Source organism: Apodemus sylvaticus, chromosome 16 (assembly GCF_947179515.1).
Source record: "Apodemus sylvaticus chromosome 16, mApoSyl1.1, whole genome shotgun sequence".
Taxonomy (NCBI): Eukaryota; Metazoa; Chordata; class Mammalia; order Rodentia; family Muridae; genus Apodemus; species Apodemus sylvaticus.
In genome coordinates this window covers 68,458,314-68,602,492 of record NC_067487.1, presented here as the reverse complement: position 1 = coordinate 68,602,492, position 144,179 = coordinate 68,458,314, and the positions used below count along the sequence as shown (strand labels likewise).

General features: G+C 45.6%; 1 protein-coding gene across 1 annotated transcript; it reads left to right on the top strand.

The window, feature by feature from the left end:
• Positions 1 to 29,672: 29,672 nt before the first annotated feature.
• Positions 29,673 to 131,417, top strand: Serinc5 (serine incorporator 5). The gene is made up of 12 exons (XM_052159353.1): positions 29,673 to 29,870; positions 81,478 to 81,645; positions 99,682 to 99,860; positions 100,254 to 100,336; positions 102,056 to 102,149; positions 107,703 to 107,914; positions 110,035 to 110,130; positions 112,490 to 112,616; positions 121,551 to 121,617; positions 125,127 to 125,166; positions 125,689 to 125,833; positions 127,494 to 131,417. The coding sequence occupies exons 1-12, from the start codon at positions 29,844 to 29,846 to the stop codon at positions 127,636 to 127,638; spliced, it is 1,383 nt and encodes a 460-aa protein (XP_052015313.1). The 5' UTR covers positions 29,673 to 29,843; the 3' UTR covers positions 127,639 to 131,417.
• The last annotated feature ends 12,762 nt before the right edge of the window (positions 131,418 to 144,179 follow it).

The window sequence follows — 144,179 nt, the reverse complement described above, 5'->3', positions numbered from 1 at the left end:
AATAATAAATAAATAAATCTTTTACAAAAAAAAAAATATGGGCATAGCTGTGCATGTCCTTGATCCCGACATTTAGGAGGCAGGAAGGTCTCTGTGAGTCTGAAGCCAGCCAGGGCTACACGGTGAGAGCCTATCTCAATGAATAAATAATAGATTCTGCACATATTTATACAAGGCATTTTCATCATGTCTGTCTTCTACTCCCTCCAGTTCCTTTAGTGCCCCCTACCCATCTGTCACACAACTTCATGTTGGAGTCTTTTTTAAAAAATTTCTTTTGAATTTCACACATATATACAATGCATCTTGGTCATTGGCTCCTGTTGCTGTGATAAAACACCATGACCAAGGTAACTTGGGGAGGAAAGGGTTTCTTTGGCTCACACTTCTTCATCAGTGTTCATCACTGAAGGAAGTCAGGGCAGGAACTCACACAGGGCAGGAACCTGGAGGCAGGAGCCGATGCAGAAGCCATGGAGGGTGCTGCTTACTGGCTTGCTCTTCACGGTTTGATCAGCCTGCTTTCTTATAGAACTTAGCAGCACCAACCCAGGGCTCCTCCCTCCTGAAATACCAATTAAGAAAATGCCCTACAGGCTTGCATACAGCCCAGTCTTTCTGAGGATTTTTTTTTTTTAATTGAGACTCCCTCGTCTCAGGAAACTCTAGCTTGTGTGAGGTTGACATAAAACTATCCAGCTCAATTGATCCCTGTATCTGCTTGTAGTCTAATGTTGATTTGGGTTCCCAAAAGCTGTTTGCCCGAGAGGGTCTGCACATAGCTTCTGGGAACCTGTCCCCCAATTGATTCTGGATCAGTAAATAAAGATGCCAACAGCCAAAGCAGGGGAGAAGAGGGGCAGGAGGGGTTTAGGCTTCCTGAGCTTGGGACCACGAGGAAGAGGAAGGAGAGAGACAGACGCCTCCATGGAAGGGTAAGAACACGCAGGGGTGAGGAGGCGAGCCACCGTGTAAAAGGCAGAAGGCTGCTCAGTTGGGCCAAGAACAGCCAAGATGGAACATAGAAATAGTAAGCAGTAACTCGGAGTCATGGGTGGGAAAGTGGATTCTAACAACATGGAGGCCAGGCAGCTGCCCAGCTAATGTGCAGCTAAAGGCATATTAAAATATAAGGACTGTGTGCGCCTTTCATTTGGGAACAGACCATTGAGGTGGGAAGGAACCCCGTGCCAGGATTTATTAAGATATTTCTACTACGGATCCCTTGTCAACTTTACACACAAACACATCCCTGTAAAGTTACAGTGTGATTCCCCAGGATCACACATTAATAGAGATACCACAATACAAAACATTCTTAAAAGTTGTCTCTTTAAAAATATACCATCCAGGCGGTGGTGGCACACGCCTGAAATCCCAGCACTCTGGGAGGCAGAGGCAGGTGGATTTCTTAGTTCGAGGCCAGCCTGGTCTACAGAGTGAGCTCCAGGAGAGCCAGGGCTACACAGAGAAACCCTGTCTCGAAAAATCAAATCAACCCCCCCCCCCAAAATCTAAAGTCTCTTTAAAACTCCAAAATCCTCTTCTTTTTTATTTAAATGTCCTCAGCCAGGCATGGTGGCTCACGCCTTTAGTCCTCACTAGCACTCAGAGAGGTAGAGGCAGGCCTGTGAGTTCAAGGGCAGCCAGAGCTACTTAGTGAGACCCGGTCTCAGAAAATAAAATAGTTTCTCAACTGTGGGTTCCTAAACAATTAAAAATAAATACTTTCTTCCTTCAAGAGGGAAGAACCAGGAAATAGTCACAATCTGAACACAGAAAAACCAAAATCAACAGAAGACATGAATCAATGACCAATATCTGTGATTCAGTGGTCATCTTCTGGGCTCCTCCAAGAGGCTTGGGAGCCAGTTCTGGTTCCGCCCTCTGCAGCGCACACAGCTTGTCTTCCAGGCCCCCTCTGGCTCCACTCTACTGCCGCTGCTGTTCTTGGTGGTCGTCCGTGGTATCTCCAAAATGCTGGGGTCTTCTGCAGCAGGGCCTTCTGTACTTTCTGTACCAGTAGCCTTTCTTGGGCTCTCTTCAAGGACGCAAGCCTCAGTTTCTCTGCATAACCCCTTCAATCCGGGCCTTCAGTCTCTACTGAGACTGCGCCTTCACCAGTGGTCTCTCCTGGCCTCTCACAGTGCCAAGCTTCAGTTGCTCTCCATGACCCCCTTATGCCTTCAAAACAATACCACCTGGGTGACGTATGCTACTTACCGAGTTCTGCTGCCAGCTCGAGGTCCAGTCTCCTCTGAAGCACAGCCGAGCTTAAGGAAACACTTCCCGGAACATTTCGCCTCAGTGATGCTGCTTGTCTGCTTAAGCTCAGCTGATGAGCATTCACTGTCCCAGCAAAGCAAAGGTTTCACTTTGGGGGCTTTGCTCTCTCCTTAATCACAGCCGACCCTTCAGCCCCAGCTGAGCAGAACCACACATCCTGAACTCAAAATATGCAATGGTCGTCAACCTTCCCGACGGAGCTTCTCACACCAGCCTCTGTCTTCTGCACCCTCAACACTCTCATCTTCTCTGTCCTCTCTCCTTAAATGTCCCTCTCCTCCATGGGTGTGTTTCCAGTTTCTAGGCTTCACACACACACACACACACACACACACATACACACACAACTTTGAAGCTAGCATCCACATATGAGAGAGCATGTGGTGCTTGTATTTTTGTGCCTGGGCAGCCTCACTTATGTCCAGTTGTTTGTTTGTTGTTGTTAAGACTTTCCCCACGCCCATTTTTAGTCCATTCTTGTGCCCTTATTAGTAGATCACAGGTATGAGGTTATTTCTGGGCTCCCTACTCTGTTCCATTGGTGTGTTTACACTATTACCATTCCTTTCTGACCATAATTTGTAATATTGTATAATAATTCCAACTTTGTTCTTTTTCTTTTTTTCTCTCCTCAAGATTGCTTTGGACATTTAGATTCTTTGGTAGTTCCACTTAAATTTTAGGTTTATTTTTCGATTTCTAAGAAAACTACTGTTGCAATTTAGTAGGGATTGCATTGAATCTACAGATAAACTGGGTAGCATATAAACAAGATTCTTCTACTCCATGTTTAAATTTCCATTGATTTGTATGTTCTTTAGTTTCCTCTTAAAATGTCTTAATTTTGTATCACACAGACCTTTTACCTATTTATTAAATATATTCCTGATTATTTTATTTTTAAAAGCATTTAAAGTGATATGATTTTCTTATTTTATTTTTTAGAGAGTTCATTGTGAATGTTAAAGTATGTTTATATGAAAAGTAAAATCACAGAATTTTTTTATATGCAAGTGAAGTTCTTATAAACCTAAATTAAAAATATTAGGTGTTTCATATAAGCCTCTTTGTAACCACAAAGAATCTATAATAGGCCCACAGAACGCAGAGCGCTAGAGTGAAAGCAGCCACCACAATAATTCAGTGAACCACAAAGGAAGATAGTAAGGTTGGAACAAGAGGCTATAAAATTGTTAAATAATTAACAAAATGACAACAGCAAGCCTTTATCAGATATTTACACCGAGTGACCGCTAACCCCACACAAAAAAAATGAGTAAATGGTATTACTAGTAAATAGTATTCCTTTAAGCATGAACAAGTTGAATTTCTAATCAGACACTCAGCACCTAAATATATGTTTTTTAAAAAGCAAATGCCAAGAGAATGTTGACTCTCATAGACACACATCTGCCTTCAGCACACACGTGAATTAAGGGAAGAACACCAAAGTTCTTGCAAATGGTACTTGAAAAAGAGCAGGAGTCGTTATACTTAGTCAAAATAGACTGCCTGGTGAGACAAAAGGGGTAGTGGTGCAAAATGATACACACAAGGGGCTGGAGAGACAGCTCAGTGGCTACGAGGCTGCTCTTCCAGAGGACCTGGGTTCCATCTCTGGACTCTGCTGACGACTCACAACTCTCTGTAACTCCAGCCTGAGGGGATCAGACAGCCACTTCTAGCCTCCAAGGGCACCAGGCATACAGATGGCCGCACAGCCATACTTTCAGCCAAAACACCCATATACATAAAATACTAATCAAATTTTTTATAAAATAGTAAAAGGATAAATACATTGAGAAGATATGACCACTGTAAATATGCATATGAGATTGGAATGTCTAATGATTTAAAACTGAGAATTATTAGAAAAACAAAGAAACAACAACCTTATCCATATTGATTTCATTAATGGATAGATCATAGACAGAGCACTATACAGAAACTGAAGACTTGACTACACTATAGAGTATAGATTATAGATTATACACATGTGTGAAACCCTATCCGAAAGAAAGCAAGTGCATGTTCTTCTTACATGTACATGCAGCATTCTCCAGGACAGCCTACACACTGAGTCAGGAAACACATCCCAACAAATGTAAGAAGAGTGAAACCTCGAGTTTCTTTTCTGACCACGTGAAACTAGACCTAAAAGAAGCAGAGCTGTCCGTCGTGCCATATGGCTACAACTCAGCATTTGGGATGCAGAGGCAGGAAGATTGCAAACACAAGACCAGTTTGAACTACACAGCAAAAACAGGAGCTAAAGAACTGACCATAGAATTTTAGGGCAGAGATCCTGAAAGCTAAACCCTTTCTCTGACCCTCCAACTCTTCCAGGCAGCTGTAGCTGGGTGGTAGCAAGCTCAGTTAGCAATCAGAAGGCCCTAGGTTGGATTCCTAACACTGAAAAACAACAACTAAAACAATAAAACAGAACAAACAAACAAAACAAAAACCAAGAGTAATCCTAAGACAAACAAAACCCCATACTACATCAAAGTCACATGCTGCCACCGAGGCACCAGAGACAGGAAGTTTACAGTGGTGTGTGTCCACATCATGAAAAAAATGAGACAAGTACCAGGAGCTAAGACAGAAGGACCATGTGCTCCAAAAAGAGTAGTTAGGAGGGCCAGCCCCGGCTACATAAAGGGTATCCAGGAGGTCAGCCTGTGCTATATCAAGAGACCCTGTTGTTTAAAAGGAGATAGAGAATCTCAAATAGCTTGGGCCAAGTGAGATTGAGACATCTCGGTGGGTACAGATACTGAGCCAGCTTGAAGACCCACCCAAGTTTGTGACCTGGAACTCACGAGAAGGTGGCAGACATGGCAGACACCGACTATCAGGTTAGCCTCTGACCTCCTGTGGTACACATATCACGTCAAACACAAACACATGCTAAAAATGAAGATGAGACTATTGTCAAACAATCTAACTTTGCATTCCATCCATTAAGAACCTAGACAAGTATGCCCACACTTAGCCCAGGGTTAGCAGAGGGAAGGAAATAAATAATGAAGGTTGAATCAAAAAATACTCAAGTAATCCTCTGGAATTGAGTATTTTGTCTCCTGGATTAACTCCACCAGGGGAGCTTTTCCTTCTGAGGTTTCTTTATAAAAAACCAGCAATGTCTCTACGAAGGTTTTAGCTATTTTTTCAAGACAAAGTCACACTAGCCCAAGCTTCCCTAAAGTTCAGATGTGACATATATCCACGTATGGCCCAGGATTTCTGATTTTCCTGCCTCCTCCTCGGACGTCCTGGAATTCTAGATGTGTATCTCCACGCCCAGTTTTATGAAATGCCAGGGCTCGAACCCAGGACTTCCTGCATACTAACCAAGCACTTCCCTAACTGAACTACATCCCCAGTCATACACTGTCTTTGCTTTCCAGTATTCTGATTTATCACTGATATTTGAGTTGTTTCTTCCAGCCCATTGATTATATCGTAAGTTCATTTCTTCAAAGGGTTTTACTCTTTCTAGAATATTTTGCTGTTTCCTTCCCTAAGCATAGAGTACAAATGCATTAATCAAAAGTTGTCACAGGGGACACGAAATGCATTAATCAGCAGTTGTCACAAAAGGATACAAAACGCAGTAATCAACAATTGTCAGAGGGGACACAATATCCTCTTGCAGATTATTAGTCTTACTGACAAAGTAACCTGAAAATGGATTAAGAAAGAGATTTAGGGACAATTTTGTTGATATTTGAGAGAAAGAAATCAGGGCAGCCATGATTTCTTTCTGTTGCGTGGGCCCTAAATCCCATTAGCTGGCTGTTGGCTACTGCAAACATATGAGCGTACCTTTAGGGATGTCTTGCCATGCTGCCTTTGTTTGATTCCTAGGTTTCAGGGCTGGGTAGAACTACTGAGGGCTTCTCCCTCCACAGCAACATAGCACATCACGGCACTCTGGAAGCCGAACTGCAGGAAGGAAGCCTTCCAGTTAGATATAGCACAAACATTCCAAGTTAGGTCCAAAGAGTATAGTGTCTTCAGCAACAGGGACATAACCTTCAGCCTCTGAGTGACAACCAAGGGCTATAACCTACTGTTTGGGGAGTTACTTGAACTACTCTGACCAACAACTCAAACAGAAGTTTCTCATGTGTGTGTGTGTCACGCGCACATCACACACACACACACACACACACACACACACAGTCCCTCATAATTTTAGATAAATAGAAAGTAGTATGATTTCTTATGTCTTTATCAAAGAGCCTTGGAGTTATTTGTCCCTCTTCTCTCCCAGTCCTTTCACTGTGTTTTTCCCATTCTTCCTTTCTGTCTGTCACCTGTACCCTGCTATCTCCCCTCAAGCCTCCCCAGCTCCCACGGTCCCTGCATACTTCCCTGGTTTCTGTGCTTACCCCATGTTGTACACTCTCATCTGAGGATCCGGAGCTGGGAACCGCAGGCGAGCGAGAACATGGGCTGTTCGGCCCAAGGGATGCAAGAACAGCTCCACTCCCGCACCTAGGTCCCAGGGAACATGGAAGAAGAAGCAATGGAAAGATCTTAAGAGCTAGAGGACCAGAAATCTCCTAGAAATGGCTGCTTAAAGAAGACCCAAACAAAGACAATAACATTAGACATGATGAGAGAGAAGGGAGAAACCTCAGGGGCTCCACCCATAGAAAGAAATTACAGGCAGCAAATGACGGCTGAGGGAGGGAGAATTAAGTATCTGTCAGGGATGAGTCTTGTAATTGATTATCCAATACAAAGTGCTCATCCCTAAAATCATTTACACACAAACAACAAAAATGGATTCATCAGGTCCTATTTATATATTTGTGTATATATTATGCACATATATACATACACATATATTTATACATTTATATATAATTCATATAATTTAAATACATTTAAGTATAATTTAAATAAATTTATCATTCATATGTGTGTGTACATATACATGCACACACATATAGAAAGTTAATAAAATCCAAAGGACAGCTCATCTTTGTCTTACAATAACTATTTCAGAGACTAGAAATGGGAGAAGCCACACAAATCACTGTACAAAACTTATTTGAGCCTCATGAAACACACACACACACACACACACACACATGAATGAGATGGCTCATTAGTTAGGAACACTGGCTAATCTTCCAGACAGCATGGGTTCAATTCTAGCATCCACCTGATAGCTGACAACCATAGTTAACTCTAGTCCTAGGAGAACCAACACTTACGGGACACAGGCTAACATGCAGGCAAAATATCCATACACATAAAATAAAAATACTTTAAACCTTCAAAACTTTTTAAAAATGAAGGCAAACAGCAGCCAGAGGAAACACCCATCAACAGCAGAACAGCTGTAGCACACGCTCAAAAGCTACGCATATCACTTCCAGAAGATCCTGCTATACCACTCCTGGGCATATACCCAGAAGACTCCCCACCATGTAATAAGGATACATGTTCTACTATGTTCATAGCAGCCCTATTTATAATTGCCAGATGCTGGAAAGAACCCAGGTATCCCTCAACAGAAGAGTGGATGCAAAAAATGTGGTATATCTACACAATGGAGTACTATTCAGCCATTAGAAACAACGAATTCATGAAATTCTTAGGCAAATGGATGGAGCTAGAGAATATCATACTCAGTGAGGTAACCCAGACTCAAAAGGTGAATCATGGTATGCACTCACTAATAAGTGGATATTAACCTAGAAAACTGGAATACCCAAAACATAATCCACACATCAAATGAGGTACAAGAAGAAAGGAGGAGTGGCCCCTGGTTCTGGAAAGACTCAGTGAAACAGTATTCAGCAAAACCAGAACGGGGAAGTGGGAAGGGGTGGGTGGGAGGACAGGGGAAGAGAAGGGGGCTTACGGGACTTTCGGGGAGTGGGGGGGCTAGAAAAGGGGAAATCATTTGAAATGTAAATAAATTATATCGAATAAAAAAAATTAAAAAAAAAAGCTACGCATAATAAGCTTGTGTTGTACTCAGAGTTTTATTAAACAAACAAGAACAAACTCCTTACCCCTCAAAATGAACAGAATAAGTTGATAGCTATATTCATTTGCTCCCTACAGAAACTACTTTACTCTCTATGTATCTAATAGCATAGATACATAGAGCCGTGCATTTAAATGTATACAGTGGGATTTATTAAAGATGGGCAGGGGATGTAGCTCAGTTGATGTAGTTTTCATGAATACCAGTGTTCAACTCCAGCACTGTATAATCCAGATATAGAGGTGCACACCTGTAATCCCAGTTGCTGGGAGGATCAGGAATTCAAGGTCATCCTCTGCTACATTTTGAGTCTGAGATCAACCTGGGATAAATGAGATTTTTGTCTTGTAAAAATGATTAAATAAGAATAAAAGAAATAAATAGAAAATAAACACAAACAAGTGTATGTGGGTGTCTGGGTGTGTTTGCCTGGGTGTGTGTGTCTATGTGTGCATGTATATGTGTGTCTGTATGTGTCTCTGTATGTGTATGTGCATTTGTGTGTGTGTCTCTGTCTCTCTGTGTGTCTCTCTGTGTTTGTATGTGTGTACGCGTGTGTGTGTGTGTGTGTGTGCCTGTGTATATGTGTGTATGCATGTGTGTATGTGTGTGTGTCTGTGTGTGCCTATGTATATGTGTGTATGCATGTGTGTATGCATGTGTGTGTGTGTGTGTGTGTGTGTGTGTGTGTGCTGACCTTGTCTGGATTTTTCATGAGGCCCAAATAAGTTTTGCACAGTGATTTGTGCTACTTCTCCCATTTCTAGTCTCTGAAATAGTTATTATAAGACAAAGATGAGTAGCTGCCCATCGAAGTTTATTAAACAATTTTCTAAAACTTACAATGTGAACCTCTGAATGGACCTGATGGTGTCTTGACACCCTGACAAATTTAGCAAAGCAACTATACATGCTCAAGTGATCTTTTTTTAAATTATGCAAATGTTTTGCTAAGCTGGCTAAATATAAATAAATAAAAAGGTAGGTGAAATCAGAAATGGTGAAGAAGCAAGAAACTAGATTCTTCTCTCTGGGCAACTCCAAATCCTAAGTCCTAAAGAACTGGGATCTTGCTTTTGCTGGCTGAGCCCATCACTAGGAAGGGGAGAAAGTCCATTACAGGGTCTGCTGGGGTCCCTGCAAAGATGGTCCGTGGGTGGACGACCCCAGTCTGTGGTGAGAACCAGAAATCAATGCAGAGCGGACTATAAGGACGCTGGCTCTGCTGACCTTCCTGCCGAGCACAAGCAGGGGCAGGCCTTTGGGAACAGTTCACAGCTAGTTTGTACTTGGGCACAAAGTGACCCAGAGCACATAGGTGGTCTCAGTGACTACGTGTTCCTGGCCAGCAGCACGTAAGTCATTGTACTGTTCCACAGCTCCTTCTGAACTTTTCCATGTGTGAACATAGATTCGCCTCTTCTTCCTCCTGAGACAAGGCTTCATGTAGCTCAAGCTGGCTTCAAACTCACTATCTAGTCGAGTGTGAAATCTGAGCCTTCTGTTTCTAGCTTATGGGTAACACTCTGTTAAAAAATAACAGTTGTTAGTGTTCTTTTCTGGCATGAGAGACCTGAGAGGGGAAGGTAGGAGCAGGTAGCCGCAGGCTCTACCCTGGTAGTGTGCACCGAGAATGAGACATCAAAAGGGCACAGCAGAAACTCCTTATCGCATGAAGGAGTCTTTAAGGAAGCTCCCAGCCCACCGCCATTACTGATGGAATGAAGAGGGCAAGTGTGAATTGTTTGTCTTCTCTCCAAAGGAATCTAAAGCATTCTGTGCATGTGGGGGAAGCTGAGCTGATTCCTCAGAAAGGAAGGTGTGAGAGTCTGTGTAAGAGAGATGTGTGTGTGTGTGTACATGAGTGTGTGTACATGTATGTATTAATATGTGTGAGTATATGGCTGTGTGACTTGTGCATATGTCTATATGTATGTGTATATGTAAGTGTATATGTGTGGGAGTGTATATGAATATATATGTATGAATGTGGGTATGTGTGTATAGATGTATAAGTTAGTGGTCTGAGTGTGTGTGTATTTTAGTGTGTATATATTTATGAACATGGGTGTGAGTGGATGAGAGTATATATGCATGTGTGTATGTATGTGAAGTATATGCATTGCTTAGATGTGTTTTGCTTATCATAATATAGTCAGTGGGAGTTGGGAATAAAATGAAAATACTCAACTGAACTTAAAAAGTGGAGTTTTGCCAACCATAGGAACAAAAGGTCCAAAATAGAAGGGCCAAGTGCTGTCCATGCCTGGAGCCCGATGCGTGCTGGCACGTGCTCAGAACCTCCATGGCTGCTGCTTTTCAGCCCAGATGGCCTGGCTCAGGAACACCGCTGACTGGCATCGTAGCATTTACTGCCTCAAGCTGTATTTGACCTCTATTTGAAAAAAACACTTACTAATGGTCCAGGGGATGAGGCTGGGATTACTCCTGGCTGTGTAAAGGGACCCACTTTCCTTGGGGCAGGAGAAGGGTTTGAGGCAGACAGGCAGACAACCTGAGAACTTTCCCACGGTGTTTCTGTTTATCGTGTCTATTCTTTACTAAAACTTTTATATCAGTTCTGGCAAGATAAGCAGATAAACACTTTTACCTTATACCTTGGTCTCATTGTTCTCAGAACAACAATAACATATTTTAGTAAAATACTCTTTTGTTAGGGAAGACATGAGGGGGAGAACTTAATCAAAGTATATTGTATACATGTATAAAATTCTCAAAGAATTAATAGGAATATTCCATTGAATACTCATTATTTCTTGCAAGGATGGAACTAGAGATTTTCTCATTCATGTATAATACCTACTATAGAATATAATTAAGAAAGCTGTCACCCAGGCATCACTTCTGCCAGAAAAAAGTGTTATGTGAATAATTGTGCTATATATTCCACAGAATACTGTAAAACTCAGAGAAATAAACTACAAAACTTATGTGAAAAAGCAGCATACTGGCCGGGCGGTGGTGGCGCACACCTTTAGTCCCAGCACTCGGGAGGCAGAGGCAGGTGGATTTCTGAGTTCGAGTCCAGCCTGGTCTACAGAGTGAGTTCCAGGACAGCCAGGGCTACACAGAGAAACCCTGTCTCCAAAAAAGGAAAAAAAAAAAAAAAGAAAAGAAAAGAAAAAGCAGCATACTAAATCTAGTCAGGTTAGCATCAAAATAAATATGCTAATACTGAATCTATTTTTATAGAAATCCTAAGAACCTGAATAAGTCTAGGAGCTTTTTTTCATTATTTAATTTATAATGTATTATTATAAGTAGAATTATTATTTATGAAAAATGGGGTGTTTAAAAAGGCCCAGTATTCAGTTATTATGAACGTAGGCATTAGATTGTTGTGCTAAGTTTTAGAAGTAATTAAGTTAAAATGTGAAATTTTCAGATACAACATCATTAATTACATTCATTGCACTGACTGCTAGCATCAAAATTGCTCTGTATATTTAAGGAAAAAGTGACAATGGTGAGTGTGTATGTGAGTGTGTGTGTAGTGTGTATATGTGAGTGTGTATGAGTGTGCATGTGTATGTGTGAATGGCTGTGTATGTGAGTGTGTGTGTGAGTGTGTGTATGAATGTATGTGTGTGAGAGAGTGTATGTGTGTTAAACAACCAATGAGTTTCCAGCTAGCATATGGTTTCAGCTTTTGTTAAGGATGAAAATATTAGACATTCTTATATGAAATGAGCATTGACCATAGCTGGAACAAATGTTTAAAGGTGAGGTTTGATGAACCTCACCTGTTTCATGCCTGCCTTCTTTCCCAAATAAAGTAATTTCTAAAAAATTCTAGGTGAAGCACTATCACATGCGTTAACTCTAGCATGAAAAACTTGGTTGTGCCATCTGCAGACACGGAGTCAAGGTCAAGGGGCTTCACCATGCCACCAAAGAACTTTTTATTTTTTAAATAAAAATAATCGCTGGGCAGTGGTGGCACACGCCTTTAATCCCAGCACTTGGGAGGCAGAGGCAGGTGGATTTCTGAGTTTCAGGACAGCCTGGTCTACAGAGTGAGTTCCAGGACAGCCAGGGCTACACAGAGAAACCCTGTCTTGAAAAAACAAAAACCAAACAAACAAAAAAGTTTGCAGGGGTAAAAATAAAGCACTCCATTACACCTTTCACTGTGAATACTTCTTACCAAGAGTCTTGCGCAGTCTTCTCTCTGCAGCAGTCTGTGTCTGTTAAGGTTCAGAGAAGTGAGGAGCTCTCCTCCCCTCAGAAATCTAAACCACGCCTATCTATCTACTACGCCTTCCTCTCAAAATTAGGTTCTGATTTTTTTTTTTTTTGAGTGTTTACCAGTTTGTGTAACCCGTCCAGCAGGTCCAGTTATTCCAGGGTCCCAAAGGGGTGCTATTCCAGGGTCCCAAAGGGGGGAGAGAGAGAAGGAGGCCAAGCACCCTAAGAAAGACAAGTCAGTCTGGGTTATGTCAAAGCCTCGTTTAATGTTCTGGGGTACACAGGTTTTAAGGCTTTCAGGAGGGACGTACCCCAAGTCAAGGACAAAGAGGGGCAGAGGTATTCCTGGCATTTACGGCAGGAGGTGAAGAGGTCATCTGATGAAGATACCCGGTGTCAGCGGTGTTGACACAGGCAGGACCTTTCTGCAGTTATCTCGAAACAATGGCTAAACCAATGCCCATGGGAGAGGCTCTTGTTTGCTAATCTCAGGACCTTTTCCCTGTCAGCCGAAGTGAGGGTCTCTAATGGCTTCCCACGAGTTTGTTTAGAAACAGGGCCTGGTATAGCCTAAGCTAGCCTTACACTTATGTAACAGGTGACCTTGATCTTCTGAATCTCTTGGCTCTGTCTAGAAAGTGCTAGAAGTTCAGATATGTACACTACTCCCCGTTGTGTGTTGTATTGAAAAAGTTCTTTCCCAATGAGCAACGCTTAAAAATTCCCAGTAAAGAAAAACCAACTTACATTTTATGCATGGTGTTGTAAAAGCTGCCTTGGCCCGTGTGGGGGTCAGAGGACAATATTCAGGGGTGGGCTTTCCTTCTGTCACGTGGGTTCTGGTGGGATCAAACTTGTGTGATCAGGCTGGGTGGCAGGCGCATTTACCTGCTGAGCCATCTCTCTGGCCTTAAAGTCTCCATTTTATTTTATTGTTACTTTTTATATTTTATATTTATATATTTTATATTTATATGTTTATATTTATATATTTTACTATCGTATAGTATAAATATATGGGTGTGCCCCCAGAGGCCTGAAGAGACTGATCCTTGCCACTAGAGTTACAGGAAGTTGTGGGACACAGGACATGGGTGCTAGGAACCAACCAGTGTCCTTGGAAAACACAGGCTGGGCTGTTAACCACTTAGGCATTTCTCTAGCCCCACTAAACTCCCAACTTTAATATGTCAGTGTGTGTGTGTGTGTGTGTGTGTGTTGTGTGTGTGCACACGCGCTCATGTTCACATGTGTGTCCATGCATATGTCTGTACCAGCACCCGTATGTACAAAGGACCAACGTTGACATCACGTGTCTTACTGAGTCAGGATCTCTCAATTGATCCCAGAGCTCACTTGTCACTTCTTCTGGCTTCCCATCTTGTCCTGGGAATCCCCTCTCTATCTCTGCCTATCACAGACTGGGATTGCATGTCCGTTCCCCCCACCCCCCACCCCCACCCCTGTGCCTCCCTCCCCCCACCCCCTGGCCTTGACTGGCTTTTATGTGAGTTCTGGGGATCCAACTCTAGTCCTCACTGTTTAACCACTGAGCCATTCCCTCCCCCTCCCCGACCCAGCCTTTCACTGGGAACAGGTTTGCAGCTAGAGAGGTTGCTCAGTGGTTAGAACACATCAGTCTTGCTTAGGACCTGGGTGTTAATTCCTACCGTTTATATGGTGGCTCACATAAGCCCAGTTCTCAGGGATCCAACAGGCATGCATGTGATGCACAAACACACATGCATGCAAATATTTCATACACGTCGTAAAGTAAAATAAATATTTCTTTAAACAAGAAATGCATGTATCTGGGGACACAGGGCGCCTTGGGCAGGTGTATATGTATGGATTAATTTTGAAGGGAGTTTGCTGGCATGTTTGAAAACTCAGCCTGGCACTGAATCATGAAGAACAGCGAATGACTGAGGTTCCGGACTGTCTTACCTAAGACCGGAGAGGCACTGCTGCAGACACTGACTCTAAAAGCCCCTAATTGGAGGGCTCGCTATTTCCTAGGCTCAGGAGGAAAAAACATTACCAATTAAGCTGCAACAATGTTTCTTAGCGCCCAGAAAAGTTACACCATTCAAAGAGCTTTTAAAGCTCAGAAAAGGAAACAGGACAAAATGTTTTACATTGTCTTCCTCCATTCCTGTGGCTCACACAGATGACAGCTCATTCAGTCGTTTCTCTCTGGGGTCGTACTCATGGTCTCCACTACCAGACTGAAGCTAAGCTGCTTGTCTGACCTGCCAGGACGCTCAAGAAGACAAAGAGAATCAATGATCTAAAGAAGACAAGGCTGGGGTGGGGGTGTTAGGGGTGTGTGGGGGGGAGGGTGTTAGGGGTGTGTGTGTGTGGGGGGGGGAGTATACGGACAACCAGGTTTTTGTTTTAACCATTTTCTCTCTCTTTTAGACAAGGTCTCTGGTATCCCCATTTTGACTCAATCTTTATTTGAATTTGCTAAGTAGCTGAAGATGACTTTGAACTCACTATCTTCCTGCCTCTACCTCTCTCCTGATGGGATTCTAAACACACGGACCACCACACCAGGTTTTACTCAGTGCTGGGAATTGAACCTAGGACTTCATGCATATAAGCAAGCACTTTTCGAAGTAAACCACACACACATACACACACACAGAGAGAGAGAGAGAGAGAGAGAGAGAGAGAGAGAGAGACGGAGGGAGGGAGAGGGAGAGAGAGAGAGAGAGAGAGAGAGAGAGAGTCACTCTGAACTAGGCGTGGTATTGGATGCATAAGCTTTGAGTCCAAAGTGGTCCTTTGCTACATAAACTCCAAGCTGCATGAGACCGTGTCTCTAAACAAACAAAATCTGCAGCTGAATCTATTGTAAAAGCATTTCTAAGAAATGGACCTGAGCCAGAGGTGGTGGCACATACCGTTAGTCCTCCCTCGCACTCAGGAGGCAGAGGCGGGAGGATCTTGAGTTTAAGGCCAGCCTGGTCTACAGGGTGACTTCCAGGACAGCCAGGACTACATGGAGAAACCTTATCTCAAAAAAAACCCCAAAATGATGATGGTGGTGGTGGTGGTGGTAGTGGTGATGCTGATGGTGATGGTGATGGTGCTGATGATGATATAAAGAAATGGACCTACACTGTTCTTATATAACTAAAACCTCACTATGAATAAGCAGACAGAATCCATGGAACTGCCTTCCTTCCAGGAAGGAAATTCTGCCTTTTGTTTCTCACAAAGACATCCTCAAAGAAAGCTTCTATTGATTTTATGAAGGCAGCTAACTGGCTGTGGTTCTGATCCAGCCAATCACTTCCAAAGGCTTCATACTTCAAAGATGCTGTGAATATAATAACTCAAAGAGACATTTTGGGCCTTTGTTGAAATACAAACTGAAAAGATAGGGCAAGGTAAAAAGAAGAAAAAAAAGGAGATCTATTATTAAAGAAATGGACTCAGACCTCTAGTACTTTTAGGGAATTAAAATACATTAAAGAGGAAAGTTGAGGTTGGGAGAGAGGGAGTATAAGGAACATAATTTAAAAACCATTTTGTATGACTCAAATGCCATTTTGTGTACTTGGAATAATGTAGTGCAATGCATATGAGATATAAGCTTGTCACTGGGCAGCTCTGATAAGAGTTAGGGCCCAGAAGCAGAGCCCCCAGCAGCTGCGACCTGAGCCTAGCCCAGGTCTGGCCCTGATAGGCTAATGAGATAACCTAACGTTCTGTTGATGAGCTAGTGAACCAGCTCAGCCAGCTGCGAGCCCCAAGAGAGGCAAAGCTACTTACTGTCTAAAGAAATGATACAAAAGATTTGGGAATACTCTCTAGGATCTCACTGACACGGTCCTTAGACAGCTTGTCTCTGGCTTGTGTTTGATATGCATCGCCAAGGGGACCAGAGTCTGGGCGTGGCCCTGGCTTCAGTGACCACTCTCGCTGAGCCCACACAGGCCTGCCTGTCAGGGCTAGTTACTGGCCTGCGCTCTTTAGGACCTCCCAGACCACCAACAGTGCCATCTTCCCTCCCGCCTGCCTGCCACAGCTGAAGAACCTCAGAGGGTGCGGGTTGAACCTGAAAGCTTCCCAGAGCATCCGCACGGGATTCCCCAGCAGAATCCTGCAGCAGCGGTTCCGCCCAAAGACCGCTCATCTCCTGCTTGGTTGCATGTCGGTTTAACTTTCATGTTAGCATGATACTATAAGGAATGCTGGTGTGAATAAAATGAGCATATTTGAAAGACAGATCTTGTGTGGACATCCTAATTGTGTCTTCCAGCCCACAGGCTGTGCTCTCTGCAGGAGGGAGGTATAAATCGCCTTTGTCTCTCTTATTCTGACAACCTCAAATGTAAGCTGTGTTTACTTGGAATCAGGAGAGTGAATATTTTGTGGATTGAATTTTAAAAGTCAAAGCAGAATAAATTTCCCTGGTATGCAGAAGAACAGAAATGAACCATCTTTTAGAAATGCTTTTTTAAGATTTCATAGTAAACGTGTATAGTAACTGCACTATTATTTCCCAAAGTCATACAAATATATCTCATGATAACCAGGCTGGGCATCAAACCCAGGGCTCCATGCATGCTAAATAAGCACTCTATCAATTGAACTACCTCCCCAGGCCCCACTATTTTTCTTAGTGAAGCTGAAACTTTAAAATCTACTCAGTGGTAAGTGGGTAGCATAAATGCTAGCGTGCTTAGCATCTGTAAGGCCGTGGATCTGAGGTCTGGCAACTCCCCAGTATATTACTTGAAGACTACTACATAATTTAAGATGCAAAGATGTTTTGAAAGTGTCACTGTATTCCAGGGTAGAAGTGTCACTCTGGGGATGCCAGGGGATCCTAGCAGATGCGATTCAGCCACTCATCCCCCGAAGGCTCACAGGAACCCCTTTACTCTCCTTGGGTGTCAATAGCAGCCTTAGATCACATAGACACACAACAAAGGCGTGGGGGTGGGACAGTAAAAGGTCGAGGTCAGGCCACACAGCCTGGCTGGCTGGTTATTAGCTGAAGACTTTTCTCACTGCCTTGTAAATGTCAAGGAAATTGCTGCTCAGGGGCAATCTGCCTTTGGCCCACAGGATCTCTGTGTGATTCTGGATTTTAAGATAAACTGAGGGTAAGAGCGACTCAGAAAAGGATAGAAGCAAAATGAGTCAGGCTAAGAAATGTATCCCCTTCTAAAGGATTTGTAAAAACCTGAGTATAGACAAACTAAAAACCAGAGTGCTTCTGGTACATCTTAGTGAGGGGGGACCTGAATCCTTACCACTGGCAGCAGGAATAGACCCAACTCTAACCTGAGCGGACTAAATAATTGACATTTATATGCTCCCAGGAGGCCGGAAGGGGCTGAAAAGCCTGCTGGGCAGCTCCCTCCCCTTTCATTAGTGTGGAATCTCAGTTCCCTGGAGTGTTGCCCGAGTCTTTCCCTTTGTACCGTCTACACTCCGGGGATTTGCCAAGCAAATTAATAATGTGATGTGATTAAAGGGGGAATCTCAACACCACGAAGGCAGAGTTTTAAAGCGCCATTTTAGGGCCTCAGCACCACCAGCGCTCTGAATGTACTGTTGCGAGTGCACAGGGAACCTCTCACCTCACCTTACATCTCCTCCATATCACCTGCTCTCTAAGTCCTAACCAGGGTCTTGTCATAATTCAACTATAACCTGGTTATAACATAACCATTTACATGTCGTAGTAACCTACTTGTGGTCATTATTTGAACTTGAAAATTTCAAGAGGAAAATGAAAATTTCTTGCCATAGGAACTAGTGGAGTTACATTTGATTTTTTTTTCTACCTTTGTATATAAAAAAGCAAACCACGCTAAGGGGAGGTTGATCTTCCCATCCAACCCAATCAGGAGGCTGCAGGGAGCATCTCTGGACTTGGAAGTAGCTCCTGTGACCCAGAGATGCAGAAGACAGGCCAAGACTCCACCCTTTGTTTTCTAGACATAAAACAAACAAAAAGCTTTATTGATTCTTTGCCAGTGTCATACCGTGCACCCCAGTCCCATTCATCCTATCTACCCTTTGCCCTTGCAACCCCCAAAATAAAAAACATACAAACAAACAAAATAAAGCATAGACAATGTTTCATTGTGGAAGCTGTAGTGTGTCAGTGTGTCCCACGGTATAACCCTCTGTCCACACAGCTTCATTTGCAAATATTTATTGCAACGAGTCATCGGTTGGGTTCAAGGTCTGTCTGGCTCCTGTGACACCATCCATATTGGATCCTCACCAGGTCTCCTCCCTGCTTCCTGTTGTCGCCCAGGGTCTTGGAGATCCCCCAGCTTTGGATCAGCAGGACTGGCTCCTTTAGGTGCTCCCACCGTTCACGGATGATGTAGATTTCAGAGTGGGCCAACTCAAAGCCTGACTCTGGGCGTGGGTGGCAGCTGGGCTGGACTTTCCCTTATCTGTACCTCGGGCGAGCTCTCCAGCACTGCTCTGACTAGGCCGCTCAGTGCCCTCAGCAGGAGGCCGGGTCAGCTCTCCGGGTCAGCTCTCCCACTCTTACAGGCCTCCAGAGCTGGCTCCCCTGTGCGTCCAGTCAAGGAGTGAGGCCTGCTCTCCCAAGTGCTACAGCTGGGACAGGTTCCCGCTCGCTCTTATACCCTCACACCTTTGTCCTCAGGGCCAGCCCTTTTGTGTTGCCCAGGCAAAGTGCAGGGCCTGTTCTCTGATGAGAGGCAGGGCTAGCGCTCTTGCTCTCCTGATGTTGGGGCCAGCTCTCCTGACTACCACAGTTGGCAAGGAGTGAGGAGGGGGTCGGGTTCTAGACATTTTAAGAGCAAAGACGCTGGGACCAAATAAGATTTGCAGCTATATTTTTTGTATAATTAATACAAAAAATTTGATCATGTTTATAACTTGAGAACATTGTTTTAAAAGATTTATATATTTTATTTGTATGAGTACACTGTAGTTGTCAGACATACCAGAAGAGGGCATCAGATCCCATTATAGATGGTTGTGAGCCACCATGTGGTTGCTTGGAATTGAACTCAGGACCTCTAGAAGAGTAGTCAGTGCTCTTAACCATGGAACTATCTCTCCAGCCCTGAGAACATCTTTTTAAAAGATTTTATTTTTTAAATATGTGGTTGTATGTTGAGTTGTAAATTTGAGGCAGAATATGGTGTGGGATCCTCTGAAGCTGGAGTTACAGGAGGCTGTGAGCTGCCCCCCCACCCCCCGGGGGGGGGGTGCTGGATCTGAACCCAAGTGCAGAATGGTCTCTTCAGCACTGAGCCAGCTCCATCCCTTGGAGAATTAAAAGGAAGACTTCAAAGTGTTTAAGAGAACTGAAGTGGTGACTCAGGCCTGCAATCTCAAGCTTTGGAGGCTCAGGTGGGAGGGTTATTATGGGTTTGAGGATAATCTGGGCTACACTGCAGGATGCTGCCTCAAAGAAAATGGAACTCCCAGAAGACAGAAACTGGAAATGAAAGGAGTTCTGGAAGAAGAGTCAGGGTAAGAAGATTTGGTTAAAGAAACATCCGGATACGTTTTCAACACCAGCTGCTCAAGGGAGGCCAGGGCTCAAGAGAAGGTGTTCGGGGTGGAGCTGATGATGTCTTTCACCAAAAAAGGCCAAAGAAAGGCAATATGCCCTCCAGAAAGCCAATGCACAACAAAAGGATAGAAACAGGTCCCTGTGACAGAGGATGCTGGCAAGGAAAGGAATGGGAGGGGGGATTGGTACCCAGCTTCTCTCCAGACACCATCTGGACCACGCTTATCTGTGTCATCTTTGCAGGATGTAAACAGCCTGGCCTGTGTCCAGATGATGTAATGTCTGATGTAGACAGCCTTCCACGTTGGAAACCTGTTTCTGACCCAGGAACAACATGCAGTGATGCCCTCTAACACAGATGGTGATGGCAGTATTATTAGTGGTAGATCATTCTTTTTTGATATGAACATCAGGGGCTTTCCTTGCCAGACAGGGAGGAGACCTTGGGTCGTAAGAAGACAGTTTTACTACTCGGCCTAAAAGAAACAAGCCTGAAGTGAGATAGTGGAAAGAAACAAAGTATGTTTGAAGACTTGATAAGAAGGTGGGAGGACAGCAGGATATGTAGCTCTGGGATAACCCACCTGCCATCCGCAGTTCCATTCTGAGCCCTCACCCCACACAGGAGGAGTAAGAACGCTTTTCATGAGGGACTTATTCAAACATCGCTCAAACCCCTCCCTTCAGGCAGCTGCTTGCCTGGCTCAGCTAAGCCTCACACACTGTCTGAGTGTTAAGTCAGAAGGCCTAGCGGTTCTCCTTTCTCTGTGTACTTCTTCCTTTTCTGCGTACCAGCTTGCCGGTACTTCTCAGCAGTTTACCTATCCTGTCTGTTTTTCTTTTCCTTTCAAATTCCAATTAAACTGTCCACATGTTCCCTTCGGAGTCTGTTTTTAGATTTGTTTATCAACCAGACCAAGAACCTACAAAAAGGACTGTGTCCCCGTGGTCAGCGTGGAGCTGTGCTACAGAGGCCGGAAGGGGCCACAGAAGAGGTGTGCAGGGCCCTGGGAGAAAGATAGTGCCACTGAGGACAATTGACTTGACATGGTTGATCACTTAGGATATAAGACAGGGGAACCAGGACCCAGAAGACGGTGTAGCGGTCTTCTGTCATCTCAGCATGCAGGGACACAGAAGGCAGAGGCAGAAATGCTGCAGGAGCTCACAGCCCAGGTAACCCGGAATAAGCAGTGCAGCAGTAGAAGCTATAAGAGAGGCTGTGCTTCAAAAAGGTGAGACCAGACTTCTCAAAGTTGTCCTCTGACCTCCACATGTGCACCAAGGCACATGCAAGCATGCACACATGCATGAGTATGAACACACACACACACTAAATAAAAATAAGATTTGAAAATAATAACAACATTAGATGTACAAATCAAGAAAGCTGAAGAGCTGGGGCAAGAAAAGCCATGCAACTAATTGCAATGTCAAACATTTATTATAGGATAGGTACCGCTGTAAGGATTTTATTGTCTGCGAATTTCCTAATCCCTCCAGTTTTAGATAGAAGATAATTGAGGTGCATAGAGACAAAATGACTAATACTAAAAGCCCAGCACTAACACAAGCCCCTGCCTACCAGAGGCCTGTCACTAGTCTCTTGTGATACCTGTTCAAACATTTAAAGCCTAATTCCTAAGGACCCATGGTGGCTGTTCTAGCTTCCTTTCCTGTTGCTGTGACAGGTCAGACATCATACAAGACAATCTCTTATAGATATGGTCATGGGCCACGGGTTAGTCAGATATGGGAGGTCCCTCAGGTGAGCTCTCCATAAGGCTCTATGCTGTCTCAGTTGATATCTGAGGATAATTAGGGCAGTGCCTTGCCTGAAGTGGACAACCTTTGAAGAGATAACTAATGTTGTAAAATTTACTACTCACCTGGATTGTGAGGTAACTGCTTATCTGTTCAAATCCCAAACAAAGGGTGCAAGAGATAAGACCAAATAACTTCCCTCACTGCTCTAAAACTCCTTAAGAATTTCTGTCTCTTCTTTGAAAGGTCTTTTCTATGTCTTGTCTGTCTAGCAAATGCTTATACTCTCACACCTACGGCTTGTCACTGTGGTCCTGGCATTACAACTTCCTCAAAACCAGATACCTAATGGGGTAAAGCCCACCCCTGGGTCTTGCTGTGGGGTCAGGATACACAGAAAGGAGAGACTGCAAGAAAGGCAGAAAGGGAGAGGATTGAAAAAGAAGCGTCTCAGAAAGCCAACAAGAAAGAAATGCATCTTTATGCACTATCTGGCTATATAGTGAGTACTTTTTACTAGCCAGGTGTTGGCCAATAGCCTGATGAAAACTACAATCTGCTTAGACAGGCAAGGAAGCAGGTAGGTTGGGGGGGGGCTCCCTGTATCGAGAGTTCTCATTCACCCCAACATGGAACATCAAGATACCATACAGTAAGTACAGCCTATGTAGACAGGTTGGGAAATGGCACACAGATATTATTTAAACATGTGGAGACAAATAGGAGAAGCGTTTCTGGGAAAGGAACTGGAAGGTTGGGTGTCAAGACATTTTTCTTTCTTTCTTTCTTTCTTTCTTTCTTTCTTTCTTTCTTTTTTTTTTTTTTGGATTTGGGTTTCCCAAGACAGGGTTTATCTGTATAGCCCTGGCTGTCCTGGAACTCACTCTGTAGACCAGGCTGGCCTTGAACTCAGAAATCTGCCTGCTTCTGCCTCCCAGAGTGCTGGGATTACAGGTGTGTGCCACCACCGCCCGGCTTCTTTTCTTTTTATTATTGATTATTTTATTTATTTAATTTAAAATGTTATTTTTTATTGGTTATTTTATTTATTTACATTTCAAGTGTTATCCTATTTTTCATTTTATTGTTCTATAACATTGAGTTTTAAAACTCGAGTATATTGATTTAATAGAAATAGTTATTAGAAGAAGTTGGGCAGGGATATCATGGCGCTCTATTTTTTCCTAAAACCCTCAAACTTACTATCTATCTATTCAGTTGGTTGTTAGAATTGTCAAATTAGTCAAAGAATCTTTGTAGGGTGGTCTGAAATTCACTGTGTAGTCCATTTAATCCCCAATTCATGATCTCCTGCCTCTACTTCTTAAATACTAAATACCAGAATCACAGGAATGAGTGTATTTCTAAAAGATTTGGGGTTTGTTTGCTTGTTTTCTTTCTTCCTCCTCTTCCTCTTCCTCTTCTCTCTCTCTCTTTCTCTCTCTTTCTCTCTCTCTCTCTCTCTCTCTCTCTTTCTCTCTCTCTCCACCTGCCTCTGATCCCTGAGTGCTAGGATTAAAGCTGTGTACCACCATACCTAGCTGTTGTTTGTTCTTAACCAATATTAATCTCTAACCACTATTTAAGCCCTTACCTAAGGTTTCTATTGCTGTGATAAAACAGCATGACCATGCAGGGAAGAGAGTTTATTTTATTTTGTAACTCTTAGGTCACACTCCATCAATGAGGAAAGTCAAGGCAGACACTCAAGGCAGGAACCTGGAGGCAGGAACTGAAGCAGAAGCCATGGGTATGTTATTTACTGGCTTGTTCCCGTGTCTTGCTCAGTCTGCTTTCTTTTTTATTTTATTTTATTTTTGTTTTTATTTTTGTTTTTGTTTTTTTTTTTTTTCCAAGGCAGGGTTTCTCTGTGTAGCCCTGGCTGTCCTGGAACTCACTCTGTAGACTAGATTGGCCTTGAACTCAGAAATCTGCCTGCCTCTGCCTCCCAAGTGCTGGGATTACAGGTGTGCGCCACCACCGTCCGGCTTCAGTCTGCTTTCTTATATAACTCAGGGCTACCTGCCCCGGGACAGCACTGTCCACAGTGATCTGGGCCCTCCCCCCTCAACCATCAATCAAGTGACTTTCTCACGAGTTTCTTACAGGCCACTCTGGGGAGAGTATTTTCTCAGGGGAGATCCTTTCTTCCTAAACGATTCTGGCTTGTATCAAGTTGACAAAACTAGCCAGTACCACAATGGCCTGTTGTCAACTTGACACACAAACATATCACTATGCAACTACAACTTTTCCTTTCCCATTTGTTCCCAAGATGTCATGTTAATAGCACAATACAAAACATTCCAACTTTTTAGAAGTCCCACAGTCTTTGAAAATTCTAACACTTTTCAGTCTCTTTAAAATATCCAGTCTCTCTGAAATATCTGAAGTCTCTCTAAAATTCCAGAGTTTCTCAGCTGTTGGCTCCTGTAAAATAAAAATTGCATATTTCTCATTTTAAAAAGGGAAAGCCAGGGCACTGTTGCAATCAGATCGAAGCAAAAATCAAAGTCCAACAGTGTAAAGCTCACTGTCAGATTTCTGGGACTGGTAATCTCCAAAAACTGGGGTCTCCAACCTAACTGGGCCGCATCCTATCAGCCGCTTCTCCTGGGCGCTCCTCGGGGACTCTGACCTTGTCACATGTTGCCACACCTCAGCTTCCCCTCGAGAAGCCCCTCAGTCCTAGGGCTCCTACTGTAGCTGAAGCTGCACCTTCACCCATGGTCTCTCCTGACCTCCCGCAGTACCAAGGCTCAGCTGCTCCTCAGGACTCTTGCATTTCTTCAAAACCAGCACCACCTGGGAGAAACTTACACATTACTAGGTTTATCTACCAGAACCAGGTACATACAGTCTTGCTCCCTTCTAGACCACAGCTTCTGGTGTTCACCCCAGATTCTGTCCGAATGATGCTGGCCTCTCCTTAATCCTTTGGCCCCAGCAGATAAGTTTCAATTATTCAAGTGACCCTGGACTCTTCTTAAGTACAGTCAATTCTTTGCCTATGTTGACCAAAACCAAAGAGAATTCAAAATACCCAATGTCCCTGATGCAGTTCTACAAGGACTCCTAATCTTTCCTCTGAAACTTCACCAGCCAGGCATAGATCGTCCGTACTGTTCTCAGCATTATCTTCTCTTCCAAACTCCCAACAGCGCATCAAGCTCTGACTATTCAATGGCTTTTCCAGCCCCAAGTTCTAAAGTTGTTATTAACTCTCCCAGACAATATGGTCAGGTCTGTCACTGTGACACCGTGCTCCATGGTAGCCATTTCAGCCTTTATTTTTGATTGCTGTGAGAAAACATCATAACCAAAAAGCATCTTGTGGAGAAAAGGATTTATTTCATCTTGCAACGCTCAGCTTACACTCCACCAACAAGGGAATGCCAGGAAGGAACCTGGCAGCAGGACCTAAAGCAGCAACCTCGGAGGAACACTGCACGCTGCTCGCTCTCTGAAGGGTGCGCAGCCTGCTCTGTCCAGAGGTAGCACTGTCCACAGTGAGCTGGGTCCTCCGGCAATCTCCCCACGGATTTGCCAACAGGCCAAGCGGATGAGACATTTTTCTCAATTAAGATTTCCTCATCCCAGGTATAGCAAGGTTTGTACCAACAAAAACAAAACAACAATAAAACAACACAGGAACTAAGAGATTTTATACAGGAATATCACAGAAAAAAATGTAATATTTAAATTTCAGCAGAAGGGATGGGGTGTGTAGCTCAGGGGTAGAGCCCTCACATAATGACAACCAAGCCCAGGGTTCAACCCCCGACATTGACAACAGCAAGACCCGACAGATTAGAATGTTTCATTGGCTTCCTTCCTGGAAGTTGTTAACATTTTAGTGGGCTGTGTTTTTATCAGCTTTTAATCTATTCTTGAACTAGAAACAAAATTTGTAATGAAAATTCCTAAATTTAAAAAGTTTCTAAAGAGGGTTGTTGCCTGGCATAGTGGCACACACCTTTAATCCTAGTACTGTGATCACTGTGGACTTCTGTGAGTTTGAGGCCAGCCTGTCTGCCTACTGAGGCCTTGTCTCCAAAAAAGAAATAAAAAGGAAAAAAAGTCTATATTTTGTTTTTAATAACACAACATACACACGCACAATCACTGCTTTCAGTATGTGGTATTTTTAAATATTTACCTCTATCAAAAAAAAAGAGCTTCAAGTTCAAGAGCGGAATAAAACAAATTGCAGGCTACTTATTTATAGTTTTATATGTACATTTATATATAATTATATTGTAGAAACTAAAACAAGTTGAGCTAATTTAAGAAAATTTTTGTGGGGGAGACTATTTTACCTGGTTTGCCAAGAACTACAATCTTACTAAAATAGATCTGTTATTGCTTGTTCCTGAAGGAGCCACATCAAAAGGGTCCTGACTGTACAACGACCTTCAAGTTAGGAACACCACGTCTCGATTCAAAAAGTATGCAGCCTAGTTAAAAAAAAAAGAAGAAGAAGGTGCCACTGTTTCTGTTGGTCTCCTAGCAGCACCTCTACATTAGTCAGTTAACATTAGTTAGTGAACCATAAATATAAAGGATGCTTTCAACAAGACAAGTCCTCAGAGTGGGCAGGAGAGAATACCTCTAGATTTGGCTACTGTTATAGCTATTTGAGATCTTTGACCAAAGATTAAGGAAGAATGCACAAAGATTTTCCTTTTTTTTTCCCCCTCGCTGACAATCCTGTCTAGAGTTTCTTCGTATAAGTAGCAAACAAAAGCCAGAGGCAGTCCACCGATCAGGACAGTTCTTCAGCATGGTGTTCTATGTTAAGGAGACTGTAGGAGCTGGGTAATGTGGCGAATTTGAGCTAAAGGCAGAATAAGGCTGGATGTGGAACCAAAACTGCTGCCCACCTTGGCTAGAGAACTGGCCTTTAGCTGTCTGAGCTAGTCCTGGCCATATAGCAGCATGCATCCTTCCTCGGCTTCGTATGGATGACAGAAGCAAGTCCCCTGAATATGCAGCAGAGGCTGGGGTTTGATCTCTTGAGCTTCATGAAGGCCTTAATAACTTCAGCAGCCACGAGGCTGGCTTTGGTATTGCTGGACCCATGGCTTCCTGCATGCTAGGCGAGTGCTGTGTCACCCTCAGATGCTATAGGTTCTTATGCTGTGTTAAACTTGCACTCCAAACCGTTACATAATCCTTCTCTATTGCTGGGGTTTCTTTTTATATTTCTGGGACTGGAACTTGGGACTTAGTGCCTGTTAATGCTGATGTGAAACGGCTCTTCCTCTCAAGGGAACAAGAGCTAGTTTATTTTGAGCCAAATATGAATAACCACAGGCTGGGAACATAGTTTCAGGTTGGCTTGGATGACATTCTACTGCAGATGAGGGTGCATGAACTTTTATAGTCTCAGAACAAAAGAAACTCGCAACAATGTATTTACCAACCACTTTGGTGAGGATATTATCTGAGAGGGATACAGTGATAATGGGGAAGCAGCTACAGGTTTCAGATGTGTTCATAACACTTACCCTTATGGTTAGAAGCCAGCGCTCTGACTAGCAGCACAGTCGGAAGGCTTTACCTAACAGTCCGATACTGGCAGAAAATGGTTAGTAAGAGGATGGAAGGCAGTGCAAGATAACTTTGATTTTTCGATCTACTACACTCCATCTTTCTAAAATCACGAAGGTCCAGCTAGTCTGCCAGACTTCAACACTAGTGTGCTAAGAAAGAGGCTTCTTCAGAAAGCTTCAGTTCACACCAGGCAAGCGTCCTACCTTGAACACAAACAGTAAAGCCAGGTGCATATGACATGGTGTTTGCACCACAGTCCACACAACTCTTGAAGGGGCTGAGGCCAGAAGACAAAAATCACAAATTACTTGTTTTCATTTCATTTGAACACACTCGCGAATACAAGTGATGGCTAAGTCAGAGCTTCAAAGAGACCATATTATCCAGCCTGTTCTTAGTGAAGTTAGAATTTGCAACTTTTTGACTCTGGAAGTTCAGGCTTTTGTTAACCTTTTTTTTTTTTTTTTTTTTTTTTTTTTTTTTTTTTTTGTACCTTAGTGTACATTTGACATGTCCACAGCTATTTATTATTTTTGGCATGTTGAGGAAGGAACTCCTGCATGCTGGGAAGTCCTGTACCCAGGAGTTCCAAGCCCTATCTCCAGCTCATTAAGAGGCATTCTCTCGGGCTGGAGAGATGGCTCAGAGGTTAAGAGCACTGACTGCTCTTCCAGAGGTCCTGAGTTCAATTCCCAGCAACCACCTGGTGGCTCACAACCATCTGTAATGGAGGAGTGTCTGAAGAGAGCGACAGTGTACATATATATATATATATATATATATATATATATATATATAATAAAATCTAAAAAAAAAAGAGTCATTCTCTCTCTCTCTCTCTCTCTCTCTCTCTCTCTGATACTGACATCCATACTTGACATCCATACTCAGAATCCTCAAGCACTAGCAAAGGCTCGCCAAACAAACAAAACCAAAACAGGGATCCACCAGGAGGTCTTTGATCCTAACCCGGTGACACTGGGTGACTAAAGAAAGGTAAATTCCAGCTCAAAGGTTTGTACAATTTGCACCCCTCCCCCACCTCTTGGGCGGTTTCCACAAGGACAGAAACTCCGGTGGTGTCAGACCGGTTTCCCCAGGGTCTGAAGTTCTAAGTCTAGTGACCGCCCTGCAGCAAACAATAAAGCTCACTGTGAAGTCTCACCGAGGTCCTGGCTCAGAGTTACAGGCTGCCACCCAGCAAGTTCCTCCTCCCACACCCTTTTATTTTTAGTTACAGCCACTGTCTTTACAACTTTCCTTAACCCCCAAGTAGGGGACTGCTCCATTTTGTGTGCTACTCCAAACTCCTGGATCGACGACGCTGACTCTGGAAGATTCAGCGCTGGGAATAACTAAAGCACGAATTATCAAAAGACATTATCCTTTGTTTTTACCTCCTAAAGTTCCCAAGACACTGTAGGCAAAGGCTCTGTCCAGGAAAGGTCAAGCCCTGGGTTGTGTGCCTGAGGATCAGACACTAGGATTGTCAGCTTGGCTTTTTCACTTCCTGAGGCTTTAGGGCAAACTATTTAAGCTGCTTAGACTTCCGCTGTCACTTTCCTCATTACATTACAGGGGTACAGTAATGCTTATCTGAAATACTCTTTCAGCAAAAAAGGGATTGGTGTAAAATTCATACTAACAAAATGGTTTTACTTTTGCAGTAAGCGTGAGAAGGGATCTTGAATAAAAGATCTAGACTAAATCTAGATCTAGAATAAAATTTGGCGCGCCCTTGGTATCCAACAAGCAACTGTTGGAATCCTCCTTTCAACGTGGGTCAGTTGAGAGGAAGCAAGGACCCCAACCTAGTCCCTGGTTCCGAGATCGACTCTCGGTCTCTGATTAGATCAGAGCCTCGAGAGCTCCGCGAGAACAGCAGGTGGAACAGCCAGGCGCCTGGGGAGACCTGGCATGTGAGGGCGTCGGAGGAAAGAGGGGTTTCCCGAACGCTGATCTGGTAGATGCTTCAGAGGTGCATAGGCGATCGCAGTTCGGTACCAGTGGTGCCCTCGTGGAGGGACCAGCGCAGGACAGTCGGCAGGGAGTTTTTCTCTAGGGCTCCAGTTTTTACTATCGAAGACAAATGGATCTAATTTACCGGAGCCGGGCGGAGGAGCGCTCGGGTCGGTAGAACCCGAGGACTTGTAAAAATGGAATTCCCTTGGTCTGGCGGAAGTGCCAGAGAGGAAGCAGCCCACAGCGCTGCCCGGAAAGGGGCGGGACTACAGACCGGGGCGGAGCCTAAGAGATGGGCGGACTCTATAGTCCGGGCGGTCTCGGGGAGGGGCCTGTGGTGTGGGGCGGGGCTTGGCGGCGGTTGTTTTCAAGCCACGGTACGCGGCTCTCAGCTGGGCTGCTGGGCTCGGGGCTGGGAAGCTAGATCTGCTTCTTCCGACGCGCGCCCGCGGACCAAGCCGAGAGGGCCTGATTGACGGGGCCCAGCGGGCAGCGTCCCCGAGGTCGTCGGCCGCGGCGATGTCTGCCCGGTGCTGTGCTGGCCAGGTGAGCGAGGCGGGCTGCCGCGCGGGTTATCAGAACCGCGGACGCGAGCAGGGCTCCGGTTCAGGAAACCCTGTGGGCGGGAAGGGACGCGGGGAAGCCCGAGAGGCAACCCCGGTGACCTCGGCGTCCAGCCTCCGGGATTCCGGGGTGGCGGGGCGAGCGGGTCTGGAGCTGAGGATTCCATCGGTTCCCAGGACGTGTCACCTCCGGTCGAAGCCTCGAGTCGTGGCTCTGAGCTCCGCAGCTCTCCTGCCACTGCACTGCCTGGGATAAATCCAGGAAAAACGTGGGGTTGGACAAGATCTGTTTGTGTACTCCGAGCACAACTCGTCAGTCCGGGCAGGGCTGCCGCGTTTGGCATCTCCAAGTCTAGAACCTGGGGCTCTGTATTCAGGAGAACGTCTAGATATCCGATTTGCAAACTCTCGGACACAAGCCTCGGAGCAGGGAAGGCTCAGTCCTGCTTCATGGGTTTACCGACCGGACTCTACCCAAACCTGACTGGACACGAGCCTTCGCTCCCGTCTTTGCAACTCATCCTGGTGGAACCTGTTTTGTAATCTTGCCAGTTAAATTCACGATATCCAAGCCGTAGTCGTCTCCTAACTGGAGAGAATTATTAGGTTTTAGCCCTTTAATGCTAATTTCCCTTCTTTCTGCAGGGTTAGAAAAACAACAGCGAACTAGGTAAAGCCATCTGGACGTTTTTAACCCCTGTTGTCTTTTTGTTAGGTTTTAAGGGTTTATAAAAAACAAAAACAAACCTCAAATCTGATCGCGGTGGGTGGGCGTTCAGGTGCAGGACTGGTCTTGTTTACTTTTGAACGTTAGGACAATGGGGGCCAGCTGTGCGTGCTTTGGGGGGTTAAGCTGTGTCTCTGGGTCTGTCCTCTTTGAGGTGGCCCTGTGGAGTCCTCTTAGTTTCTTAGCATGTCAAACTGGCATTTTCAGAGACGAGTAAATTGAGGCTCTTGATTTGAGGCAAAATGATGCCCCTCCCCTCAAAGTCAGGGAAAGGAAGGAACGAAGGAATGTGCCCCATCCAGGCCTTTTAGACCAAGAAAGGCCAGAAAAGATTGTCTTAAGAAAATTGCAAATTCTCTGCCCCCCCTCCCCCATGTGGTGCTGGAATGGAACGTAAGGTCTGGTTCCTGTAAGTTCTAGGCAAGCACCTGCAAATCCATTTTTTTCTTGTTGTTTTGTGATAACAAAGTAAACAATTGAATGCAACACCTTTCATTGTATAGTAATTGCATCTATTTGGGGTTGTCTGCCCTTCCCTCTTGGAAGCCCCTTGAAGCTCTTTCCTGACAGGTGCTTGGTTTCCAGTTCTGAGAATTATTGTTAGTGCTTGAGTTTTTTAAAAAATGTTGGTACGAGAGTGATATTTTGCTAGGATTTATGACTTGTTTCTAAAATCCCCCTCTTAGGACTTTGGAAAGAACCAAGTCCTGTCCATTCCCCACAGGATAGTAACTTCTGCTTCTCTGCTGCTGAAGAACTCTCTGTAGGTTTCAGTGCAGTGAACGGCCACTCACCCAGTGATTTTACACAGTTGGCAGGAGTTTATGTGAGGGTGTGAGATTTAGCTAAATGTTAGCATGCTTACCCAGCATGCATTTGGCTGGGTTCAGCCCCTAGTACAAAATGAACCAACCCCTTAAACTTCACACTGTCACCAGAAGCTAAGTCTGTCAGTTGTATCCATATTGTCTTACAAGCACCTGGTAAATGCTAGGAGGAGGATGTATTGTAGGAAGAAGCCAAGAGTCTCTGCTGGCAATGACCTGTGTGTGCATAAGTGTAAAGACATCCCATAAGCATGTAAACAACAACAATAAATCCAGTCGTCCTGTAACAAGGCTGGTAGAACAGCCTTGGGAGTGTTGGGTGAGAAGTTTGTCTGAGAAAATGCCTCTAGAGTGGAGAGAGAATGGGGAGAGTACAGAGGCTGGACCCAGAGTAGGTGAGAGAACTCGCTGGGCCAGATCTGACTGGAGATTGTCTGTACTCCCACACAATGAGTCACACCCTCGGTGAGTGCAAGAGTCATTGGGCACGACAGGAGCCAGAGTGTGGTACTTGCAGCAAGCAAGGGGAGCACTGGGCATAGCTCCTGTGCCCCCACTGGGGGCCAGGGCATTTTATTCAGGAGTTTTACGCAGGTCACTTTGGAAAGACTTGTCATCACTTGTGTGGATGGATGTGTTCCTGAGTGAGTTCAGTTTGAGATAGCTTCTTATATATCACAGGTTCCCGGATGGCCAAGGAGAAGGTCTCCAGATTGGAGAGGAGATTACAGTGAGCAAATAGATCACCTATATAATATCTAGATTTTTGCAATTTCATATGGTTACTTATGAATTTTGGAATTATGGTTTTGTGGATGGCCTTGACCAAAACAATCAAAAAGGTAACTTGAAGAAATGTTAGCAATTCTGCAGTCTTACAAGCACAGGTGCCAGGCCCTGTTCCTGCCATGTATCTAACAGTGGTTGTGGTCCTGTGGGTCAGGACCGGGTGACCGGTAGGGATGGGTTGAACAATCCTTTCACAGAGGTTGCCTAGGACCACCTGGAAACAGATGTTTACCTTACAATTCATAACAGTAGCAAGTACAGTTCTGAAGTAGCAACGAAAATAATTTCATGGTTGGAGGTCACCACAGCGTGAGGAACCGTATATAGGGTCCCAGTGCTGATCTGACAGCTCCTCCCTGGTGTTTGGTTTTCAGTCTGGTAGCAGGAGAGAAACAGTGAGCAAGGGTGAGCTGTGGCTGTCTTGGATTCAGAAGATTGCTTTGGGAACTGTGTAGGCTGCCTGGCAGGCAGGAGGGAGGCGACCTAGGGAAACAGTCCAAGTGTTCAGAAGTTGTTCAGTTAGTAAATACATCTTTTTGTTTGTTTCTTAAAAACCAGGTCTTGCTATGTACGCAAGGCTGGCCCAAAACTTGTAATTCTCCTCCTTCATCCTCCCAAGTGCAAAGATAAAAGGTCTGTACTGCCTGATACACCTGGTTATGGGGAATGTTTTCTTTTCCTCATTTAACTTGGCTGGCATCAAACTCTGTGAAGCAGAGAATAACTAGCCTTATACACCTGATTGATTCTTCTTTTCCCTCTACATCTGTGTGCTTTCATGCCTGGCTACAGTTAGTATCTGTCTATCGATACAAATATATGTGTGTGTTTATGTATACACACACACACATTTAATTTTGTTTTTATATGTATGTATGTCTCTGTACTATGTGCCTGTCTGGTGCCCTCAGAAGCCAGTAGAGGGTGTTGGTTCTCTTGGGGCTGGCTCCAGGGTAACCCTCTGCTGTCCCCACTTCCTTATCCAGCATATAATAAAATATATTCTGGATCCTGTTCCTGTGTGGGTCTCAAACCCCTAGGGAGGTGGTGTTTACAGAGGGTTGTGAACTGCCATGTGTGTGTGTACTAGGAATCGAACCTGGGTCCTCTGCAGGAACGGGCAGTGCTGTCAAGAGAGGGCCTTTTCTCTGGCCCCAGCGGTGAGTCTTGCTTCTTTGTGAGTCGTGCTTCTCTGTGCTGTGTCTGAGGCTCTGCTGTGAACATATCCCTTCCTGATGGAGCCTGCATTCTGGCAGCCTGTCCTGGTGGTCCAGGGAAGAGAGCGCGTGCTAGCTTCAGTGAGGCTTTAGCTGCAGGAGGGGGCGCAGTGGGGTGTTAAGGGCTTTCTTTGTAGAGGTGGAGATGGATTAGAAATGGGTGTGGAGAAGAGAACCGGAGAAGAGACTTGGGTTTGTTTTGTTTTCCAGGTTTCTCTGTAGAACAGGGTGGCCTTGGACGCATAGAGATCTGCTTGCCTCTGCCTTCTGAGTGCTGAAATTGGTGACACATGCCTGTAATCCCAGCACTCTGGGAGGCAGAGGCAGGTGGATTTTTGAGTTCGAGGCCAGCCTGGTCTACAGAATGAGTTCCAGGACAGCCAGGGCTACACAGAGAAACCCTGTCTCAAAAAAGAAATTAATAAAAAAATAAAAAAAAGCTGTCTCCCACCACGCCCAGCTTTGGGTTTGGTGTTTGTGTGCATAGGTGGGTAGTGCTAAGTAATGAGGTGAAATGGGAGGTTGACATTTGACAAAGAAACCCATAGTTTTCTTGTGGCTTTGTGACCCTTGAAATGCCTGTTTTTAGATTCAATGAGATTGCAGAGTGCTGGGATTTGAATTGCTATTTAAGTCAAAAGAAATTTAAGATTGAAGGTAAACATTTTGTATGTGGGTAAGCAGGTATTTCCTCCGAAATCGGCACTCCTCTGTCTTCAGTTTTCCTTATCTGTAGAATGGGTGTGGTGATGCTTAGATTTTTATGAGGATTACATGTGGCATTAATCTGCCAGTCATCTCTTATGGTTGCCCTGTCAATTCTTGATACGCAGATTTGCTTGACTGCTGGCTAATAGAGGAGGGTGGCAGGGGGGAGGCTATGCAGCCCTTCCTGGGTCAGAGGGTAAGCAGAGATTTAGGGGCTGGTTGGGAATGAGGGTGTCAGAGAGCTGTGTGCAAAATATATATCTCTATATATTTCCCTTCCAAGACAATTTGAGAGTAACAGTTGTCAGGGTTTCCTCTAGGCAAGAAGAAGCATTTGTGATAATCGCGGTGGTGATGGTGGTGGTGATGGAAATTTATTTCAGTACTCAGTATGTTGTCTTGTTTTAGAAATATATCATCATTCTGGACAACATCCCTGTTTACCACAGGTGAGGTAACTGAAGTGCAAATAAATGGACCAATAGACTGATGTATCCAGACCTTCGAAACTGGTCCTCTAGGCGTCAGTGGGCCGACTTCTCTGCTTGACAGCTAGCTGTTCCTTGCTTTAGCACCCAGCACAGATATGTGACTGCTCTGATTGGACATGGGCAGTTCTGAGTTTTCAGTGATTGGGCTGTTCAGGTGGATACTATTGGCTGCCAGCAGGGAATGGGAAATGATGTTTGGTTTCTTCCTTATCTGGTCCAATTTACAAACTTAAATTCTTGACTTAAGTTCTGCCAACACACAGACATTTGCTGGTTTTGCAGTTTTCCTGAAGCCCTGGGAGGCTCAGCTCTCTGCCTTTTTGATGCTGTGGCACGCATGCTGCTGGAACCGTTCATTCGCCCGGGGCAGATGTGAGCACCTTCTAGCAGGGAGAACTTCAGGAACTTTCTGGATGGGCGGAGGTAGCCACACGAGCAGGGCTGCGTGGACAGGTCCAGTCCTTGACTGCCATTGACAAAGGCTCAGCCCATCTCTGCTGCTGTGTCTCACAAGGCGGAAGGCCCAGATGTTTACAGTCAGGTCTACACATCTCCCATCCATCTCTTCCCCAGTCCTCCCGTTTTTCCTCCCTTTTTCTTGAGACTAGATCTAATATATCGCACACTGGCTTTCAACCTGAGGGTTGCCCTGAACTCGTAGATTTTCTGCCTCTATCTCTCCTGTGATGGGCGGCAGGGGTGTGGCACAGCACCTAGTTTATGGGTTTGTTTGTTTGTTTAGAGACACATCTCATCATGTAATTCTGACTGAGCCTCAAACTCAGAGTCTGGCTTTGTTACCTGAGTACTGGGATTAAAGGTATGTGTCACCATTGCCTGGCAAGATCATATTTCTTGATCATTGAAGTTTCCCTTAACAGAAGCCCACTTCTAATGTCTCTTATGTAAATTAACAAAGTCTTTAATGCTACCAGGGATTATCATCCATTGTGAAAACAAAAAAATGGCGCATTTGTTAAAGCGTAATACTCTGTTTGCCAAGTACTGCGTAAAGAACGTCTTCTGTTTTGTGCGGAGTGAGCTGTCCCCTTGTTTTTATGGCACCTTGCTATGTAGCTCTGGCCAGCCCAGGTTGGACTCCTGCCTCAGCCTCCCAAGTGCTGGAACCACAGGTGTGGCCACCTTCCAGTCAGCCTTTTACAGAGGGGTGGGGTGAGTAGTGTGGTCCAAGTCCAGTTTAGGGAGGAAAGAGTTGGAAAAGGTTGTGATGTGTCCGAGTCAGCTCTGCCTGCTAGCTGGCTCTGGTCAGCGGCTGTCCTCCCGCAGAGCTGGAGTCCTAGTTCTGTTGATGGTATTATAAACGACTGGGCTTTAGATCTGTGAGAAAGCGGCTTCTGCACCATTGTCCCAGCCTTGTCCTGTCCACAGAGGATTGCTTCTCTAGAGACGGCTAAAATTTGCAGCAGATGCTCAAGTCCCTCATAAAAATGTTCTATTTGTAGAATAAGAAGCAGAAACCCTCTCGAGGCAACACTTAGACTGACTCCTCTGATCCTAGTGACTTGTGATGTCTGATACAGATATTTAGAGCTTAACCTGGGTGACCAGTCTCAAGCAACACAGACGGCGCTCCAGCATTTATTATCTAACGAGATGGTGAAATGCCCAGCTAAGTCCCCACAGGAACAGAGCATGAGATTCTCAGGGCATGGGTCTCTCCTTGAAAGACATTTTAACATATATTTTTAATTATTATATATGTATGGTGTGTGTATGTGGGGGGCGTGCCGGCCACAGCGATGCAGGTGGAAAGTGGCTTTCTATTTTCACCTCTGTGGTACAGGGGGTATTGAAGTCACACTGCCGGGCTTGTGTGACAAGCAGTCCCCCACTGAGACATCATCCTCTGGCTACATTTTTTAAAAAAAAGATTTATTTATTTTACTTATGTGAGTACACTGTAGCTGTCTTCAGACACACTCGAAGAGGGCATCAGATCCCATTACAGATGGTTGAGAGCCACTATGTGGTTGCTGGGATTTGCACTCAGAACCTTCAGAACAGTCAGTGCTCTTAACGACTGAGCCATCTCTCCAGCCCCCTCTGGCCATATTTTTAAGTATTAATTGATTGACTATTGCATGTGTGTACACATGCATGTGCTTGAGTGTTAGTGTTAGTTTGTTTTCTCTGATGATTTTCCCCCCTTTTTAAAGAATTTTTTGGAGACAGGATTTCTCTGTGTAACCCTGGCTGTCCTGGGACTCATTATGTAGACCATGTTGGCCTTGAACTCAGAGATCCATCTGCCTCTGTCTTCTGAATGCTGGGATTAAAGATGTCCACCACCATGCCAGCTCTGATAAATTGTCTGTTAACTCCATGTCTTCAGTTCATCACTGCCATCCATGGCACAGCAGATTTTACTTGTATGTGATCTTGCATGTCCTTCCAGTACATTTAACTGTCTTTGGTTTACTCAAACTTGAGACTATGTTGATATTGTTATATTGTTGCATTGTATGGTTTTTGGGGAGAGAGATGGCTCAACAGGTAGGAGCACAGCTCCTCCAGAGGACTCAGGTTCAGTTTCCAGCACCTACTTGGCAGCCCACAAACATTTATAACTCCACTTCCAGGGAATTTGACAGCATCACACAGACATAAATGCAGGCGAAACATGTATGCAGAAAAAATAAAATTAAATTATTAAAAAGAGAAAAGAAAATAGCAAATACATGTTGAGTAGAGAGAGAACTTTATTTTGCTTTGTTTGGTTTTGGAGCTAGGGTTTCTTTGTGTGGCCCTGGCTGTCCTGGAACTCTCCTTAGACCAGGCTAGTCTCGAACTTGAAGAAATCCTCCTGCCTCTGCCTCCTGACTGCCAGGATTAAAAGTGTGCGACTGCCTGGCAGTTGTTGAGATTTTAAAAACTGAACCAGGGCTTTGCACATGTGAGGCAAGTACTTAACCGCTGTGCTCTCTGTCTCCCTCACTGTTAAGGTTTTTGAGACAGGTTCTCACTGTAGACCAAGCTGGCCTTACCTCACCAGCTTCTTGCCTCAGCCTCCCCAGTGCTTGGGGCGTGGACATGTGCCCCGTACCTGGCTCCAGATGGTTTTGGAAATTGGTTGATTGAACGTACAGATGCAGAAACTGGAAACACACACACACACACACACACACACACAGTGTCCCAATGAGCCAACTCATTGTTCTGACATTTTTCCTGTTTTCCGGTGCCTAGTGTTGTTTCGGCTACATTAAGTTTGAGTCCTGTCATTATCACTAGCATGGGGGCGCTTTTAGTTTTCTAGTCATTTACATTTTTTAGCATATAAAACGCAGGCAGAATCCAGTGGATGCTTGTGTGCGGTCTCAACCCTGCTGTCAGTCGCGTCCTATTGATGGAGCTGTGGGCTAGTACAGCTCCCAGTGAGCAGATGCTGGAGTGATGGCCAGGCAGTTCCTTAGCAGGGTTTAGCCACATTCCAGTATTGAAGAGATCAGTCTCTGCCCCTTTCCTCCCTTGCACAGTAAGGAGTGAAGACAGTTGCTGGGTGAGGTGCATACTTGGCATGAAGGTGGCTCCCTCACATTTTTTCCCTTGAGTTTCATGATAGCTGTCCTGGCCTAGCTGACAAATGGCTGTAGGCTTGGTCTTTGTTGGCAGAGCAGAGTGCAGAGTGCTCGGGAGGCTGGGGAGGCTCTAGCAGAGAGGAAATGGAAAACAGGTTCTGACTAATCTCTGAGCTAAAGAGATAAAGTCACACCCCTACCCCAGGGCTTGCCCCCTGACTGGTGTTTTCCGTGTAAATATTGCCAGTAGATTTCCCACAGAGGATCAGGCAGTGAGTCTCTTCAGCTCCACTTAGTACTTGCCTAGGTGTGGTGTGGCTACTTGCAGTCTGAGCTGCGGAAGTCTAGTTGTCTGGAATCTTTTGATATATTTTGATTCTCTCTCTCTCTCTCTCTCTCTCTCTCTCTCACTCACTCTCACTCTCGCTGTGTAGCCCTTGTTGGCCCATATTGTTAGTTTGAATAAGAATGGTTCCTATAGGCCTATGTATCTGAGTGCTTAGTCACCAGGAAAGTGGCAGTATTTGGAAGGATTAGAAGGATTAGGATGTGTGGCCCTGTTGGAGTAGATGTGGCTTTGTTGGAGGAAGTGTGCCACCGGGGGCAGCCCAGTGTCATCTTAGCCTATGGACCAGGATGTAGCAGCTCTCAGCTGTTGCTTCAGTGCCATGCATGCCACCGTGCTCTTAGCCATGACAGTGGACCGAGCCCCTGAAACTGTAAGCAAGCCGCCGGTTGAATGCTTTCTTTCACGAGAGTTGCCTTGGCCGTGATGCGTCTTCACAGCAGTAGAACAGTGGCTAAGATAGCCTGTTCCTTGCTGTTAGCTCAGACTGGCTATGAACCTGTAGCTCCTGGCTAACCTGCTCCTGGCTCTGCTTTTTGGTTGGGATGACAGAAATTCTTTTCCCTCCTGGACAGGATCTTAACTGTAGCTGAGGCTGGCCTGGAACTGTGTATTTGTAGCCTAGCTGGCCTTGAACTCACTGTAGTCTTCCTGCTTCAGCTTCTCAAGTCCTGGAATTAGAGGTGTTCACCCTGTGCTAAGAAGGGTGCTTACACAAGCTGCTAGGCTTGTAAAAATAGTCGTTATAGGCACTTGCCTTTCCTTCCCAGATCAAGCCGTTTCTGGTATTGAAAAGTTGTTAAAACCTGTGCAATGAATGCACTTGCCTAGTTCCCTTGATCTTACTAGAGCTAAGCAGTGATGTCCTGCTCACCTAATGACCGAAACTCTTGTCTCCTTGTATCACCCCAGGACAGGCAGCTGTGCTGGTGAGTTTTCATTCCATATCACTGTTTGTCAGTGGAGTTCAGTGTTATGATCGAATGTTGAGAGTGGTATTATTGGTCAAATTACCAAACTAGGCCACTGTGATTGTTCTCAAATACTAGGCTTTCTAAGTGGTCTAAAGGGACCCTCTGCAACCCTAGTAAAAGAGTATTGTAAAACCTTACCTACAGTGTCTAGTTTATATATTAATGATTATTTTATTTTCTTATGAATGATAGTCTTAAAAGATTTTTGCCGTGTAACCTACAAAGTCAGTGTAGTAGTCAGTGTATGTGCAGGAAATTCAGCCAGTGATTTAGTCTGCTTATATAAACCATCTGTCTGCATTTTAAGGGAGGGAGGCTTTTGCTCTTGGCCTTTCTTCTGTAGTTTGCCTTGAGATTAAAGTTGCTGAAGTATTTGGAAAGCAGCTGCTGTGGAAAAACTTAGTTGGATCGGGGCTTGTATCACAGAGTAAGTTTTGAAGCGGTGTGGGTTTGAAGTCGCGTTCCAGTCAGAAGAAGTGATTAGATAGCATTCTTTGCTCCTCACGAAACCATGTCTAGTCAAGAAAAAAGTAGGACAAGCTCATACACAACCTCCAGCCATGTTTATAAGAAGATGAGGAGTGGAAGGAAAACTGGACTTCTGTTTACACAACATTTTTATAGACTGACTAATTGCATTTTGAAACAAAGCTTGTAGAGTCTTGGTGGAGCCCCCCCTCCCCCAGCTTTCTGTCCTTGGACTCTGTCAGTACTTAAGTGGAGGGCTGCCTCTCCCAGTTGGCTCTGATCTTGGTCCACAGGAACCAAGGAGGAATTTGGTCTTTTGTTTCTAACTTCATGCTCTGATCTGCAGTGGTGTGCTCAGAAACAACGGCAGTGCTTTGTAACCATAGCGATGAAACTTGTCTGACCGGGGGTTCTGTATCCATGGCTTAGCTAGTGTTCTGTAAGGACCCTGGAGCACTTGTCATACTCTTGTTGGCGTGCTGGTTTTGTTTTAGAGCTGACAGAATCCGCAAAGCACTTTCCTGGTGTGTCTTCACTGGCTGTCCAGGATAATACACACGAAAGGCTTATCCCTTTATCCACTTAACCGCAACTTGTGAATCAGTGCTCAGCCTCTTAGGGTAACATTCCTCCTAAGGTAGCTTTCTTTACAGTTCCTGGGGGGTTATGCACTTCAGCTTTGGAGCTTTGCTCTCTGGAGAAGGAGAAGAAGGGGCTGTGAAATGTCTTCATTTCACAGGGATCTGATAGGATCTTGCAGAGTAAATCGGTCTACATGAGCAGACTGGAGGGATTCCATGTGGCCCCAAAGTTGTATGCACAGCTGTGTCTATGTACTCTGAACATGGTTCCCATGAGAAAGTCCATACTTTTTGCTTTGTCTTAGCCTTGCCCAGGAATATTTTATCCAAAAAATTAAAGAAAGGAAGACAGACAGACAGACAGATAGAAGAGTGAGGGCTCATGGGATGGCTCACCTGGTAAAGTGCTGGCAGCCATGCCAGGTGACCTGAGTTCATTTCCTGGACCTTTCTGGTTGGAGGAAAGAACTGACTCCTGCCAGTTGTCCGGAACTTCCACAAGCATACTGCTTGCCTGCTCCCACACGCGTGCAAGCCCACACTCACTGAGCTCAGGTACTCAGCCGTTGTGAGTTGTGAGCTGTGAGCTGCGGAGCATCATGTTGGATTTTACACTTTTCAATCTCAAATTTATTTGTATGTACTTATCTACTACCAAACCCCCAAACTAGCAAAATAGTCCAGGCTGTCTTGGAACTCACTCTGTAGCCAATCTGAACTCAATCTGTTGGCCTCAGATTTGCCACCCTGTTGCCTGAGTGTTAAGAGGCCACTATGCCAGAAACAGATACATGGTGTCTTTTTACCCTGGTAATGGAATTCATTAACAATAAATGTACATAGTATGTGAGATTCTTTGGCTGCAGTTTATGGAGTAGTCCTGTTTAGACCACTGGGCCTGCCCGCCCCAGGATCTCCCTACAGCAGAGGCTACAACAGGAAGTGGGTATTTGTCACCATCCACATATTCGTTCTCAAGGTTCTAATACGGAGTCTGGGAAATGCAGAATTTGATAGATTCTTCAACACTGGGAAACAGAATTGGCCATGGAGACACAAGTTGGGGCTGGAATGTAGAGGAGGCTAGCGCACAGTGGTTTGGGGGGGGGGGGCGGGAAGAGGCACTGCAGGAGGCAGGACTGAGGGGTGAAGATAGGGAGGTGGGAAGGGCGGAGCATAACCCTGCCTGAAAACAGACTGCTGGTTTTTCTCTTGTCTTCTTTCTGAATGTTTGCCCTCCTCTAGAGGGTCTGAGGAGATGGATCTGTAGTAAAGAACACTTGCTCTTCCAGAGGTCCTGAGCCTGGCTCCCAGCACTGTGTCAGCTGCCTCTTGGCTGCCTGTAACTCCAGCTCTGGGAGGTCTGATGGCCTCCTGTGCCTGCACACAAAGACCAGTGCCACACCCGTCTCCTTTTCATTAAAGGAAAGACTCTCTTCTATCAGCTTATGGTTCTAAATGTTAGGTTGCTTGATGGCATATGTGTAGTGATGTTTCCCTTATCATTCTTCCCCCCCCCCCCCCACCTCCCCAGACAGGGTTTCTCTGTGTAGCCCTGGCTGTCCTGGAACTCACTCTGTAGACCAGGCTGGCCTCGAACTCAGAAATCCGCCTGCCCTCTGCCTCCCAGAGTGCTGGGATTACAGGCGAGCGCCACCACCGCCCGGCTCCCTTATCATTCTTGATACTGGTCATTTATGTCCCTTCTCAGCTTGATTAATCTAGCTAGGGTATTTATTGATTATGTTTATCATCACCATCACTATCACCATTGTGGTGCTGGAGATGGAAACCCAGGGCCCTGCATAAGCGAGACAAATCTTCTACCATTATATCCCCTGTCCTTGTTTATTTGAGACAGGCTCTTGTTTTGGTCAGGCTGGCCTAGAAACAAAACTAATAGATTTATAGATACAATAATGCAAACTCATCAAAGCCTTCATAATTAAGGAGTTTAATTCTTTTTAACAGTTATTTATTCATGTGTGGTTGGGCGCCTGTATCAAGGAGCATGTGTGGGGTCAGAAAGCAGTTGTAGGAATCGGTTCTCTCCTTGCAAAGCTGCGGTGCCCCTGTGGGGCTGGCCCTCACTTGGTGAGCTGGCCTGAGAGTTTCCGTGAGGAATCCTGCTACTCTCCCAGTGTTCCCGCCTCTGGGTCATCTGCCCGCCTCTGGGTTTATTACTCTTGTGAAAGATAAGACTTTTTTTTGCTTTTTGTCATCAGCTTTCATTTCCCTTTTTTTCTTTCAATTTTGAGATAAGACTGTGCTGTGTAACCCAGACTGGCCTGACACTCAGGGCCTTTCTTGTTAGCCTACCAAGAGCCAGGATCTCAGGTGCACAAGTCACCAGGTCCGCTGAAGCCATTCACCTCTGTTTACTAACTTCTGCTTTCTTATTTCTTTTTCTCGCCTTCAGTTTAATTTGCCTCTTGACAAATTTTGTAAGGCTAGACTGTTGTTTTCTCAAATAAGCATTTAAAACTGTATCAGTGTACTCCATTTGATAATACGGCATCATTCAGCTCAAAGTATTTTTCTGAATTCTTTCTTATTTCTTCTTTGGACTCCTGGTTATGTAGAGAATGTGGTGGTTTTTTGTTGTTGTTGTTGTTGTTGTTTATTTTTTTGTTTTTTGTTTTTTTGAGACAGGGTTTCTCTGTGTAGCCCTGGCTGTCCTGGAACTCACTCTGTAGACCAGACTGGCCTTGAACTCAGAAATCCACCTGCCTCTACCTTCCAAGTGCTGGGATTAAAGGCGTGCACCACCACTGCCTGGCAAAAATGTGTTTTTAATTTCTGGTTATTAGGAATTTTCCAGAGGCGTTTTTCTACTGACTTTTAATTTAATCGTATGATGCTTATAGAATATATTCTATATGTGTGTGAACTCACTCTGTAGACCAGGCTGGACTTGAACTCAGAAATCTGCCTTGCCTCTGCCTCCCAAGTGCTGGGATTAAAGGCGTGTGCCACCACTGCTTGGCCCTTTTCCTTTTTTTGTCTAATTCTATTAATTACTGGGAAAACGGTGTTAAAATGTCCAAATATGAGTCTGTCTCTATGATTCATTTCTTTTTTTCTTATTGTATTTTGAAGCTTCATTAGGCGTGTCCACATTCAGAAATATAACCCTTTAATAAATTGACCCTTTTTGTTGTTTTGTTTGTATTTTTTGGTTTTCTTAAGACAGGGTTTCTTTGACTACCCCTGACTGTCCTGGAACTCACTCTGCAGCCCAGGCTGGCCTCAAGTCACAGGGATCCACTTGCTTCTGCCTCAAGTATTGAGATTAAAGGTGTGAGCCACCACCACCTGGCTAAGTTGGTCCTTTTGTCTCTGGCAATACTCTGTCTTGAAGCTTTCCTTTAGCATTTATGACTGAACCATTCCTTTGATACGCTCCTCACTGCCCTTATTAAAAGTACGCCTCTGACTGACAGGACATAGTCAGAGTTTGCTTTTGACCTAATCGGTCAGTCTCTGCCTCTGCGTGATATGTAGAGCCTTTACACTATATTGGTTTGAGAATTTGGAAATAATCTACTATAAAAACCAAGTTTGAGCCAGCAAAATCTTTATTCAAAAAGCATATATATTAGGGAGACCACTGGTTTTGGGATCCAAAGCATGTCAGTGGGGTGGGGGTAGGGGGTGGGGGAAAAGGGTAGGGGATAGGATCGACAGAACAATCTTTTAAGACAGAAATGCACATTAGGAGGGTGAGGGCTCTCTAGTCTAGCTCCTGCATACACTATACTTCACACCTGATATTTCATGTGACTTTCTTTATCTCGGGTGATTTCCTTGAGGGATGTGGGTGTTCGGAAGAGCTCCAGGCTGAAAACTAACCAAAGAAGCTTAGGGTGGCATATTTGTGGTCTAGGTTTATCTGAGACACCTGGGACCAGAAGCCATTTCTGGTAATTCAGCTGCTTCTTACAGTGTAGCTATGGACTAAATACAAGATGGAGTCCCTGTAGCTAAGGAAGCCAGCAACATTTAGTCTAAAAACTCGTATTCTTGGAGCTTAGAGCATGAATTCTTTATGTATGTGTGTGTGTGTATATGTATATGTGTGTGTGTGTATGTATGTGTATGTGTGTGTGTGTGTGTGTGTGTGTGTGATTTGGAGAACAACCTGCTAGCTTTGTTTCTCCTCTTCCACGTGTGGATTCCCAGGATTGAACACAGAGATGGCACAGGCAAGTGATCGGTACAGTGAGTTCAGGTTGTTGGTCAGGGGCCAGGGTCTAGCTCATTGAAGCCTGCTTTCTTAAATTGGTCCTAAGTATGGATTTGAAAATTGCTTTCCGTAGGTTTTGGTTTTCTTCCTGCAAGCAGCTTTAGTGAGATGGTTAGGAGGAGCCAGGCCGCTAGAGTGCTAAACTTTCCCAGTCCGGGCTGCTGCAGTTTATCCTTGTTTCAGTGCTTGTATCTGGCTGGCTGTAGCACTGTCACCAGTAGACAAAGCTCAGCCAATCACCCAGACACAAGAGCAGCGAAAGAAATTAATGCAGGAGGAGGAAAGCAATCTACTGAGAGAGCCACAGTAGACTGGGAAGGATGCTGCGGTACCCTGCCTTCCTGCCTTTGAGAAGCTAATGAAGAGCTCTAGGGTCCTGTGGGGAGGAGGCGGAAGAGCTCCGAGGAGCCCATAGCCAAGCCCTCTTGCTCAAGCAGATTGTAGTCCTGGTTATGAGGTCAGCACTGATGAGCTGAGTGCCGCCAGCCGCTAAGCTCAGTTCCCATAGCCGGGGGCTTAGGGTTCAATTGCAGACCCCGCCTCAATGAATAAAGTGAAAGTGACCATGGCGGATACCTGTCATCAGCTTCCAGCTTCAACCCTCACACCACACACACACACAGAGTCACACACACACACACACACACACACAGAGTCACACACACACATACACACAGTCACACATGCATGCATACCATCACCCATGCACACCACACACACAGACACAGAGTCACACATGCAGGCATACCATCACCCATGCACACCACACATACACACACACACACACACACACACAGAGTCACACACATATACACAGTCACACATTCACGCATACCATCACCCATGCACACCACACACACATACACACACACACACACACACACACACACACACTCTTTAGCATATATTTAGCAAGATATTTAGCATATAGCATAGATGTAGTATTAATAAAACAAACATCTATTTCACTGTTTTCTTTCTTTTTTTTTTGTAATTTTTTTGGATTTGGTTTTTTCGAGACAGGGTTTCTCTGTATAGTCCTGGCTGTCCTGTAACTCACTCTGTAGACCAGACTGACCTCGAACTCAGGAATCCACCTGCCTCTGACTCCCAGAGTGCTGGGATTGCAGGTGTACAAATTGAAGGGTGCTAAGAATACCTAAGACTATGGTAAATTCATCACTTCACTTTGAAAAAGACTTATGCTTGTAGAAGTGGGTTTTGGAAGTTATAGCCTTGGGTTGCTGTGGAGTAGGGGTGGGGGATGGGAGGTGGGAGGGGCAGCTGCCACTGGATGGAGGCTGGTGCCCAGGTCTGCTATGCTGTGAGTCAACACGATTTGAAGTGTGTGCATCTTGACTATGAGTGTAGAGCTGGTGTCCGGCGTCTCACAGAGAAAGCTGCACCTCCTGTTGAGCTCTAGTAATCCCTAGTGCACAAACCCTGTTGGAACTTGGTGAACTTTCAAAGCAAGTACAGGGTGAAAAGCCGCGAGGCTCTGGACTTGCAGGCTCTCTTCTTCTGAGATGTGAGGTCTGCACTAGGCAGGGAGCCCCGGACATTAAACTTCTTAGGGATGCCGTCAAGTCGTACTTCTTGTCAGCTGTGAGGTCTGGGGTTGCTCCAGCCGGCTCCTTTGGAGCTACTCCCAGAAAGTTGGTGCTGGAAGGATCTGGCCCTCTGACCCAACTTTGTGCTGCTTTCTTTCACTGTCCTAAGCAAACAGCTCCAGAGGAGGATCCTCGAGTCCGGAGTCAGCTTTTCTTTATTGCCAGTGACCTCTGGCTCAGTCCTTCTTCCTGCTAGCTGCCCAGGACTGGAAAACTTAGCTGTGTCCTGCAGAAGGACAAAGTCATTACCATATAATAGAGTCATAAAGGGCATCTGGTAGGTGGGTGTGCTCTTGTCAGTGTGAAAATACAGCTTTCATCTTAAAGAGAATAAGAGAGAGTTTATTCTGGAGTTGGAGTCATTCTGAGTGACGGCGGGATGTAGGTTTCCCATGGGGTGGTTTGAATGGGAATGGGCGCCATAGATTCAGGTGTCTGAATGCTTGGGCGCCAGCTTGGAGCTGTTTGGGAAGGATTAGGAGGTGTGGCTTTGTTGGAAGAGGCGTGTCACTGGGGTGGGCTTTGAGATTTCAGATGTCCATGTCGCTGCAGTCTTTCCCTCCCTGCCTGCAGCGTGAGAGCATCCTGCTTCAGTGCCATGCTAGTTGGTCTGCGCACCACCAGGTTCCCTGCCATGACTGCCCTCTGAAAGTGTAAGCAAGCCCCCAGTTAGATAGCTTCTTTAGGAGGACCCTTGCTCATAATATCTGCTCACAGCAATAGAAGAGTAACGCAGACTCTACAAGTTCCTTATTGCATCACGGGAGCAGTGTCATAGTTTTACAGAAGAAAGTCATAAATTAAGGTGATTACAGCAAGATGGAGGGCGCTTTTCTTTAGACTTCAGATGTTATCTAATGACAGTTTTAGCTTTTGGGTTGTGGACATTGGTGCTCTGCTAAATTAATTTGTTTAAAAGGTTATTTATCTGTTAATCACCAGATGTTAGCTCATATCGGACACAGAGGTGGGTGAGCATTGACTGTTGGGAGCTAAAATTACCCAAGATGAAGTAACTGGGCCTCTGACCTGCGAAGTTCCAGCCTCTCTACATCACTGCAGTTGTAAACAGTTTGTGTAAACACAGCTTCTTTCCATGAGTTTTCCTTCATAGTCTCCAACTCTTAAGTCACAACAACTCCCCGTTTGGCTGTTAGTCATGCTGTATAAACAGTTTCAGTGTCCACCTGATCCACAGACAAAGTAGGGACACGCCAGAGGGAGACTGTGCTCTGGGCTGAGAGGCTGCTCTCAGAAATCCATTACTGCCCGGGTCCTGGTGGGAGTTCTGCCTGAGCCTCAGGTGCTGAGTTCTGACTGTTCATGGGAGACAGAGTCTGAGAGGCTACAAGGTGTTCTGGAGCCAGAAAGATGTGGACCCTTCCCCAGTGACTAAGGCTTCCAGCAGGGCCTCTCTCCAGGGCAACATTGCGGGGCAGGCAGCTTGCTGTAAGGACAGCTGCCCTGCAGCCACCCCTGCTCCCCTCCGCAATACATCAGTGTCCAGCCAGCATGAAGCACACAGCACAGCCTGAGAATCAGGGCCTGGAGATCGGGCTTTTTTTCAGAGCAACCCAGCAAAGCTCATAGCTTCAGATTTTAAACATCATCGTGGTTTAGATCTTGAATTGGCATTGTTTTTTGAATGCTGTATTTTTCTGTAATAAATGTGGCTTAAGCTTTGTGTCTTTAAACTCTCTCAAGCTGCCTTTTAAACCCCAAGCAGCTGCTTATTGTGTTGTTATTGTTCCACAGAATTCTACCCTTCTACCCTTGTGACGTGGATCACAAGATTTAACAGAAAACAGTCTTTAAAAATATTTCCGTACCCTGAGATGTACTTTGGGAAAGTTGCAGGTTGCTGAGTAAGAGAAATTAGGCCACTTCAGCAGCTCGGGTAACCAATGAGGAACTTTATGCAAATCATTTTGCCCTCCAGCTTCTGGCTGGAGGCTTTGAAAAGCATGAGGCAGTAAATTATTTCCTTATGGTGAGGGGGTGGAGGGAGGGTAAGGGCTGCTGCTCATGGAAGTTTCTTGCAAGCAAGTGATCCAGTGGACTGGTCTCATCTTACCCCAGGGGTGATGTGGCAGAAAGTGGACTGCTTGTGAAGCACACTGCCGCTCCTCAGTCCTTCTGTGTGGCTGCAGCGTGCTCCCAAGCTGTGCTCCTCAGTCCTCCAGTGTGGCTGCAGCGTGCTCCTAAGCTGTGCTCCCCAGTCCTCCTCTGTGGCTGTGGCATGCTCCCAAGCAGTGCTCCTTAATCTTCCTGTGTGGCTGCAGCGTGCTCCCAAGCTGTGCTCCTCAGTCCTCCTGTGTGGCTGCAACGTGCTCCCAAGCTGTGCTCCTCAGTCTTTCTGTGTGGCTGCAGCATGCTCCTAAGCTGTGCTTCTCAGTCCTCCTGTGTGGCTGCAGCATGTTTCCAAGGGGAGAAACTCCTTTCTCTTCCACTCTGTTTTTCCAATCCCTTGCCTTTTTTCTTTTCTTTTTTTCTTTTTTTCCTGAGTCTTTGGGAGAATGAAAATTTCACAACTTGCATACAAAATCTAGAGCTCCTCATGCAAACTTTTATCTATTCTAAGGTCAGAAAGAAGACTTCTACAAGTTCACACAGTCTGGTTATACTCAGCGAGTTCCAGCTAGCCAGGGCTATATAGCCAGGTGTCCCAGCAAACCCCAAGGCAACAGAAGCCAACAATAAAACACACCACAGAGCAACTGAGGCTGAAAGACCAAGGTCCTACCTGGTCTCAAGAGCAGTATCATCTCCCCCTTTAGATCTGTAACGTGCAGTATCTGTGCATATATAATATATGACATGATGTATTAATGATAGTCTATTAAGTACTGATAGGAGATGTTAAAGAAAAGCTGTGAGGTCATCTTATGAACTGAGAGCCAGAGAGGAGCTTCATCAGCCAGGGCCTTGCTGGGGGAGGGGTGCTGGCTTTTTGGATGGGGCAGGTCTGCCTGCCTTTCTTCCTTCCAAAACTATTTTATGCGTATAAATGCTCTGCCTGTATGTGCATCAGGTAGGTATGTGTCCTGGAGATCAAAAGAGAGTTTTTGGATCCTCTGAAACTCCACTTGTGAGCCCCAGGTAGGCTCTGGGAATTGGACCTAGATCCTCTCTAACAGCCACAAGAGCTGTAAACCTTGGGGGCCTCTCCATTCTGTGCAGTTCTTTCTTATGAAGGAGGTGCTTGCCTAGCTGCAGTTTCAGATGCCTGTTCACGCTCTTCTTGTGGACCATGGTCACCTTTTCTCCGGGCCTGGGGGATGCAGTGGTCCTGCTCAGGTGAAGGGCACAGGCCTTGTCCTTGATCTCTTCTTACAGCTCGGATCTGTCGAACAGTCTTGCCCTACTTCTAGTCTTGTGCAGCTGTAAAATTAAAGGACAAAAATAAGCAAGGTGGGTTCAAATCTTGACTTACTTAAGTGTCTAAGGATACAAGGTCATGTTTTAGAGGCAGCTTGCTAAACCTGAAGGGCATTATGTTCAACAAAACAAGCCAGTTATAGGAGGACAAATATCGTATAACTCCATTCAGACAAAGTACCTGGAGTAGTTAAAACACAAGACAACGGAAAGAGGGGTTCTGAAGGTTATGGGGCAGGAAGCAAAAGCAGGAGCCCGTGTTGAGTGAGAATAGAGTTTAGGGCTACGTGCATGCCCTAAGAATCACGTGCATTCCTCAATGCTGACGAACTGTAAGCGTAAATATGGCTAAGGTGGTAGCCTCAGTGTTTTCACACATAAGAAATGAGGTGAATATGGGTATGCAGAGAGGAAGAGATGGGTAAGTACAGTGTTAAGTAAGATTCTTTTCCTCCCTTGGGAGAAGGGAGTTGAAGAACAGACCATGGTGAATCCATGTGTATCTGGTTGTCATATGTTTATTTCTAGTATTTTTGTGTGAGTTTGAACATTTCTGAGAGGTGTCTGGCAACAGTGGCCATGACAGAGGATCAGTAGAGGAGGTCAGAGGGCGGGAGGTCGTGTCTGGACATTAGGTTGTCATTTGACAGTTTGCTATGTCATATGACAGTTGTCAAGGTTCATCTTAAACACATGTTGGTTGCTTTTTAAAATTTTCAAATCTTGTTTCGGCAAAGCCACATGAGTAAAATTTGGCATCTTATAGAATTGCATTTCTCAGGATTGCCTTGATTTTGATACTGATATTGATATCCCTGTCCTTGGAGAGTCGGGGAGTGTAGGAGGGGTGGTACACAAAGGGTTTAGAAAGTGGGGGGGGGGGTGACCGTAACTGAGCTAACCCACTTTTGTTTTGGACAGAACCGCAGATGTCTGGCTGCACATCTGGTACTTATTTTTATCTGCTTGCACACAATTTACATATGTAAATGGAGGGTTTTTTTCTGAAGTTCTGAGGTGTAAATAGAACTACAGAATAGGAGCGTACCACCCCGAGCAGTGGGTGTTAAGATGCTAACTAAGCTGTCAGATCTCTTTGTCTGGGTTCCAGCTGGGCTCTGGGTTGTTAGCAAGTATCACTCCCAGGGCTGTTTTGGTGTAGGATGGAAAAACAGACTTGGGAGCTGCAGCGCCAAGACTGAGCCATTCCAAACGCGTGCTCTGAAGAAAACTAAATGTTGAAAGATCTGTAAAGCACATAAAACACTTTATGTAAACTTTATAACACATTTTACAGCAGGCTTAGGACTTCAGGAACATGAAGCACTTTCAGCCCCCAAAGTGTTAGGGATTTGCCTTTGGGGGCACTTTGTCCCTGCTTAAACTAGCAGGTGTTCAGAAACCCGCCTTTTCCATAAAGTGCAATTGGACAAATGCCTGACTGCCACTCCGCTCTCGAGCAGAAATATCCAACCAAATAGCTTAAGAAGCTTTTGTTATTGTATTATTGTTGGTTGTGGTGGTAGTGTATGCGTGCATACATGTGTGAGTTCTGTGTGTGTGATGGTGCACATGTGCAGGTTGGAAAACAGCTTTTCAGAGTGAGTTCTTGCCTTCCGCTGTGTGTTTGGAGACCTGGAATCCAGGTTAGCAGGCTTGCAGAGCACTCGTTTGTTTTTTTTTTTGCTGTTGATCCATCTTGCTAACCCCAAACCAATTTTTTTTTTTTTTAAAAACAACCATTATTTGAAAGTGTAAAAAAGATTTTTTAATTCTAAAAGGATGGTAATAGATTAGGTTTTACCTTTTGAAGATGTGGTGCCTGAGGTGGCTGGAGAGGTGGTTCAGTGGTTAGGGCTGCTGCTTGGTCTTCTGGAGGACCAGAACTCAGTTCTGGTTACCAGTATTCAGGTTTGGCGGCTCAGAGCTGACTAACTCCAGCTCCGGGCCATTGGACACTCTTTAGCCTCCTGGAGAACTGCGCATATGTGAGTACACATTCACATAGACAGCACCGACAAACATGCACAAAAATAACAATATTTAATGAAAAATGTACACTTGAATTATTTGGTTGTGTGTGTGTGTGTGTGTTGCTTGAGTGTGTGCCATGTGCGTGTGCCTGATGCACTCAGGGGTCAGAAGAAGGGGTGAGGTCCCCTGGGACTGGAGTTACAGGTGACTGTGCGTCACCAGATGGGTACTGAGAATCGAACCCAGATCCTTGGCAAGAGCCACAAGTAAATACGGAGCCATCGCCCAGGAGTTCTCGCTTAATTTCTGCTCGACCTCACTGAAAAGCCTGCCGTCATGCTCTCAGGTCTGTCTGTCCGTCCTGAGTGCTGCTTCTTCCTCACTTAGCCCTCGTGCTCAAGCCTACATCGCTGCCTTTATAAAACTCCCACTCCCGCTCCCAACGTTTTGTTGTGTTTTGCTTTTTGAGAAGTTGCTCTCAGAGCCTAGGCTAACCTTGGACTTCAGTGTAGCTGTTGATGACCTTGAGCGTCTGATTCCCCTCCCTCGGTCACAGAGGTGCGTGGGCATGGATATGCCTGCATGCTCAGTGAAAACTTACTATAATTTTTAAAATGTTTTACCGAGAGCCTGTGAAGGCAGCTCGGTGGGCAGCAGCTGCCAACACAGACGACTGATCCCCGGAACCCACACGGCAGAGGAGAGAACTGACCTCCTAAGTGTCCTTTTTACCTCATACATGTACTATGGCCCCTGGCATAATGTAAGATATAAACATAGAAATTATAGAAAAATGTATTTTAAAAAGTTATATAAAAACATAATAAATAAAATTAATTAATTTAAAAAGTGCCCCTTAAAAAGATTATATTAACATAGTGTTTCTGCATCATGCAGCCTGTTGCCTTGAAGTGTCCAGCTCTGCGTTTTTGTTTTGGAACCCTTGAAGCTGTGCCGTCATTGCCACACTCTGAACTTCTACCTCTTTCTTAGTGCCAGCTTCCCTCCGAGCCCAGGGTCCTGACGGTCCTTAAGCCACCTGCTGTCTTTATGGCTTTGTCTGTTCCCTGTCCCTTTTGTGCGAAGGGGACCATCTCACATGTGGCCTTCTCCCGTTGTGTTCTCAGGGTTTGTGTGTGCGGTCTGCATTTGCTCGTTTCTTTCTATGAAGAATACTCTACCTGCCCATCTGTCAGTTGGTGATCATTTCAGTTATTTCCCCTGTTGCGCACTGTTTGAGGCTGGATCTCATTCTGTAGCTCAGGCTGGCCCACTGCTTTCTATTTATATAGCAGGAAAGCAAACCTCAAATTTGACACCAGCACTGTGTCAGATTGCAGGCCTTTGTGTGCTTCTGCCTCTAACTGCTGGGAATTACAGGTGTACCACCACAACTGGCTATATTGTGATTGTTTTAAATAATGCTGTTTTCAATATTTTTCCTACAAGTTTTTCTACAAATGTGTGCTTATTTCTTTCAAGTCCATAGTTAAAAGCCAGGGGGTGGTGGCGCACACCTGTAATCTCAGCACTTGGGAGGCAGAGGCAGGCAGATTTCTGAGTTCGAGGCCAGCCTGGTCTACAGAGTGAGTTCCAGGACAGCCAGGGCTACACAGAGAGACCCTGTCTCGAAGAACCAGCCAACCAAACAAACAAACAAAAAAACCCACAATCAAGTTCATAGTTAAAAAGAGTAGAAATGCTGATTTATCAAATCCAACCCTTTGGGAGCCATCGAGCTGGAACGAGGTTGCTGCTTTTCAGGCCACACCCCCAGTGTCCTAGGGCTTATAATGTCTTCAGGTCCTTCCTGTGAGCCCTTAAATAGATAGAGCAGCCTAGTGGTATGAACTGGAGCTGATCCCTCCTTTTGGCTTTATTGCCTCCTTCTTCCTATATAAACCCCATTCTGGGGTGAGAGGCTGGGGTTGGCTCTTCTAACCTCACAACAAGACTGATTTTTTTGCCTCAAAACAGGCTCTTCTTATAACAGAAGTGTTGGTATTAGAAGTGTTGGTGCCACAGGCTGGCTGCCCAGGTGTCTTCCCAGAGTAGAATAAAGAATTGAAATCTAGGGGCTGTGAAAATAAAGACTCAGGAGAGGGGGAGACAGGGGGTTAGTGAAACAGCAGAGAAAGCAGAGCGCACCCTGTTGGCAAGGGCAGGGTGGCCGGAGCTGGCTGACCACCCAGCAGTCCTGAGCGGGCCTCTTACAGTGCCCCTGGACTCCCGGCTCTTGGATCCTCCAGTTTTCTTAATCTTCTTTTTTTCCCTCTCTTATCCATGGCCCAGATGGTCCTTGGCCCAGGGAGATAGCGAAGGCGAGAGGTGGCTTACTAGCTGCAAAGTGGGGGTGTTGTCTCTCTTTAAGGTCCAGCTGCTGTGGGCAGGCGGTCCCGGGTTGTCCAAGCAAGCCTCATAAAGCCAGTAAGCAGCGCTGCTCCCTGGCATCTGCAGCGACCGCTTCCCTGGTTGCCTGCTCCCTGCTAATGGCTCAGAGCAAGCACTGAGCAGGGCCAGAAAAGCTGACCTTAAACAAGCCCCGCTGCAGTCTGGCTAGACCACAGTGCAGAGAAGGCCAGTGTGTTGTGAGCATGCTCAGACCGGCAGGGCTTGGATACTGTGCTGCACATTGTGTAGACAGCCTATCCTAAGGAGGGAGAACTAGCACTGCTAGTTTTTTCAGCTGCTTTTGCCTTAAGACTTAAGATTAGCTGTCTTCCTAGCCATCTACATGAGTCCTATACAGATGTCGCCCCGATAAGACCTGCCCCCTTTCCTTCCTTTTAAGCACCATGAAAAGGACTTCCCTGCCTCTTAGCAGAGCCGGCCCTCCCCTGAGATCACGCCAGCTGCTGCTTTGCCTCTAAGTCTGTGAATTCATTCACAACCTGCACCTGTTAGTGCGTGTCACTAACCTGTCACCATAGTTCCCAGCACAGCACTAGTGTCTCAGAATGGTGAGTGTCTTTTCATGAGCTTATTGGACATTACTGCCTTTTCTTGAGCGATGCCCGATTGGATCCTTTCCCTGGCTCTGAGTTTCAGGAGATCTTCACATATTTCAGATTCCACGAATGTCCCTCTGAGGTGCCTGAGCTGCGAATATGTTCTTTTGTGTGCTGTCTTTTTTGATGATATTGCTTGCGACAGAAAAGTCACTAATTTTGGTGAAGTATGTGTAAAAACCTCTCTTTTTTTCTGTTTTTGCCTGTGCTGAAGATCTCTTAATTAAATTCCTTTAGATTAAAATATGAAAAACCCAAATAAAGGGTTAAGTCTTGCAGTCTCAATACTTCACCATTTTAAATCTCCACGGATTCCTTAGAGAGAACTTTGTACACTCAGTGTCTACCTTCACTCGGTCTGATGCTCAGGCCCAGTCCCATTGCCTACAGTGGCTTTCCCTCCCTCCCTCCCTCCCTCCCTCGTGTTGATGCATTTACCCTGCTGCAAGTGGAGTAAGCTTTCTCACTTAAAAAAATATTGTTGTTGCTGTTTTTGTTTGATTGTTTGTTTTGAGACAAAGTGTTACTATGTAGTCTTAGAACTTGCTGTTTAGATAAGTTAGCCTCAAAGTCACAGAAATCTGTCTGCTTTTACCTCCCAAGTGTAAGCTTAAAGGCAGGTGCTACCATGCTCCAGTTTTTATTAATTTTAATGGTGTCTGGTCTCTCTCTGTGTGTGTGTGTGTGTGGAGTAGTAGTAGTAGTTGGTTAGTTGGTTAGTTGGTTTTTGCCAAATTTAAACAAACAAACATCGGTGAAGGGGAATTTCAATTGAGGTGTTGCTTCCTTCAGATTGGCGTATAGGCAAGTCTTTGGGTCATCTTCTCGTTTTCTTGATTAGTGATTGGAGTGGGAGGGCCAGCTCACTGTGCAGTGCTGCCCCTGGGCAGTGGTCCTGGGTCGCCCAGCATAAGCCATGAGATTAAGCCAGTAAGCTGTAGCTTACTCTGCTTTAGTTCTTGCCTCTAGGCTTCTGCCCTGACTTTCTTTAGTGATGGAGTGTAACAGACCTGTAAGATGAACTAAGCCCCTGCTTCCCCGAGTTGCGTTTGGTTATGGTGTTTGATCCCAGCAATAGAAAACTAACTGGGATATTGTGTGTGGGATTGTGCATGTGAGTGCAAGAATCCATGGAGGCCAGAGACGGACGATCTCCCAAAGCTCGAGTCATAGATTCTTGTGTGCCTTCTGACATTAGGGACCAAACTCAGGTACTCTGCAGGAGCAGTAAACACTCAGAAGTGCTGGGCTGCAGTTTTTACATTTTTAAACATTGTTCTACCAAATTACTTACTTGAGGCTTCAGTATGGTGAAGCTGCCAGTCGCCTAGCTGGGGCCTGTACTCCGGAGACTGGCAGCTGGTCTTTCTGAGAGGGTTTACCCATCTGAGTAATAACAAGGTTAAATGTTCATAGAGCTTTGGTTGTTACTGACACAAGCCTGCATAGATTCTGATGGAGACCCGAGAGATGGTTCTGCTTGCAAATAATCACAACATGTACTGTGGGAGTCAGGACTGGGACATTCTGTCTGTTGGTAAGATTGCCGGAGACAGGCAGTCATCAGAAGCACAATTCCAATTTCACTCTGTAAGGATCATTTCAGGCTCTAGTAACTTGACTGGAAAGTAAATTTTGATTGGATTTTTAAAAATATTTATTTATTTATTTATTTATTTATTTATTTATTTATTTATTTATTTATTTAAAGTGTGTTTCTGAGCCTGGAGAGGAAAGGCCAGCCAATAAAGTATTTGCTTTGTATACATGAGACCCAATTCCAGCCCTAGAACCCACATTTAAAAAAAAAAAAGCCAGGCACGATGGCCTATGCTTGTAATCCCAGTGCTGGCCAGGCAGCTAGGGTTCCCTGGCTAGCCAGACTAGATGGCTTAGCCAGTTCCAGGATACTGAGAATCTTGTCTTTTTTTTTTTTTTAAAAAAAAAAGGATGCCACTTGAGGAATAGCATCTTTACACTCATGGACACATGTGTACCTTCACACGTGTGCACATTTTCCTGTTCTTTCCACTTTGGCGATTTTGGTAAGACAGTTTCCTAAGTTGGCTTTGGTATTATTTCCTTGTCTGGTCCCGTCCTCACCTGCAGAGCTGCGGCTCCGGGCATCTTGTCTCCAGGAGACCAGGGTTCCCGCAGCTGCAGTGGAGGCCATGGTAGTGACTGACTGACTGACTGCCTTCCCAGCTGGCAGAGGCTGTCCACATGTCAAAGTGTCTGCCCCAGGAAGGCAGCAAATGCTGTGAAAATGAAGGCTGCCATTGCTGATGCTTGGAATTTGTTCTGAGTGGTTCAGAAACTGCTCAGCACCCGGCAAAGGAGAAATGAGGACGTGGCTTGCAGAGTGCAAAAAGGAAGAGTTTGTTCTTCCTTCTGGGACCCAGGTACAATGTTTGAGTAAAGGAGCAGCTGCAATTTCTCAGAGAGCAGATGGGCCCTCAGAGGAAGGCCATCTTTGCTTTCCCATTTTCCCTGGGGATTTCCTTAAGCATCGGAAAGAGAGCTGGCCACCAGGTAAGCCTCCCAGCAAGTGCCAGCAACGAGTTGAGTTTGAGGAAATGAGAGTCCAGTCTCTGGGCATCTCAGGGCATCAGGACATCTGAGCCTTGGCTGTGATGCTCAGTAGCCTCCTTGTCAAGAGCCCTGAGGTCAGTGCCAGGCAACTGGGAAGCACCGCCTTGAGTGACGTCACCGTCACTGTCACTCCAGGCTGAGTGTGAGCTCTTCGCTTTCTGGTTCTGACTTCCCTGCTGTGGCTGTAACAAACCCTTCCTTTCTTAAGTTGCTGTTGTGAGGTCACTTACATGCAGAGTGACTGACCACGTGTGGGCAGCTCTTGGTGGCTGCTCTGTGACAGAGGAGGCTCCCCAGCTGTGCAGACTCACGTGTGAGACCGGAGCTCATCTCTTCGGCCTTCAGGAGAGCTACCTGCATCTGTCCGCCAGGTTTTCTCATTTAGGATAAGCAGACTTGACACTGTTCTCTGTCTCTCTTCTATCCTGTAGCCGTCCACTTTGTATTTCCCTGACTTTTTTCAAAACCACCATATATTCTGATTTCTGTTAGGATTCTAAAAGTGCCAGATATTTATGTAAAACATTTTCACATAATGCTTTCTCATTTGGGAGAAATATTTGAGAGCATCTGTGTTTGTCAGTTTCCTAGTACTTTAACAAGTACACAAGATAACGTAAAAAGAGGGAGGATTGATTTCTCTCGGGTTACAGAAGCTCAGTCCGCCGTCACTTGCTCACTTGCTTTGGGCCCGCACTGGCGTGATGGTGCATCATAGAGGACCACATATGCAGTGGGGAGGTGGCTCCTCTCATGTGACCATACAGTAAAGAAACACACGGAGGATGTTGGGAGGGGGTCCCAAAATCCCTTCAGAAGCACCCACCACACGCATTCCTTCTGCTAGGTCCCCCCCTCAGGCTCTGCTTCCTCTCCCTAGCCCGGAGTCCGGTGAGTGACATATGCCTTTGGGGAGACATTCAAAGAACCGAGGGCCCTAGCTGACACCTTGCAGTTCCCACTACCTAAGGACATTTGAAGGATGCTTTTCTGAACTGTGTCACTGGCTGTGTCTGCGCTGGCCCTCAGGGCAGCTGAGGAAGGCGAGCGAGTGTCCGTGTGCTGCTGTGCTTTGATGGCCTCGTGTGCATATACTTACTGCCCGCAGGGTCTCCTTGACGAGGGTTTTTTGGAGGCAGGTGGAAGAGGGCCAAAACAGTATATTCTAGATACCCCAGAGATCTGGTAAGAGAAAACAGACTTGTGAAGCCAGATGGACTTCGGGGTCAGAGATCAGGATTTTGGTCATTCCTAAAGTGGTTTCTGTGATAGTTGACCTTAGTGACTCAGTTCTGAAAGTGGTGATTGTGATTCAGTATAGAGTTCCTGTTAAGATGACGTGAAAGCCCTTTAACAGGTATGGGGTGGGGTGGGGCTTGATAAGGAATGAATGAATGATCTAGAATGGAGGACACTTTCATACACACACACACACACACACACACACACGTATGAATGTATGTTTGTATGTATGTATGAGCATAGTGGGGGCTGGGTAGAGAGTTTCTGTAATTCTGATCTTCACCCATTTCTGGCCATGTTGACAGCCGAACTCTCAACTCATGCTTGAAGGTTTTAGGAATTTGCTGCGTAAAGGTTCATTTTAGTTTATTTCACCAGAGCATCGACTCTCTCCGAGTCTTATTCTCAGTCTTACTCTTTGCAAAGCATGTTGCTTGTACTGTGTCCAGTGAGGAAGTTAGAGATAAGAATCAGGTATGACTTTAGCAATATGATTATCTGTTCTCCCAAATCCCAAGTGTTATTTGTTCACAAAAAAGCGAGCTAAATACCACAGAATTCCCAGCTTCCCATTTGTGCTGTGTGCTTTCTGCTTGCCATCTGCCCTTAGATAATTGGGAGCAGGTGGTGAAGGCTCAAGGAAAATTTATGGGATTAAGAAAAAATGTTAAGCCCTCTTTCTCTTTTTGTCTGTCTCTCTGTCTCTCTCTCTCTTCTCTCTCTCTGTCTCTCTCTCGCTCTGTGTGTGTGTTGAAATGTAAGGCATGGTGAGGTCAGCAGACCAGAGGAGAAGTACATTGCAAAACTACATGTTAATGTTATCGGGAGGAAAGGGACAAGGATCATTGTTGAGTTGCATGGGAAAACACAGACGCAGGCTGGACTTGTTGTGGCTCCCTCGAGAAAGGCCAAGGCCAGCATGTGTTTGCTGGGGATGAGGTGGGCAGGGTGGCCCTCTAGGGTCTGGGTGGGCAGCGTGGCTCAGAACCCTGGAATGTAAGAGCAGAAGGGAGGGTTAACTGGAGAGGAGGCGTGTGCCTGGCTGATCTGAAGTTGTGCTGTCAGGGAAATAGCTTGCTTTTTCTAGCCACTAGGCAGCTCTGAATGGAGCAGCCCCTCCCCTTCTGGGTCAGGCAGACCTCAGATACTTGAGCATTGGAAACGTGGGGACTCTGTTCCTGTCCATTAGGAGGCAGCCATAGCCGTAGTCCTCTTGGCGTGGCGTGTGAAGCAGGAGTGGTCTGAGGACTTGAGAGTGAGAACTGCAGGTAAGGGATGGAGAGGCCGTGCTGTCCGTGTTGGGTACCAGTGGAACTGGGTACCTCAAATCCTCAGGCGTCTGTGCAGGCACCGGACTTGCTCATGCTGATGGGAAGTACACAAAGCTTCATCTTCCTGCAAGAAGTCATCTTAGAACAGTGGCCAGTCCCCCAGTCGGTGAGAGTCTTTCTTCTCGAGGATGGCATAGTAGGCCTTTCCTCATGGTAGTGTCTGTTCCCAACAGTACAGAGGATGGGAGTTGGACTGTTTTTATCAAAGCTGTTATTGATACTCACCTTAGGGGACTTTCTTTTGGTAATTGTTGATTTTGCTGAGGTTGTTCTTTAATTTATACTAATAGAAAGATTTTATAAATAAAACAGTCATTTTATAAGGAGTGTAACAAACTAAATTGACTTTAATAGTTTCTTCTGGATTATAAATTACTATTCTTTGTCTTACTAACATTTTGTATATTCATCTAACTAAAAAATAAGTTTAGGCAGACTAGGGTTGCCTCTCAGGGGCAGAGTGCTTCTTTTAGCTTGGCAGAACCTCGGATTCTGTCCCAAGCATCACAAGACGTAAACACCAAGCAGACAAACAAAACCAAAACAATTAACCGAGCCCCAGGAAATAAAACTTATAAAATTCAAGCTTAATTTTAGGAACCCGGAGAGCCAGGATATGACAGAGAAACAAAGGCCATTGATAGCCTTCAGCCCTGGATCACGTTTGTCTTTCCCACAGATGTGTCAGAGATTAAACCCTAGTCTGTCCTGATCATCCTGTTACCCAGAAGTTGTGATTGGTCTCCCTGGAGACTTGCCTGCTGTGTTTACCACCATTGACTGGACGCTTTGAATATCTGTGAACACTGGCTGTCAGGCATGTGCCATGCTGTAATTTAATCACAGATTGGATTTAAGTCTGCACCAGCTATTGGCTGGTTTCTGATGTTCTGTGTGGGATCATCTCAAGGTATGGGTTCTGGGTAAGAGTCTGTGAGTTAGGATGGTACCTAGAAACTCACATGACTGCAGCCCAGGAGCCATGCTGGGAGTGGCAAGGGCTGTCCTGCTGTGAAGCAGCTCCTGGTTTTGTTCCGCTCCAGCTGTTGTGCGTGGCTGCTGTTGTGCATGGTGGCTGTTGTGCATGGTGGCTGTTGTGCATGGCGGCTGTTGTGCATGGCGGCTGTTGTGCATGGTGGCCGCCCTTTACTTCATTGGTGAAGAATGGATTTGTCGCCAAGGCTGCTCAAGCTGATACCAACCACTGCCATACAGGCTTTGGCCTGCGTACTCCAGCAGGCCAATCCACCTCCAGCCCAACCCCCTCCAGTTACCACCAAATCAGGAGGTCTGCTTTGTCAGTAGCTTTGTATTCTGTTGCTGTCACCCCAGCAGCTTCATGTCTGGGAGCTCAGGTCTAGTGCTACCTGATCCTCTCCAAAGGCATTGTGACTCACCCATCTGGACCCTATCTGGTCCCCCCCTGGGGCATCCCTGAAAAGCAACACCCTGGGTTTCTGAAGGAAAGATGAGAGAGGCAGGCGCAGAGTCTTCAAAGGCATCCTTGTCCAGTCTACATTCATTCCATCAGATGACTGGAGAAATACTGGGTTTGACTTTGCAAATGACAGTAATTACGATTCCTTGCCTGAACTGCCTCCCCCTTGGGCCTGTTTCCCTCCACATTGTATGTCCCACCCAGCTTTGAGGTCTGTTCATTTGACTTTGATGGTGGGGTGCTGGCCACCACAGCCTAGGGCTGATCAAAGAGCCCCACATTTTCAAAGTGGAGGGGACTTCTTCCAATGTAAGCAATGGTCTTTCGTGAAAATGGTCCTGGAAAACCTCTCTTTAGATCCCATGATTGTTGAGTGTGCCGGAAGGCCCTGACTAAGACTATTTTCATTTCTGTTGGTGTTTTGGTAGAACTACCAGGGTTGTTGAGGATCGAATCCAGGGACCCCAGGCATTCAGGTGTTCTGCTATTGAGTTGCATATTCACCGGGGCCCTGGGTTCCTTTGTAGGTGTTTAAGAACGTTAGTAGGTCACTTCTCAAGTTGGGAGTTGTATATATGTGATAGTTGTCTACTGCCAGTGCTATTGCAGCAGTGCACACTGATAGTAAGCATCCCAATAGCAGCTGTATGGGGGTTGGGCCCTAGCCGGGCTTGGAAAGAGGATCTGGCTCTGGTGGGTACAGGGCTCTGGGGCAGTGCACCAGGCGGTTGGCAGTGAACTTGTGATGCTTGTTCTGCAGCCAAGCCTACACTGACTGTTTACATTTCACGTTGGAAGCAGGAGAAGGAGGTGGGTATCCATGATGAAAGGAGAGGACCCAGGCTGAGGTTGCTAATGTTTTGAGGATTGATGGATTGGAAGATTAACTGTGAGGAGTTATTTTCTCAGCCATAGGAATGAGTGAGGCTGCTGCCCCAGCTCCAAGGGAAGGCTGTCCCCTCTCCTGTCCCCACAGCCCTTCGCCCAAAGCAGAGTGCCTTGGAGGGGCGAGGGTGATCTGTGAGATTGGTGTGGGCCTTTCCCTTTGACCCCAATGAGACACAGTGCTGATTTTCCAAACCAGAGGCTAGTTGCCGACACCTCATTTTCTGAGTTCCATATTCATTTATATGAAAATTTTATCTCTTTGCTGTGCATTTTGTGAGTCCTAAAACGTAATATTATATGGCATCCTGACTACCCTAAATAATCTAAGGTAGGAAAAGTGTGGGCAGAGGTCTCACTACAAGACAAACTTGGAAAGAACCATCTTGGGGTTAGGGATACAGTTTTGTTAGAGTGCTTCCCCAGCAAGCATGAAGCACTGGGGTCAGTCCCCATCCCCATATAAACCAGGCATAGTGGGAGGTGGAGACAGGAAGATCAGAAGTTCAAAGTCATCCTTGGCTACTTAATGAGCTTAAGGCTACCACTATGTGAGATCTGCTTCAAAAACAGACCACGAAGAGAAGCTCTTCTCACTGTAGTCACAGCAGTGGTACTTGACTACCACCCTTTCTGTGCTGTGGGCTGGGGATGTGCCCACATAGAGGAGGGATGGGGGCCCGGATTTCCTACTCTTTGCTTCTCGGGTGGGGGGGTAGGAGGCTCACCAAGGCTGGGCATTGATCAGGACACAGCTATAGCTGTGGAAGCCACTTGGTTTTGTGGCCAGCCTGAGGTTAAGGTTTGGCTTTTATTGATTGTGATGGAAACCTTTCAAAATGCACTAGACCAGGATTCCCCATTGCTAGGATGGACAAAATGCTGCTTAAATGATCTGTGGTGACTTCATGTAGCAATTCTCAATGCCTGCTAGTATATTGCAGTGCAGAACCCAGAGGCCAAGCTACTGGCCAGACCCTCTCCAGAATGCTAAATTCTTCATGTTTGTGGAGTTTTTATTTGTCTGCCAATGTCTCATGTTTATCACTAAATCTGTCTTTGAACCAAGTCACCCAGCCTTTCTGGACACCCAGGTTCACTTCAGGAAAACACGACGACAGGATTGCATCTAACGCTTTCAGACGTGTCCCAGGTGGGGTTGAATTTCCAGGATGCTAAGCTCAGATAAAACTTATTTACTAGAATGTGAGCTTCCTGAGGGCAGAGATTATATTGTTGGGTCCTGGGCTGTGTTAGTTACTAGGAAACATTGGTACACATTTGTTATGAGAATGTTACCCTATTTGTAGTGTTACCGTGCATCCAAGTGTCTTACACACTGCAACTGGGCAGAAAACATTTCTTGGAAAGAAACGTATTCCCCATGAAGCCCTTCAGACTGGCATTTCTGAGCCCCATTCCTCTGAGAGCAGTGGAATGAACTCACTGCCGTTCCCATGCCAGAGCATGCTTCTCCATCTCCTTGGCTCTGAGACTGAGTCTCCAGCCTGGGGAGTGCTTTGTGGCCTGGCAGGCTATGGGAACTGAGCTGGCACCCAGGGGTTCCTGGAAAGGGCTCACCAGATCTCTCCATTGTAGCACAATCCCCATGACACAGGAGGCAGATTTGGGGTTTAGAGTTTCAGTAATTGCCAGTTGATACGCTATTGTTTACAAAGTAAGATAAGCAAGATTCTCTTTCCACCTTTGAGTGTTTAAAACTAATTTGCAATAGTAATTTAAACAGAATGAGTGCCTTTCCTATTTCTCCATTCTTTTCCATTTTGAATTCCATGGATTCATTTCCTGGCAATATTTTCTTCTGGAGCCTGAGGGTGTGGTCCCCCCATCCCCTGCTTGTCTCTTCATAAGTATCTGTTCCTTATGGATCCATGATGTTTCTGCTTCCTTACTTTCTCCTCATTTATAATAAAGGAATGGCGATAGCTTTAGATGGAGCCCGTGCAGGTGTTTTTATATACAGCCACCATGTTGGTTCTGTGCATATAAAAACCAATATTCCCATGTTGGTGGGATCCTCTTGGGTTCACTCTACAGTGTGTGAACCCATTTGATTCCATTGCTCTAGCCCTTGACTCTAAGCCTGTGGCTCTCAGCACAGGAGCAGTTGTTGGTGATGCTGATGATGGTCTGAGTTGGGTGGGAGATGGAGGGCTGCTCCTGCATCTAGCTGAGGAGGCCTGGGAGGAGGTCGGGGACCTGTTGAGTGAAGCCCCTTCCTGTAGTATCAGTGATGCGGAGCTGGAGGAAGCTTCCTCTTAATGCTCTGCCTCCCAGGCATGCCTGCTTTTTGTTGACCTCAGAGAAAAGTGGGGCTCATTTACCTTTACCTTTAGCTTAAAACCTTTACCAACCAACTGGAATGCCATCCATGGGGCATACGGTCAGAACCCACAGAAGCCCCCTGCAGTCATGGATAAGTGCCAACTTTACTTACTCTGTGGCTTTCTCTGTGTAAATTCGGTAAGTTTCATGTTAGGCACAATAAAAGATTATCAATATTAAGATACAATAAAGCTGAACAATTCTAACAATACACTGTAAAAAAAAAAACTTACTTCAGACTTATAAATTACAGCACTTTTGGACTTTGGTGAACTCACAGATGAAGGACCACAAGGTTTGTGTGGTGGTTTGAGCAGAGATAGTGGTATGGTGGGATGATTGACAGAATCCATCTGTTGTCTGAGAGCAGAGAAATCCTTAACATTCTTTCCCGTGGAAAGTAACCCCAACTGCGTGAGAAAAAGCTCCTCAAAAGAACAGCTCTGTCCAGGGCCCTATTGTAACTCTGTCACAGGCGCTGGCTCTGTGTGTGCTCGCAGCCTGGCCTTGGGTTTCTCAGACCTGGCCTGCTGGCCAAGGGCACTGAATCGATCCTTGACTGTCCTCTTTGTGGAAACCAGTGTCTTCTGGGATATGGAAAGGGAGCGTCTCTCTAACAGCTCCCCGTGTCCTCCCACTGGACCGGGAGCCTCTGAGAAGCCTGGCAGCTCAAGGACATTCTCGCACCAAAGAGCACAAGCCTAGGAGCAGAGATACAGAAGTGCCGTCTCTGGGCTTGTGCTACACACCTCTGCCTTCACCTGCTTAGCCTTTTAGGTAGCGTTTGGTATTCTCATTTAATTTATTCTTGCTTTAGAACTCACCAAGTAGAGGTTTAATTATACTAGTTAAGAAAAGGAAAACTATTACCAGGGTAACAGAGTACCACCTATGTCTGTCTGTCAGTCAGACAGTCAGTCAGTCAGTCTGTTTGTCTGTCTGTCTATCACTCATGCTAAAGAATCGTGAAGTCAGGACCTTAAACATATTAGGGGAGGCAGAGGCAGGTGGATTTCTGAGTTCGAGGCCAGCCTGGTCTACAGAGTGAGTTCCAGGACAGCCAGGGCTACACAGAGAAACCCTGTCTCAAAAAAACCAAAAACCAAACCAAAACAAACCAACCAAACAAAAACATATTAGGCAAATGTTTAGCCATGGGGCCACATCCCAAGTCCTAATGGTTTTGTTTTTGTGGTAAAAATAGGTAACAGAATTTTACCATCTTCACCATTTTTAAGGGTACAGCAGACATCTTATTCTTCTGCTGCCTTAATTACCTCGTGGTCTTCCATCAATCTGGCTGAAGTAGAGTTCTTTTATTAGCTTTCTGATTGATTTAGCAAGTCTTTGAGTGCTTATCACCTTCAAGATGGAGCAGGACTGGAGGCAATGGTTTTCTAATGATAAGACAGGCACTTGTTGCAAAAATCAAAACATACAGACCAGTATAATGATTCTGAAGCCTGTAGTTCTTCAGTTCTGTGACATAGTGATGCACCTTCTGGGTTGCGTGTATTACTGCCGGTCTGTGTCTCTCCATTTTTATCTCAGGCTTTATCTATACTCTAGGCTCTTACATATTAGCCGCTTTCAGTTAACACACCATAGATTGATTTATGTGACTAAAGGAAGTCTTTCTGTTTGACTGGGCTAATCATTGCAGTGGGTATAGTCTAAATGTGAATCTACTGAAATTTAAGTGATCTGTATCAATACCCTCTTCATTGAACCTTAAATTTTCCTTCCTTTCCCTTAAGTTTTCTTTTATTGTTACTCCTTCTGGCTTTTTTTTTTTTTTTTTTTTTTTTGAGCCAGATTCTAGTAGCCCGAACTCAGTGCAATTCTCCTGCCTCCTAGCCTTTCAAATATTGAGATTGTAGACATAAGCCCCCCGTGTGCCTGGCATCGCTTTTCTTATTAAACATGTAATTCTTGGCCATAGTGAAGAATCCATCTCCTGATACTTCCTAGAAAACAAGCCACTCTGGGCAGTTGGTACGAACTCCTCCCGACCCCCACCCCTCTGGAGGCACAGAGCTGCCCCCAGGAGTCTAGCAAGTCTCACTACACAGCAACCACCAGAAGCCCCGCCCTTCCGAATAGCAGTCCTCTTCCGATCCTTATCTTCCTTCCACTGCCACCAGCCCTTTCTGCTATGGCAGAACCTTGCCAAGCCTGCCACAGTGAAGACGCCATCTCCTGATACTTCCTAGAGAATCGGCCACTCAGGGCATTTGAGACCCAGCCACTCAGAGCATTTACCCTTTCTGCTGTGGCAGAATCTTGCCAGAAGATCTGCCGCAGTGACGACACCATCGCCTGATACTTCCTAGAGAACCAGCCACACTCAAGTCATTTGGAGTGTGGAAAGGCCTGGACGCACAGGAGAGATAGTTTCCTAGGAAAGTCTACATACTTGTGTGCACAGAGAGAACAGAAATCTCAGAAGTACATATACACAGGCTTGGAGGACAGATAAACCAAAATCAGAGACTGCAAGACCAGCTAACACCAAAGAAAACTAGGCAAAAGTCAAACGCAAGATCATTACCAACAGAAACCAAGGCAACAAGACACCATCAGAACCCAGTTTCCCACAACAGCAAATCCTGGATACCCCAACACACCGGAAAAGCAAGAGCTGGATTTAAAATCACATCTCATGTTGCTGATAGAGGACTTGAAGAAGGACATAAACAACTCCCTTAAAGAAATACAAGAGAGAGGCAGGTGGATTTCTGAGTTCTCGAGGCCAGCCCGGTCTAGAGAGTGAGTTCCAGGACAGCCGGAGCTACATAGAGAAACTCTGTCTCAAAAAACAAAAAATAAAACAAAATAAAGAAACTGTGAGTCAAAAGAAATACAAGAGAACATGTGTCAACAGGCAGAAGCTCTTAAAGAGAAAACACAAAAATACCTTAAACACAGGAGACCATGGGTCAATAGGTAGAAACCCTTAAAGAGGAAACACAAAAGTCCCTTAAAGAAACACAGGAGAATATGGGTCAACAGGTAGAAGCCCTTAAAGAGGAAACACAAAAATCCCTTAAGGCATTACAGGAAAACACAAACAAACAAGTGAAGGAACTGAACAAACTACCCAGGATCTAAAAATGGAAGTAGAAACAATAAAGAAATCACAAAGTGAGACATCTCTGGAGAACCTTGGAAAGAATTCAGGAGTAATAGATGTAAGAGCATCACCAACAGAATACAAGAGATAGAAGAAAGAATCTCAGGTGTTGAAGATACCATAGAAAACATTGACTCAACAGTTAAAGAAAATGCAAAATGCAAAAAGCTTGTAACCCAAAACATCCAGGAAATCCAGGACACAATGAGAAGACCAAACCTAAGGATTATAGGCATAGAAAACAGTGAGGATTTATAACTTAAAGGGCCAGTAAATATCTTCAGCAAAATTATAGAAGAAAACTTCCCTGACCTAAAGAAAGAGATGTCCATGAACATACAAGAAGCCTACAGAACTCCAAACAGACTGGACCAGAACAGAAATTTCTCCCATCATATAATAATCAAAACACTAAGTGCGCTAAACAAAGAAAGGAACCTAAAAGAAGGGGAAAAGGGCAAGTAACATATAAAAGCAGACCTTCAGAATTATACCAGACCTCTTATCAGAAACTATGAAAGCTGGAAGATCCTGGAAAGATGTCATACAGACCTTAAGAGAACACAAATGCCAGCCTAGGATACTATAGCCAGCAAAACTCTCAATTCCCATAGGTGGAAAAAACAAGATATTCCCTGACAAAACCAAATTTACACAATATTTCCACAAACACAGCTCTACAAAGGATAATGAGTAGAAAACACCAACACAAGAAGGGAAACTACACCCTAGAAAAAGCAAGAAAGTAATTTTCTTTCAACAGCCCCAAAAAAGCCACACAAACATAATTCCACCTCTAATAACAAAAATAACAGGAAATAACAATTACTTTTCCTTAATATCTCTTACCATCAGTGGACTCAATTCCCCAATAGAAAGACATAGCCTAACAGACTGGATTTGTAAACAGGACCCAACATTTTGCTGCATATAAGAAACTCACCTTAGTGACAAAGACTGTCACTACCTCATAGTCAAAGGTTGGAAAACAATTTTCCAAGCAAATGGTCCCAAGAAACAAGCTGGAGTGGCCATTCTTATATCGGATAAAATTGACTTTCAACCAAAAGTTGTCAAAAAATATAAGGAAGGACACTTCATACTGGTCAAAGGAAAAATCTACCAAGATGACCTCTCAATTCTGAACCTCTATGTTCCAAATGCAAAGGAACCCACATTCATAAAAGAAACTTTACTAAAGATGAAAGCACACATTGCACCCCACACTATTATAGTGGGAGACTTCAACACCCCACTCTCAACAGTGGACAAATCATGGAAACAGAAACTAAACAGAGACACAGTGAAACTAAAGTTAAGGACCAAATGGATCTAACAGATATTTATAAAACATCACATCCTAAAGCAAAAGAATATACTTTCTTCTCAGCACCTCATGGTACCTTCTCCAAAATTGACCATATAATTGGTCACAAAACAGGCCTCAACAGATACAGGAATATTGAAATAATTCCATGCACCCTATCAGATCACCACGGCCTAAGGCTGGTCTTAAAATCAAACAAAAACAACAGAAAACACACATACACATGGATGTTGAACAATGCTCTACTCAATGATAGTTTGGCCAAGAAGGAAATAAAGAAATTAAGGACTTTTTCGAATTTAATGAAAATGAGGACACATCATACCAAAACTTATGAGACTCAATGAAAGTGGTGCTAAGAGATAAACTCATAGCTCTAAGTGCCTCCACAAAGAAAATGGAGAGAGCTTACACTAACAGCTTGACAACACTCCTGAAAGCTCTAGAAGAAAAAGAAGCAAATACACCCAAGAGGAGTAGACAGCAGGAAATAATTAAATTCAGGGCCGAAATCAACCAAATACAAACAAAAAGAACTATACAAAGAATCAACAAAACCAGGAGCTGGTTCTCTGAGAAAATCAACAAGATAGATAAACCCTTAGCCAGAGGGCACAGAGGCACTACCCAAATTAATAAAATCAAAAATGAAAAGGGAGACATAACAACAGAAACTGTGGAAATTCAAAAAATCATGAGATCCTTCTACAAGAGCTTATACTCAACAAAATTTGAAAATCTGGACGAAATGGACAATTTTCTAGCTACATACCAGGTGCCAATGTTAAAACAGGATCAGATAAACCATCTAAATAGTCCCATAAGTCCTGAAGAAATAGAAGCAATTGTCAATAGTCTCCCAACAACAACAACAACAACAACAACAAAAAACCCAGATGGGTTTAGTGGGGAATTCTATCAGATCTTCAAAGAAGAACTAATATCGTTACTCTTCAAACTGTTCCACAAAATGAAACTCAAGGAACATTTCCCAATTCATTTTGTGAAGCCACAATAACAGTTATACCTAAACCAAACAAAGACCAAAATAAGGAAAGAGAACTTCAGACCAATTTCTCTTATGAACATTGATGGAGAAATGCTCAACAAAATTCTGGCCAACTGAATCCAAGAATGCATCAAAACATTAATTCACCACGGTTGAGTAGGCTTCATCCCAGGAATGCAGGGATGGTTCAATATATGGAAATCCATCAATGTAATCCACTACATAAACAAACTCAACGAAAAAACCCACATGATCATTTCATTAGATGCTGAAAAAGCTTTTGACAAAATTCAGCATCCCTTCATGATAAAAGTTTTGGAGAGATCAGGAATTCAAGGCCTATACCTAAACATAGTGAAAGCAATATACTGTAAACCAACATCAAACCAAATAGAAACTTGAAGCAATCCCACTAAAATCAGGGACCAGATAAGGCTGCCTACTCTCTTCCTATCTGTTCAATATAGTACTTGAAGTCCTAGCCAGAGCAATTAGACAACAAAAGGACATTAAAGGGCTACAAGTTGGAAAGGAAAAAATCAAAGTATTAGTATTTGAAGATGATATGATAGTATACTTAAGCGACCCCAAAAATTCAACCAGAGAACTCCTAAAGCTGATAAAGAACTTCAGCAAAGTGACTGGATATAAAATTAACTCAAACAAAACAGTCTCCTTCCTCTACTCAAAGTATAAACAAGCTGAGAAAGAAATTAGGGAAATGATACCCTTCCCAATAGCCACAAATAATATTACATACCTTAGTGTGACTAACCAAGCAAGTGAAAGATCTGTATGACAAAAACTTCAAGACTCTGAAGAAAGAAATCGTAGAAGATCTCAGAAGATGGAAAGATCTCCCATGCTCATGGATTGGCAGGATTAATATAGTAAAAGTGGTCATCTTGCCGAAAGCAATCTACAGATTCAATGCAATCCCCATCAAAATTCCAAATCAGTTCTTCATAGAGCTAGAAAGAACAATCTGCAAATTCATTTGGAATAACAAAAAACCCAGGCTAGCAAAAACTGTTCTCCAAAATAGAAGATTTCCTGGGGCAATCACCATCCCTGACCTCAAACTCTACTACAGAGCAATAGTGATAAAAACTATGGTATTGGTATGGAGACAGGCAGGAAGATCAATGGAATAGAATTGAAGACCCAGATATGGACCCACATACCTACAGTCACTTGATATTTAACAAAGGAGCTAAAAACATTCAGTGGAAAAAAGGACAGCATTTTAAACAAGTGGTGCTGGATCAACTGGAGGTCAGCATGCAGAAAAATGCAAGCGGACCCATTCTTATCTCCTTGTTCAAAGTTCAAGTCCAAGTGGATCAAGGACCTCCACAAAAAACCAGACACACTGAAGCTTATAGAGGAGAAAGTGGGGAAGAACCTTGAACACATGGGCACGGGGAAAATTTCCTGAATAGAACACCAATGGCTTATGCTCTAAGAACAAGAATCGACAAATGGGACCTCATAAAACTGCAAAACTTCTATAAGGCAAAGGACACTGTCAATAGGACAAAATGGCAACCAACAAATTTGGAAGAGATCTTTACCAATCCTATATCCGATACAGGGCTAATATCCAATGTATACAAAGAACTCAAGAAGTTAGACTCCAGAATGTCAAATAACCCTATCAAAAAATGGGATACAGAGCTAAACGGGATTTTCAACTGAGGAAACTGGGATGGCTCTGAAGCACCTATAGAAATGTTCAGCATCCTTAGTTAACAGGGAAATGCAAATCAAAACCCTGAGATTCTACCTCACACCAGTCAGAATGGCTAACATGAAAAACTCAGCAGTTGCTGGAGAAGATGTGGAGAAAGAGGAACACTTCTCCATTGTTAGTGTGATTGCAAGCTAGTAAAACTACCCTGGAAATCAGTTTGGAGGTTCCTCAGAAAATTTTCCATAGTACTACCTGAGGATCTATCTATACCACTTCTGGGCATATACCCAGAAGATACTCCAACAGGTAATAAAGACACAAGCTCCACTATGTTCATAGCAGCCTTATTTATAATAGCCAGAAGCTGGAAAGAACCCAGATGTCCTTCAACAGAGGAATGGATATAGAAATTGTGGCATATATACACAATGGAGTACTATTCAGCTATTAAAAAACAATGAATTCATGAAATTCTTAGGCAAATGGATGGAACTAGAAAGTGTCATCCTGAGTAAGGTAACCCAGTCACAATAGAGCACATGTGGTATGCACTCACTGATAAGTGGATATTAACTCAAATGCTCAAAATAAACAAGTTACAATTCAGAGACCACAGGAATCTCAAGAAGAAGGAAAACCAAGGTGGGGGTGCTTTGGTTCCTCTGAGAAAGGGAACAAAATACTCACAGGAACAACTATGGAGGCAAAGTGTGGAGCAGAGACTGAAGGAAAGGCCACCCAGAGACTGTCCTACCTGGGGATTCATCCTATAAACAGTCACCAAACCTTGAAACTACTGTGGATGACAAGAAGTGCATACAGGAAGAAGCCTGCTATGGTTGTCTTTTGTAAGCCCTGCCAAAGCCTTACAAATACAGAGGCAGATGCTAGCAGCCAACCATTGGACTGAGCAAGGGGTCCCCAGTGGAGGAGTTGGAGGGCAAACTGGAGGAGCTGGTGGTGGGTTGCAGCCCCATGGGAAGAACTATGATGTCGGCCAACCAAACGCTCCAGGGCTCCCAGGGACTAAGCCATCAACCAAGGGGTACACATGGTTCCAGCCAAAAGAGTGGCAGAGGAATGCCTTGTCGGGCATCAGTGGGAGGAGAGGTCCTTGGTCCTGTGAAGACTCAGTAGATGCCCCAGTGTGGGGAAATGAGGCGAGGTGCCGTGGGAGTGGGATGGGTGGAGGAGCATATTCTTGGAGACGGGGTGGGAGGACAGGTTGGGGTTTTTTGGAGAGGGGGGAACCTGGAAGGAGTATAACATTTGAAATGTAAATGAAGAATATATTAAATAAAAAAAAAACCCATGCAATTCTTACAAATTTCTTTCTTTGCATGCTCAGTGATGGAAATGAAGTTCCGAGTTCACTGCTACATTCCCAGGAGCAAACACTGCTCTTAGTAAATATGCTTACAGCAAATAACAGGCCAAGTGAATGAATGGCTAGATTATTTCTGTAGAGCTGGGTGAGAACTGGGATTGTAGTACAAGGCAGGAATTGGTGATGAGGTTTGGTTCTGCTTAGCAGAAGGATCAGAGAAGGCTTGCAAGTCCCCTGTAGTTAGAAGTACTAGAAGGCAAACATGGCCATGGAATAGGGGCATAGAAGGAGGGTGACTTGATGGCCTCTTACTGTGTAGAGAAGAGAAAGACTGCTTCTTCCTTTGCTTACCCTTCCCAACTCAGCCAGTCTCATTTTAAAGGAAACCAAAGTTTGGCAAGTGTGATCTGTCCTGTTAGTTCTTATGCAAACCAGAAATACAGCTGAGTTCAGCAGGGGAAATCCTGGCTCTCTTCCTCACCAGCTCTGTTCCCTTAGGTTGAATCATCTCTCTGAGCCCCGGTCTCAGCTCTTAACACAGAGATGACAGCAGCAGCAGCAGCAGCAGCAGCAGTAGTAATAATCGTCATCCCTTGCAGAGGGTAAACTATTGGTAGATGTTAGCTAATAATATAGATTACACAAGCTTCGTTTGTATGGGATAAATCCACAGGAAGCTGCCGAACCAGTCAGTTTCCTGGTGTGTGGATTTGTGTTGAGTTCACTTTGGCCCAGTCATTCCATGAGCCTGGGGGTTTGTTATACACATCAGTGAACAGAAATCTTTAAGTTTTACTTTAATCTTTAAGTTGTACTTTAGTTAGATGTCTGGCAGTCTGAGAAAGTGACAGGTTAACACCATAATGAAACCAACTCTGCCATCTCATCTTTAGTTTATGAGCTTTTGCCAAGAGCTTAACCTTGCCTTCTTAGTCAGGTGACCACCGCATGCTGAGATTCGTGGTGCCTGTCAGTCACACTTCCCCTCATCTTTCTGGCTCTCTCGGCTCTGGATTCTTTAACTACTGGCAAGAGTCTGGCAGTGTCTGCTGGTATCAGTGCTACATCTCCATAGGTGTTCCTGGCCTAGAAAGTTAACTCAGAACCAAGGGACCACTAATAGTGTGTAAGAGCAGAGTCCTCCCCACCGAGCCCTTAGTGTGGAATACAAGGTTCCCTGATCTCCACCTCCTGTCACGTGGGACACGCGGTCTCTGCCAAAGGACTCCTTTAATCCCATTTCAGCATTTCAAAGGTATTTGTAAGGGACAGTGCCTGTGCACTACCCAGCACCACAGGTGGCACCAGTACTCCCCCTCCCTGCCCTCCTGCTGTGGAGGAGCCCTGCATACACTCATTGGAAGCTGTTTCTACCCTGAGGGTGGGGGAAATAATCTGCAAAGCACTGATTGAGCAGTCTAGACTTTCAGGACCTCGGGCTGCCCAGTTAAAATCCTGGCCTTCTAGTTTTTAGACACGGGGTTTAAGAGTTCTTTCCAGTATGGTAGAAAACCCCAGGTTAATGTTAAAAGGGGTGTGGGGGTTGAAATGGCAGGATCCAGGGCTTGCCACTGGGTGTGAGCTAACAGAGCAGATGAGAAAGACCGGGCTTTGAGCCAGTGCTGCTTGCTGGCTGCAGTTCCCTTGGAAGATACACAAGACACTGCTGTCTTTTTCATACATTCTTTTCCTGGTAGTTAGACTAAATTTTAAGCAAAGGCAGGCTTTATTTGTTTTTGTTTTTTGTTTTTTGTTTTTTTTTTTAATAAATCTATTCCTTTCCACCTGTTCTGTTCTGCATATTCCAAAAAGGTGAATACCCAAGATTATCCTGTAGACAAGGAGTTAAACATGAGGTAACCAAGAGAAACTACGTCTTGCTAAACTATGATAAGAATAAACTTATCCACAGACAGTAAAAGAAAAAGGCCTATGGTGAAGTACTAGCTGGTTATGTAAATTTGAGAACAAATAGTCTAATTAGTAGTTAGCAGACTGCAGGAAGTCCGATGGTAGCAGTGCTGGCTGCGGCTAATGGCCAGTAGCCAGTGTCAGCAGCTAGCAACACGGCAGATGCATGGAAGACTGCATCAAAACACGACCACTTCTCTAAGTAAGCACTGTGTGAGCGTGTGTGAGCATCCCTGCTTGAACCGGTGGGGCTGTGCAGAGCATGTGGGTCACTGCTGACTTACTTTACCATGCCCAGAGAATTGACCCGACTTTCTAAGAACCCAGAGGCAAGCAGTTCCTTATCCCCCTCCCGTACTGCAGCAGATAGACCCTCTCTGGCCGCCCCTGTCCGGTCCCTTTTGCTTGCCTTCTAGAGCTCAGTGATCAGTCTCTTTTCACGCCTCCTTGTAATTTAAAAAAAAAAAAAAAAAACTTTAAACCCATCCTTTTGGTTGCTCATGAGTTTCATCCTGTGCGTTCATGAAAAGAGAACCCAGAATTGAAATCTTGTGTGATGGTGACCATCCGGCACCCAGGCTCCTGATTTCAGCTTCCTGCTGAAGGATCATCACTACCCCCGACTGGTTATTGCCTTTACCCACTCCGGTTCTGCTTCATAGCTACCTGCTTTGAGCTTCAGAACCTGGTGGTTACTCAGTGACACTGGCCGGCTTCCTGATGGATTGCTATTTTCAGTTCATACATCCAGGTAATGAGGGCTTTGTGTTTTGACTTAATAGAAGTCCGGAAGCCACTCCCAGGCCTAGCTCGTGGTTCCTGGCACATTTCCTCCCAGTCCTCCTCTAAGTCCTTGGGAGGATGATTTCTGAGGATTGGTGGGCAAGGCCAGCAAGGGAGAACGGAGGCTGGTCTTCACGTCTGTGGAAGGCATTTTGGATTCCCCTTTCAAAAGAAAAGCAGGGAGAGCAGCTGCCAGACCTTCTCAGTTTGCCCTCTTTCCCAGGCCTCAGAAGTGAGACAGGGAGGCGAGAAGGACCAGGAGAGAAAGAGTCTTCTTTGTGTTGTGATTGGGGGAGAGAAAGGTTCTTCAGAAGGGAAGAGAATGACGTACGTGCACACGTGTTTGCAGATTTGTTTACAGAAACGTCTTCTAACCTCATTGACTTCTAAAACACTTCGATTTATTTTCCTCCCTTCCTTCCTTCCTTCCTTCCTTCCTTCCTTCCTTCCTTCCTTCCTTCCTTCCTTCCTTCCTTCCTTCCTTCCTTCCTTCCTTCCTTCCGTCCTTTCTTCCTTCCTTCCTTCTTCCTTCCTTCCTTCCTTCCTTCCTTCCTTCCTTCCTTCCTTCCTTCCTTCCTTCCTTCCTTCCTTCCTTCCACTGGATCTCAGCCCAGGGTGCTGTATTACTCTTTAAAAAAAGAAAGAAAGAAAAATCTGACCCTGTGTCATGTATGGTGCCAAGTTGCCCTTGGGAGAAGCATCAGGAGCACAAGACCTGTCAGTTACTCAGCGAGCTTGAGGTCTATCTGGAGCTCATAAGATCCTGTCCCCCAAACAAAGCAAGAAAAGGAACACACACACACAGGCACACGCACACGCGCACACACACGCACACGCGTGCGCGCACACACACACACACATTGCACACTCACACTACACACACATTGCACACACACACTAAAAGCTGGAGTGTTAAGTAGATGTTTCTGTTCCCGCCCATATCTAGGTCCAATCTCTTGGTAGTTGATGTTAGTCGTCTTGTATCTTCCCATGTGGCTGTATGTACCTCTCTGCATACATAGCCCATGTCAGCACACTCACCCTGGGCTGCCACATTCAAGATCACCACCCATATGGCTTAAACAGAACACAGAACTATAATTTCTCATTTCCAGAGGTGAAACGCCCCAGAGTAAGATTTTGACAGGCTGTCTTATAAATGACCCCTTTGAGTCCTCTTACATGGCAGTCCCTGTGACTCTGACAAGCCCCTAGGTTCAGGACTGTTCCAGTGATCCTGTTCAAAAACCCTACCCTCTAAAGACCAAATAAAGTCACACTTTTGGGTGCCAGAGATTAGTACTTCAACGTGTGAATGTTGAAGGAGACACAGGCTCAGTAATAGTAACCTACTCATTTCAGAACAGTATCCCATTGTGTAGCTAGCCCATGATTACTTTAACTCTAGGCCTAATGTAGATGGTTCATAAGGCTTTCCCAGTGTTTGTAACTAAGTCTTAGAATGCTTATGGGTGTGATTCTACCAGGATGAACTTGGAAGAACTGTAAGCATTGCCCTCTGAAGAGTAAAAAATTATGTGGAGGAGAGCTCACGAAGCCTCCACAAAGAACTATGGGCAACTAAGGGATCTCAGAACAGGAAAAGTCTTCCCCAGGGAAGAGCACGCCATTGGTTATCTAATACCAGTGGTCAGCCCTGAAAGCCTACATGCATATAACACTATAACATATAACATATAGACTGAGCAGGGTGTTTATTCATCTTTAGGAATACACACACACACACACACACACACACACACACAAGCACGCACGCACGTAACAACAGTGATGAAAACAGAAGCCATGAATTTGAAAGAGTAAGGAGGGATATATGGGAAGGTTTGGAGGAAGGACAGGGAAGGGTGAAATGATGTAATTATAATCTTAAAAAAAATGAAAGAAGTGAAAATTATAGGCCTTAGTCCTTGGTGATAGGATGCTGGTAGGAGATTCGGAGGTCACAGGGTGTGGCCTGTGACGTGGTTCCAGGCCTGGGGTTGCTTGTGTTTTTGTTTGAGGATTTGCCACCCACATGACTTCATCATACATTGCTCACTGAACATCTATTTACTGAGGCAAGGGTGAACAGCACCACTTTGTTCATTTTGAGTTTTTATTTTAAACAAAAGGCTTTTAAAAAGTAATTTTGAGCTCATAGCAAAATTGAATAGAAAACAAATATTTTCCGTATGCTCTGTTACCACAGAAGCGCCTCTTCCTCAGTGATGACTGGCATTCTCCCGTGGTGACAGCATCCCCCTGCGGTCCTCATTAGCCCCCGTGATGATCAGGATCAGCTTCCTAATGACATCAGTGTCTCCCATGTCACCGTGCCCTCTAGGACAGCATCCCTCAGCACAGTGGCACATTTGTGCACAATGAGACCTTATCTTCCCTTTGTTTCCCAAAGTCCCTAGTTTATGTCACAGCTCAGCCTTGGTGCTCCAAACCCTGGGCTTGGTTTATAAGCCTGACTTGTTTGGACCAATAGAGCCAGGAATGGGACAGTGACTTTTCTCTCCAAGCTTGTGACAATCTAGAGTTTGCCCAGCCAGGAACTCTAAGGAGGAGTGATGTGCCTGGGTACTAACACTCTGGAGCAGGGGCTGGACGAGCCTGCTATAGCCTAAGTTGTGTTCTCCCCACAGAGCGGCCAATCAGAGCAGGTGGAGTGAGAATGCCCTGGAATGCTGGTGGTCCTTTTACAGACTCTGTTCGCAGTGTCCACGTCGTACATTTGTCAGAATTTAGCTGAAGGCAATGCGTGCCTTCCTTTGTTTGTTGGTATAGTTTGCTTTGAAGGGTGACTCTTGATATAGTAGAGAAAGGCTATTGTTGAATTGCAACAGTTTTTATTTTTATACAGTATGTACGCACACATAAATGTGCATATGTCTGGGTTTTGGCAGTACTGTGTTTACACCTGTGGCACTGCACATGCTAGCAGACTCTCTACACTGGGCCATAGCACTGCAAGGAAAGAATGCTGTTTGACAAATTCAGTGCATGCATTGACACATGACTTAAACATAGATTAAACCACTTGCTTTGTTTCAGCATTTTCCATAATCATATCCTTTCTGTCACCATTTAGACACATTTAAATATCTGTATGCATTCATTTTTCCTTCTGTAGAGATAGTAAGCCTAACCATTGATTCTGCTGGTACAGTTCCATCATTAGCTTGAAGTGTTCTAGAGTGTTCTAAAATACCCGCGATGATTGGCCTGTAAAGGGAAGAGGCTTCCTGGCCTGGGTTTCAGAATGTGATTAGCTGTCCCTGTGCTTTGGGCCTGTGATAGGCAGCACAGCATGAGGGGGGCATCTGACAGAGCAGCCAGGGCCTCCCAGGCCTTTCTGTGTCCCAGTCTTGCTCCAGCCCTGCTCTTAGGTCAGAGTTCCTCAACATTTGGGTCATGACCCCTTTGAGGGCTAAGTGACCTTTTCATAGGGGTTGCTTGAGACCATCAGAAAACACAGCAGTTTATGGTTCATAGCAGTTGAAAAATTACAGTTATAAAGTAGCAACAAAAATAATTCTGTGGTTGGGTCACCACAGCACAAGGAACTGTGTTAAAGGGTCACAGCGTTAGGAAGGTTGGGGACCAGTGTCTTAGGTTGGATGTGGCTGGACCTGTCTTTTGCCACCTTTGAGCAGTGCTTAAGGTTCAAACTTCAGTGAACTGCTTCTAAAGGAATTTTCTTTCCTAATAGGGTATTTTGTCACATCTGAACTTGGTATGCAGCAACTCTGGGTATCTGAGGTAACACGGCTTAAAAGCTAGGAAAACGGAGGGAGAGCCTGGGAATCAAGCTGTTTTGGGGGTTGGAGGGAAGAGAGAACAAAAAAGAGGAAGATACGTACTCCATAGAAAGGGGTCAATAACATCTGTGATTGGCAGTGGGGACCACTGGTCCGGGGATGGAGAGTTCACAGTGCTTTGCCTGTCCTGGCCTTAGGTTCAGTCCTAGAATGTTATGGCGGTGCATGCCTGCAGTCCCAGCCCCCGCGAGGAGCTTGAGGCTAAAACAAAACAGCCAACAGGATGGATGGATGGTAAAGGGACCGGCAGCTGTGCTGATAAAAACACATGTAGCACCGCTCTTAGGCCTACTGAGAGCTTTTTAAAGCAATGGCCTGTTTAGTCTTTTGAGTAAGATGGCTTGGAAAGTTGAGTGCTAGGTGCTGAGAAGATATCAGCAAGAATTTGAAGCCAGGAGGCCCCTCCACCACCTTGGGCTTGCCGGCCGGATCCTCTATGTGAATGGATGAGGTCCACATTCAGAGGAAGACTCTGTCTTGAAAAATAAAGTGGAAGTGTTAGGAGAGGCATCCAGTGTGGACTTCTGGCCTCCACATACATGTGTAGCTCACATGGTCATGTGACACAGTGACCTAGTTTTCCCAAGTGGAAGACCTGTATGCTCTAGTGGTACAGCAGGAGTTCTCTGCCCACTGAGCCCATACTGTACTCATTAGCCTGGAAAGATTGCCTTGAGAGGCCCAAGACTGAGGAACAGTGCCTGCATAAGAGCTTGCTGGCTCCCTTCTTCAAGGACAGCCTTACCGTCCCAGCATGGTCCTAGGTGTCACCACTGGGTTCAGCTTCTTGTTTTTCATGTTCTTCCTCTTTCATGGAATCCTTTTTCTAGGTTTTAGCTGTTGCTTTTGCTCTGAGCTGATCCCAGAAACCTTTGTTTGCTCTTAAGTGTAATGACTGTGTGCTTCTGAGGAAGTCCCTTTCCTGTTTATTCCTAGCAGTCTACCAAGCTATTAGTGCTCATCATTTGAGACAGCATCTGACTCGCTCTAGCAGAGGCTCTGCCACGCACCAGACTCTTCTCATGCCCTGTGGTCTGATGACCAAAAGAATAGTCATCTTGTTGCCTGGAAAGGCCACCAGCCAAAAGCTAGGGTCAATGTTTGTAAAGTAGTGGATTTGTGTATGATGTCAACTGGATCTCCTGTGATTTAATACCCAGGTTTGGTACCATCTAACAAGATTGTCCCAACTTCCAAGGCTGATCATTAGAACCTCCCATAGCCTATCTGATTGGGTATAAGCCTGAGTTCCAAAACTTTCCACTTAGGGTTAACTAATTTGTTGAAATCATTCACAGAACTTAGGGAAAGCTCTGTATTTATATTTCCCTGCTTATCATAAAAGTTTCAAACACTCAGCCAAATGTACAGGGTGAGGAGCTCCAGAGCGTCCCAACCCCAGTAATATCTGTTTCCACAGTGATGGGCACATCTTCTCAGTGTACACGGCTACACTTACTAACACAGAAATTCTGAATGCCACTGATGAGGGGTCTGTAAAGATGCCAGTGTAAATCACAACTGATTCAGTCATGAGCCACTGGCCATTTAATTCAACTGTCCATTCTCTCTCTGCGAGGAAAGAGTGGGGAGCAGAAATTTCTAATCTTCAGTGTCATGTGGCTGACTTCTGACAAGTAGAGTGCACCCTGAAATGTCTGGGGAGAGGGGCTCACAAAGAGTCAGTGGCGTCGAGCATAGACGCAGGTGTGGTATAAAGGGGTTATAAATACCAAGACACTCCTTGCCCACCCTTCAAGTCCCGGTGGTTTTAGAGACTCGTGTCCCATGGCCCTGTAGAACAGACCCATGTTTCCTCCTAAGTCATAGCACACTCTGAGAGGATATTTGTGTCTTCCCCAGTTGGCCTGCTGCTGCGGATCTGCCGGCTGTTCCCTCTGCTGCGGCTGCTGCCCAAAGTTCCGACAGTCTCGGACCACCCGCTTCATGTATTTATTCTACTTCGTCCTGGTCGTCATCCTCTGCTGTGTGATGATGTCACCCTCTGTGATGAAGCAGGTGAAGGAGCACGTAAGTCTGTGGGTTTTGATAAGTTGTATGCGAAACTTGACATAGAGGACTGGGTTCAACATCTTGTGGTCTGGGGTTTGTTACTTGTCTGTTAGTGTGATAAAACATTCTAACAAGGCAACTTACACAGGGAAGAGTTTATTTCAGCTTATGGTTCCAGAGGGGTAAGAGCCCATCACAGTGGGTTGGCATGACTGCACATAGTAGGCGTGTCAGCATAAAGTTGAAAGCTCACAACTTGAACCATAACACAAAGTAGAGACAACAGAGTGGAAGTGCGCAAGGCAGTTTGTTTATGCCTCCTCACCCCTGTGACAGACTTGCTCCATCCAGGCTGCTCCCCCTACATCTCAAACAGCAGCACCAGGCAACTGGGGACCAGTGTTCACATGCCCGAGGCTATGGGAGACATTCTCATTCAAACACCTCACTTGGTCTCTGAATTGTCTCAAAGCTTGTCCACTGCTGTCAGGCCAAACCGGCAAGCCACTCAACAGCTGGATCTTTAATTAACTAGTGTTTGGTATGATGTATAGGTATGTCTATGAATGTGATGAAAATCTGATGGATGCACACAAGTGTGTTTGATTGCTCACGAAGACTGGGCGAACATCAGGTGTTCTACTCATTACGCATCTTGTCCCTTTGAGACCTGGTCTCATGCTAACCCTAGTGCTGGGTTGGTTATTGGAGGGCAACAAGCCTTAGTGATACTCTTAGCTACCATGCTGAGGTAAGAAGCATGCATGGGCATGCTCAACATTTTATATAGGCACTAGGATTCAAAATCAAATTTTCATACTTAGGCAGTAAGGTAGAGCCACTGGGTTTAGCCACTGTGCCATCTTTCCAGCCCCCCGTAGCTTTATCCTTAGTAGTAGGATATCCATAGTTGGATGCTGTTGGTAGAAAACATTGATGTCAGAGGATTATGTTTGGTCTTTCCTTGTTTATATCTGTTTCTGATAAAAACACAGTCTCTGCAGGTAGAGCTTTCCATGACTTTTTATCTTAAGGATGGCTGCCAGTATTTCAAGTCACAGCTGGTTACACACTTAATTCAGCCTTTATGGAAAGGAAGATGCAATTTAGACAGTGCCACAGAGACCAGGAAGTAGTATGTGATGATTTCACCATTCTAGACAGATCACTTGCACAGTGTTGTCTCTGGGAGGGAGGAAGAGTCCTGGGCATTTTGTGGGCAGTGTGTCTGAGGGATCCCTGGAGTTGATGTTTATGGAGATGGAAGTGGGGTCGGTCTTTCCTGTTCCCACAGAGCAGGCATCTCTGTGCTATATTAGAGGATAGTGTGTTGAAGTCTCAGGAGAGCCCAATGAACAACATAATTCTTTCTGACCTAGGTTTTGAGAAGATAGACTAAGAGGTCAGTAAGTACAGGCCAGATAGCATGGTTATTAGTTACCAAGTCACACGAAACCTTTCAGTGTGTTTGCAGTGAGGGCAGCTTCCTCCTCAGCTCCTGAACCAATCAGCTGCATTCACCTCTGCTCCACTGGCTTGGTTCATGACAAATTTTCTGTGCTGGGCCACAGTTGGCCAGGAAGAGAGGACAGCAGTGTGCTGAGCGGTTCTCATCTCAGGGGAAATGGTAGATGAAAGCGTAGCTGTCCAAGTCCATTTGCCTTTAAAATACCTCAGACCCCTCTTCTTCCCAGGCAGGCAGGGAGGGCCGAGCAGCCAGGCCTGTAATGGTACCACATCCCTTCCACAGTGATTATAGTCTCAGCTGGAGCAACTCCTAAGCAAACTGCCCCAGTCCTGGGCCACACTGTGGCCTTTTCAAACACACCCTGCTTTAAAACAACCATTTTCTTTCACCTTCTCTTTATGCTAACAGTGGGACCCGGGGCCTGGCATGCACTAGGCAGTCCCTGAACTATTGACCTACATCCCAGCTGAACAGCCATTTTCTTACAGGCTCTGGGTCTATTTTTATCCTGTTTATCCTTTAGTTCGAATAGGCCTGTTGAGCTTCCTGTTGGGTAATGCATTTCTAATTGTACTGTATGGTTTTGATTACAGAATGAACTACTGTAAAGCCTTGATTAAGGCACCTCAGTGGGGGGCTATGTATGTGTAGATGAGAAGCGAAGTTTGTCACTCAGAAAAAAAGATGGGAAATTTTCTGAGGCCTAAAGCGAGGTGAAAAGAATAGATTCCATGAGGAAGGGTACTGTAGAGTTTGGCGCGGAGAGACGAAGGCCTTGGGTGCCTAGAGGGCCGTGCCACACTTGCTTTGTGCTTGTTGACATGTTTACCACCAGCCCTCCCGGCTTAACCTAGTGTGTTTGGGGAAAGAAGTGTGAACTTCTGGGGCTGGGAATGTGCCTCAGCAGTCAGGAGCCAGCCCAGTACCACTTCACATGCCTCACAGCACCTGTGGCTCCAGCCCCAGGGGATCTGGTGCCCTCTGTTGGCCTCTGTGCATGCCCCTCCCCTATTTTATATAAAAATTAATATGTAATTAAGCTTAATATATGTAATTAAAATTGAAAACTTTGTAAGTTAAAATGTTTAGGAGCTAGAATTCGAGAGGGATTGGCTTGAGCTCTTCCTGGACTGGAGGTCTGTGGAGCCCCCTTTACATCCATCCGTTCAAATGGAGCCTCACACAGGCTCTGCGGGTCCTGCGGCATCGAGCCGAGTCTCAGCTGTCCGTTCATTACTTCTATTTTTCTGGTAGTGTGACGCTCTTTTTAAATTCATGAGCAGCCACCTGATGACCCACTGTGGTCCTGTGGTGATAGTTGTGTGTCTCAGCTGGATGACCCACTGTGGTCCTGTGGTGATAGTCATGTGTCTCAGCTTGATGACCCACTGTGGTCCTGTGGTGATAGTCGTGTATCTCAGCTTGATGACCCACTGTGGTCCTGTGGTGATAGTCGTGTGTCTCAGCTTGATGACCCACTGTGGTCCTGTGGTGATAGTCCTGTGTCTCAGCTTGATGACCCACTGTGGTCCTGTGGTGATAGTCGTGTGTCTCAGCTTGATGACCCACTGTGGTCCTGTGGTGATAGTCGTGTATCTCAGCTTGATGACCCACTGTGGTCCTGTGGTGATAGTCGTGTGTCTCAGCTTGATGACCCACTGTGGTCCTGTGGTGATAGTCGTATATCTCAGCTTGATGACCCACTGTGGTCCTGTGGTGATAGTCGTGTATCTCAGCTTGATGACCCACTGTGGTCCTGTGGTGATAGTCGTGTATCTCAGCTTGATGACCCACTGTGGTCCTGTGGTGATAGTCGTGTATCTCAGCTTGATGACCCACTGTGGTCCTGTGGTGATAGTCGTGTGTCTCAGCTTGATGACCCACTGTGGTCCTGTGGTGATAGTCGTGTATCTCAGCTTGATGACCCACTGTGGTCCTGTGGTGATAGTCGTGTGTCTCAGCTTGATGACCCACTCTGGTCCTGTGGTGATAGTCGTGTGTCTCAGCTTGATGACCCACTCTGGTCCTGTGGTGATAGTCGTGTGTCTCAGCTTGATGACCCACTGTGGTCCTGTGGTGATAGTCCTGTGTCTCAGCTTGATGACCCACTGTGGTCCTGTGGTGATAGTCGTGTATCTCAGCTTGATGACCCACTGTGGTCCTGTGGTGATAGTCGTGTGTCTCAGCTTGATGACCCACTGTGGTCCTGTGGTGATAGTCGTGTGTCTCAGCTTGATGACCCACTGTGGTCCTGTGGTGATAGTCGTGTGTCTCAGCTTGATGACCCACTGTGGTCCTGTGGTGATAGTCGTGTGTCTCAGCTTGATGACCCACTGTGGTCCTGTGGGGATAGTCCTGTGTCTCAGCTTGATGACCCACTGTGGTCCTGTGGGGATAGTCCTGTGTCTCAGCTGTCTGGGATGAGCTCTGCTCTGAACTTTTCAGCACAAGTACAATGAAAGCCTTAGGCCCAAGAGATGAAAGTCTATGCCTGTGCTATTATATAGCATCTCTTACTGCAATTGCAATTGTGTATGTAATTTAGAAGCCACAGCTATGTGGTTTAGGCATGAATTTGATAATAATTCACACACTGGATTACTATTAAGCATCCTGCTCCTGCCTCATGCAGCATCCCTAACAATCCATCCTATAGCTCTGCTTCCGAACTCCTGGCAGAGTCTTCTGAAGGAAGATGTTGGCTGGAGTCACCCAGGAAGGCGTCATGAAGGCAGTGCTGTGTATACAGAGGACGTGTGCTAAGAGCTGGTTTTTATAGGATAATGCCATATGTCAGATTTTAGTTTGAGCGTTTTCCCTGTGTCTTCATCCTTCATTTCCACTGTTCTTGTGTATGCAGTAGATGGTGTTATTAGCCCTCTCCACTGGTGAGGAAGCCACGAGTCACCTAACCAGTTTACGCTGGTGTTATAGCCAGCCACTGGAGGCAGAGTTGGGATTTGAACTGGGCAGAGTATGTGCTTAGCTCCTGGGCTGTGTGTACAGCTAGAAAGGCAGAGAAAGAGCCAGGATAAGGCATGCCCAAGGGACAGGGAGAGAAAAGGCAGTGTGTCACATGACCAGATCTCACTGGACTTTCTGGTTTGTTTGGTTTTTAAGATGGATTTATTATATATAAGTACACTATAGATGTCGTCAGACACTTTTTCTTCTCACTCTGGCCCTGCTCGCTCCATTTATTTTTTATTTGTAAGTACACTGTAGCTGTCTTCAGACGTACCAGAGAGCGTCAGATCTCATTATGGATGGTTGTGAGGCACCACGTGTTGCTGGGATTTGAACTCAGGACCCTCGGAAGAGCAGTCAGTGCTCTTAACCACTAAGCCACCTCTCCAGCCCCCATGGACTTTCTGTTTTATGATAAGGCCCTTGGTCCCTGGATAAAGGAGTCCCAAGCAGAGGCGTGGTTGTGGAGCAGGGAGAGATTGAAGGAAGTAAGCTCGCTGAGCTGATTTGAGCTGATTCGGGATCAGGGATAAGATGGAGAGGGAGGGGAAGGGAAGGTGTAACCCTGGGGCCTCGCAGGGTGGGTGTCGGTGTTTCATGCCTGTTTCTGAATGTACCTATTTAAAAATGGCTTGGCCAGGCTTCCTGCCTAGAGAGTGAGGTCACTCTGGGTGAAACAAATCCTTTTCCCTTCACAGGGGATGGCTGTGTGGCCACAAAGTCAGCTTGTTTTGTGGTGCTACAATCAGGCTGACCTCATGCTCTGGCGGTGCTTGAGGGTGGGCCCTGAAAGGTCTCCTTGTAGTGCATAGGCTGGCAGGTCCTGGCCTGCTCTTTGTTGGCCTGAGGGACTGCTAGAGGTGACCATGGCAGAGGAGACAGAACCGCCGCTTGTGGCCTGGATCGGGTGTGTCACTGCCGCCCACTCTGCATTCTTGCCTCGTAGCTAGGCCCCTGTCGGGGTCACATGGCCTGTGGTGTGTGGGTTGAGAACAGGAGAGCCACTTTCTGATTTCAGAATGTTGCCTGTGTGTGTCTCAGTGAGAAGGAACTGCCGAGAGAGGCAGAGGCAACTTGGTCCTGAGGCCAGAGAAGGGTCTCCTGTACGGTTAAGTCACAGCAAGTGGTTTCTTTCTTCTTGGAGTGAGCCTTTTTTCCCATGCCAGAATGTAGGGGCCATTTTAGGCTGGCTGTTCTTGGCAGTCACCATGGCATCCAAGCAAGTTCAGAACATGGGCTGTTTGATCCCGGGGACTTCAGTGGACATTAGAATGTTGGACCCAGGAGGCGAAGCAGGTGAAGGAGTAAGGGCACCAGGTCTGCATTGACGAATCAAGATCTGCCTGTCTGGTTTGATGATAAAAGGTGACAGTGGAGTGTCCCAGAAGCTGGTCATTTGGGAGGGAGGGCAATAAATAAAGGCTCTTGTGTGCTGAGGAACAAGGGTCCCTGGCCTTTGCCCTGAGAGTCCCTGGCCAGTGTGGGAAGTGCTTTCAAGTCTTAGCCTCACATCCTCCCTGTCTCCCACTTGGCGCCTCCATTGCCCTGATGGATGCAGATTTCTGATATGGTGCATTTAAAAATTTCAAAACCCCAATATGTCATAAACAGTGCTGTGAACTCATTCGTCTGGTATATGGTGTGTAGAACATGATGTTGTAATATGTTTGCTTTACATTTAAATTGTAAAGAAGTACTCGTTTTGTTGTAAAGAGAGTCTGGTAAGATCTCTGTTGTCTTTTTGTCGTTCCTTCATTCATGTTTAGAAGGTATTATGTTTGGCTATATCTTCTGATCTCTCTGCACACATTTTATTTCACACATTATTTCCCAGAGGTAAGTCAAGATAGCTTTGAGTGGAGTGACTTGGCAGCTGATAGACTTTGATTAGGTTTTTCCCTAGCTGACAGGGACTTTGAGCTTGTTTTCAGCACAGGTTGTTAACACCGCAGCATATGGAGGGCCTCCAAGGAACACAGGAGAAGACCGAGAGGGATCTGGGTCTGGATCTGAGGGGTTTCTGCCTCATGGTTTTGTAGAATATCATCTCTGACCTTTTCTTCCTGGCCCGGATGGAAGGCAGCCAGGTTCGCTATGTCTCTCTCCTGGCTCTGGACTCGTGGCCATGGCCAGATTCAGACAGCTCAGATGAGGATGGACAAAATCTTGGTACTATACAGTTGGCCAGGTATAGAGATAGGCTTTTCTTTGGCTGGGAATTTCCCTCCTCGGCTGTCTTGAGGGAAGCTGGCGTGCAGTAATGAGACACTAACCCTGGGCTGTGCTTGTATCTGGGCATTTGCAATTCTTGGACTAGCTTTGTGTTTCTGATGGAGTTGTGTGTGTCAAAATAGACTCCTGGGCTCTTTTCCATGACCATTCAGGCTACAGGGGAACAGGGAGGTCCATTAGCAAGCTTGTTAGAGTGAGCTTTCCAAACCTGCATGGCCTTGGGCGGAGAAACAAGACACCCTTCTTGCTCACAGCTAGTTTGTCCCATGCCAGCTAGCCTGGATGTGTCCATCAAGGAACTTGAGAAGTCACTTTGGTGTCTTATCTACTTTGCATACCAATCGGCTCCACTCTGCTTCTGTCTCTCACTCCTGGGGTAGAGCTGGGACGCCTCAGGTCCTCTGAGGTCCTCGTCCTCCAGGAGCCGCTCATCACCTGCTCTTTTCCTTTGCTCTGTCTTTTCTCCCTGGGCGTTGTGTGTACACAGTCTGCAAATTTTGCATTTTTCTTAAGAGGCAAAGGTACTTTGAGTCTGACAACTGCATTTGGAGTCTTTGAATGTGGTTAGTGGGATGGATTAAAAGGATTTCCCGGTGTGGCCAGAAAACTCACTCTTTGAAAACACAGGGGTAGCCGGGCAGTGGTGGCACACGCCTGTAATCCCAGCACTCTGGGAGGCAGAGGCAGGCGGATTTCTGAGTTCGAGGCCAGCCTGGTCTACAGAGTGAGTTCCAGGACAGCCAGGGCTACACAGAGAAACCCTGTCTCAGAAAAAAAGAAAAAAAGAAAAGAAAAGAAAAGAAAGCACAGGGGTGAGCTAGACATACTAAGTAGGTGTTCCCCAGTCATTTTCACACTGGGAAAGCTGCAATTTATGCCTTTATAACCTGTTGTGGCGCTGACAGATGATAAAGTTAAAAGTGAGCTAAGGGTCCCAAGCTACCTGTAGTGACCCAGAAATATCAACTTGTCAAGTCTGGCTGAGACCTCCTGTTACCTGGCCTGGTTTGGGGGCCCTGCCATACCTGCCTGGTCCTGGCCTCCTGTTTCTCAGAGCCATCGGCTGTGTGGCTGGGACCTGTGTCTTGCTATTAAAACTGCTTCCCCCGAACATCTTGCCTCCAACCTACAACATCCTACAACCCCAATCCTAGAGCGCAGCGCGGCCACCAGGTGACTCTGCAGAGCGCCCGCATGGGTTGCCAGCAGCCCACCCTCAGCCACAAAAGTAGATCACTCTGATGCAAAACACCGCGCAGTATTCATGCTAACGGCAGAAGTCTGGCTCTCTGACTGTGAGTGTGGTCTCTGTTGGTTGAGTATTCACAGTGCTGGGACCTAGGCCCAGAGGGCGTGTTTTTTTTTTTTTTTTAGTTGAATTCTAGCCCCAAGCAAAACTCACATTCTCAGCAGCTACCTGTTATGTTTTCTTACTAGAATAATATCAAATAAAGAAAGATACTGCTAGCTTAGTTCTTTGATTCTGGAGGAATTTTAAGTGTATTATTTTAACCGAGCTGAGTGAAACAACTTTCAAAAGCTCTTTTGCACAGCAGCTGAATTCTGTGTCAGTGTGCTTTGTGGTCAGTAGTGTGGAGCCCCAGTTCCTGTGGGTCACTAGGAGCTGCAGTTCTCCTGGGCTGGGGCTTGGGGGGCCTGACAGCGGGGCTCCGCCCCTGGTTTCCATCCCTTCTCAGTATGGCTCGGTGGAGACACGGGGTTGAAAACAATGCTATTTTTCATCTGAGGCCATCTAGTCTAGAAAGGAACACTCCCTCAAGTCCCAGCCTCGCCTCCTCTGCTGTCTCCCGCCCTCCACACAGTGAGTGGGGCTGGGAGTTGTTTTGTACTTGGGGCAGCATTTGAGCTTTGCTGATGGGCTTTTGTTAGACTCTGAATCAAGGGCTGAGATGGACTCTTGTCAAGTAACCATGAGTTTGCCAGGAGCCATACAGCAATAGGTGATCTTCACAGTCTTTATCTGTCAGCTCCCTTGCACCGAAGTCTTTGGAAGGCTCCGGCTGTTCGCTGGATCTTTTTAAAGATTGTCCTGCCCACAGTAGGGAGAAAGCGATGAGGTGAGAATGTGAATTATGCTTGGTCCTTTCACGGTGATTGTCAAAGGCATCCCTTAAACGACTGACCCCCAAACGCCCCCTGATAAATGGACCGGACAGGTGCTAACAGTTAGAATGAATAGTACTATTACTTACCATAAAGATGGAGCCAGACGGTGCAGACCCCACAGCACGGAAGGAGCTAAGAGGATGTGGGCTCAGAGTGATGGAACTGGAGGAAGGACATGAACGCTGGGGACGCAGTAGCACCCCATCCCGTGGCGTCTTATTCTGTGGTTTTCATCATCTGGGGTCAACAGAAATCCAAAAACATGACGTGGAAAATTCCAGAAATAAATAATTCAAAGCTTTAAATTATGCAGCACTGCCCCCACTCTATCCTGCGTAGGACATGAATATCCCTTTGTACCACCAACTGTCACTCCGTGGATATTTTGGTCATCAGATCTGCTATTGTGGTATCAATACTTTTGTTCAAGCAATCCTTTGTTTGTTTGCATATTTGTTGGTTGGTACTGGGAATTGAACCCAGGACCTCGCATGTGCTGGACAGTTAATCTACCAATAAGCTGTAACTAGCCTCACCTCTTGTCTCCTCCTCCTCCTCCTCCTCCTCCCCCCCCCTCCTCCTCCTCCACCTTCTCCTCCTCCTCTCCATCCCACCCCTCTCTTTTAAGATGGGGTCTCCTACGTGTCCTAGGTTGTCCTCAAACTTGTAATTCTTTTGCCTTAGCATCCCAGATGTTTGGATTTTAGGAATGTGCTATTAAACCCAGCGCAAGTGACTCTTATTTTATATGGCTCCCAAGTGTAAGAGTATTGATGTTGGCTCTTCTATTACAATGCATTGCTGCTATTGTTTCATTTTATCATAGGGATTATATATATATTGCCCATAGTTTTAGGCACCCATTGTTGTTGGAGCTCCTTCTGGCCTCAGGCTCACTACGTGGCTAAGGATAACCTTGAACTCCTCTCTGTCCCTACCTGGTAAAAGCTGCTGTTGCTGCCATTGCAGGTGTGTGCCGGATACCTACAGATAAAGTGAGATCCATGCGATCTAATTTTGATGCTCTTTACAAAGTATAAGGGATGTTTTTTGGCCGTACTGCAATCTCAGTACATTCTTTTTGGTGTGTGGGGTTTTGTAACAGGGCCTAACTGTGTATAGCACAGCAGCAGATCGTGCTATCTAGCTCAGGGTGTGCTAGAACTAATAGTGCCTTCTGCCCTAGCCACTGTAGTGCTGGGCACTTTGGTGATAGGTATTCACTGCCAGCTCCTAAGGACATTGTCTTTTCCATTTTATTTTGTTTTGATTGATTAGAGAGAGAAAGAGACAGACATACATACAGACAGAGACACAGGAACAAAGTGTATTTGAGATAAGTTCTTGTTTTGTAGTGCAGACTAGCCTAGCCTGAACTTCCTTTGTAGCTCAGGCTAGCTTTGAACTCAAGTGGTCCTTTTGTCTCTTAACCTCTAGAGTGGTTTCATTACAGACAAGCACCACGATGCCCAATTGCTGATCCCATTATTTAAAAACTGCTTAAAACCTATTGCTTCCATTGATTTATCCATTCGTGTTAGTATAGGTACCAAAATCTCAGGTGTGCTGGGATAACATATAAGCAACATATGGTTATTGTAAGGCACCGAACCTCAGGTAGGGGAGATCAATAGTTTGGTAGCTGGCTTTTGTGGTGCATACCTGTAATCTTGCCAGTAGAGAGGCTGACAGGCCGAGGCAGGAAGATCTTAGTTTGAGGCAAGAGTTTGTATGGAAGAAAACCCTGATGATAGGCTGGTTGGCCCACTCTTGTGAACTCCAGTTGGGGATGTCTGGATAGACAGCTGAGGTGAGGGAGGGACTCCCCACAGAACCTCAGGCTGCTCCCTGTGGCTTAGGGAACCAGGACCACAATGGGTGCAGTTCAGGGAGACAGTTTTCTACAGTCAACACACTAGTCTAAAATTACCGTGTCGACATGCCAGCTCTCATCAGTGTGGGTTTTATTTTTGGTTGTTACAGGCTGTGCTTCTGGGACAGATGGGACAGATGTAACAGATGTGAGGGGCTCTGTTGATGCTGCTTAAGGCTTCTGAGCATTGGACACCCCCCACCCCTTCTGCTCTCCATCAAAAAATAAAGACAGATCCTCTTTGTACACTAAAAGTGGCAGAAGGGTGGTTCTACAGTTGGATTCACTTGAATCCACGTCTGTGTGAAGCAGAGAGGTGGACAGACTGTCTCCATAAGTGTCTGCTAGTGAAGACTGCAGGCTCTGGGCATCCATTGTGGCCTAAGAGTGGTCCAACCGGTGCTGACCAATGGACTTAGCTCCGTCCCACCAAAGAGTTATTTTCGTAACCAGGGACCGGCTGGATCTGACCTATGGGCTGTAGTTGTTCTGTCTGCTATTTTAGGCCCTGATGGCTCCATGCAGGCCACATACATACCTCGTCTCTAAGAGACAAACTCCAGCCGCCTAAACTTCATGCTCAGGCAACCAGAGCTCTAGCTTACCTTGCAGGGAAGGGCTGTGTGAACCCCATGCCTAGCTAGGCAAGCATAATTTAGTGTCTGTTATTCTGTATGGAATTATAATGCAAATGGGGATAATTTATGGGGAAGGAAATTATTTGTATGAATCTATTTCAGTCATGTTGGGGATGGAGGAGCTATGAGGAATATCAAAATGAGCACGAGGGGATCCTAATATGGGGTAAAAAGTGAGGAACGCTGGAGCCAGAGTGTCTGTTGTGCATGGTTCTCAGGAATGGGATTAGGAAGCGAGGGATCTGGGCTTTCAGAATCATGAGTTAAGTATGTTGGTGTCCCATCTTACAGAAGACAGTTGATTCTCACGCCCTATCATTGTTTAAATGTACACACTATACATGCACGGCATATATGTGTATGCATATCATCTGCACAGCATTTCACTAGACAGTGCTTCATTAGCACTGATTTAAACTGATTAATTAGCCAGTGACTTACAGCACTGGGATCAAACCCAAGGCCCGTGTACGCTAGGCAGGCAGCCTACTGGTTGAGCAGCATTCCAGCCTCAGAGTGTGGCTCTTCAACCTGCTTTATTTGATGCTTATTTCCCCTTGACCTGAATAATACTTGCCCAGAGTAGGTAAGAATGAGAGGCTGACTAAACCCTGTCTGTAATACCCGTGTGTCGTGTGGTATGGAGTAGGGGATGAAGAACGTGCGTACAAACTCTAATTTGACTGAGTTTTCCATTTTTCCCCCAGAAACAGCCATGCATACAGTTGGGTCTTTGAGGACCTTAGCTGACTTGGTTAGCACAGAGGTTTGTCACCAGGGGTTTTAGCCCTCCCTGACAGCGGCTTTCTGGGCTTAGGCTGACCTTCCTCTGTTCCTTCCCACCCCACCCTCCCAGGAGAGTCCCGTCAGTTCACATGGGTGGCCTCCTTGGGTGTGTGTGCTGGCCACTCTGGGATTCTCACCCCTTTCTTGGCTGGCCTGAAATTTGCTGTATAGACCAAGCTGGTCTTGGACACGAGGCATCCCCACCCTCCCACCCGCCTCTGCCTCTCAACTACTAGAATTACAAGCATGTTCCAACATGCCCATTATCTTTCGTCCAGCTGTCTTTCTGGAGTACCCTTGTGGGACTGTCCACCCACACCTCCTCTTGATACAGGCACCTCCAGGACAGGCCGTCATTAAATGAATTACTGTTCTACTGTGGCTGTGATTCACTTCCGTGGTTACCTCTCAACTTCGAAACTGGGAATCCTCGTCCAGATCTGTCCCTGCGCCTTCTTTATTCACAGATGATGTCACACCCAGCAGGATAGCATCTTTCATGGCCGGTTCTCTCTGTTCTTCACTGGGATATACTCCTATTTCTCCTTCAGAATCAGTGACTCGATGTTCGGCCTTCATCTTTACCTAATCCTCTGTGGATGGAGGTGAAGTTCCTCCCCTCCACTCTATGTCTGGAAGAGCCCTTCTTCAGTCCTGGGCTGTCTCCTGCGAGTTCTCTGGCTTGGACTGAAGGCTTACGTATTTAACCCTTCAGATAGAGCTGTTTTCTAGCTGTTTGATCTTACTGCCACAAAGGACTTGTGTGAGTGAACTACACTATCAGTCTGCCTATGTCCTTTTGATCTCTGAAGGTTTCCTCTGGGGGGACGACACTCCTGGTTTGACAGGTGTTAGGATCAGGTGAAGTCAGACCATGGAATTTTAATTTACCCCGCTCCTTTTTTGAGCTTTTTATAAGGATAGAATATATGCTTTTCTCATAAAACGGGGGGTGGTCAAGGCTAGCCCAAGAGGGGCAAGCCGCAGCTGGGGTTGCTGTCTTTAAATGCTCCTAGGTTCCCCAAAGGGCTGCAGGATGCTAACATCCTGAGGAAGCAACCCTGGTGTCACTCTGCCCAGGAGAGGGTGGAGGCTGGCCCAGAATCCTTGTCTCACCGCTGCTGTACCCTGGTCAGTAACAGCTAATACTGTGCTGTGAGAGTTACTTCATGGAGAAAAATCTAAGGGAGCCTGAAATGGAGACTTAAAGGAGAGAGGCACACCCCTCTCCCATTCTTTCCAGCTGATGGATGATGAAAAAGAATTCTTAGATCTTGTTCTTCTAGTTTCTGTGAGTTAATTTATCACTTATGCTGAGCTGCCCAGAACTTTCTCACCAGTATGATTTCATCTGAAGCGCTAGAAATTTGATAGAATGATATGTAAGACTAATTAGCTTTGCTAATATCACATTTTCATCTCTGAAGTCATAGTCACTGAGCCACGTGACTCCCATCTCTCCTTTGTTTCTGTGAGAACCACTCCCACAGAATCTACTTTTTTTCCCCCTAAGTTTGCATCATCTGGAACCTAAGTCAGTGAGACCTTTCTTTAGCTGTGTTGTGTGTGTCCGTGTGTTGCATACGGCATATATACGTTCACATGTGTATGCATGTTGTGAGGGGGCGCTTGTGCATGTGTGTGCAAATCCATAGGAGGCCAGGTTGATGTTAGCTGTCCTCGTTTGGTCCCCAACTTGTTTTGCATAGGATCTCTCACGGAGTCCTCAGCTTATTGATGTAGCCAGACTGCTTCCGCACACCGTGGGATTTCCCCGGTCGCAGCCTCCCAGTCTGGGATTAGAGCTTGTACCACAGGGGCTGGCTTTTTACATGGGTGCTGGGGAATCCAGACTTCGGTACTTAAGTTACCAGTTACCATAGTGAGACTTTAGCAAAAGAGCCTCAGCCTCTCTTACCTTCATTTTTGATATTAACTTACCCAGGCTTGAAGATGCCAGGGGCACTGCTAGCATCTCCCACTGCTGCTTCCGGTTTCTTTCTCTTGAGGTTGGAACTTCCGTTGATGCCTTGGGAGTGGACTTCCCTTAAGGACATGGTTTTCTATGTCCAAGAGTTCTGTTTATGCTTTTGGAACTTTTGTGTCCTTTTGTTAAGTTCTGCAGATCAAATCCCTGGCCTTGCACACGCGTGGTAAGTGCACTGTTACTGAGCTATGTCCCTAGCCCTTCACGCTGTGAGACGGGGTCTTACCTTGTTGCTTAGCCTGGCCTTAAGCTTGTTGTGTGTCCCAGGCTGGCCTCTGACCTGTGATATACCTGTGTCAGCCTCCTAAGTACTAGGACTAGAATCTAGTGCCACTGTGGCTCGCTGGAACTCAGTTCTTAGGGACTGGGACCTGCGTGCCATTCGTCTGACTGACATGGTTCTACAGTAAATGCCTTGGCACCATGACTGGAGCCCAGATGCCCACCTTACCTTGTTAGATCAGATATCCCCTTCAGTGGTCCCGGCAGTGTGTCTGACTCCCTCTGCAGAACGCCCTTTCCGTGTTTATACAGTGCCTAAGCTTACATAGTAACTGCTGTGTGCAAGGTATGACAGGCAGCCCTTCACAGGGATTGTCTGGGGACTTAAGGGGAGATGAGCTTGCCCAGATGAGCCGCAGAGTCTGGACTGTAACGGAGTCCAGACTGTAAATTCCTCTAAGCTATTTATTCTTACTTGATGGTTTTGGTTTTGAGTTTGATTTCTCTGTGGGATGGGAAAGAAGCCTTTGCTCCCAGAGGCCTGCACATAACAATACAGACTCAGTGTGTGATGTCCCTGGATGCCCAGAGTGGACTTACGAGCTAACACCCTCAAGTGTGGAATCTGTGTGTGATGTGTGTTTTCTTTCCCCAAAACTGGAAGAGAGCTTGGAACAGCAAATATTTAATCAGGGAAAACTCCTCTTGTTAAAACCTTGTGGCTCCTTGAGCACTTACCCTGACAGCTAAGTGCTGCGGAGTCGCCGGGGCCGCCCGCAGAGCACAGGGAGGCTTGGGTACTGTTGGGAGCCAGAGTTATTTGCCCACCTTGAGCTTGGATCACATTTTCAGTGCCGTGTACTCACCCCGGGATGCTCCTGGGGTGCTGTGGCCACAGAGGGCCTGACAAGTAAACAAGGGAGGGGTTAACTGGGAGTGGCCGCAGAGAAGTCGGTACAGCCAGCGTTCAGTGTCAATAGACAGAAGGAAACAGGGAGGAGGGTGGAGGAGGGTAAAGGTGAATGGTGTGTGTGTTGGGGGGGGTAGGTGGGGAACGTGCCAGTGTGCACGTAATTTGGTGTGTAGGGGGTTCATGAGGTGGTGTATACAAAGTGGGAAAAGGCAGGTTTTATAATCTAGCACTTCCAAGGCTGAGACCAAGGTTACCCTGAGTTAGACCAAGGTTACCCTGGGTTAGACCAGGGCTACCCTGGGGTCCAGGTGTGATCTTGAAATAAAAAAGGAAGGAAGGAAACAAAGACAGACAATAATTGGTATTGTTGATAATTAAGTCACAGGGTGGAGACGCTGGTTTTGAGGTGAAGAGGATCTGTTGTTCTCCTGGAGCCAGACACTCCCAGGACAGCTGCAGTTACATGGCTTCTGATGCCCCTTCTGCACTCTGTTCACACTGCACACATGTGGGATGCAGACATGCATGCGGCCCAAACACCCTCACACATAAAATACATATTTTTTTAAAAAAAAGAAACTATCTAAATAAACTAATAAGTGATATTGTCAAGTTTCTTCTTTATAATAAATATAGATTTTGCTTGTCAGTAGTACTGTCATATAGATGTGACTCCATTTGTAGCGAGAGCTCTGGTTTGTGGGCCCATTCATATATATAAACATTTTTGCTACTCAGCTAAGTACCTGAAAGATACAACTTACAGGAGAGATTAATCATCCTGGCTTGTGGTTTCTAAGCATTTGTGGTCACTCAGCTCAGCACTTATGGGCCTGTTGTGGGAGTGTGTTCTCGGCCTGGCACCGGAAGTAGAGAAAAAGAACATACAGGAGAGGCCTGATCAAGATACAGCCGAGGAGAGGATGTGAAAGATTGTAAGAGGTGTTAAGTTTTCCACATACAGCAGAGCTGATGTATAGTGAACTCGCGGACTCTGAGAGCACGCGCAAGACCTGCGCCATCTTAAGTCAGACAGAGCCCCAGCGTGGAGACAGGGAAGCAGGAACAAAGTCTCTCCTCTTGCCAGGAAGCCAGAGAACTCATAGCTTCTGGGAGAGGGACATCAGTTTCCTTCCGTGGAGACACCCTGGCTCTGTCTACCACCTTCTGGAGCAGGCTCAGTGCGCAGAGTAGTTGCCACACAAATCCCACTCAGTGAATTTGTTGTTTTGAGAGAAGAGATGATGTGTCGTTAGCTGAGTGGGCAGAGGAGACAAGGATCTGGGAGGAGTACAATTAATATGTGTGAACTTCTCAAAAGTAAATAAACAAAAATACAGTCCAGAGATACACCACGACTCACCTCCTTGCGCCAACTACGCTCTGTCTCCTTCCTTTCAGAACATCCCAGTAATAACATTGTATTAAAAATCCACCAAGGGATTTATTGATCCATTGCATCAGAGTCCTCATGAGCTGAAGCTCACCAGCATGCACGCAAGCACACACACATGCACACACGCATGCATGCACGCACACATGGCACGCACACATGCACGGAGATGCTTCACTACCGCCCTCAGTGTTTCTCAGCCTAATCAAGTCAGCAGTCAGGATTCCTCATCACACCATGGCTTCACCATTGGAAGGTTTGAATCCTGATGAATGCTCACACCCAGACTCCTTAGAGAGTGCTCACGTGGCCTGTCTTGTCTCCTCCATGAGGGCGCTTCCTGTGTCATGGGTCAACTTTTTACCCATGACTTGGGTCACTATTCCAAAGTGGTGACTGGGTGTTCTCACTGGGATGGCTCAGAGTGCCTCGGTTATGTTTGTGAAGGAATTCAAACTGTACCTTCTCTACCTCAGTGCTCTGACCTTTGCTGGTTGTATTTCTTGTCTACTCAAACAGTGGTATGTTTAAGAAGGACTCCGACTCTCTGGTTGGTACTCACAGACTCTTTTGTTCTCTTATTCTCGTTCTACCTTCCCCCACCATCTTCCCCTCCCTCCCCCTCCTTTCCTCTCTCCTACCCTACATCTCCTACCTACCTCTGTCTGGAGAGACTGAGAAACTGGAAAAATGTATCTTCTGAGTGTTGGGATTGTAGGTGTATATCACCTTACCTAGTTGTTTATTTAATGTTTAGGATTGAGCCCAGGGCTTCGTGCACGCTAGATAAGTAAGTACATAACTCTACCCACTGAGCCAAGTCCATAGCCCCAAATCTTTAAAAAACATTGTGTATATAGGATGTGTATAGCACGGCATATGGGTATATATATGTTATATATGTGTATATATACATTCTTATTTGTGAATGAATAAAAATCCCCCCACCAACTAAGTCAATGACTCTTCAGTAGAAGAAAGTGACATTTGGGGTGGTTGTGTAGGCAGTTTCTCACTTGTTATGATATATAGTGTGTATTTCAAGAAGTATACAGCTGCAGCCTATAAACGTAATAGAAATTCTGATATCAAACGTCCTTTTATAGGGACTGTATCTAGCTTTGAAAGGGGGTTTAAGGAAAACTAAGAATGTTCTTATACTTTAAAGTTTAGACGAGGGCATCAGATCCACGGGGTCTAGAATTACAGACCCCGCGAGCCCAGCATCACTTAGGTGCTGGGACCTGGGCCGTGGTCCTTAAAGAGCAGCCATCGAGCACCCTTTCCAGCTAGACACTCTTCAGAGGACAGGTAGTTTTCGTTCAGCCTTGGTGCTGTTTTGCACGTGGTGGCTGTCGGTACCGTGCATATTGACTAAGACCAAGCCCTCACAGGCAGCTCCTCTCCAGCCTAGTTCTAACAGGCCACCTTTGCCTCTTCTCTCTCAGATTCCCTTTTTTGAGGACTTCTGTAAGGGGACTAAAGCCGGGGACGACTGTGAGAACCTGGTGGGGTATTCCGCGGTGTACAGGGTCTGCTTTGGAATGGCTTGTTTCTTCGCTGTGTTTTGCCTGCTGACCTTAAAAGTCAACACCAGCAAAAGCTGCCGGGCCTACATTCACAATGGGTAAGTCTCTCGTTCTTCCAAGGGTGCCCTGGGATCTCCTGCCCGCACTGACCGACATTCTGCTAATTAACATTTGGCACTGGTTTAGGGAGGATGGGCTGCGTGTCACTGGGAGCCGAAGAGCGGCGGTGCCTGGGGTCTTAACAAGAAATGCAGTGTACACCGAGTTCATTGTTCCTACTACGGTCTTCCCCAGGTCATTGCCATCCTACTGAGGCCATTCCAAGTGTGCCTCATGGTGGGAAAAGCCTCTCTGTGGCGGGCGCTCTGTCACTTCCCCTTGATGTGATGGCGAGAACTCTACAGAAACAGGAGCTAGCACATTACCTTCTGAGAGATGTTTGCCTGTCTTTGAATAGCATTTGAATCTCTTTCCTTTCTTTCTCTTTGCAGCTTTTGGTTCTTTAAATTGCTGCTGTTAGGGGCCATGTGCTCAGGAGCCTTCTTCATTCCGGATCAGGAGACGTTTTTGAAAGGTACAGACTGGGTATTTGGGTTGCCCGATGACTTTGTTTTTACACATTTTGTAAAACTCTTCAAAAGCATGCTCCCATGTCTTTGCTACTTTGAACTTCTAAATCTTCTCTGAGTTGAAGGATGTTCAGTAGTCGGGGATTTAGCCTGTGCGCTGCCCTGGGTTGGGCCCCACCTGTTTTATGGGAGCTTTGAAAAGCAGCTGGACCTGCCTGCACTCCCCTCTCCCCTTTCCTCCTCCTCTACTTACAAGAAGCCCATGAGACAGCTCTGTTCCTCTGTTGGCTAAGCAATTGGAATGATAAGCTTACTGGCTTGGAGAGTAAAGGAGGTCTTTAGTATTTGCTTGAAAACAGATCTGGCACGTCAGAATGAATACCTCTGCCATGGACGAGTCTTATTCTTTCTGAGTATGAAACAGACCTGGTAGCAGGAAACAGTTGTTACTTAGGAAACTTGGAAAAGGGAAGCATCCTCCAGTCTGTGTCTAAACTCACTGTATATGAAGTGATTTTTACTGATATGTAATACAGAGCCACTAGTCATAACCAAAGCACAGCTCCTTCCTAGGGAAAGAACAGGGTGCCCTGTTCTGAGCTCAGGTGAGAATGGAGATGGAATCTAAATTAAAGAGGTCAAAACACTCCATTCAACCCAAATGTCTTGCCTTTTCTAGTGGAGATGCGGTCATAGGTACCAGCCACGCTTCATTAGATACATCTTCAGAGCTGTATCAGTTTTTCATATACTTTAAAAAATGGTTTATCTAAGTGTTCCTTTGATCTATAATACTGTTAACTAGTTTCTGTTCATTACAACGATATTTTCGTATCTTGGAGATACGATATCTAGAGAGAGAGGTGACCTAGGAGTCGTCAGGTCAGCTCTAGCTCTGTTTTTATAGACAGCCTGCAACTTTCTCAGTGTGGTTTGTCTAACACCTTATGGCAGAGCCAAAAGAAACCTTGAGCCCTCGACACTTCATTTCCATACTGGATAGTCAAGGCTCTTTGCCCAGTAAGCTTTAAACTGTTCATTTTTTCTAGCAGTGTTTCTTTCTGCTTGTGACTCAGGCCACTGTGGATTGTGTGAATCCTGCATCCATTGAGACAGCTGTCAGGTCAGCATGAGGGTCATCTGGGATGCTCCAGGGTCAGACTCTGGTGTCCCAGTCCCAGCTGGGCCCTTAGTTAAGAGAGGCTTTGCCAAATGTCATAGTACTATTGTTTCTGTTGACACGATAGAATACAAGGTCTCACACAACTTAAAGGAGAAAGGGTCATTCTAGAGCATAGTTCATGGGGGGAAATCAAGGCCATAGGAGTTGGAAGCACCTGGTCACATGCCTAAGAGAAAGAGCAATGAACATCACTCTCTCTAGTTTATAGTCTAGACTCCTGCCCAAGGAATGGTCCTGACAATTAAGATGGGTTGTCCAGACTCAATGAACACAATCAATGTAATCACCTATAAGCATGCCTAGAGGCCCATTTCCCTAGTGCTTCTAGATTCTGTCAGAGACACTAGCCATCATCCTAAGTCACACAGACGTGCAGGTCTATCTCATGGTTATCAAGCGGATGAGATAGTGTCTACCTGTGTGGCTGTACGGAATGAAGTGTATTAGAGGAATGATAGACACAAATACAAAGGAGTCTTTCCTTTAGAGTCAGTGCAGGCGCTCGGTCTCACCTCTCCCTCTGGGTGATGTTCCTTTGCAGTCTGGCGCTATGTGGGAGCCGCGGGGAGCTTCCTCTTCATTTGTATCCAGCTGCTCCTGATCGTGGAGTTTGCACATAAATGGAACAAGAACTGGTATGTGTTTTTGTGGAAAACCCTCACTGAGTTCAAGGCTACACTCTGGATTACACTCCGTGTGGGCCTCTCTCCCTTTTCTCCTCTCTCATACTGTGCTCTGTCCTCTCTGTCCTTCTGTCTTGCTTTGCCTTGTGTGCCTGGCCATGTGGACCATATGTGACTGCCTGGCCATGTGGACCTTGTGTGAGTGGCCAGCTGTGTGGACTGTGTGTGACTGTCTGGCTATATGGACCGAGTATGTCTGGCTGACTGTGTGGACCCTGTGTGACTGACTGGCTGTGTGAACCCTGTGAGACTGGCTGTATGGATTGTGTGTGACTGCCTGGCTAATATGGACCGAGTATGTCTGGCTGGCTGAGTGGACCCTGTGTGACTGACCTGACTGTGGGCTGAGTATGTCTGTACCTTGGACATGCATTGTCTAGGTTCCACTCCTACAAGGTTAAAAAGCAAAACAAGCACAAACAACAAAATGCTTTGGAGCAGGAGATCTTCTGTGGAGAGTCTGGGGTGAAATAGTTCTCTTCTTGAAAATAAAATGGTCTGTCTCTATTTTCTAAAACATACAGGATCCCTTCATTGGGAAAACTTGCATCCTGCTGTAGGAAGCTGTCTTGCCTGTAAAATGGTAGACTCTTAGTGCCTTGGAAAGAGAATTCACATCCTAGGCCAAGAGGGAGATGCCTATAAATAACCACCCAGCCCTTCTGCTAAGGCCATGTTGACCCTGAGGTGCTGAGTAAAGCGTTTCATTGCTCTGGTTTGCTTGTCTGTCTGTCTGTCTGTCTGTCTGGTGGTGTTGATCTTTCTGGGTCTCTTGGATACCAAGCAAGTGTTTACCACTGAGTTGACTTTATTTTTCAAATAATTCTCTTTTATACTCAGTAAAGCTATTGCTTTATGTCTGTCTGTCTGTGTCTTATTTGTCTCTGCAGTTCCGGCTGGTTGTAAATTAAGGATCTTCCCTCTTCTGCCTCCTGAATATTAGAATTCTAGATATATACGAACTGTGACTGCTATTTTATAGATTTTTCTAGGTATTTTCTTTTATACTATATTTTGGCAAACAAAACAAAAGAAAACCAAATAACTCACAATAATGCCATATGAGTGTGTGTTTTATTTTATGTTGAGTAAGATGAAACACATTGTCCAAACTTTCTCAATACTTTCCATGTTTAGCATGTTCTTCAGGTTGAACATTGCTCTGCTCTTTTGGCGCCGTGGTAGCTGTGGGGTGCCCCAGTGGAAGCAGTGTGGGCACAAAGCTTTGTTACTTTGTGGATATTAGATTACGTCCAGCTAAGTAGGACCAGATTCGAAATGTTGGGCCTGGAGAGATGGCTCAGTGGTTCCTGGAGCTGGGTGCTCCTATGGAAGACCCGAGTATGGTTCCCAGCACCCATAGCAGACAGCTGACTCCTTCCGCTCCAGCAGGTTATTGGATTGGCTCTTGTAGAGGTGTGGCATGTGCACATACACACAAATCTTTAAAAACTGTTTACACTACTTTGGCCACACAGATAATGTTACTGGTTACCTCGGTGTTTTACCTCTACAATTACAGGGTTTCAGATTGACTCGTGTCCTTGTGGGAGAGATTGCTTGCTCTCCACATTTTGAGTCACCTTTAAACTTGTGCTGTCATCTCTTCTATAGGTCAAGTTTTGAGGTGGTAGAGTTTTCTTAAAGATCAGCTAAAGGCTGCTATAGTTTTATTTGGCCGAGTCCTTGTTTGTGCAGAAGAATCCACAATAATTTGAAAACGCATGGCAGCTGCTGAGTATCTTTCTCTAGCAACTCTTAATGCTGCCTGCCATCAGAGTGACTACAGAGTAGACAAAACCAAGGTGCTCTCTAAACGGTCTGCAGGCTTGTTTTATGGTAAGAGTAGAGCCTTGGACACAGAAACCTGGTTCGTGCCTTACCCGCACGTGTCCCCTGGGCCTGTTCGTGTTTTTCTCTCCTTCAGTCTAATTGATTCTTGAGCCAGTTTTTCTGGTACTGATTACCAATGCCAAAGTTTATGGGGTCACTTTGAAAGCTTGGTAGTTCCTTAGGAGCTTTCAGCCGAGCTTGAGAGATGGTGGTGTAGCAGCCGAGAGCGGTCACTGCTCTTCCCACGCCCCCAGTTCAGTTCCCAGTACACACATGTGGCAGCTGCAGCTGCTGGTGCCACCTGCTCCTCTAGCCCCCGGGGACCCTACACCCTTTTTTGGGCTCCATGGCACTTGCACACATGTGGCATACATGCATGCATGTACATGCACAGAAATACATCATTAAAAAGGGATTTGTAATGTTTCGAGGCTAGAATCCCACACAGAAACCTTTTGCTAACAAAGAGTTGGCTTGTCAGCCTAAAACTAATACTAATCAGGTATGATCACTAACATTGTTTTCTCATAACTCCCACCCCCACTTTTCTGTGTTTTAAGTAGATTTGATTCAGGGCTGACCCAGAAAATACAATTACTGATTTTGGTGAACAAATTACTAGAGGGCACTCTTTTCTTTCTTTTCTTTAATTTCATTTTTAAATATATCAAGAGAGAAGATCCCCAAAGCCACAAGGTAAACATGCCATGGACCTGCAAATCAGCAGAACAGATTATTGTCCCGCCCATTCTGGAATGTCACTCAGAGAAGTGTTTCCCAGTATCTCTGACCCCATAATTTTAGATTTTTGTACTGTAAAATGGTATGGTTTGTTGAACTGGATGTTTAGTAGTAGTTGTGGTTTTATTTTATTTTTGCTTTTTAATTCCAGTTTCCAATTTTAAGTATTATTTCTATATCACAGTTGAAATCATGGGAGGTACAGGTGCTGGCCAGATGGCCCAGTTGGTAAAGGCCCTTGCCACCAGGCCTGGTGACCTGCCTTCCATCCCTGGAATCCATGTGGTGAAAAGAAAGAGCTACCGTAGCTCACACTCTGACCCCCACACATATGGTGAGGCACACGCATGCCTCCGCCCCACACGCTGCCCACCCCTCCATATATGAATAACTGTGATGTGATAACAGAGGGGTAGCCAGTAAAGTTGATGTTGAAAGCATTTGAGATTTTAAATTTGCCTTTGTTAGGTTAGTTTGGCCCCGCCTCTCACTGAGCCTGGGCCCAGCCAGCCTCCCAGCCTGGGGCCCTCATCCATTTCTATAGCCTCTCCTGCAGCCTGCCATTAGGAGGCCTCTTGGGTAACTTTGCTGTCCTGTGTTCTTTCTTTATAGCATTCTCAGCGAGTGTCTCTCATTCCCCAGGCACCATCCTACACGATGGCCGATGGCCGTAAGGAGTGCAAAGCTGATAGTGTCAGTAGTGTCATAGTGGGGAAGTAGACGAATAGATACTCAACACAGAAGCACAGAGTTATGTAAAGGGCTCATTCCTGCAACATATGCTGCAAAGCGTGCAGGGAGCAGGCTGCCCTGTGGGAGGGCAAGCTCAGACACGGACAGAGGGACCCCTCTGTCTGCGGCCCAGATCATAGCGCCATGAGGACTAGTGGAAAGGTTCCCCCACCCCCTCCAGGGCATTGGCCCTGCTTGGCCAGGACTTTACCACTTGGTTGCACTTCCAGACTTGAAGCTTTGGTTTTGAAGTGACATGTTAGAGAGAGTAGAAGAGTTTTGAAGGGAAGAATGTAACCGATTTTTTTCTTAATTTAAAAAAATATTAGAGGGTAGAGGATAAGGCTGAACATGGAGCCATCGTGATGTGCCAAGGTTAACATGTCAGTCCGACTTCCAAGTGGAGAAGGATGAGGAAGACGAGTCTGGAGCTCAGGGGAGAGGCCAGGCCCAGGACTTAACTTGCACATCAATGTAGTCGAAACTTTCTCACCTGCTAAGACCAGCTCAAACACCAAAGGCAAGCACACAGGGCAGGGCCCCGTTTCTCCCGCAGTCACTGCTCACACTGGGTGTGTGCTTTATACTGTCTCCTGGTTGATGATCACATTTTGACTCCCAAAGTCCTCCTTCCTCATTTCCTCTGTGCGCCTCTCACATGGGCTAATTCTGAGGTCATCAGGGTGCCTGGCTTGGCGTCAGTAGTATGATGGTCCTCATCTTCTTGGCCTTTCTATCCTATTTTCTCTGTGCAAGAGTAACCTTTCTTGTGAAAGTGTCTTGGCTACGTGATTTGAACACTTTCCAGCACTCAGGAAACATGAAGCACACTGCTGCTCTGGAGGCTGAGGGAGCACGGTTGTGGCAGTGTGGGTGCTCACACCGAGAGCAGCTGAATCATGAGTCAGATGACAGTCAGCCTGTCCTCCAGTTTAGCATTTATAAACACCCTCGTCTTTGTTCTGAACAATTCCTGTAGAATTACAAGACCACTAATCTTTCTCATTTCTTTATTATTATTTATAAAAACTGCAAAGCCAATTCCTCTTTAACTTTCTTTATGGTATGTCCCACAGAGCTTCCCTTCCCTCCCCTTCTTTGTGTGTGCATGTGTGTACATATTCACGCTTATAGGGGTGAGCCCATTTGCGCATGCGTGTGGAAGCCAGAGAGGACGACTGCAATTGCCGGTCTTCAGATGCTATTCACCCTCTGGGCTGGACCTCTCCATGCAGGCCAGATGGGATGGTCAGGGCACACCAGGAGTCTGGCTGTCTCTCCCTCCCCAGTGCTGCTGTTGTCAGTGTGTGCCACTGTGCACAACTGTTTAGGTCACACGCAGCTTCTCATGTTTGTAAGGCAAGGACTTTCCCGATTGAGCTACCTCCTGAGCCCAGGACAGCTTTTTCCCTGACTCTAAAGATTTATCAAAATATGTGTGTGGGATTATTTACATGTGAGTGCAGGTACCTTTGGAGGCGTTGGAGTCCCAGGAGCTGGAGTTGTAGACACTTGTGAGCTGCGTGATGTACTTGCTTGGAACTGAACTCACGCCCTCTGCAAGAGCAGTAAATGCTCTTAACCACTGAGCCATCTCTCCAACCCCTCTTTCCCTGATTCTACTCACTGTAATATTTCTCCCTTAGTATTTCCTCAGTTTGGAGAGGTGGTCCTGATTCAGGCTCTCTTTTTTAGCACAGAGAGAAATGTACTGAGGCTGACCAGGCTTCTGTGGGTAGAGCTGTTTGTTTCTAAGAGAAGGTGATCTCAGAGGGGCTGCTGGCAGAGCACGGAGAGACAGAGAAAGCTCACAGCCAGCTCTACCGAGTTACCATCTTTGCCTCATACCTCAGCGCAGCCGCTATGTTCCCCAAGGCTGTTCGCATCAGTGGAGCAGTGCTAGGCTAAAGCTGATGGATGTTCTTTTTAGTTGATGAACATGCTTGGGCCAGAAGAGGAAACTCATATTTAGAGATAATTCTAAAGCCAGCGAGCCTGCATAATTGTGAGAACTTTCTAGCTGAGGTAGAGTCTAATCATTGCTCAAAGTGTCTTCTGATCGGTGGTTCCAGGGCCTCTGCTGGGGCGGATCCTGTCAGTCAGTATCTGAGGGATGGAGTGCTCCAGAGAATGGGGGCCTTCACTGACTTCCTGTTCTCTCTCCCTTCCACCTCACCTACTTCCTTCTCGGAGAAACAGGACTGCAGGCACTGTCCGCAATAAGCTGTGGTTCGCCTCCCTGTCCCTGGTGACACTCATCATGTATTCCGTTGCTGTTGGAGGCTTGGCTTTGATGGCCGTGTTTTACACACAGTGGGACGACTGCGTGGACAACAAGATCCTCCTGGGCGTGCACGGTGGCCTGTGCGTGCTCATCTCCGTGGCAGCCATCTCGCCCTGTGTCCAGAATCGTAAGCGTGGGTTTTTCTTTTTCTAGATGTTTTTCCTTTGTGATTTTTAACAAACCCAGTGGGTTTCTTTAAAAAGCCCACGTCATTCTTTAACTTCCCGTGGATGGGGCTCAAGCCTCCTCTTCATATTTCATGCTCATTGGGAAATGATAACTAGGTTTGCTCGGTATCCAGGAAGATTTGACTTAAGCCAACAATAGAAAGATGGACACGCACACAGGGAACCTTTAAGTGGGAAATGTGCTTAGTCTCTGTTAAGCAAGAGATATATAAAGTCAGCTTGTTGTGTCCTCATGGAATGTGAGTGGCAGGGCCCAGAGTTGCTGTTTCTGGGATTGTCTCAGGTGGCTAGCAACCTGACTAAGACAGGAAGCGGGAAATCCTATCCTGGTTGCTTCCAGTCTCATGACCAGAGTGTGCTTACTGAAGTCAGCAGAACTGTATGACCCTGGCCATACTTCGGCTGCTGTGAGAGCCACAAGTGTAGAGACAGTGGGGCTTGAAAGCACCTTAGAAAGTGGAGCTGTGAACTGTTACCAATAATAAACTATCTATGACATCTTAAGCAAGTGTGCTGAAGATATACGGTCTTCAGAGGTGTAAAAATGTCCCCAGTCTGGTGTTGAATAAAGGATTTTACTCCATAGATGATTTGATCTACACATGCCATTCCGATTTCTGGATAGGAAAAGGAAATATGGAGAATAAATGTATAACCCCTTTGAATCTCTTTCCAAAATAGTGGATTTGAAAAGTTAGGCATGCATGTGCATTCTTGGAACCACAGTACTTGGGAAATGGAAACTGGAAGATCAGAAGTTTAAAGGCCGCCTTGACTGCATAGGTTTGAGGCCAGCTGGGCTGTGTGAGACTCTTCCCCTTTAAGGATAAAGGCAGCAGCAAGTACTAAATAATTTTAGCAGGACTAAGATATTTTCCATACTAGGTTTTTAACTGCATTACAGAAATCGATAGGATTATTCTCCTAGTTCCTGCAATTGATCAGTAAAGAATTTCTTAAAACAAACTATTGGTAAGCTGACTAAAATCTTTTTTGGAGTAATCCTACTTTCGGAAACAGCCACAACAGTTTGCTTAATGACCTTAATTCTGAGGGTGTTTTGTTCCCATTGCAGAGTGCAGCATTATGATAGCCTATCACAGTACTTCTACTGATAATTATCATTTAATAATGGTAATTTAAGGAGGAATTTAACTAGAAGGAAGGTTGAATACTTTCCTGTCAGCAAGTGTTGAAAATTTTAGAAAAGAGAGTTCGCTGGTCACTGGATTCCATAGTTGCTCCAGATGATTCCAACACTAAGTTGTCACTTAAATATTATACTTTAAGTCCCTCCCCCAGTGAATGCCTGCCCCACAGATTCCCTCGTTAGCCTGGACCAGGTCTTGTACTTAGTGGGGCCAAGAGAGGTTTCATTTTTTGGAGGAATTTGTTTTGTTTTGTTTTTATCTCTTGACAGCTCAATGCTTCTGCTTCATGGTTTGTCTAGTGAGCTTGTACAATCCACAGTGACTATTCTGTGAAATTTGTCTGTTGCATCAAACTAAATGATGGCGATTTTCTTTTTCTGATCTTGTGATTTATGAACTAATGTTATAAACATCATAGGGAGAAAGGCTGACAGTTGACTCAGCTAATGAAGGCGCTTGCTGCTAAATCTGATAACCTACGTGCATGTACCCGTACATGCATACATGCATGCATGCACGCATACATACACACATAATGTCCATACATGCAATTGAAAAACCACTCAGGGGTCTGGGCAGTACATTGAATATGTTAGGTTTTGAATATGTTAGGCATTTAATAGGTTTAGGAGAGTTGTTTATGGAGAAGTCGGACAGATTTTGGCATCTTTAAATAGCATAAATAGGGCATATTCCCTACCCAATATTACATTTTTTTTTCCTGGCCAAACACTTCACTAGGTTCCCTTTTCTCTAGTAAAGGTGGGTGTCCAAGTTTAAGGAGTGTCATCCATTGGCCGGGGATGGGGGCGGGGCAGGGCGGGTAGGGTGTGGGGAGGGCCCCATTTAGGGTATAATGTCTTACTGCCAGGCTTCAAGCCTGTTTTCTGTCTGTCTCTTGTTCCTAGGACAGCCACACTCTGGGCTGCTGCAGCCAGGGCTCATAAGCTGCTATGTCACCTACCTCACCTTCTCAGCGCTGACCAGCAAGCCTGAAAAAACCGGTAAGCAGCTCTGTTGAGGAGTGTGTGCTGGCAGTGTGCATGTCTTTACTGCCTAGAACTGAACTGTTACTGAGCTAGGGAGGGTTAGAGAATTCAGAGAAGCAAGGTGATCTATGCTTTGCCATTAAGTCTTTAACAGCAAAAATGAAAAATTTCTGCTTTTAAAACATTATTTTAATTGTGTGTGCATGCGCATGTGCTCATGCGTATGTGAGTGCAGGTGGCCCAGGAGTCCAGAGGAGGGCGTTCCTTAATTGCAGGTCACTGTGAGCTGCCTGACTGGGGAACCGGAGCAGCAGGGCCCCTTAAGCTCTGAGCCCTCTTCCCAGCCCCCAGCACGTATTGAGGCTTCCTGCTGTACAGAAAAGACAAGAGATGAGCTTCTGCAGTTGCATTGAGGCCCAGCTGCGTTCTGTTGTTCTCCTCTGTAGAGAACCATTTTATTTTATTGTTTTATTGGCTTCGTTTGGTTTTGGTTTTTTTGTTTGTTATTTTACATCAGGGGGTTATTCTCTGATGCGGAGAGTGGGGGGAGGAACAAAAGTGAGGGAAACAGAAGATACAGTTTGAACCTGGCTCTGCCACTAGCTGGCAGGCCATCTCAGTGCTTGTAGATGAAATTTATTTAACAGAGACAGCGGGGTGAAGAGAAAGGAGCCCGGCTGTCTGAGCTCTGTTCTAGGTGTAGTTTTAAGAACCCATTGACATGTTCATGCTGTGTGCATTAGTCAGAACAGTAGTTGGCACATGACGGATGCTTGTGGGGTGTGGTCTGTTTCTAGGACAGCCACGGCTATACAGAGAAACCCTGTCTCGAAAAAACCAAATCCAAAAAACCAAAAAAAAAAAAAAAAAAAAAAAAAAAAACCCAAAACAACAACAACAAAAACAAGAAGTACTATATTCTAGAGTCCCCAAATTTTTATATTTTATGTTTTATCTTTATCACTTCTGTGATACATATGCAGGTGTATGAATGTGAATGTTCAGGTATCTTTAATCTGTACATCAAGTAAATGTCTCAATTGAATAGAAAATGAAAGTTACTAACTTCAGAAAACAAATGCAAGAATCATTTAGATACAGGTACTTCTTATTGGTCTATCTTGTTTTGAGAGAGGGTCTTGCTATATAATCAAGTTGGCCTGGAACTTACTATGCAGCCCAGGCTGGCCTTAAATTTGCAGTTTTTCTAACTTGCCCTTCTAAGAGCCGGGATTATTGGTGCATGCCACCACGTTCAGCCGGGGTCTCATCTTCATGGTTATGTGGGAGGTTTTATAGAAGGTATGGCTTATACTGGCTGATTAATTACACACAGAAGCTCAATCCTGACCTAGCTTACCAGCATCTTAAAATTTTCTTTTACAATTACTTATGTATTAATTTCTGGTTTTAAGTTAATGGAAGTTTTGTTCATGATTTTTTTTAAAGTAGCAATTATTGCTTAAAAAACAGTAAAATACTTTTATTTTTCATTTTAAGTAGCAAATGTAAATTTTAATATATAATTTAATTAAGTTATACAAATATAATTTATGAATATATGAATATAATTTTTAGTAAATATAGTTTTCATTCACATCTTATAAAATCATTCCTCTACTGGCCTGAAAAAATAAAGCGTTTTTAAACCACAGCTGACATGGTTCTATTACTCTTTCAAGGTGAACTCCAGTGATAATTCCAGTTTAGCTTTGAACAGAATGTGTTCTTGTAGAACAACTAATATACTTCCATTTTGGGGGTCAAATTGGCAATAAGATTTAGATACTTAACAATTGAAGCACCATGTTTTTTAAGATAGCAAATTGCTACTGAGAGAGATATTATAGAGACATATCTAGCTTCTTGATTTATTTCTTTGAAATTTTAGACAACCTCAGAAGGTTCCCAGGTCATAGGCCCAAAGCCATGCTTCTTATGTCTGTAGTAACCTGTCTCCTCTGGTTCAGGAACCCATTACACTGTCTTTAGGGGGCGGCTTCACACCAGGGGGCCTGTGCTATATCCCTCTCTGCAGAGGCTTTGGATCCAGTTAAAAAGAAAACATATTGTTATAATTAAAGACAGTGGGTTTAACATAGGAGAAGCAAGGGCCACTAAGTCCTGAGCCTTCACACCCTTGAGTGCAACTAGAATGGGGTGGGACTGGCCCTTACTCCTCGTGTGAGGGCAGTGTCTTAGACTAGCAACAATGCAGTCTGTGCAGAACCACACTATAGGGTAGAAGGTGCCAGTGTGAGGGGTCAGTGTTGGGAGGGGCCACGCCAGTGCTACCTGAGTCTTCCCAGACAGACGCTGTAAGGCGCAGTAGACCTTTCTAACGTGACTGTGTTTGCTTTGTGTTATTTACAAGTCCTGGATGAACACGGGAAGAATGTTACCATATGTGTGCCTGACTTTGGCCAAGACCTTCATAGAGACGAAAACATGGTGAGCAGGCTGGGCACCCTGCTTTTAATTGTGTGCATCTCGTATTCATGGTAAGTCCTAGGAGTTATTGACATTCAACTTACAGGCTTCAGAGTTTAAGGAACAGAGTCAGTTAAGTTTCAGGCCCTGTCCACAGGAGAAACCCAGCCAGGGGAGCAGTGCTGCTGCGTGGCCTCCTCTGTGAAATTCCTGTGCTCCTTACTCCACCGCATGGGGCAATCTGCCTAGGTGGATATTTTGTTTAAAAGGCCGTTTTGAAGAGGAGTTGCTGGGGCATCATTGAAGAGTAATGGGGTATACAGTGAGGATGAGGGAAATGTACTGTATGTTGGAGTGTTCCAGCAAAACTCTGACCCAAGGGGAATAGCATTTGCTTTGTTGTCAATGGAGAGAACCTGGGTGTTTGGTGTATGGTCCAGGAAAGGCAGGAAGTGTCCCTGCTCTGCTGTGCTGAGACCTGCAGAGCTAGGGGGTAGGCCACGCAACAACGCCCGGGTCTGTGGGGTGTGTGCAGCGTGAGTACGCTGTTGCGCGTGCCTGTGCCGAGGAGACTGCACTTCAGAACACTTCAGGATCACTGGAGGGAAAAGCCAATGGTCAGTTGGTTACCTATTCTGGGAACATATTTTACTGTGATGAAGCTTTCTTTGGACAGGAGCCTTTTCAGAGCTGGGTTTTACCTCAGTATGTTTTATGTTTTGTTTCTGGGTGCAAGAAATTCAACTTGTCCTGGGCATGTTATAATTTTCCTCTTGCTGAAACTAAACAATCCTGGTGGTGACAGTTTGTGTAAATACAGTGTCTAAGAACACTGAAAGGCTCTCTAACAGTCCTACTGGGAGGGCCAGCCAGTAAGGGCCTCCACACTGCAGAGGGTTTCCTCAGAACTGTGGCCCAGCCAAGAAATGCTCGCTTGTGCTGTGTGGCTAAAGTGATGGCTCTAATGCTGATCCTCTGTCTGCCTGTGCCACGCAACAGTCTTTTCCTTAGGTCTGAAGGGACCTTGGTGGTTGTCCCTTCAGACAGTTAATTCCTTCACTCGTCTGAAGTACTTAGCACTGAAACAGAGAGAGAGGTGAGAGGTGATGTCTCAATCAGTAAAGGGCTTTGCCGTGTTAAGTTCAAAGACCTAAAGTCAGATCTCCAGTGCCCAGGGTAAAAGCTGAGCTTTTCACCCACACTGCTAACCTTCGTGCTGGGATGTGGAGGCGGGGGTGGGGGGGGTGGGGGGGGTGGGGGCCCTACCTGATGACCAGCCAGTCTAGCCAGCGAGCTCCAGGTTCAGTGAGGGACCCTGCCTCAATCGAGGAAGATACCCAATATGTGCTAACTGGCCTCTCCATGCTCACACACACACACACACACACATGCATGCACACACACATATATACGCGCGCGCACACATATATACACACAGAGACATATACAAAATTAAAAAGAAAAACAGTGAGAGGCATTCAAGTCCACGGCCATCTCCAGTGAGCCCGCACCTCATGCAGCCACTTTCCCCGCTGGCTAGTTGATTGTCAGCTTGAAACTAGCCAGGGTAATCTGAAGGCAAGGAACTGGGAGAAAACGACACCATCGGATTGGCCCGTGGCCCAGCCTTGGGTGCATTTTCTTGATTAATGATTGATGAATGAGGGCCCAGTTCACTTGTGGTCGGTGCCATCCCTGGACAGGGAGTTGAAGTAGAAAGCAGGCTGAGCAAGCCATGAGGAGCCAACTGGCAGGCAGTCCTCCTCCATGGCGAGCAGTGCTCCTCCATGGCGAACTGTGCTCCTCTGTGGTCCCAGTTCCAGTTCTTGTTGCAACTAGCAGCTGTAGCAACTCCATCTCTGAGGACTCTGACACCCTCTTCTGGACTCTAGGACGCTGCACACACATGCTGTACCAGACGTACATGCAAGAAAAGCTTTCATACACATAAAGTAAAAACATAAATAAAAGTCTCAAGAATATCAATCTCAAGAGAGAAGCAGGTTATAAAGATCATTTCTTTAAAAAACAAATCAAATATATTTGTGTTTATAAAAATTCCCAGGAAGAGGGATTGAAGAGGTTGCTTAGTGGTTAGAGCACTTGATGCTCTCGCACAGGATCCAGGTCAGTCCCCAGCACCCACGCAGCAGCTCACAATCATGTATGACTCCAGTTGTGATGCTCTTTTCTCTGTGGCTACCAGACAAACATATGCACAGATGTAATACATAAACACTTAATACACATAAATCTTTAAAAAAAAAGAAGAAGAAAACAAACCCAGAAGCTCCTAGGAAGACCACCAGAGCTGTGGTAGTAATGGCATTAGAATAAGTAGCAGTTCCCTTTGTTTTAGGTTTTTAGTGTTTTGGTTTGTGTGTTCATTTGCAGTGAGGTATGGTTTCTTTCTTTTTCTTTCTTTTTTTCTTTTTTTTTGCATCATCAGAAGAAATTACAAGGATATTGAACAAAATAAAATACTGGTCTTTGAAAGTCATGTCCAGTAAAACTGGAGGCAGGGAATGGTTGTTCCTTAGCTAGCCTGGGGGTTAGATTTGCTGCGGCCATCAGGGGGAAGGAGCAGATTCCAACTGGGTACACTGTGTACAGTGACAGTTGGGGGGAGGGTTCTCATAGCATGGACTGTTGACCCATTCAGATAGTTTCCTGTTTCTAAGAGTTGTAAAGACTTTTGTAGCTAGGTATGTGGGTGTGTGCCTGTAATCCCAGCTAAAATTGGGAGGCCCAAGCAGGAGGATTACAAGTTTGAGGCTAGCCTCAGCAATTTAGAAAAGTCTAGTTTTGTTTAAGTCACTTTTAGGACTGGGAATGTGGCTCAGTGGCAGGCGCGCGCGTGCGCATACACACACACACACACACACACACAGAGGCAATAAGAGGGTCTCAAGTCAAAGGCCATTCCCAGTGAACCCATAAAGCCACCTTGACTTAGCATAGCCTTTGTGAGGATCTGGGTCTAAAATCCCCAACACACCCAAGAAAAAAAATCACTTTTAATTTTGTGCTTAGCTTAGTGGTAATGAATTTACCTACCATTCTATATGTATAAAACCCTAGATCCAATCCCTAACATTACAAAACAAAACAACAAAATCCAAGCACACAACAGAAAGATCAGATTTTCGAGTGATAGTCTGAGAATTGCGGCATCACAGTGGAGACTGGCAAAGAGTAGTTTGATCTTCCTCAAAGACATTCATTTTCAAGGCTGGCAGCTGCTATTTAGAAATCTGTCTAAATGCCGACAGCAAACATCTTCTGAATGCTGATGATTAAACTGCACAGGTGGATTGGCCGGTGGGTGCTGGGACAATGCAGCAGCCTGCAGGGCATAGCGTGCCGCTCGTGGACGCTGCCGCTGCTGCAGCACACAGGCTTGTGCACACTCTGGGAACTGGCTGAGCGTCATGTGGGGTCTGGAGACAGATGCTGACGCCATCACCTCTTGCCTCACGAGGTGGAGTCAGCTTGGAGTGTTAAGAGACAAATGGTTTGGCTTTGGGATCACAGAGGTCTGAATTCAGACTTCATGGGGCCTTGAAGAAAGGCCCTGCTGCTAAGGGAAGGCTCAGTAACATTCTGGGTTTCTCAACTATTTCCAGAGTTTACATTGAAGAAGCAGGGCAAGGTTCTCAAATGAGGCCACACTGTCTGCCTAGAGGCTGTTATTTGAATGATTGTAGGAATGGTTAATTTCTTGGGGGAAATTGTACAGACTAGAACCAGATTATAAGAGAAGAAATCACCAGTGTTTGTGTAAGACCCAGGATTGCCTGGGGTGGCTTGTGGCTTTTTTTTTTTTTTTTTTGAGACAGGGTTTCTTTGTGTAGCCCTGGCTGTCCTGGAACTCACTCTGTAGACCAGGCTGGCCTCGAACTCAGAAATCCGTCTGCCTCTGCCTCCCAAGTGCTGGGATTACAGGTGTGCGCCACCACTGCCTAGCTCTGGGATGGCATTTTTGTGATATCATTTGCTAACAGAAAGTTTGTCTCCCTTGGCTCCTCTCCATTCTCTGGAAGATACTTGTGTCCCAAAGACTTCCTGAGGCGCCATGACTGCCCTGGGTCCTCAGGGAACTTCCTGAGAATGCACTTCCTCTGTTGTCTTGTCCAAGCCTCGCTTCCTGGCAGTGTCCTCTCGAGAACCCTTGTGAAGGAGCATCCCAGCCGGGACCCCACGAGAGCCCATCTGCCAAGGTTTCCTAAGAGCTTGTTCTGTTGGTCCAGCCATCCCCACCTTCTCCTGAAACCTGGGCCAAAGTCCAGCTCCCACTGGACATAACTGGACATAACAAGGCTTCTAATTCCCTCCTTGGTCTCCAGGTTGTGGTTGCTATTGTGTAACCCGTCCCGCGGGTCAGTTATTCCAGGGTTCCGAAGGGGTGCTACCTGCGGGTCAAAAAGGGGGGGAGAGAAGGAGGGAGGCCAAGCACCAAGAATGATGAGCCAATCTGAGTTGTGTCAAAGCCTCGTTTATTGTTCTGGGGTACCCAGGTTTTAAGGCTTTCAGGAGGGGCGTACCCCAAGGCAAGGACAAAGAGGGCAGAGGTATTCCTGGCATTTACGGCAGGAGATGAGGAGGTCATCTGATGAAGATACCCGGAGTCGTTGATGTTGACGCAGACAGGATCATTCTGCAGTTATCTCGAGACAATGGCTAAACCAATACCCATTGGAGAGGCTCTTGTTTGCTTTTCTCAGGGCCTTAGCCCTGTCAGCCAAAGTGAAGGTCTCTAATGGCTTCCCACACTATTGTATTTCCAGCTGAAGCCATCAGACTGGGTTGGACCCTGGAGGCCTCCGTGCTTGTGAAGAACAGAGTATGTTCCTGCCGCTCTTTACCTCAGCTTGAGGAAACTTGGCTGAGACTCCTTTGCTAGCCATGTGGAGAGACGACATTGACAGAGTTACTGGTTCATTATCACTAGGACAAAACACCTGATCAAAAAAATCTCCTTAAGGCAGGAGAGATTTATTTTGGCTCATGATTTCCGAGAGAATTCTAGATTGCTTTCTATTACCATGATAAAGACCGTGGCTGTGCTGACCAGACACACAGGTAGTCATTTGGAAAGAGGGAGCCTCAATTGAGAAAACGTCCTCAGCAGATTGGCCCGTGGGCAAGCCTGTGGTACTTTTCTAGACAGATAATGATGTAAGAGCTCATTGCGGGCAGTGTCACCCTGGGCAGGTGGTCCTCAGGACTAGAAGAAGGCAAACTGAGCGTGCCCGAAGGAAAGGCAGTGCGGAGCCCCCTCTGCACATGTTCTTGCCTCAGGGTTCCTGCTGTGTTTGAGCAGCTCCTGCCCCGGCTTCCCGCAGTGCTAACAGTGATCTGGAAGCTGCAGTAAGCCTTCTCCTCCCGGTTGCTTTCAAAGTGTGTTTTAGCACAGCAACGGAAATGTTCACTAAGACTGTGACCAAATGGAGAAAGGGGTTTGTTTGACCTTACAGCTCGCAGCCTGTCATAAGAGGAAGGCAGGGCAGGAACACATGGAAGGAGCCTGAAGACTGGAGCTGAAGCAGAGGCTGTGGAAGAATGCTGCTTATGGCTTGTGTTCATGGCTTGCTCAGCCTGCTTTCCTGACCTACCCAGAGCCACCTGCCCAGGGGTGGCTCTACCTACAGTGGGCTGGACCCGCCTACACTAATCAATTTAAGCTTTGAGCGCTAATGGTCTTTCCAGCCCAAAGTTCCTAATAATCTTCAACCCTTCCCAGAAAACATGGCCAGGTCTGTCACAGCAATAGCCAAGTCTGTGGTACCAATTTCTGTCCTAGTTGCTTTCTGTTGTGACAAAGATCACCCCAGAGATGCCAGGAAGCTAAGCTGGATGACCTGCATGAGTAGATTATTAGGAAGCATTTGTGTTATGAAGTGTTCCTTGGCTATTTTCATTTTAGTTATGCTTAAGAGATAAGAAATAGCCTTTAGTATTTATGCCATCTAGGAAAATACCCATTGAACATAAAATGGGAAAGCTAAGAGTCTATATTAAATGCCGAGCAACTTCCTAGTTTAAAATAGGATGTTCACAGCAATATAGCATGCCACGTAGAACAGGATGACGGACGTGCTGGTGAGGGCGGTGGCTTGAGCTGAGAGCCAGTGGCCCACTGAGGAGTAGTGTTCTTCTGTAGGCTGAGAGATTACATCACATGGGGCTGCTGTCTCTCTCCCCAGCCTTGCTTTACCACAGGGTATAGTGACTGACATCTCTAATTCTATCACTCAGGAGGTTGAGGCAGGATTGCCAAAGTTCAAGGCTAGTGTGGACTACATAATGAGTTTCACACCAGTAATGGCTGCTTAGTAAGACTGTGCCTAGAATGGATGGATGGATGGATGGATGGATGGATGGATGGATGGATGGATGGATGGGTGGGTGGGTGGATGGATGGGTGGGTGGATGGGTGGGTGGATGGGTGGATGGGTGGATGGATGGGTGGGTGGATGGGTGGGTGGATGGGTGGATGGGTGGATGGATGGATGGGTGGATGGGTGGATGGGTGGATGGGTGGATGGATGGATGGATGGATGGATGGATGGATGGATGGATGGATGGATGGGTGGGTGGGTGGGTAGGTGGATGGGTGGGTGGGTGGGTGGATGGGTGGATGGGTGGGTGGGTGGATGGGTGGATGGATGGGTGGATGGATGGGTGGGTGGATGGGTGGGTGGATGGGTGGATGGGTGGATGGATGGATGGGTGGATGGGTGGATGGGTGGATGGATGGATAGATGGATGGATGGATGGATGGATGGATGGATGGATGGATGGGTGGGTGGGTGGGTGGGTAGGTGGATGGGTGGGTGGGTGGGTGGATGGGTGGATGGGTGGGTGGGTGGGTGGGTGGTTGGTTGGGTGGGTCAGGGAACTGGCTTAGTGGGTAAAGTACTTAATATGTGAGAGCAAAGACCTGAGTTCAATTTTCTAGATCTCCATAAAATCAGACACAGCACGTGTCTGTAACGCCAGGGCTTCTCCAGTGAGATGGGCGAGGGGAGATGGAGAACTCCCAGAAGCTCGGCAGGAGACCTGCAAGGGTGTGAAAGCCTGTCCCAGCCGAAGTGCAGGCAGGGACTTACGCCCACGGCTGTCCTCTAACTTCACGTGCACGCGGTGGTACACACATGCATGCACATTACACACGGACACACAGTGGGAGAGGGAGAGATGGGGGCACTTTAGGAGTTTACAAAACCATGTTTTCGTTAATAATTTTCTCAAGTTTTATGGGGATTGTCCTTTTACTGTGGTTGCATCTGCTCTGCATATAGGAAGCGACTCTCCCTAAGGATAAACTGGATGTAAATAGTTAATAAAAGGAGGAGAGCCTTCCTAATTGTAGTGCTGTCTGATGCTGGCAATGAGGTGTCAAAGGTGCTTGAATCAAAAGGTTTGTCTTTCTAAAACTTTATTTCAAAGAATTTATGGAGTATTGATGGGGTGTCTTTAAAGAATATTCTTCAGTTTTCAGCTGAAAACTTGAGATACTGACATTAAAATTTGAGTTTCCCCATGGAAACCTTGTACTGTATTATAGTATAACTGGCATGTAGAAGTCTTAAGTGCATGACCAGATGAGCGTGTTCCTCCGGAACATGGCCACAGGGAAGTTTTTTCCTTCCCCTCACCAGTCAGGACGGAGTGGAACAATTGTGGACTGGGGTCTGGAACCCAGAGACCTTTCTCCAGCGAGGCCTTCTATTGCTTCCCACGGCCCACTGATACCTTTTCTCCTTGGGCAAGAGACCGAGAGGAGCCAGGCAAGGCCCTGCTGCTTCCTGGTGTTGACGCTGCTTTGGTGGACACAGATCAAATCTCTGCCTGTCCACTAGGAGCCCACCTGCGCGCGCAGCAGCAGTCGCCCATGTCCTCGCACTCTTGGCTCTGTGTGGGGCAGGAGAGCTGCGTTTTCACAGGAGAGGCCCCGATGCTCTCAGAATAAGGCTGCTACCCACAGCACACATGGCCTTAGGCATTATCTGCGAAATGCATAAAGTTAGACTAAGTACTGAATGTGTTTGTTTAAAATGCTGCCATGTTTTATGTAAGGGAGAAATGAGCACTTCCACCTTTGTCAGTCAATGTTACAGGTCCTTTTACCTCTCTAGATATGGGGGAAGGTAGGGAAACGGGGTGTTCTGTAGGCCAGGCTGGTCTCAGATTCACTGTGTAGTCAAGGATAGCCTTGGATGTCTGATCTTTATACCTCTTCCTCTCCAGTTGGGATTATACGTCTTTATAACCACACAGTTTCTGGGGTGCTGGGGACTGAACCCATAGCTTCGGGTATGCTCTGCAGGCACTCTACCAGCAGAGCTACACTGCCTGGACTTAAAAAAACAAAATGAATAACTTTTTGATCTCTAAGTGAGACTCCCGAGTGGGTTGTGGGATAAAGGTAAATTTATAACATGAGGAATGGCACACAGCCATGTGGCGAAGACTGAAGACATCTGCAAATGTGTCTGGATGAAACGATCTAAGTCCACCGGCGTACGTAAAAAGTTGTAGAATCAGCCATCAAGTTTGGCTCTCAAATGGATATCACTGTAGCTTGTGTTCCCCTTCAGTGCCTGCAGTGAGGGGCCTGGTTCCAGGATCCTACCCCCACTGTGTGCCATCCCACCCTGCCACCCACACCAAATCAAGTTGCTTACGTATAAAATGGTATAGGCAGTATTTTTACATAAGCTCTCTCTATATCCTCCACATGTGCTGAATTGTCTCTAGATGGTGTGCCTTATATGGTGTAAATCATGTAAGACATCATTATGTAGGAAGAATAAGGGAGAAAGGCAGACACACCCCTGCCCACCTAGACACCTTTGTGCCAGGCTAAATGAATCCATAGATACAAGTGTCGGGGGGCAGGGGCGCCCAGAGCTGAGGGCACTGGTGAGCCCTGAGGCGTGCCTTCCGTCCACTCCAGATGACAGCCTCTCACTGTGCTCTTGGATTTTGTTTTTTCCTAGTTTGACGTCGACAACAAGGTCAAGCTCAGATGCTCTGCAGAGGCGATACGGAGCCCCTGAGCTGGAAGTGAGTGCCTGTCCCGGTTTCTCTCCAGCACCTTTTGTGCTGGTGTCTTTGTTTTTTTTTTTTTTTTTTTTTTTAAATTAAAAGTAAGTTTTTCCATCAGAATATTCCAATCATGGTGTCTCCTTCCTTCTCTCTTCCCACCCTGACCCCTGCCCTTTATCCACACAATCCAACTCCATGCCCTCCCTCCCTCCTTCCCTCCCTCCCTCCCTCCCTCTCTCTCTCTCTCTCTCTCTCTCTCTCTCTCTCTCTCTCTCTCTCTCTCTTTCTCTCTCTCTCTCTCTCCTTCTAACAACAGGCCAATTAAAACAAAAAACCAAAGCAAACACAGGAAAGCGATGCGCATAAACACTTGCAGAGATGTACACACACGCATACAAAGCCCATTCAAACACAAAATCATAGCCATAACAGATGAGCAGGCGGTGAGTAAGGCAGGAAATGCTCAAATATGGCATCATGAGGTAGAACATCTCCAAAAACACCATTGAGTTTGTTTTGTGTTGGCCTGGGCGTGGGAGCTGCCCTTAAGTCTAGCTTGCGTACCCAGTGAAAAAACCAATTTTCCTTTGCATCGTATTCATATATTTTTTTGGCACTCATAGTCCTGTTTTCTGTCTGAGAAAGAATAAGATTTTTATATAGAAAAAGAACTATTGTCCTATGTGTTAAAATGAAAAAAATTTCGGTTTTCCATCAACAGCGTTGGCCCCCTGCCCCCACCTTGAGTCTAAGGCTGGGGGCCCCTGTTCACCCTTGTTTACTCTGGTTTGTAACAGTACAGGCGTTCTTTCTGTTCTAAGCCCCTCACCTGTTGACGCCCATCTGTATTCCGCACGGGCAGAGTGTTGTGGGCTTAGGTAGCAGTGCTCTGGAGGGGAAGACACAGGAAAGGGAGGGAACAGAGCATGCTCTGCACACGCTGCGCTACAGAGGGAGCCCTGACCCCTCGGTGGTCAGTTATGGGTCAGTTCCAGAACACATTGTGTCAGTCAGTGAGGAAGTCAGAACTGGAAGCGCATGGACGAGGCCGTTCGCCTGCATGCCAAGGTCCAGGGAGTGTTTAGCTGACTGTCAGGGAAAAAAAAAAAATCACTGTTTTTTCTTATTCTGTACAGAAGTCTTTTTTCCAGGCCTCTTGGTGAAACATGAACCACAGTCAGAACTCCACCATCCAGTTAAGGGCAGTTAAGATGAGACTCTGCAGCCAGGATGGCGGCGGCACATGCCTTTAATTCCAACACTTGGGAGGCAGAGGCGGGAAAATCTTTGTGAGCTCAAGGCTGCCCAGGACCCAGGGCTCCAGTGACAGTTCAGTCATTTAGCACTTGCAGGTGCTGGTACTGTTCTAAAACCAAGTAGTACCACAGAGTCCTCACAAAAGCAGAACGTTCTCTGCATTTTACAAAGGGGAAAGCATTTCCATCTACCAGGATATGGCCCTGGGTACGTGTTTTTGACTACACATTGCCCTGGAGCCCAGCTGCTGACCCAAGTCCCTGCAGCTGACTGCCTGGCGTCCGGCCACTGCCTCCATTCAGATAGCATTTACTGGGTGGACAGGCCTTGGTCTTGGTGTCTTTCCACATACGGATGGGCACTGCAGCTGGCTGTTTAGGATGCCCTTTCCAGCCTTAACCTAAGAAAACGAACCATTATGAAGGCCTGTTACCCTGCCAGCTTCATTCACCAGCTCTTTCTGCAGCTTAGAGGAGGAAATTGTGCCGGCTTGAATAGGTCGATGCTGTCTGTTTCAGCGGAGAATGCTCTGCAGAAGCAATCTTTGTGCCTTTGTTCCTACCTTTGACTGGGCAGCCACCTGCTGGGGGGCCTTGAGCCTCGTGGTTTCAATGTCTCCTTTGTGTACCGCCTCCAAGCTCCAACTGCTGCAAGTCCCCAGGTTAGATTTAAGAGAGAAAGTCGTTCTTCTCCTTCACTGCCCACTGTTTGCTTCCTAGCAAATGGGTTCATGCCCCCACATCACTGCCTTTGAAAGACTAAACTCATATTTTCTGTGGTAACTTAAGCTTCAAAAGAAAGGGATCTCAGCGTGAATAGAGTTGGGCGCACTGACTTAGTGAATTGTAGACCGCCTCACAGGACCCAAGACTTGTGCAGCAGGGGGAAGCAAAGGCTTGGCTCCAGTGGGACTTGGGGGATGAAGGGCTATGTTCTCCTGGCTCAGCTCTCCTCTACTAGAGACAGGAAGGAACCTTGCTTCCCAGTCGGTCTTGGCAAGTGTAGTCATTCCATTCTTTCATATTCCATTTATCAGTCTTCTGCAGTTGTGTAATAAACTTTCATAATTTTGTTTCTTTTTTAGTTTATTATTTTGAACACGTAAGAACTGTGACATCAAATTTAAAATATACTAAAGAAGCAAGTATTTCAGTCTTCTGTATCCACAGCCAGATCAGCAGCCTGATGGTTTATTTTGCTTTGATTTATAAGAAAGGATCTCACAACATAACCCAGGCTGGCCTGGATCAGGCTGGCTGCTTTGAACTCACTGTGTCTCCCAGGCTGGCCTTGAGTCCACTGTGTCTCCCAGGCTGGCCTTGAGTCCACTGTACTGCTTGTGCAGTCTGCTAACGTGGGATTCTTCCTCCTCTGCCATCCCTGCCCACCAGCTGCCTCTGATCTGTCCTTCAGATTTATCTCTTTCCCAATTCACAGACGTCAGCTTCAGTGCCCTGAATACCCCATGCCATTTACTGTTGTGAATCACAAATCCCAAGGTCTCATTCCGCGTGTGTCCCAGCTCTGTCTTGAAGCCAGTTTGAGGCCTTCTGGCTGCTGTTTAATCCGCCTGATTTCACTGTCGTCAATTGTGAGCATGACCATAGTCCCAGTCCCTGAGGCAGAATTGATGAGTAGCATGCCTCACACTAGAAAGTGTGAGGCAGGAGCATGGTCTTGTTTGCTGGATGTTGCAGTCCAAGTCATGTACAGGTAGGAACTGAAGCAGAATGCCTCAGTTGGGTAATTACTCAGATGGGTAATTTATTAGGGGTCAGCACTTGCAGAAGGGAGGAAGGGAGAGGAAGGAGACAAGTTAAAGGACAATATAAGCTGGACTAACCCCAGGGCATGCTCCCAAACAGATGTGACTCAGTGTTCTACATGACCTCTTAGCTGGGCCTTTATCTGCCTTCTATGACCAGTCATTTTGTAGAGGATACCCAGAAAGGGCTTGCTATGGGACAGGGTGGTCCTGCAGCTGACACAGTGCCTAAAGGAGCTGGCACACAGGACTTTGCTCCCAGAAGTCACACAGTAACCAGCTGGGGTGAGCACTAGGTCCTTTGAAGCATACCTGGCTAGAACATGCTCATACCCATGAGCACTGTCCCTGTTGCTGTGCCTAGTATATCTGGGGGCAGGTACTTAGCCAAATCTCGTGCACTAACACGTTACTTCTGCTAGAAGCTTCTCCACCTGGGTAGCATGCAGTGCCGGGAACATAGAAAACAGCCATATAACTAACTCAGTTGCTTTTGTTCTCACAGGTAGCCCGGTGCTGTTTCTGCTTCGGTCCAGATGGAGAAGGTGCGTGCTGCTGTTGTGGGCCTGAGTGTGGCCCTGCAGGCTGGGATTTTGCTCTGTAGCCATTTGTAATTCAGGTACCACTTTGGTGCCTAACTAAGTCTCACATCTCCCTCAGGGTCGATGGGTTTTGTTTGTTTTGTTGGCAGTCTAATCTAAGTGAGAGTTAGACAATGTGTATGTTTTATAAAGGGATAATAAGGAAATGCAAGAGGCCCTACACCTCATTTGGACTCCGTTTCTTTTCTTCTACTTGCTTTTCTTCATAGAAGGGAAAGGCCCCGGGTGAAAGTTTATGGGCTGCTCTCTCTGCTGAGTTTCTGCTATTCTTTATGTCTTCAAGAACTCTTTCTTTTGCCCCACTAAAATGATGTAATTGCTGAGTCATCTAGTCCAACAAGTTCCTGGGATGACTGAGCTCTAGGGGGCTTTTTGGCTCTTTCTACTTAGTAGCACACAGGACTGAAGTGGCGCTGATGGCGTGTGGACTCACCACTGCCCTTGGGCATGCTTTGTCATCCACAGACACTGAAGAGCAGCAGAATGTCAAGACAGGACCCAGGGTCATTTATGATGAGAAGAAAGGCACCGTCTACAACTACTCCTATTTCCACTTTGTCTTCTTCCTGGCTTCCCTCTACGTGATGATGACTTTGACCAGCTGGTTCCAGTGAGTGGGCGGTTTGAATGCTTGAAACCAAACAAATCTTAGTATGGTTCTCTGCAGTGTGGAGTTATCTGTACTCTCCTTAGCCTTCGTAGCCAGCACCCCGACATTCTTCCTGGTAGACCAGAAGCCTTTCTGAGACGTTGAGTGTTCGCTGCAGTTTAGTCAAAGCTCCCTGGGGGTGCTCAGAGGCAGAGGGCGAGCTCAATCTGTGAGAGACCTTGGGTCCCAGCCCTGTACTGAGAAACAGCAAACAAGACAGGAAGGGCCAAGTCCACATCGCAAGTGTGGAGAACACTGTCGTAGCAAAAGAAGAAAGATTATCTTAAAGACTAATACAGTAGAGGTTTTGTTCCTACTTCAACAAACATATCTCTTATGTTGTCCAGTTATGTTAGCCAATACCTAATGGATTTGATATTTCCTACATGGAGAGTCACACAGACCCAGGCATGCAGTTGTATCTGTATGTGTGACTGATGGTTAGCAGGTGTCTGGGTGACTCGTCTGTGCTACACTGATGTAAGCACTAGCGGGTAAGCTCTAGTGGGACTGGCAGACCATGGCCCACATCCCTTGATTGTCAGATGTGCGTGCTGGGGAGGAGGGTGCCAGGGAGCAGGGGCTGCAGTCTAGAGCCCACAGTTAGCAAACACTTCTGGGAGGACGTGCTTCCCGAGGAAGGGACAAATTTGTTGTTTCCTAGGGATCTTTTTAAAAAACTGGAGGAATTTTGGCTTGAAAGAGCTAAGAGTATGGACAAAGCTAAAATCATAAAGACAAGATGGTAATAAACATTGAAGATAGGTAGAAATTGGAGCCCTTTTTGCATTGCTGATAGGAATGTATGATGAAGCCACATTTGAAAATATAATTTGGCAATTCCTTGCATGGTTCAACACAAGATCCTAGTGTATAATCCAGCAATTTCCCTCCTAAGTATAGATCTAGGACAAAAAGGAAGAGTAACCAAAAATTATAGACATGCTCATGTCATACTAATTCATAACATTGCAGAAGTCAGGGGTAGCTCAGATGCCCATAACTGATGAAGACAGAGCAAAGTGTATTCTTTCCACACAGTAAGAAGCAGTGATGTGCAGTGATTATCCCCAATTCAGAAACTCCAAAATGCTCTCCGATCTGACAAGACATAGAAAGGTTACCACTTCCAGTTTTGACTTTGTTTACCTAATAACATCTATGTAAATATCCCAGAGGGAAGAACTCTTAAAAGTTTCTCTCAGGCTTCTCAGCCATGGGGCACCCACCAGGGCTGATGCAGGTACAACGCAAAGAGTTCTGGAAGCCGTGTGCTGTGTTGAAGAGCCAATCATGAGAGACATGTGACTGTTTACATGAATTGGCCTAAAAAAGACAAATCCTAAAAACAGGAATGCAGGGTGACGGAGGGCGATGGGAAGGGGAGGGGCAGCTGGGGGTGCAGGATGTCTGTGAGGATGATGATGTTCTAAATCTGACTGTAGCAATGATTCTACAAGCCTGTAAAGTATTGGAAAAGCCAGCAAATGATACATTTTAAATGTATATGAGTTAGAACTCCATTAATTGCTAAGAAAGAAAGCTGAAGCCTGAGGGGGGGGGGGGGGAGCAGCAGTACCTTGTTATCTTTGTGTTTACTGCTCTGTCTGTTTCTTAACAGCTACGAAAATGCCACCATTGAGACCTTCTTCTCAGGCTGGTCCGTCTTCTGGGTCAAGATGGCCTCCTGCTGGATGTGTGTGCTGCTGTACCTGTGGACGCTGGTGGCCCCTCTTTGCTGTCCCTCCAGGCAGTTCTCTGTGTGAGGATGTCCAAGCGCCCCTGTGGCTCAGCAGGCCTGTGCCCACCCTGGAGGGCCACCCTTGGAATGTGTGCGCCGGGGTTTTAGGCAGCTACTAGTGCCCTTTGAAAAGCTGACATCCCTGGCTAGCTTAAGTAGGTCTGACAAAGCTTTCAGGAAACACGCAAAATCTCCTGATTAGCTTCTTGTTGCAAAATCCAAAAGGAAACTACCAGTTTGAGCTACAGGAATTGAGATCTTTAGCCAAGCTGGTAGGTGCAATTATCTCTTTATGCCTTACCCAAGAATTAGCTAAAGTTTTGTTGCTGTTCTTCCAGGACAGAGCTTGGGGCACAGCGTCCATCACAGAGATGAAAGTGGCCTTGTAGGCCGCCACTCTCTTCCTTGGCATAAAGAAGCAACAACAAAAACAGAGTCCTCAGCCTAAGGTGGGGCTTGACCTCTGTCACTCACTGTTGACTGCCTCCCGGAGTCTTCCAAACTCCCTGTTTATGCAGAGCACAGAGAGCCCCTCCTTTGAGTCCACCCCCAACTACTTCCGCACATCCCCGCCCCCAGTATTTTCTATTGAGGTCATGATGCTGGGACTCACGGCCTTGGCAGAAGTCCTTCATTCTTGTCTAGGGTAGTGTTTGTAATAATGTGAAAAGCACAATTTGTTCTCACCTTCCTGGGATGCTCCTCCAGGTTTTCCCTACCCAATCCGAGTCACTGCAGTAATCCTGCCCTATTTATGGTAGTGTCCCTGTGACTGTAAAACAAGATGCTTGTTGTTGTCTTTGGCCAAGCAGTGGAGGAGTACAGTTCTCACTGTGTGTGCCATTAGCACTAATGCTTTAAGGATCTTAACAGAAACATTGCTTCTCTCCTGCAGCCTGCCACACACCCCTCAGAGTGTTAAGGTCAGCCCCCCTGGTTCTCCCCCACCATGAGACCTTCCTCCCTTACAGTGCACCCCCAATGCTAACAGCATGGCTTCCTAGAAGTGAAGAAGAGCTGGGGTGAGGCTCCCAGGCAGCTCCCAACAGAACTGGCGAGACAGATCAGACAGGGCAGAATTAGACTGAGATGCAGAAGTCGGTGGTTGGGAGGCATTTCACAAGACTACGATTACATCCACACAAATTCCCAGATACGTTTATGGAAAGCAATGCTCACAGATGTGCATTTTAGTGCCAATGTTCTTGGTGAGGGAGGAAATTTTCCCAGTGCCTATCTGAACAATTGGGACCCACCTAAGCCTGGTTCCCACACGCCAAAATGTCAGAATCTTCATTTCTACTCACTATTGCACTCTCCTGCTTAAAAGACCCAGGGGAAAGAAACAGCAGTGAACTCTTTGGAGAAATTGCCCGGTTTACAGTATTTGAGATCCTGTCCTCACGCAAATAAGGACACCTTGTCTGTAAGCTCCATCATAATCCTTGTATAGGAGGAATAGGTCAGGGCCTCTTAGCAGTACAAAGACACAGGAGAACCACAGAAAGCAAAGCTATACACTAACTCTAAACAAGGCTGGTTAATCTAGTAGGGATGGAGCCTTATCACCTGGGAATGGTTCAGAAGAGGCCGGTGTAAGGCAGCTGCAGGTCAGCAGCCCTTGCTGTGCCTGAGAGAGATGTTGTGAAGCTGGGGGGTGGGGGGTGGGGTAACTCAGGTGCTGGTGGGAGTGGGATTGTTTTGCCAAGGCCTGTCTCTGCTGAGACTAGAAGCCAGGCATGGTAACTTTTGAACTGGTCCTCATACCAGGTCACACATTCCTGGGCTGGCCTCTCTGGAAAGCAGCTCAGGGACACAGACAGTACCAGTGGCAGTCCCTGTGGCTTCCCTCTGAACCACCCAAGACCCACTCAACTTTCCAGCTGCCTAAGCCTTGGTTGAGGGCATGCCCTGCCCTTCAGAAGTTAGGTCTCATACAGGAGGAAGAGTTGGCCACTCCCTTCCTCTTCTAATGGTGTAGATGGATGGTCAGAATTGAGACGAAGGGTTTCTAAGTAAGATATACGTAAGAATTGAACCTTTAATCTCAGCCAAAGGGAGGGAATCTCTGTGGTTTCTAGGCCAGCTATCCCTATTTCAAAACAAAAAGTTGACATTTGTGATCACCTGTGAGAAACTACTCAGGTAGAGGCCTGTTTGTGAGCTTAAGAAGGCTATTATTTGTGAGACTTGAGAAAACTGGAAAGTGTACCATTGTTTTGAGATAACAACAGCAATGTTGGCTTGCTTGATCCACTGGTAGCTTTTAAAAATGACAGACCTTTGCTTTGTGCAGTACCCAAGCAGGACTGTAGCAATGCATTCTTTGAAGCTGCCCATCTGACCCTTAGCCATGACAGCCCTGGAGGCAGAGTTTTAGAAATCATATGTGTTCTTTCCCTCTCGTTTTTATGAGTAAAACATTAGTCATGCCAGGGAGGATTCTCCTGAGAGTCTCGTTCACGCATGATGCCTGCTTACCATACCATTTTGAGTCAAGGTTTGTGATGCTGGATAGCCGATTTGGGTTTCTTGGGAGGTCAGCAGATGAATTGTTCTCCAGAGATTTGGAGAAGTTTTATATAGTGGGTGAACTGTGATGTGGAAAGAGTTGGGGTGATATGGAGTATTGAGACTTTGGGGTGCCGAATCCCATAAGGAGTGGCCAGTGGGAGATGGTGCCGGGTCTCCAGCTCCTCAGCGATTTCACCTCAGAGTTAATCCTCTGCCTTTACCCAATGATGTATGTACTCTCACGTTGTCCTTGGTGCTTCATGTTACCCTGGAAAGAGAGCTCCAGAGCCTGTATTTAAACCTCCTGGGCTTCTCTTCATCCATTGCCTTTCTGAGCAGTGGCTCTTTTTCGTGTGCTGAAACATAAACCAATGCACATCCCACACACTGCCAAGGAGTGAAAGGGCTTCATTAGGAAGATGGGCCCCAGGGAGGATCCTGGGCCCCTCCTGGGACGGGAGCCTGCCACCTGGTCATAGACTCTCAAGGTTTCTTCTCTGACTTACTAGTAAACATTTTTATTTCCTACAGAGATGAACTCTCTGGCATTGGGATATCTTGAGTAGGCAGGCAAGCTGATGCGAGGGCTTTAGGTCGTTCCCATTTTCTGTTTTCCATTACTGAAGCATTCACAGAGGCAGTTACTTTGAAAGGCCGAAACACTTGGCTTTTACCAAAGAGGTGTATTTGATTTTGTTTTAGTTGGGCAAGGGCAGAGCCAGGGTGCTGCATTTGCCCAGTTGACTTCAAGTTTAGCCACATTCATGTGAGGAAAATGATAGAAGTCTTTAAGGAAATCCTTTGGGATCCTGGGAAGTTCTCTCAGGTAAAGAAAGATTACAGCAGATGAGTAATATATGTCTTGAGAGCTATTTATAAAAATTGTAAGAGGATCATTTTGTTTCCATTTATTAAACATTTAAACTTTTTTACTTTGCAAAGGAAAAATCTACAAACATTTTTATAGTCATAACTGTTAATTTTTTAAAAAAGATTTTTTTGAAACAATTAGCTGTAGCCAAATTTTGTGGTTACACTTTTGCTATAGTGGAGCTTGAATGCAATCTGTGTGGTAAGTCTAGTGTTTGTTTATAAAAGTCTCTGACATGGTTAGATTTTGCTACCTTTTAAAAGTTATTTTTCCCCATTAGGCACAAAGCCAGTTTGTGGATTTGTATTTGTGCTTTTCAATGCTACTTTTTCTATGAAGCACCTGAAATTGCCTGGCCTTATCCTATGTAGAAAACTCAACCTTGTTAACTCTGTACTTTAATAAAATGTAAACTTGAACACCAGGTTGTTTGTTTTATATTAAGCACCTGACTAAAATCTCCACTTGGCCTTTGCCAGTTAGTGCCTTCATATGTCAGCCAGAGTTCAGACGCCTTGGCAACTGTGCCGATAGTTTGTAATGAACAGATAAAAGTGGGTGATTTATGGTATCCTTGTTGAGGTCTTGAACTATCAATAGAATGGCTAAATAAAGCTAATTAATATGTATGACTTCCTTTTTATGGTGAGAGCACATCGTCTGCCTCGTAACAATTTAGAATATGCTGCTAAACGTAGGCTCCATGTTTCACAGCACTCCTCTTGAGCACAATTCTTCTAAGCTTAGCTGAAATTCTGAGTTTTCCAACCTGACTCCAAAGTCCTTGGTAAGCACAGTCTTACCACCCGCTTCTGTGTTGACCTTGTTTGTTGTTTGTGTTTCATGTCCTACAGATTGGACACAGCTTCATGCATGTAGGCAGGAGCAGTACTACTGAGGTACAGCCTAGACATGCAAGTCTAACCTTTTGCTTTGTAAGGCAAATTTCACTGTAGCCCGATGTTACTAAAATTCATTGTTAGGGGACCATAAACCTTCTCCAAAGGTTCCCCCACAGTCCTGATTCTGCTGAAGTTCATTCTAGGGAGCCAATTAGTTTAAGCTTCTTTACGAAGATCATTGGTGTGTGGTTACTTCTAGGGGTGTGGGCCTTCCTTCCCTCAACAGGGCACACCTGGAAAGCCTTTGACCAGCAAGGGTGAGGGCTTCCCCATGGCCAAATAGATGGTGTCCTCTTTCCATGCTCTTCCTCCAGCTATAGACTATCGCCTCCTCCTCCCCACCCCACCCCCAAGACCACATTCAATTAAGACAGAGTATCCAGATACTCAGTCAAGGTCCTATGTCCCTCTCCATTCCTCCATGATGGGGCGTAAATAGTCATCTAGCCATGCAGGGATCTATTAACCACCCCCCTCCCCTTCATGATCTGCTGTCATTGTGTCAGTCATCCTGCACACCCCTGTCACTCTCCCCATGGCCAGTCTGTTCCAGCATCCTTGGTTTCCTGGCTGACAAAGGTCATCAGATGTATGCTCTTTCTAGAAGACCCCTTGGATTGCATGCAGTGCCCTCCCCCACCTCCAGAGCCCCTCCCCCACCTCCCTGCTTTATCATTTTACACAGAACCAATTGCCTTCTTTCTTTATTGGTTGTTTTTCTATTGCTGTAGCAAAACACTGTGACAGAGACACCTTATAAAATGGCTTATGGTTCCAAAGGGTTAGAGTCCATGATGGTGGAGCAAAGGCATGGAGGCAGGAACAGCTGAGCTCTCAGATCTTGATCAACAAGCTGGAGCTAGTCCTTTGAAACCTCTAAGGCTGCCCATAGTGACACACTCCCTTCAACAAGGCTACACCTCCTGATCTTTCCTAAAGAGTTCTACCACCTGGAGGCCGAGTATTCAAACATGAGTCCATGGAGACCATTCCCACCCCATGTAAGCTACCCCAGCATCCAGCTTACTGTTCGTGTTTACTCACATTGTCTCCTGGACACTAAGGCCCTCATGCTTTCCTCGGGTTTCTCTGAGGCTTCAAATGGTACTGGGCACACCCTGGTGTTCAGAAGGGGTGAATGAATGAAGGGGTGAAGGAACAACTTGTGAGTGGTGATGGTGGAAGATGAGGCTGGCGAGGCTTTGGCACCCGTGGAGGGCTTCACACGGTAATTGAAATAGCTGAACTGTTTGGGGGTGAGGCATGGAATGTGGTGATAGGTAAGGGATGGACAATATCCTTAGACATGTATGACTGTAGGTCCTGGAGAGCACAGATACATGAGTATTGCAACATAGATCCTGTTTAGGACTAGGATTATGGCTCAGTGGAACGGCTTGTGCTTAGCACACCCACGGCCCTGGGTCTGCTCCCCAGGGTATTTAGGTAAACACATAGGTTGTGACAAGCTAGGACAATATGAATAAGCATCACTGAGTATTTGTGTCCTTGGTGATTAATATGCCCTTGAAAGTTAATTTGAAAAGTGCAATAGGGGCTGGAAAGACTGCCTAGCGGTTAAGAGCACTGTCCACTCTTGCAGAGGACCCAGGTTCAAGTTCCAGTACCCTCATGGTGGTTTACAACTATCTATAACTCCAGTTCCAGGGATCCAACAACTTTTTCTGAGCTTTGCAGGCACAAAGCACACACATGGCATGCATACATACAGGCAAAACACTCAAATGCATAAGATAAATGTCCAAAAAATGTGGAAGCCATTTATGGTAGAATGCACACTTAATTCCAGCACGTAGGAGGCAAAGGCAGGCAGATTTCTGAGTTTGAGGGGAGCCTGGTCTACATAGTGGGTTCTGTGCTTCATAGTGAGTGAGACCTTGTCTCAATAAACAAAACCAAGAGAAAAAAATCTAATAGAAAATCATAATAAACACAGAAATCACATTTGGCCCTATTAGTATACTGAATGTGTTCTAGACTTGTCACATGAAAAATAATTTAGAAAATGCTGTGTGCTGTAATAGAAGCTGCACATGTGCATTTGTGTACATGCATGTACATGCACACACATATGCAAGAAAATAGCCCAAGGAGCTGGATGTGGTAGCACACTCAGCGTCCCAGAAGTCATGAAGCTGAGTCAGCAAAGTGGAGCATTCAAGGCCTGCCTGGATCATGTGCAGAGGCTCTCAAACACAAGGTATTTCAAGTGTCCACCTGTCATCTTTGAAGCACTGCCTTGCCCTGCCTTTCAGCCTTCATATTTTAGAGACTGTTTATAAGGCTTAAATAGGAACAGCCATGTCCTTTACAAAAATCCCTTAAAGAAATACAGGAGAACATGGGTCAACAGGCAGAAGCCCTTAAAGAGGAAACACAAAAATCCCTTAAAGAATTACAGGAAAACGCAAACAATCAAGGGAAGGAACTGAACAAAACCATCCAGGATCTAAAAGTGGAAGTAGAAACAATAAAGAAATCACAAAGTGAGACATCTCTGGAGATAGAAAACCTTGGAAAGAATTCAGGGTTCATAGATGCAAGCATCAACAACAGAATACAAGAGATAGAAGAAAGAACCTCAGGTGCTGAAGATACCATAGAAAACATTGACTCAACTGTCAAAGAAAATGCAAAAGGCAAAAAGCTCCTAAAACAAAACATCCAGGAAATCCAGGACACAATAAGAAGACCAAACCTAAGGATTATAGGTATAGAAGAAAGCAAAGATTTTCAAGTTAAAGGACCAGTAAACGTCTTCAACAAAATTATAAAAAAAAAAAACTTCCCTAACCTAAAGAAAGAGATGCCCATGAACATACAAGAAGCCTACAGAACTCCAAACAGACTGGACCAGACCAGAAAGTCCTCCTGACACATAATAATCAAAACACCAAATACACTAAACAAAGAAAGAATATTAAAAGCACTAAAGGGAAAAGGACAAGTAACTAATAAAGGCAGACCTATCAGAATTACACCAGACTTCTCACCAGAGACTATGAAAGCTAGAAGATCCTGGGCAGACCTCATACAGACCCTAAGAGAACACAAATGCCAGCCCAGACTACTGTACCCAGCAAAACTTTCATTCACCATAGATGGAGAAACCAAGATATTCCGTGATAAAACCAAATTTACACAATATCTTCCCAAAAATCCAGCCCTACAAAGAATAATAGATGGAAAACACCAAGACATGGAAACTACACCCTAGAAAAAACAAGAAAGTAATCTGCCCATAAACCCAAAGGAAGATACCCACACAAACATAAAAATAACATCAAAAATAACAGGAAGCAGCAATCACTATTCCTTAATATCTCTTAACATCAATTGACTCAATTCCCCAATAAAAAGGCATAGAGTAACAGAAGTATTTTTCATGTAAGTCTTCAATTTTATCAGAAAATGTTTGTAATTTCTCTTTCAATTAGTTTAGTGATTTTTTATGTCTACCATTTTATCTGCATTATTTTTATGATAATTTCTAATTTTAACATGTTTTTCCTATATATTCTATTTTATCAGAAAGGTTTTCCATGTAAGTCTCTGATTTTATCACAAAATGTTTTTAATTCCATCGTCAATTAATTTAGAAAGGTATTTTTATATCTACCATTTTATCTGTATAATTTTCCACAAAATAGTCCATTTTAACGTGTTTGTCTATATATTTCTTGAATTTTATCAGAAATATTTTCCATGTAAATCTTCAATTTTACCTGAAAGTGTTTATAATTCTACTTTCAATCAACTTAGGAATACTTTTATGCCTACCATTATTATATCTATATAAAATTTTCCATGATAATCTTCAATTTTAACATGTTTTTCTACATTTTTCTATAATTTTATCAGAAATATTTTCTATGTAAATCTTCAATTCTGTCATAAAATGTTTCTATTTCATTTTTCAATTAATTTAGCTATATTTCTATGTCTACCATTTTACTCTTTAATGTTCCATGAAAATTGTCAATTTTAACATGTTTTTCTCTTTATCTCTTCTATTTTATCATAAAATGTTTTACTTCCTTTTTCAATAAAAGAACATGCTTTAAAAAAAAAAAGAATAGAAATGTGGAAAAACTAAAACACGGAGAGCCAGAGTGTGCAGATGTCAGGGGAGCCACAGTGTATTAGGTGGCATTGGCATTTAATACTGATTGTAAGCGGGGACTTAGGGGTCACATGGGGAAGGAGCAAGATACACAGGTGTAGCTATGGGCTTCTCGGGAGAGCCACAGTAAATGGCTGAGCTTTAGCTATATATAACATTTTCATGCTATACTGTTGTATAGCAGCTTCCTCTATTTTTAAACAGTCTGTCCTAGAAAAAGTTCCAGAAGGGACTTTAAAAAAAAAAAAAGATTTATCTATTCATGTATTTTGTGTTTATGAGTGATCTGTCTTTATACAAATCAGAAGAGGGCATCAGATCTCATTACAGATGGTTCGGAGCCACTGTGTGGTTGCTGGAAATTGAGCTTGACCTCTGGAAGAGCAGTCAGTGCTCTTAATTACTGAGCCGTCTCTCTGGCCCTAGAGAGGACTTCTCACTACTCAGGATGTAACCACAAAGGCCTCTGGAAGTCCCTCCCTCCATCCATTAAATTATGTAAACAGTGAAGACTTAGGGAGAGGAGACTCTAACCTGTTGAGCTCCCTGAAAGTCCTGCAGACAGCTCCAGAGTCCATCCTCTGAGTTGTCATCCATGTTGGGGGCTTTGGATGTGACGATGCTCCAATGAATTGAGACCAAGAGCCCTGAGCTGTGCAGAGGACTTCAGGCAGGTGCTTTTACTGTAAAGAGGGTTTCTGGTGAGATTCTTAGAAAAATTTTAGGCTTAAAACTTCAAAGGGGAAAAGTGAATATTGTTAATTATAGTGAACTTATAGTGAATTATAGGGCAATTCTCAAAATTTTTTAGATGGCAATAATGAAAATGGGAGACATGTTGGCTAGTTTTATGTCAACTTGACACACGCTAGAATTAATAGAGAAAATGTTTTCATAAGATTATCCTGTAGGCAAATCTGTAGGGCATTTTCTTAGTAAGTTATTGACATGGGAGGGCCCAGCTCACTGGTGCAGTGTTAGCCCTAGGTTCTGGGTTGTACAAGAAAGTAAGCTGAGCAAGCCGTGAGAAACAAGCCAGGAAGCAGCCCCTTCATGGCTTCTTCAGTTCCCTCCTTCAGGGGCCTGTCTTGCTGGGGTTCCCGACCTGACTTCCTTCAGTGACGGACCTTTCTTTCCCAAGTTGCTTTTGGTCACTGTGTTTTATCACAGCAGTAGAAACCCTAAATAAGACAGGAGCTAAAACTTGTCTAGGGTAGTTTACGGTGAGAATACCCCAAGAAAAGGAACCACCATTTTTCTTAGCTAAAGGCCGGAAAAAGTCCTTGGACCCCAGAAGTCAGAGATGACAAAAGGTTTGGGGCTATGAGCCATGATCTGGTGCCTAAGCGATTTTTTCATTATCTCTTCAGAGGGAAGAAAGTTAGTATAGGTATAGGGAAATGTTAAGGGAAAGTGCCTGGTCAGGAGAATAGAATTCTGTTCTGGGAGGAAACCAAGCATTCTGGTTGGACAGTGTCAATGAATTAAAGAACCATCTCTAAAGCTTTGCAGACACTACTGTCCCCATTGCCTCTTGTTACAGCCATGGTCATCCCCATTGGGTACTTAGACATCTCAGCGATGGCAAGCCCTTGGGCCACAACTCCGGTGCAGACAGAGTTCCAAAGATAGCAGAAAACTTTCGTGCTCTGAGCACTGGGGAGAAAGGGTTTGGTCCTAAGGGTTCCTCCTTTCACAGAGTGATTCTAGGATTCGTGTGCCAAGGTGGTGACCTCACACACCACAATGGCCCTGGCAGCAGGTCCATCTACAGAGAGAAACTTGAGGACGAGAACTTGATCCTGGAGACATGGGTCTTGGCAGCTTGTCCACAGTAAATGTTGGACTGAGAAGTGCTTGTCTGCAAGACTGAGGCCTGGATGGGAGGCAGTGGTCTCTGGGAAGGTGAAAGAAAACGTGTGTATCATGGAAACCGTGGGGCTTGGGTCCAGGAATGACAAACCCAGCAAGATGATCACCATTTCCGACTGTGGACAGCTGGTTCTTTTGAATTATGGGCATTTTCTCCACTAGACCATCCCTTCTGTAGTTCCAGAGAGCACCCCCACACCATCTGTTCACGATACTCTTGTAATCTCTGCTCTCCCTGAAGATCTTTGGGGGTCCATCTTTTCCTCATTCCCCTCCAAGTCTAGCTGGATTGCAGAGTTAAGTTTGTGATTATGAATAAAAACTAAATAAAAGAAAAAAAATCTCTAGGAAGGTGGGTTCACCCTAAGCTGTGCTGAAGAGAAGGGCAGAATAATTATCCTTTTAATGAGATCCTGTACTTTCCTTCCCAGAAGCACTCCTCCAGACCATCCAGTGCAGTTCCTAAGAGAACAGGTCCTCCATCCTTCTGACCCGACTCAGATAGGCACAGCTTGTCCCTTTTCTTTTTTTTCTCTGGGTTCCCTGTGTCACCTAGAACTGGAGTGTGCTGTTTCCATACTTTGGGTCCCCTTGCTCTCTCTAACCCCTCCCCCCCCCCACCACCACCATGGGACTTTCCTGCCACCATAGCTCAGACAGCATGGCTTTCCCCTTACCCTCTCCCCTCTCCTCCTCCTGGTAACTGACAAGATTTATGGTTTCCCTCCCCTGGGGTTTTTCCTTCTAAGTGCTAATAAAATTGTCCACAAACTTCTGCTTGAGTCCTTTCTTACATTTCTTACATTCTTTTATTAAGGAGACAAAGAACCTCAAGGTAGGAAGGTGGCTGATTTCCCTGGTATCTGAAGAGGCTTTAAATACATCCTGCTAATTTCCCCTGGCTTTCTATCCTGGGCATTGAGCCACTAAGTCCCAAAAACTGAAGTCCTCAGCGATTGAGGCATCATGGTCTCCAAAGGAAAGGCGACTGGCAAAAGGTGGAAGATTCAAACAGGTGTGCAGAGGAGCAACTGTAGAAGAGAGGGAAGGAGAGGGCGCATGCTCTGGAGTTCCTCCTGGTGTCCTGCCTTTGGTTCTAAGACACATGGGGGGCGGGGCCCAGCGTGATAAAGTGACGCCAAAGCGTATCTGGGACTGTTGCCATACTTCCAACGACTCCGTGGCTGTTGGTCTTCTAACCCCTTGATTAGGGTAAAGGCAGATTTTCTAAAATCCTTACTAAGTACATTTGGTTTCGTAAACACTGCCAAAGGCCCCTTTCCCAGCCCTGCCTTCCACCTCCGCTTTGCTCTCCATCCTAACCCTTAGGGTGCCCCAAGACCTCCCATGCCTTCCTTCTTCTCCTATTCAGCTTTTCCCCTTGGCCTTTCTATTGTGCAATGCTGTGTCAGGAAAGAGTGGTATTGCCGGGTTTTAGACCTCTGGGACTTGGTTTAGCTGCTCTTGTGTGCCCCACCATAGATTACGGTAAACCTGTGGCTTTCCCCTCGGTGGCCCCAGGCTCTGCATTGCAGACGTGTTTCATTTGCCTTCCAGCCACAAGCCCATCATCAGCAGGGTTGGATACTTAGTGCGTGTTTTAGGAAAGGAAGTATCAAGATGAGTCTGGAATATCATATTATTGCCAGGACCCCAAAATTCTTCCAACAACTTTTGGATGACAAGCTAAGTTATGTCTAGTTAGGGATTTTAGCTGGAACTGATTTTTGCTGTATGCTGTGGTATTTTGTGTATGTCTTCTTGCTTTTTAAGATGAACAGAGACTGATGTTTTAGGTTTCAAAGATTAGTCAAAACTTCATAAGATATAGGTAGTTAAGTTTAGGGTCTATCCAAGTGTTTAATTTATAATTGTTTATTAAATTTAGGTTTAGTGTACTTAACTGCTTAGGGGGATTTTTGTCTATAGATCAGAAATGAAATGCTGCTTTGATGTTTAGTGTGTGTGTGTTCATCCAAACACAAGAACATGACTAAGTGTTCATGTACACATGTGGAATGTGGAGGTCAGAGGGCAGACTCAGAAGTTGTTCTTCTGATGCTGTCTGCCTTGCTGAGACAGTATCTCCTACTGACCTGGAATTTGCTCAGTAGGTTAGGCAGGCTGGCCAGCAAGCCTCCAGATTTGCCTGTCCCTGCCTCTCCACACCTGGCATTTTATGTAGGCTCTAGGGACTGAGCTCAGGTCCTCAAGCTTGCAAGGCAAGTGCTTTACCCTCTCAGCCATTTTGCTGGCCTGTAGAAATTACAGCTGGTTATGGTGGTTCATGCCTGTGATCCACCCCAGAAGCTAATGTAGGAAGGCTGAGTCAAGTTTCAGGCGAGTCCAGGTTTCAGACTGAGACTATCTTGAATATACAAAAACCAAAACAAATGACTAAAACAAACAAACAAACAAACCCCTACATTACAGCCTAAAATCATTACCAGCTTTATTTTATATGTTTGATAAATACTTAGGTCTAATTTATTAACTTCATAAACCAAGTTAAAGAAAGAATAACATTTGGTAATAAAATATATAAATAAAATGAATGGATTTGTAACTAGCACAAAGCTTCAAAATTGTTCAGGCTGGGTATAGTTGCTCATTTAATAGGCTGAGACAAGAGAAATACTATGATTTCCAGGAGTGCATCCATGTGTGTGTGATATAATTTAAATATAAAAAATATAGGTTAAAGTTCAACTAAATATTCTACTACACAAAGGCTCTCCAGACAAGAGCTTGGCAGGTGGGTGTAACAGTCAGTGTAGGCTGAATTAATCTGTGGTAACAAGTAGCTCCGAAAGTCAGTGATTTGCCAGAGTTATTTCTTGTTCACACTCTTGCTGTGGCTGGGTGCAGCTCCGCCCCGGCCCTCCAACAGCATCGGCTCCCTCTGGAAGGGAGGAAGAACAGAGGGAGTCACGTGATGACTCTTAATGTTGTCACTTAGAATTAATACTTCTGCTGTCTTTGCTACTGGTCAAGGCAAGTGACATAGCTGCTCTGGGGGGCAAGAGGAAGGGATGTGGAGCCCTCCCACAGGCTGTAGTCACGCCTCAGGCTGGTACAATGAGGCAAAGAAGTCGATGGGGGGCACAGCAAACATTCTCAACGCTGACACGACTTGTCATGACTGGAAATGAGGATGAGCTTACAGATTCTTGCGGTTTCCTCCCCGCCCCTCCCCATGGTGTGTGCGATGTCACCCTATTCTAAACTTCAGGGTGGATGATGTCCTGTTGTTGGAATTGAGGTGAGTTTGTTAGTCTTTAAAAACTTTCTTCCCATGAGTTAAAGCTTTAATTTAAAAATACCAATTGACGACTTTTAGCCAGATTAAAATGTATACATTTTGTTGAACAGAAAGGCAGTTGGGGAACTAATCCGTATTTTTAAGCTTTCCTTTATTTTTGTTTATTTAAAGCTGTTTGCTGTAACAAATGAGTGTTCAGGCAGTGATATTATATAGATTGTTTATTTGTATCTGTATATGGGTGTTTTTGCCTGCATCTATGTCTATGCACCACATTTATACAGTGCCCATGGAGGCCAGAAGAAACTAACAACTCTAGAACTGTCCTCTAGAACTGGAGCTCAGATGGTTGTGAGCCACCATGTGTGTGCTGGGATCTGAGCCCGCGTCCTCTGCAAGAACAATAAATGCTCTTAGTTGCTGAGCCATTTCTACAGCTCCTATTTAATTTTATTTTTTAAGATCTATTTTTATTTTTCAAATATGTGTGTGTATTTCTGCGTGTGTGTGTGTGTGTGTGTGTGTGTGTGTGTACAAGTGTAGTGCCTATGAAGGCCAAAAGGGATGCTGGACCCCCATGGCTGCCGGTACAGAATGTTCTGAGGAGCTAGATAGGCATGGGCGCTAGGAACTGAACCAGGCTCCGCTAGAGGAGCAGCAAGTGTTCTCAACCTCTGAGCTATCTATCTCTCAGGTATGTACAAAACAGTACTTCAGAGCCACACAGCTCAGAACACTGGAGGAAAATGTATCTTGTAGAGCATAGGTTTCAGGCATGCCTCTCCAGCATGTCAGCTTTAAAAGACTGGCTATGCAAAACAATGTTGGTTAAATCAATCAATCAGTAAGTGTGGAGTGTTGGTCAGTCAGGGAGGGAAAGGCTTAGACTCATCCTGCATTACACAGTACATTGTTTTCTTGGCTATCTGGCCTTCGTCCTGATGCTCTGATTTAATGTCACCAGGGAAGATTACAATTCTCTTTGGCATAAAACTCGCCCCCTTTTGTCAGTAATAAAATGAATGCGTTCCAGCATCAAGTTAGTCAACATTCCGAAACCAGTGGGGAGGGTCTGCCTCATGGGGCCCCACGCCTAGCAGAGGGGTTATCAGTTGATGGCTCTGAGAGGGGGGGCCCAGCTGCTGGAAGGTTGCCGAGCTCTGGGATAGCTCCACCCCCCAGCACAAGCACGTGCATTTAGTGGGATTGATGAAAAAAAAAATTAAAGGCAAAAAAACATTGGAAGAAGGGAATGGATGCATTGGGAGAGGTCCAGGGTGAGTAGGCGGGAGACATTGGGTTCATGTGACCAAGAAACGTTGTATACAGGTGTGAAGTTGCCAAAGAATGAGTTAAAACTATCCGTTTAAAATGACAGTTCTTAGAATAGACTGACTTAGGCTCCTGGAGATTGAACTACCAACCAGAGAGCATGCGCAGGACAGACCTAGGCCCTCCGCACAACAAGAGTTGTATAGCTCCGTCCTCGTGTGAGGCACCTAACAGCAGGATCGGGGCTCTCTGACTGCATTGCCTGCCTCAGGATCCCTTTCCCCTACTGGGCTGCCTGTCTATCCTCAATAGAAGAAGATCCACCTAGTCCTGCTGCAACTTGATATGCTGGGGCTGATCGATATCCTTAGGAGCTCCCCCCCCCCCCCCTTTCTGAGAAGAGGAGGAGGGTGTGGGTGTGGTGGGTGGGGAGGAGAGAGGGAGGGACTGGGAGAAAAGGAGGGAGAGGAAGCTGTGATCAGGAGGTAAATATAAATTTAAGCAACAACCAAAAGGCAATGCCTGATTCTCCACTTGTTTATTTCCCATCCTGTATTTTAGAGAACGGCCACTTCATTTACATATCGTCTCGCCCCGCCCACTGCACATCCTCTTCGGGCGATGAGTCTGTTTTCAGTCACCCTTGTGACACGTGGTCACAGGTCTGTCTCCCCATCTGCTGGTGCCATGATCTCCAGGATGGCCAGAAGTTAGTTATATTATTTATAAACCCCCAGTCTGCTATTTTGTAGATTGTAACTGCCCGCAGCTACATCGGACCGGGTTACCGGGTTCCCTGGAAGGAAAGCTGGGGATAGAAACCGGCTGGCAAGAGGAACATGAAGCCAAGTCAAACTTAGTGCTCAAGGCTCAAAGTTTAATGGGGGTCTCCAAATATATAGGGGGGAGGACAGGGGGAACCCTTCCCCCAAAGGCTGGAAACAAGTCTGCAGAACCCTGCTCAGCCGGTGGCTGGTGCCTCTCAGGAAACTGCAGGGCTGGAAGAACAATGGATTTCACCTTGGTCCGAGCCTCCACCCTAGGTGGGAGACTTGTGGCTAGCACTGAGGTCTGGAAATTCCTGCTCAGAAGGCTGGGGGTCAGGGGAGGGCACAGTAGATGTCTGAACAGATTACAGGTGGCTTTCAAAAGTATATATCCACATCCTAGGACTATAGTTATCAGGGGGGAGTGAAGGGTCTTGAGACAAGGCCATCTTCCTGTGTGATCTGGTGGTGACAAGCATCCCCCTAGGTGAGAGACAGAAGGCTAGGCAGTTTGCCGGGCAGGCAGAGGAACTGCAATGCCAACAGTCACTGGAAGTGTGGAAAGGCAAAAAATGGATCGATTGTCCTCCGAATCTTCACAGGGCGGGCGTCCGGCCCTGAGAACAACTTTATTTCAGACCTCAGCCTCAAGGACTGAGGAGAGAATACATTTCAATTAAAAGACTGAATTGATAATATCTGAATCAGCAAATTTTTAAGATTGTACCCCAGAGCAAACATACAGCTGTTGAAAAATAATGTATATAAAATGCACATAATAAGTATTAAATTGTGTACCTGTAAAAAAAGAAAAAAGAAAAAGAAAGACAGACAAATACAGCCTTATTTTTAATATGCCCTTAGCAGCTCAATGGTTGGGCCACTCCCTAACTCCATGTGGCTAACACACAAGCCCCTCTTACTAAATCTGTATTTCATCTGTGCTGCCCTGGACCCTGCTT

Excerpts from the sequence above, each read along its gene's own strand:
- Serinc5 (XM_052159353.1), top strand. The coding sequence starts at position 29,844 with ATGTCTGCCCGGTGCTGTGCTGGCCAG. Across the intron at positions 110,131-112,489 it reads CAGCAAGCCTGAAAAAACCG|TCCTGGATGAACACGGGAAG; the intron begins GTAAGCAGCTCT and ends GTTATTTACAAG. Across the intron at positions 125,167-125,688 it reads CTTCGGTCCAGATGGAGAAG|ACACTGAAGAGCAGCAGAAT; the intron begins GTGCGTGCTGCT and ends TGTCATCCACAG.